General features: G+C 42.0%; 2 protein-coding genes across 2 annotated transcripts; one reads left to right on the forward strand and one right to left on the reverse strand.

Moving 5' to 3' along the window:
- Positions 1–2876: 2876 nt before the first annotated feature.
- Positions 2877–82364, reverse strand: KIF20B (kinesin family member 20B). The gene is made up of 33 exons (XM_065407838.1): positions 82209–82364; positions 81367–81453; positions 81133–81252; positions 80765–80903; positions 72484–72668; positions 70728–70782; positions 69667–69861; positions 67941–68052; positions 67302–67373; positions 67064–67210; positions 65733–65895; positions 64436–64756; positions 63462–63601; positions 62111–62261; positions 60767–60992; positions 55488–55549; positions 48040–48159; positions 45185–45350; positions 40389–41607; positions 35319–35457; positions 34360–34482; positions 33763–33823; positions 32257–32382; positions 31824–31960; positions 29397–29552; positions 26558–26734; positions 22066–22233; positions 19177–19302; positions 17572–17775; positions 14864–14962; positions 11773–11920; positions 4427–4569; positions 2877–2954 (listed from the first exon to the last, which is right to left on the reverse strand). The coding sequence occupies exons 1-33, from the start codon at positions 82362–82364 to the stop codon at positions 2877–2879; spliced, it is 5721 nt and encodes a 1906-aa protein (XP_065263910.1).
- Positions 82365–103457: 21093 nt separating this feature from the next.
- On the forward strand, positions 103458–117264 carry LOC135881870 (uncharacterized). The gene is made up of 4 exons (XM_065408591.1): positions 103458–103784; positions 106866–107043; positions 116394–116676; positions 117201–117264. The coding sequence occupies exons 1-4, from the start codon at positions 103458–103460 to the stop codon at positions 117262–117264; spliced, it is 852 nt and encodes a 283-aa protein (XP_065264663.1).
- Positions 117265–136691: the final 19427 nt, after the last annotated feature.

Raw genomic sequence — 136691 nt, forward strand, 5'->3', positions numbered from 1 at the left:
CCAGTGGCAACCCCTCGACCCTAAAGGAAATGGAGGCCTTTCTCAGTCTCATCCTGGAATAATTTAACAATGAGAGGATAATGTATTTCCTGTCTGAGTTCCTGTAGGATCTGTGCCAAGACTAAAAGATAGATCACAGTGTAACGAGAAAAACATCTCCTTTCTTTTGGGAATGGGACAAACACCACAAGGACCTGGGCAGAGATTCCCACACAGTTCCATGAGGAGGTTTCTGGTAGGTGGAGACTAAAATGTTGAGATAGCTGTAGGTATGTAAATTAGACCAGCTTTAGCCAGTCAGGAGCTAGGAGAATCAAAACACAGATTCCTTTTTCTCTTCCTTCAGAGCCTGCCATATCTGGGTAAATTGCATTTTCAATGTATTATATTTTTCAATTAAAGATAGCAACAATAATTTAGAAAGTCACATTTTATGTTCAAGATCTTGGATTTTTAATATCTTCTCTCTAATGCTTACTGAAAGATGTAAATTCTCTTGGACATCACATCTGATGTTTATTATGCTAATACAACAGAAGACAAAATAGTAACAAGGGAGAAAGAATTAGGATAGTGTTATGTATAAAAGTAGTAGTCACATTTGAAAGGCCGTAAGATTACAGTATGTAGCTTCAAAAAGGAAGAAAAGTTATCTGGCTGGGAAGTCTGAATCTTGCACTCTTCAGAGCTTAGTTACTGTTCTGATGGGCTAGCAGTGATCTGAATGACAAGATGTTCCTTTCTCTGCTAGAATTTGAGAGGATACCTTCTAAAACATTGCCTACCCCTCATGTCTCAGGCTGAGAACAAGACACCAAGGCAGTCCCCTCGTCAACTTATTCCTGCATCTTGTGAAGCTTTCCTGGAATTCTTCCACTGAGAAAGGGGGCGGGGGAGGGGTGGACCTGGGAAGGATTTGATCCCCCACAATGTTGGCCAAGTATTCTACTCCTTAAGCCCAAGAAGCTTAGATGATCCACAGGCCATCCACATGAAGGCCTTTTGTCTCTGCATTGCTATTGGCCTCCACAGCTACCCCCAAGGAAGGAACTGGGAGTTTGCCAAACTGTGGAGGGATAAATAGGCAAGTCAACAGTAATTTACCAGGTTTCAGAGTAGCAGCCGTGTTAGTCTGTATCCGCAAAAATAACAGGAGTACTTGTGGCACCTTAGAGACTAACAAATGTATTAGAGCATAAGCTTTCGTGGGCTACAACCCACTTCTTCGGATGCATATATATATGCATCCGAAGAAGTGGGTTGTAGCCCACGAAAGCTTATGCTCTAATAAATTTGTTAGTCTCTAAGGTGCCACAAGTACTCCTGTTATTTTTGAGTAATTTACCAAATGACTCAGATTCAGGAGGACATACCACCTCCTCTGTGGACATCCTCCAGCTCCCAACCCTAGATCCTCCATGTTGTGGATCAGTCAGAAGGATTTTCAAGGATTCAGGGAACAGGAGATGGAGAATGCCACTTCTGTGGTATTTCCTCCCACATACATCCCCAGGTCAGCATCTGTTGAATCCCAGGCCCCTCACCTACAGATGAGCATAGTAGCAATAAGACCCCAAGTTTGGAAGTCAAACTAGTGTCTCCTGTAGCACTGAACTTACCAGTAATTAACAAATTTTCTCTTGTTGAGCCACCGCTAATACAGTTGGTTATAGATGGAGTACTACAAAGGTCAGAGTGTCTTTCAAACCTCTCTTGTCAGAGTGTCTTTCTAACCTCTCTTGCTTTATTTATCATGCAGACCGGTTTCTCCTTGACCAGGAACAACAGACCATGTGGAATTTTTGAAAGAGCTATAGGAATTTTCCCCACATCTCTGATATTTCTAAGGGATTTTCAAATTTGGTTTTCAATTTTACTTGGCCATTCTCTTTGATCCTGCTCCATAAATCTGTGTTTGTAACATCATTGTAACATGTAACGATGGAAATAATTAGGATACATAGGAGCTGCTAGCCAGTTTCCAACAACCTCTTCCTCCCCACATACTAGCCTAGTCCTGATGAGTGGTGAAGGAGGTGGTTGCTCTGGGATGGGCACAATGTGGCCAGGAGATTCCTCTAGTTTGGTTTAGGAGTCAGGGAAAAGGTTATCATCCAAGTCTGAGAATACCTTCTACTGGCTTCTGGCATGTGCTAAGAATGCAGGGAAAAAACAGAATAAGGAGAAAATGTTGTGTTATGAATTAGTGAATAGTAAGGCATATGGAGCTGGGTGTATGCAAAATTAATTTGTAGCATACTGAGCACTATCTTGGCACAAACAGTAAAACTTTGAAAATTGCCTAAGTGACTGAAAAGAGTAAAGATTCTTCAGTGTATTGTGCTTATACCTTATACAGTAGTGTAGATATATTATATATATATACACACACATACATATATAGAGGGATTACATGGTTGAGTACCAGATATACTCCCTATATAACTTGTCTTTCCCAGAAGCTGGGAATGGGTGATTGGGGAAGGATTACTTGATGATTGCCTGTTCATTCTCTCTGAAGCACCTGGCATTGGTGACTGTCGTAAGACGGCATATTGGGCTAGATGGACCATTGGTCTGACCCAGTGTGGCTGTTCTTATGTTCACTTAAGAGTGGCTTTCCTGGACCCTTTTAAAAAGACATCAAGTTATAAAACAAGTCACAGATGTAAAAACTTTTTTGAACTACATTTCAGCTTTAATGGATTTGCGATTTTATATAGTACTTCTGAAGGTTTAAAACAAAAGAAAAACTATACGGAGGGAATGGGAGTATAATAAAGGAGCTACAATTTATTATATACAATCAACTGAAAATAATACAATAGAAATATGACCTGATTAAGAATTATATAAACATGCTTCTACATGACCATTTATCTTGCTGTTTTTGACCGCAGTCGTCGCTTGATGATTAGATGATCACTTTCCTTTTCCTTTTGATCCATAACAATCTAAAAAAATGAGACATTTTGAAAGTTATTTTTGCTTTTCCTCAGATAAATGTTTAATATGGAATCGTATGTCAATGTCATTTATGCAGTTAGCTGCATAAAACACCCACCAATTTTCTAGTGTCCCCGAGCTGTATTCATAATAAATTGCACAATATTGCTATTGAATTTTTTTTTTAAAGGATCCATAGTAGTCTTAGGTCAATGTACAGAACTCCACATAAATTTCATGAAAAAAAAAAAAAATCCTAGCGAAGACTAGGATGTGTCAGACTATGTTTGCATAGAAATTAATGTGAGAATAAGTTGTAAAACCATAGAAACCATTCTGATTGGAAACAATTTCCATTCCTAAACTTCTAGTACTAACTCACCAAAATAAAAAGTAAAAAAGTAAAAAAAAGTGAGACGAGGTGAGTGAAGTATTACCAACCACCTTGTCTCTCTAATACCCTGGGACTGACTTGGCTACACCACCACTGCATACAATATGTAAAACAAAACAAAAACAAAAGTTTAATCTTCCCTTGACCTTCCCTGGCTTGTCCAGTGTCTTGGATCCTATGCAGTCTGGTTTCTGCGCCCCGCTCCCCCCCCCTTCAGACTGCTCTCACTAAAGTTAATGGGATTACTCATTTGCATAGGAATTTGTAGGATTGAGACATAAGAATGAGATCCTCACTCCCTGCTCTGGCCCCTTCACAATGGGGAAAAGGACCAGAGCAGAATAAAGGGGTCTTAAAAGCCCTGCTTCCAGCTGGTAGAGCATTCCTCCAGTGCAAGAACTCCAGAGAGCCATATGGCTATCCTCCAAGGACCCTCTTGCAAGCCTTGGCATATGGGACATGTCAGGGACTGTGCTAGGAGGGATGTGTCAGTGTGGTGCCCCAGCATGCAAGGCTGTGGAGCTTCTAGGTATTGCTCCAAATCATAGGGCAGAGCTCCAGGAGACTTCCATAGCTTGGACAGGCCTGTGGTCTTAGTGATGCAGCACAGAATCTCATCCTCAGGGTTTAAATCAAGCATTTTCCTTATTCATTAATTAGTGATATAGGTATCCATTTCCATTTATCATTTTCCTTTTACATTTAAATTGATGCAGTCAACTGAAAACAAAAATATCTTCTTGTTAACTACAATAGCTGAAAACATTTCTGTTGCCCCACACCAAAATGATTATGACTAGAGAAAGGAATGGGTCAGTTTGTGCATTTGGCTGCACTTTCACTATATCCCCTGTAGAGCAACTCAGCTTCTCCCATTTATATAGGTCTTACAAACAGCTGCAAAGAGAGGAGAGTCAAGAGGAGAAAAAAGATGCATCTGTAAAACCATGAAGATTGGCAAAATGGAGTTGGGGGAACTGAAGTACATGTCACTATTTTTAACTCATTTTTGTAAATTGACTATATCTCAGGTTGACTTATCTTAACTTATCTCACTGCAGCGTGTGTGGAAAGTATGTCACTTACCACATCACCAGGAATGTCTAAAGGAAAGGAAATGTCAGTTGAGTACAGCTTTCGCTTAGTTCGTTTCGGCTTGAGCTCCTTTGCTTTGTGAGTTTCCACTTCTGTAGTTTTGGGGGAGCTTATTGTTGCAATCAGCTTCTTTGCTACAAGACATTTTATTTTAATCAATATTTTATTATTTTTAAACAAAAAGAGCATTTATTAGAAGGAATCAAGGGAATATTTAAAAAGCTTGTATATATTCCTCTAATCACAGCTGAAAAGGTTTTTAAAGACGAAATAGTTTGAATAAAACCTTGCTTTACTATACAGACACATTTGATTTTTAAAAGAGATTTAGAAAATATGGATTACAGCAAACCTGCGTGTGCCAAATAAATTAAGCCAAATTAAGAAATTAAGTAATTTTTTCACTTCCTAGGAAGGGACAGATTTGGAGTTTGATTCCACTATCAATTGTACAGCAATCCCACTGACTTCCTTGAAATTACTCTTACCTATCCAGGTGAAATAAATTTCAGAATCATGCCCTATTATAAACTCAATTCAAAATGGTGAGCATTATTGTTTTGAAAAATTTATGCACATGCAGAATTCTTTTTTTTCCCCAATGTAGACTATCAATTTTTAAAGCACTTTAAAAAAAAATCCCTTAGAGGACTCAGACAATAATGTAATGACATTAGAGTACAAAAAGTTAGAAGTTTATAACTGTTCAAACACAAGTTGTCAAAATCACACATCAAAATATAAACCAAGTAAATAGCCTTAAAATCAAACCCTAATAAGTTCTCAAGCTGCATTTTTCTTATTTTGCCTATCTGTAAATTTCGATTATCAGCAAAAGAAATATTTTGTCTGTTTGCATGTGTACGGTGAAATCAATGTTTACTGACATTTATCGATACAAATCTAATCCTTCCAAGCCTAGTTATAATCTTGTCCTCCCCACCCCACTGTTTATCTGTTACATTTTTACTGAATCTTAGATTGAGAGTTCCCTGGGGCAGAGACTGTCTTTTTTGTTTGTACAGTGCCTAATAAAATAGGCGCTGATCACAACTACTATAGAAACAAACAACAATAAAGAATGGCAAATACTTTATTCATCTTACGATGCTTTATTGGGCAGTAATTCTGTTTTTAAATTAGAAAAGCTAAAATAAAACAATAGTTGTGCTTTTCATTTACATCCAACACAGCCAAACTTAAGAGAGGCTGATAAAGTATGCTCAAGAGAACAGAAAATTTCCTACCAAAAGTTTCCTTTCTGCAAGCTGCGTCTCCCACAATTCTGGATGTCTGGGCTGCTCTCCTTTCTCTGCAATTTACAGAGGCAGATCAGCATTCTGGCACTGCATGGTCTGGCCATGCCTTCTCTGCTCCTGTTTGCTGCCAGATGAGTTATTCCCAAACTATAAAATTTGCATAACATTAACAAATATTCCAGAGATAAAACTACTATGTACATTAGACCAAAGAAGATGGTCATATGGTAACCCTTCCAATACCTCACCCTTGACTCATGAGCCGTCCAGCGTTGGCAGTATTGTGGAAGATGCTGCTAGCAGAATGGAAAATCATCAAGAAGAAATGTTTTATTTTGCTCCCCAGCATCTCCCACACTTCTGGATGTTTGGGGAGTCGCAAGCAGTAAACAGATGTAGGGAGGGTTATGAAACAAAAGTTGGTAGGAAAGAAATACTCCCCTTTTTGTCAGCTTGTTCAAGAGTCTGTATTATTTCTGGGCCATCACCTGCAGCACCTTCCTGCCAAAGGAGGCCTCTGTAGAAGACAGAAGGTCCACCTTGTAGTTCTTAATGCTGGAGACGAAGTGGCAGTTTTCAAATTTCTGAAGTGACACACTTGCTCGTTCTGCTCTTGAGGTTGTTAAGGATCTTGTGGAGTGTGCCTTGATCCTTGCTAGGACAGAAGCCTCTAGTGATTTGTAGGCTTCCACAATAGGACTTAGAATCTGAGTCCCTGGCATTTCGGATCGAAAGACACAAATAGGGAACCTGATTTTCTCATGGATTCTGTTTACTTCAGATAGACTTTCGACATTCTTCTGACATCTAAGGTGTGCCATGCCTTTTTCAGTTGGATATTGTGGTTTTGGACAGAACAACGGAAGCACAACTTCTTGAGAAGTGTGGATGGAGGAATTTACCTTCAGAAGAAAGGATTCTGGTGTCAAAAGCACCACTTGTACTCATAGAACATGTGTAAGGTTCTTGTATAGATACGGCTGCCATCTCCAATTCTTGCCTGGCAGACAGGACAGCTACTAAGAAACCAGCCTTAATGGATAAATTAAAGGCCTACACTGAAGTCAGAAGCTTGAAGGGATGGCTTGTCAGGGCCCTCAAAGCTAGCAGAAGATCCCATTGCAGATCTGGCTACTTTGCTTGAAGGAATCTGGTTACCTGTGGACTGTTTGCCAGGGAGCCAGAGGATCCTGAAAATAACACACTACTAAGAGCAGACATCTGATGCGCAATGGTCCTGGGCTGAAGGCCTCTGTCTATTCCTTCTTGGAGAATGTCCAGAATGGTTGGAATTCCTGGATTTCTGGGATTTGCATTGTGCTCTTGGCACCAGTTGTTGAATCTGGACCAGAGAGAAGAGTATGCTTTTAGTGTGGATACTCTCCTAGACTAAAGCAATATTTTAATGACACTGGAGGACAGACTGAGACCTTCTAGTGATTCCCTCTCAATAGCCAGGCTATTAGTTGAAATCATTTTGAGTTTGGATGAAGAAGAGGACCTTATGAGAGGACATGTGATCTCCACAGAAGGTGGAGTTTCAGCTCCATCAGGTCTGAGAACCAAGATCTTTGACCAATGAAGAGTTATCAGTATTACTGTTGCCTGTTCTTGTTTTAATATTTGGACTTCCTTTCCCAGTAGTGGAAAAGAGTGAAAATGTGTAAAGTGTGACCTGTGGCCAACTGTGTGGTAAGGCATCTGTCCCCATGGATCTGGGGTCTGCCTCCCTTGTGAAGTATTTTGGCCTGTTTGCATTTCATACAGTTTGCGAACAGGTTGGGGAGGCCGAACATCTGAACGATGAAATTGAAAACCTCCTGATTCAGGCACCACTTGGAGTTGTTAATCCTGGGCTGGCAGAGCCAGTCTGCCTTTTGGTTCAGGTTTCTTTGATGTGGATCACTCTGAGGGAAAGGAGGAACTGTTCCACCCACCCCATTAATTTCCATTGCTTCTGCGTGTAATGCTGGACTCCTTGTTCCTCCTTGGGTATTTAAATAGGTGACCGTAGTCATATTGTCTGATTGAATCAGGTAATGGTTCCCCATTAAGGTGGGCTGGAACCTTTGCAGAATTAGCTTAATTACTCTCAGCTCTAGGAACTTTATGTTGTGAGCCTTTTCCTCCTCACTCTAGATGCCCTGGGCTGTTTGGGTCTCCAAATGAGCGCCCGAGCCCTCCAGGCTGGCATTGGTTCCAAGGATTAAAGGATCTGGAAGGCAGATGGGCATGCTTTTACAGTCACTGTTATAGGGCGACCAACATTATAAGAAGTCGAACATCTGTGTTAGAACCTGTACTTGATGTTCTGGGGCGTGGTCCCACATCTTTAGAAGTTTTCAAGCATTCATACTAATGCGTGATTGTGCCCATGGAGCGTCCCTATGCACGACACCAGGAATCATAGCAGTTGGAGGAATAGTGCTATAGTAGGCCTCCTGCAGCTCGGGAGTAAGAAAACAAATTCCTGGATGGAACCAGAGAACTTCTGTTGGCACTGACGAAGCCATGCTCCTGGAAAATCCTGTGTACTGCTGACTGTGATGGAGCTCAGATCATGTAGTCATCGAGGGTACTGGTGAATTCCCTGCAACCTGAGTCTCGCTATTGCCACCCCCACTCCCACCTTTTAAAAAACCCTGGGGGACGAACACTCCTACTTGGCCTGTACTCGGTACTGTTAATATTTCCTGCTGCAGGCGAACCTCAGAAATCTGTGGTGACACAGTCTGATGGGGATATGCAGATATGCGTCAGTTACATCTACTGAAATCAAGAAGTGCTCCTGGGACAAGGATGAGACCATAGCCAGGGTCTCCATCTGAAACTTTATTTTGTTCCTCCACTTGAGACTTTTGAGGTTGAGAATGGCTCTGACACCTCCCCACCCCCTGTACTTCTGTACAATGAAGAAGATGGAGTAGAACCTGGGGAATCTTTCTTCTGAGGGACACTATAATTCCCATATCCAGAAGCGGATATATTTTGTTCTGGATCAGATTGTGTTTTACAGGGTCGTTGAAGCTGGGTGACTGCAAGAAGGAAAAGATGGAGTGGAGCCTGCAGCTCGATGGAGTATCCCTGGCTCACTATCTCCCTGACCCACTTGTCAGTGGTGTATGAAAACCATTCCGCTAGGAAATGGGAAATCCGTCCCCTTAGCTTCAGCTCTGGGAGGAAGCCTATGTGATCTGTCAAAGTGGATTTTATGTGTGGCGGACGTTCATCTGGACTTTCCCCTTGGACTGTGATTCCACTGTTGTCCCTTTGGAAATCTGTTGCCCCTTTGCTGGCACTTCTGTGCTGACAAGGGAAGGATCTCCTCTGTTTGAAGGCTGGACTATAGTGTCTCCCGAGGATGCTTAGTGGGGAGGGGAGAGATTGTCTGGATTTGCTGCATTGTTAACCACCACTGCATCCCAGCTTTTTCCCTAAAGGAGGGAGCCTGTAAACTTGGCCAAGCTTGGGACCTGCTTAGAGTGAATATCCACACTCCAAGGTCAAAGCCATCGGTGGCACCTGGCTAACGAGGTGGAAGCCATGGCTCAGGCGGAGAACCTCATTGCATCCATTGAGGCTTCAGCTACAAATGCTGTGGTTGCTAGAGAGACTCTCTTTAAAGTGGAGCTGAAGTTAAGGAAAGATCACCCTAAGGCTTTGAGATCTTCTAGCCAGAAATGAGAAGCTTCTGCAAAGCAGGTTGCTGCCAGGGACACACAGGAGGGTGGTGAAGGTGGCTTCAGAGCCCTTTTTGAGAGTGGGCTTCATCTTTCTATCCATGGGTTCCTTAGGGTAGAACTCCCCTTCAGAGGGAATAATCATGTCCCTGGTCAGGGATGCTATAGGAGCATCAACCTTTGGTGTCTCAGCAATAGAGCTCTTCGGTTCTTGAATTTTATAGACCCTGAGATTGCTCTTGTTAATAGGCTTGCCTTTATCCGGCTGGTTCTTTGAAGGAGGAGTGAAGGGATACTGCAGCCTCGGGGAGGATTTTGAGAGGAGAAATTTACACTGAGGCTTACAGAAGCCTGTTCAGGTTTCTGAGCCAGGTAACTTGCCTTCCTCAGTAGAGGAGAGGGAGGAGTCAAAGGACTCATATCTCTGGATTATTTGGGTTTTTGCTTTCCCTTTTTAGTTTTTAATAATCTTATTTGCGTGCTTTGGGAATGCAGAAGGTCTCTGTGGCTTTGGTGAGGCCTCTTGTGGCTTACCTTCTTTAGGGCCTAGAGCCCTCTCAAGAGGTTTGTCTCAGAATCCTCTCCTGCTGGGAGGGGAATGGGAATTCATTATCCAAGCCATCCTGGCTGACTTGGGAGGGAGGTTGATTAAAAGACCTGTTTCTTTCCCCAGAATGCTCAGGACCCACTTTAAGACTTGAGGTGGGAGGGAGTTGTGGCTCCACAAGCCTCCCCTCTTCATTCTGCAGGGGTCCCCTGGGACGTACTTCCTGAGATAGGACAGTTACCTTTTCGTAACTGGTGTTCTTTGAGATGTGTTGCTCATGTCTATGCCACAATAGGTGTGTGTGCTCACCACGTGCACTGGTGCCAGAAGTTTTTCCCCTAGCAGTACCCGTAAGGGGGGAGCGCCCCCCGCATCCCCTGGAGTGGCGCCTGCCTGCCGCGGTATAAGGGGAGCTGCGCGGTATAAGGGGAGCTGTGCGGTCCCCCCACCCTCAGTTCCTTCTTGCCAGACAACTCCAACAGAGGGGAAGGAGGGCAGGATGTGGAATAGACATGAGCAACACATCTCGAAGAACACCAGTTACAAAAAGGTAACTGTCTTTTCTTCTTCGAGTGATTGCTCATGTGTATTCCACAATAGGTGATTGCAAGCTATACCTTCTGGAGGTGGGTAGGAGTTCACAAGTTCTCGGGACGAAGTACCGCCCTGCCGAACCTGGCGTCATCCCTGATTTGGGAGACTATCGTATAGTGCGAGGTGAACGTGTGAACCGAAGACCACGTGGCAGCCCTACAGATGTCCTGTATAGGGATGTGGGCGACGAAGGCAGCCGACGAGGCCTGCGCCCGGGGTCAAGTGCGCCCTCACAATGGGCGGTGGGGGGACACCCGCCAGCTCATAACAGGAGCAGATGCACGAAGTGAGCCAGTTGGAAAGCCGCTGAGTGGAAATCTACGGGCCTCTCGCGCGCTCAGCCGAGGCGACGAACAGTTGCGAGGACTTTCTGAACGGCTTGGTCCGCTCGAGGTAGAAAGCCAGAGCCCGCCTCACATCGAGTGTGTGGAGATGGCGCTCCTCACTAGTCGCATGAAGCTTGGTGCAGAGGACTGGTAGAAAAATGTCCTGACCCATGTGGTAGGCGGAGACCACCTTCGGGAGGAATGCAGGGTGTGGGCGGAGCTGGACCTTGTCATTATGAAAGACCGTATACGGCGGCTGCCTCGGTGTGTAGGGGACTCCACCTGCCTGCCTGCCTCACAGCCCTGGGACCTAGCGGAGTTAGGGACAGAAGGTTGAGTGCAGGCTGGGCACAATTTGGTTTCTGCCAAGCCTGGGAAGGGTTCCTCACATATAGAGCACCGCTAGGATTTAACCCAGTGCTTTCTTGGCTGCTCTGCCATGCCTCTGAGGGGCAGAGAAGCCAGAAGGGAGACACTGCAGCAGAGGCTCAGGGAGGGTTAAACCCCTGAAGGGTTAACTGACCCAGGGAGAAGGAGGAATATCAAGGAGGGAGAACAACTGCTCCCCACTGCCCAAAAATCTGGGCAGAAAAGTTAAATTAGAAGAAGTAAGGGCAAGAGCAAAAGAAACTGTCCACTGCTGCGGCGGCAGAGAATCTGGCAGCAAGCAGGAGCAGAGGGGGTATGGCCAGACCATGCCCAAAACGTTGCTCAACCTTTGTGAGCTGCAGAGAGAGAGGAACGTGGCCCAGATGTCCAGAATTGTGGAAGAACCTGGGCTGCAGAACAAACAGCTATACATTGCATTTGTGAAGCAGTTACTATGCCACATTTGCAAGCCAATATATTACTTTAGCCACTTGTCCTCTTTCTACATTTTCTAACAGGAATCACAGAAAAAGAGAGGTCTTCTAGTTTGCTCTATACAAACCTTTGGAGTGAATAATTGTAGGAGAACTTTGAAAGAAATCTCCAAGCTTTTGTAGGGTTCCATCTTTTTTCTGAGTTGACTTTGTACTTGAAGTTGATACTTGTTTTCTTAAGGGGTATTCCTTTCTAAATGATTGTGTAGTGGCCACCTAAACAGAAATACTAGTTAATATTTTAAGTAGAGAACCACAATTTCACTTATCTTTTAGTCCACAAATTAAGTTTGATAATCAGATGGCTCATTTTTACTTTTTAACATTACATATGGACTGCAGTTATTAATTTATACCTAACTCTGTACCCTTTCTTTGAGGACTAAGGACACTCGTGTATATACTAATATGCATAGCAAAGTCAATCTGAATATTCAGGCTGCAACAGAGTTTAACAAAACAAATGTTTTGCAACACAAAAATCCACCAAGGTATAAACAACATTACAAAAACCAGGGGTCCTGGCCTCACTGAAATCAGTGGCAAAATTCCCATTGACTTCATGGGGGCCAGGATTTCACTCCATGTATTGTGTGCATGTTGATACTTACTCTGTGAAAGCTTTAAAACCACACAATTTTGTTGCACTTCAGAGGATTTCAAAGTACCTTCCAAACAATTTTTGGGACATACATGGATTGTTTCACCCTTATATATGGTGGGAAATGGTGGCAGTTTAATAGCACTCAGCAACATTAAACAATTGTAAGGCAGAACTTAAAATAAATAAATCACACTTGTCTGGAATTACCTGCTCTACTATGACTGAAAGATTCAAGGAAATTATTTGTCTGCTATTTTACTGTTATTGGGTATTAGGCAGCATCGTGCCTAGTTAGTTTCAGGGTTTCCCCTGAACAGAACATTCCCCTGTTTTCCCATTTGTTGTTTCTTGACTTAATTTAGGCCCGGATTCTTCTATAGGATCATTTAGGCACACCTTTGTGTCCATGGGGATCCCTTTTAAAATCAGTGGGGCTCTTGCTACGTAGCTACAAAGGTTGGTCTACACCAGGGGTAGGCAACCTTTCAGAAGTGGTGTGCCGAGTCTTCATTTATTCACTTTAATTTAAGGTTTCGCGTGCCGGTAATACATTTTAACGTTTTTTTAGAAGGGGTCTCTCTCTAAGTGTATATTATATAACTAAACTATTGTTGTATGTAAAGTAAACAAGGTTTTCAAAATGTTTAAGAAGCTTCATTTAAAATTAAATTAAAATGCTGATCTTACGCCGCCAGCCTGCTCAGCCCGCTGGGTGGGGGGTGGGGGGTTCAGGGCAGAGGGCTGGGTGTTGGGGAGGGGAGGACGGGGGGGGGGACGGGACTCGAGGTCAGGGCACAGGGCTGGGGTGTGTGGAGGTGCAGGGCACAAGGCTGGGGGGGGGGGGGGTCAGGGCAGAGGCCTGGGTGCGGGGGGGGACTCGAGATCAGGGCAGAGGGCTGGGGTGTGTGGAGGTGCAGGGCACAAGGCTGGGTGTGTGGGGGGTTCAGGGCAGAGGGCTGGGGTGTGTGGAGATGCAGGGCAGAGAAATGGGGCTGTGGGGGTGCAGGGCAGAGGGATGGGTGTGTGTTGGGGTGGGGGGGTTCAGGGCAGAAGGCTGGGGTGCTCGGCTTGTGGAGGTGCTCCCAGCCCCCTGCCCTGAGCGGCTCATGGCAGGGGGCTGGGAGGGATATGACCTGTTCCACCCCCTTCCCCCAGGCCCTTCCCTACCTCGCTCTGCCTGCTCTACGGAACAGCCAGCACGCTGCGCTCGGCTCTGCTCCTCTGGGAGGAGGAGGGGCTGGAATGCACCATGTTGTGCGAAGAAACGGGGGGGGGGGGGGGAGCGTGGCTGCCGCAGGACCAAGCTTCTGCCTCCTGCCCCCGCAGGGGAGAGCGGTGGGCGGGGGGGCTGAGTGCGGTGGGGGGCCGGGACCCCCCCCACACCGCTCTCCCCTGCGGGGGCAGGAGGCAGAAGCTTGATCCTGCGGCAGCCAAGCTTCCCCCTCCCCCTTCTTCCCCCAGCGTGGCGCTTTCCGGCCCCTCCGCCCCTCCTCTCAGTGGGCAGCAGCGTGCCACTCAGAATCGGCTCGCGTGCCGTGTTTGGCACGCGTGCCGTAGGTTGCCGACCCCTGGTCTACACAAATCCAGGACTAGGTGTGACCGTGTATAACTATGCCTTTGCACAGCACCTACCTCAAATGCTCCTAGCTTGACATGATTTGGGCCTGTAGATGATACTTCATTACAAATACCATTACTAATTTAGCTAACCAGTTTCCTCTGTTTATGAAAGTTCTTAGCACAGCAACAGTGGAGAGAAACTCATTTTATAAAGAGAAAAAATTGATAGGAGAATCACAAAAATTGTCAGAGGTACTCAGGGGCATGTGTCAGCTGGCTGGCCACAGGCAGGGCAAATTCACCCTCTGTAAAGCCTGTAAGTGCTGCCTCATGTCAGGGGCACTTCTTAGATTTAAGTCAGATGTTTGCAGGACAGCTCTGCCATGCCTGAGTGAGGGCAGAGGAGTCTGAAAAGGTGGTGCTCCAGCTGCAGATCCAAGTGTTTGAAATCATTATGCTGCTATTTACCCAACCCAGGGAAGGAGGAGGAGGAAGATTATCACCACAACTGCACAAAAATGAATAAAAACCAAGGTTTTAAAACCAAGTGGCTGGGAGAAACTGAACCACCAACTTGTGCCACCATTGGAGGCAGAAAATCTGGAGGGGCCTGAGCTGAAGGGCAGAGCCTAGTCCTGGAGCCTCCAGCAACAAGACTGGACCACCTCCAAGTTCCACAGGTGAGGGGCATTAGCCCACGAGTAATGAATGAGAGAAGCTGTGCAACAGAATCACCTACACCACTACCTGTAGCATCCAGGTATTCCTTAAAGATCTCCCTGCCTAATACAGATTTACCATCTTTGACTAACTTGCAGAATCTAATGGGATGGCACCATAAGATGGTATGGGGAGGCCAGACAAGTATATACATAAAGTGAAAATACTGCTTAGTAAAACCAAAAAGTTCCTTTTCAAAGCCCCTTAATTATTTGCATATATCTATATTCACATAAAAATGTCCAAACCAACTTGAAGAATAAAATAAAACAAACCATTTTCTTCTTGTTGATTTTAGCAGAACTGGTCTTTATAGGTGAACTAACATCAGCTGTAGGTGTGGCATTTTTCTTGTTTTCACTCTTGACAAAGTCCTAAGAAAATGAAGTATATGTAAACTTCAACTGCAATTTGTATCTAGGTTACAAAATTTCTTCTGGGAGAAGTAGCAGTGTTATGCATATTAAAGAAGCAACCAACATCTGAAGTGCTATAGTCAGATATTAATGAGCTACTAGCCAGCATTTCCTGAGTGGTACATAATAGAGATATTTATTCACACCTAAATCAAAGTCTAAATCTTCTGAATTAAAGGCAACTGGAAATAATGGTAGTTATCCCATTCTGACATTTGCTATTTTTCTTCTCCACCATTTCATCTGTATGGGTGCTCTTTTGTCAAATATCTTAAAACTAAAGTTGGAAGTCACTCAATAAATGAATGTAAATTTAGCTTTCTGATGTAAATTCAGCATTTTACCATTGTTGAGCTGTCAGTGTAAGGCATCTTCTATTTTGGGATGTGAGGTCACTTCCATGTATAATAAACTTTTCTTTCAAGATCTGTGTAAAGCAAGATTGCACACTGACAGTTCAACCAAAAGATATAATCAAATATATTAGTTGAAAATCCTGGCATGGGATTTTGATAACACTTACTTGTGGCTGGGTTCTTTTAGAAAGAGAGAGCACATAGGAGTGATTTCAGGTACATGGGCTGTCAAGCAAACCTAATTGTGCAGGGAACGAAGGGCTAATAAGGTGAAGAACGAAGTTGCTGAATTAAACATGGAAGCCTCTGTTAAACTGTTAATTTGAAATGTTAAACCTGCTAAATAAGTCTCAACTAAAACCAACCCTCACACATGCACTTTTTAGGTATCTAAGGCGTTTTTTCCTTCTCCTCCTCTAGTCTTAGTGCTGAAAATATGTTACCACCAGTTATGCCTGACATTTATCCACTAATTTCAACCTTGTGTCTTGAAGGTCATAGTTTGGAAGTTTCAGAAAAATATAAACAAAATAATTCAGTACTTTTAACTCTGATATTCAGGTTTGTTGAAGACTGATTTTTTTTATTTTTTTTTATTTTTTTTATGTTTTCCTCTTTGGTCTGTGTCCAATTTAGAAAAAAATTGGAAATATATTAGAATAGAAAATTGTCCAGACTAAAAAAAATAGGTAACAATAAAATTCAGATAAGAAAATAGTCCTAGAAGGTACTAATTTTAGTTCAGTGGCATTGCAATGTTATTTTGACTTCTCTAAATGCTAAATGGGGTATGAAGAGGGAGTATTTCAGTATAAAAGTATCTCTAAAGTACTCATCTACAGCACAAACAACTCTATGTTAGATGAAACCTGCTCATCTATACCAGACAAAGAGGTTCAATACCTGACCAAGGCCTTCAGAAGTATGCTTATTTCTACATCTGCTTTTCCAGCAGCTTGAAAGCATATCGCTCTTGAAGAAAATTGGTTGAAGAAACAGAAGTCATTTTAATAGACAATTGTGGATATTCTCTTTCCCAAAATACTTTATAATGCAGAATTCCTGTTCAATGTTCAGTTATACAGTCTTCAACAGTTACTTTTTGCACTTAGGTTTTGAAAACAACAAAATATAGAAATTGTGATTTTTAATACCATTTCCAAGGTCACTGAACTGAAGTACTTTCCTTACCTACTTCTCAGTGTGCTGAAACAAGCATTTTGAGATTCTTGGATGAAAGGTTCTAATGAAGCACAAAGTTTTCTCTTTTTTCAGGAAAAAAGCCTGCTTCCACCCACAGCCATATTTTATGAGTGGTGCCCCTCCTGCCCACCAGTCAATCCCAGGACTCTTTAGAAGTGCTGAGATAGACCTACATCAAACTCACAAGAAAGGGCTGCCACTGGCTGACAGGTACCAGGATGTTGCCCCAGGGGTGTGTGGCCTGGCTCTCATATTACAATCTGGCACTAGCTTTAACAGACGGACTCTTCCATTTTGGCATTATTTCACAATTGCTTCTGACTAAAGTAGGAAAGGAAAAAGGCAGGTTGGTTTCAGGAAATGAAAGCCAGGTCAAGCCACAACTCTCAGGTCTTAAGTAAATGAAGGACAGAGTCAAATACTTATACAAAATAAAGGACATTTTTGTGTAGCTGATCTGCATAGCTGGAGAACATTTTTATTTTTTGTTCCACCCTAAAAGATAAGCCGCCACAAAGGATGCTCATCCAGAGCACTAGATACCCTTGACATATTTTTAAAGCCGCAGTATCGGAGCTACAAAAAAAACAAACAAACAAAAAACAAACAAACCACAACCCAAAGCAGTAGCACCTCTCCTTACCACACATTTAATCACCAATCGTGTGTACCATACAGGTTTAAATCACCACTGCACTTCCCCACCAGACAGAAATACCACCCTCAACTGCCTCAGCATAGCTAATAGGAGTTATACAGTACACAAAGATTTTTAACACCATGTTACATGCATTTAAAGTCATGTTTTGGGCTAAATATATCAAAACATACAATTAAGAATATTTTTAGCTGGCTCTAATACGAATCAGATACACAAGGGACAATGTGTTTCAGTTTTAAGATAGGATTCCACTGCCAGTACAGTAAGGTACACAAAAACCGATCACGGTCATAGGTCAAATTGTGTACTGTAAATTTTAAAAAGCTTGTGTTCAGTTTAGGACTTGCCTCATCTAGCTCATTACTCTTCCTTTTCCTTCTTGTCTTGGGCATTTTAACAGTCACTGGTAAGGCACTGCCCTGGTGTTTCACTTCCATTTTATTGGGATGCAGAGGTGTGAACTGAATCTCCATCTCAGGTTTAGGAAACCTGCTACCTCTCCCATTTTCTGTAGATACTTCAGAAGAGTCCAGAACAGTGTCTGAATGGTCCTGAAGACACATGGGGTGAATTAAAGAGAACAAAAATATTGTTGAACAAGCTTTAAAATAACTTTGTGATATGAAAATTAAAAAATTAACATAGCCCTTGAAAAAATCCACACACTCAGTAGCTATTGGCATTTGGGAAACTTGCCATGGCACGTGAGGGAGCCTACATCTTCAACTGTTGTAAACTGTAAGCTTTTTTTTTTTTTTTTTTTTTTTTTAAACAAAAAAAATTAAGTTTCTAGCCTTCATGGTTGTGAATATATTTCCGAATGTGAACCCAATGCAGTGCTTTCTTACTGAGTCATCTCCTCAGGGATACAGACAACTCCAGCTTTGCTCTATAGCTGCTTATTGCTTTCCGAAGCAACAGTAGAGAGCAAGTAATATCATTGGAAAGTTTGTGCTGCTGCTGCTCAGAATCCTGCGGGCAGCAGCAAAGCTCATTGGAATCACATCAATTTCACTCTACTGCTACTTGGAAATTAGCCAAGGACAGGAGCTATTTAGGGATAGGACAAGCTGAAAACAGGCTAGAGAAGGGATAGAGTAGCAGACCCTTCCACACCTCTATATTAGCAAAGATGGTAGAGGTGAAGGGTACTGAGACCTTGCTCCCACTCCAGCAGCAAGAAAGCCCAGAGGTTGAGGAAAAGAAGGAAGACAGTTAAAACTCCTTCTTTCTAACAGCTCCCACTAGGATTCCTAACTTACAGCTGATATAGAAAATGGAGCACACATCCAGGAACAGTAGTCTAGTGAGAATCCCTGCACCTTCTCATTTCCAAAGCTAGGGGTGGATCTATAATGATATCACTCATTATGTAGATGTCATGTTAGTAAAGAGTTCGCAGTTTAAAGGGTCAAGTTAAATGAGAGTTGGGACTTTGCCCAGCTTATAGACCTTCACAGGGAGCTCTGATCTGAAGAAGGCGTATCAAACTTGCCTTAAGGGTAGCCCATTTAAAGTGCCTTTAAAAAAAATAAAATAAAATAAAAAGTCTCATCTAAGACTCACTCATTTTGCAAACACAGCTGGCCCTTAATTAGATCCCATGAAGTAGGATCTTCTTTTATAGACATGCAAAGGGGTAACGGGATTCACCAAGTCAGTGGCAGAGCCGGGAGACTGCCCACCACCACATCTCTCCCTCCCTTTAGCATGGCTCTTTTTATTGCTTTTTCCAGTACAGCAACAGTCATTAGTGAAAAGCCTGGATACCTCTGAAGCAGCTACAAACAAAGAACCAGCACCAAGTGACCTGTCAGTTCCCGCAAGCCACCAGTAAGAGGCCTGTGGACTACAGTTTGAGAACTGTACAGATAATTTCTTTAGCTTTACTGTGTCCATTAGACAAAAGCTTTATCATCACATTATCACCTAAAAGAAAGTTATATACCAACCTCAGTTTCATCTAATGAAGACACAGTGCTTGGACATTTTGATAATAGATTGTCTTTAACTTCATTGCAGCTTATTGGGATACTTTGTCCAGCTATAGGATCATTCTCTCTCTGTTTTTCCTTAAACTGTAAAGGATTTAGAATGAGTCACAACAATGCTAGAGTGGAAGCTTCAAAATTATGTTTGAGCTACCTACATGTTCCAATATAAAAGCTCAATACATTTAAGTTCATGAATGTTGTGCAGGAAGACAATATTAAACCATTTCAAAAGACCCATGCAGTTAATATCTAAAGGTACTTATTTTTGTAAGAAACATTTCACTGTTACTATACCATGAAAATATTCAGACCTGATAATTTTCTGTTAGCAGCTTCTCCCCTCATTCATAACAAATGGGACTGCCACCTGGGGAATTTGGAGGTGGTTTTATGTTGTTGCTGGAAGGTCCAGGATTCAGTCCTGCTTTTCAGCTCATGCTACCAGAAAAGTTCTTTCAAAGGTGTAGATTCACGCCAGCAACCAATTAATAGCAATAAGACAAGAACTTGAAATTACTGAAACCAACCTTAGAGCAACTGTATGTGAGAGTCTCCCTTCAGAGAAAAAATAATAATATTTTTACAAGTTGTTTTACAATCATTTACCGAACTACCAGATTGGGTTCAATGAACTAGAAGCTGCTAACAGAAAGAAAATAATCAGGTAAGAAATTTCTCATTCTGCTGCCCAGCTTCACTCCTCATTTAAACCAAATGGACCGTAGCAAGCAGCAATGCACAGAACTAGAGAGGGTTAGTGAGTGGAAGGATAAAGCAGAATTTAAACTATTGTTGTTATGGTAGGCAGAAATAGGAAGGAACAGGAAGTTTCCATGATATAAAGTGAAAGCTTTGTAACTTAAGGAATTATTTCGGAACAAACCAGTAGCACCTTCATACCAAAGGATGCCTCTGCAGAGGTATGGAAACCTGCTTTGCAAGTCTCCCTCAGGTGAGGCTCAGACACTTTCTTCCCATAATGCAACTGGAGGGAACCTTGATTCCCTCAGTGAATGGTTTCCCAGATAAGTAGCGTGCCAACTGGTGCAGGATTTTACCATTTTTCCTGTGGCAACTTTGAGGTCCTAAGGCATTTTGGATATAATCATGAAAAGGGTACAACTGGCATATGTACCCGCATGCCTGAGATATATCATCTTTAGAGCTCTAAGAATACCTTCTTATGATACAATCTTCAAAAGGGGTGTTCAAGATTGGAACAAAATGATGGGTGAACTCATATTTCCTATGAATTGTGGGAAGAAGAACTTGCCCCGGGCCAAAGGTTTCTGTAGCTATCAGAATAAGCTTTTCCTTAATAGAGTGGTTCTTATATAGACTGAGGAACTAATTTCAAAATTTGTCTTTTAGAAGTAATGGCAACTAGAAAAGCTGACCCCAGGTTTATCTAATCTGAGAGTTCTGATAAATCTTGGTACCCAAGGGTACTCAGTTGGGAAGTCCAATGTGCCTGCATAAAAGAAAGCTGCTAGGGATGCAACCCACTTTTCTAAAGGTGCTTGGTTGTAGGGTTCCAGTCAGCCATCCTGGAAAAACTCTAGCATAGCAAAGATATTTTGTGATTATTGTAAATTATTTGTATTATAGTGGTACCTTGCGGCCCAGGCCCCATTTTGCTGCACACTGTACAAACATGTGAGGCATTCTCTGACACAAAGAGTTGACTGCTTTCCTTCACACCAGAAATTTGACCAGTTCAATGAATGAAAATTTATTGGCTGAGTTCTGTCTGGATACCAAAATGTATCAACAAGACAGAGAGAATCCCTGCTGAACTACACTTCTTTAGATGCCCAGTTGGCCCAGATCTGGAGAGGTATTTTGACCTTAGAAAAAGCGAGTCTGTATAAGGAGCTCTTTGAGGGAGAAATTATTAGCAGAGCACTGCAGAGGCACCGAGGCCACAAGTGTGCTCGTGGGTGGCTGCTAAACCTGTTACGTAGATGTAAGAGGAAACTTCCCCTGTGGCCAAGTTATTTTGAAATTCCCACTACTGCATTTCTTGCACTTTCTTCTGAAGCAGCTGGTGCTGGCCATCATCAAAGAGAGAATACTGGACTTGATGGACCACTGGTCTGGTCTTTTATAGCCATGCCACTGATATAGGTGTCAAAGTAAACTAAAGGGGCATGCACTCAGACTCTGAAAAATTGTACAGCACAGGGTGTGAGCTAGAGATACTTTCCATTTTCCAGATGGGGGTCCATAATCCCAAGGTTGTCATGCAACACTAATGCTCTGCAAGTTGCACACTCGTCCAGTAAATTTCCAGGTGGAATTTAAAGTACTGGTTTTATCCTATAAATTCTGTATGCTTTGGAACCTAGTGATCTGTAGGACCATGCCTCTCCCTGCACCATACTGTTAGAGTTCAGACTGACAGAGGTGCTTGAGTTGGAATTCCATTGACACAGACCTACAGAAGCTGGTAGAGAGGGAATTTGGTCTCCTCAGCTCTTGAATATGGTTCCCTTTTTTGGTCCTCCAGAGTTTCTATTAGTTAACTATCTAGGTAGGTTCTGAAGCCCCACTTTTCTCAGAGGCATTTACAGAGATAGGGTTTTCATAAGTGGAGGAGAAGTTGATATTTTATTGGCTAGAGAGTGTCTTTGATTTTAGTGGGAAAATCTATGAAGTAAAAGAATTTGTACTTAGAAATTTGGTTAATTAAAGTATATTTGAAAGAAAAAAAAAAGATTTTCTACCCATGTTAAATTTAGGGAGATACCGAGAGCCACTGGGATGGTTGCCAGTGAAATTAGAAAATAAACGATTTGTAAGTAGTTTCTGATATTTATAGAAAGTGTTTGCTAAACATAAAGTTACCTGTTTACTATGGAGGTATTCATTCCCTTTATTTTCTCCTTCTTCAGCTAATGCAGTTACCCTTAAAGTTTTAGGATTTTCATGACAAGAAAGTTGTTTTAGCTTCTTTATAGTGTCATCTTTTTCAGCCAACTGTCTCCTTAGTTCTTCTATTGCAGTTCCATAATCCTGTTTAACATGTTACAAATCTAACTATATACACTGGAAAAATACAAATTTGACAGGCATACTTACAACAAAACACAGTAAAGAAATGGGCTGGACTCACATGTTTAACAATTAAATGATTTTTTTTTTAAAAGGCATCTTAATTCTCTGTATTAACTTGATAATCATAGAAAGTACCTGTGACCAATGCCAGCTGACAAAGGGGCACAGAGGGCATACATAGAGGTTACAGGGATCTCCCAAGCTTGGTATATACATTCTAGTTCACCAAAGAGGGCCATGTAAGGTCTCTAACAACAGCTTATGTGATACTAATTATGAATATCATAATCATATGTATGTACTGCTACTATGTAAAGAGTTATGTATATATAATGAAAATGTTTTCTTATAGTTTGCAATTAAGAGGTGAAAAACTGCTTTCCTGTCAGACCAGAAATGTTTATCCATCTGTTGAAATGTAAATTGAGTATTGTCTCATTAACAATCACCAGTCTGAACTCAATACGAATTGTGACATGGCAGACCAGGTGCCAGCTCATGCCAAGGCCCATGGGCCTCACTGAACACTGACAAATGCATAGCTGGAAACCAGTCTGACTCACCTGTGCGTTAGTGTTGTCAAAATAGATATTAGAGTTATAAGAAAGTGTTTAGTGGTTACACTTATGAAATGCTTGTAGGATGTGGCATGTATTAATATTAGTTATAATATCTATATCCCACATTATACGGTAATATTTGTTTGCTCTGTAACTATAAAGTGTTTGCTAAAACTGTAAAACCCCACAGACAGGAAAGAAGCATTACCAGTTTACAACAGAGAGGTTCCTCTCCTCCCCAACAAAAGAAGACCTATAAACACCAGACAAACCATTGTGGAACATGAGAGGACAAAAGACCGATTGCTTCCCCCTCACCCATGAAGAGGGTATGTGCACAAGCCCTTGTCCCATCACATCTTGAATGCCTGGGGAAGAGCATAAATATCCCTATCAAGAAGTAACTGTGATCACTATGCTGCTTGAAATGTGGAGAGGGCAATGTTTCTAAGCATAAGCAAAGGATCCCCAAGCTGCTTAGCTTGGGTTAGCCCTAAAGGACCTATTGCATATTACAGCAGTGCCTGTTACCTTTTTTACTCCTGACAGAATTCTGCGCCCCTGCGGGGGCACAGAATTTATATGGCCCACATATTTCTGTGCCCCCCATGCAGAAAAATGCAAAAAAAAAATCTGCCGGGGGACATGCGCCTCTTCCCCAGCAGTCCAGGCAGCACGTCTGTTCCAGTGTGCCTGGAGCAGCCAGAGACGGAGGAGGGGAGCTGAGCATGCGTGCCTGATCACTGTCAGGGGGGCTGGGGGCGCTGGGCGTACGTGCATGCCAAAAAAGCTGGGGGGAGGGGGGGGGAGAGAGAGAGAGAGAGAGAGAGAGACACTCTGTCCCTCTCGCTTGCTACTACAGCTTGCTGGCATGGAAGGGTAGGGCTTTTTATTATACACAAGGCAGGCATGGAGGCAGAAATGTAGCAGCCTGCCTCCGTAGGAACATTGTTAATGTTCCTGTTGTTAGTTAACTGTTCCCATCCTCAGTCAATTCCCCCAGGAACATAAAACCTGTAAAAGTTTTAAGGCCCCTACATTGCCAGAGTGATGTAAAGGAGCCTTATTATAAATGACAGTAAGGGAATCCTCAGCTAGGAAGATCAATGTGCTTTCTCACTTTTTTCCTGTGCCAAAAATGGCACAATGGGGTTGGATTACAGCTCAGGATTTGTTTTACTTAACCATTTTTTTTTTTATTTTTTTTTTTTTAATTGAAAGACTTTGAGGGCAAATAAAACATTTACCAAGCAGTCAATAAAATGTCAGGACAATCAGAACCAAGCACTTCCCAAAGTATCCAGCCAAGTTTAGGACAATGGTTAGGAAAACTGTATGACTTTCATGTGTGAAAGTCTGAGCAATTTAAAATGACATTCTACTTTTTATTTCTTTTTTTATTTATTTTTTTTGCTGTTTGATGTTCTATAATGTAATTTAAATTAAAATCCAGGATTATAATTGGAATGCAGGGTATTAGTTACCAGGTGTTTGTAACTTAACTTTCATGTGTTTAGGAAATGCTGAATAGTTATTGTGACTTTTCTCTATTGTATTGTTTTGGTAATTTCTTTAAACTACAATTGAAACTGGTGTGATTGTATTGCATTAGTTGACAAACTAAATATGCAAAATTTTGAATATTTTGGCGCAGTATCCCCTCAGGAGTACTTTTTTAACCTAAGACTAACTCATCTGTGTGTGTATGTTTACCTGCTTTAACCTTGTAAATAACTCTTATTTCTTTTTCCTAGTTAATAAATCTTTAGTTAGTTTATTTCAAGGGTTGTCTTTGATAAGAGATTTAAGGTGCAACTGACCTGCTGTACTGAGAGTAACCTGAATACTACTGTCTTTTTTGGCATAAGAGACAATCTATCACAAAGGCAGGCTTGCCTGGGTGGCAAGATAGACCAGAGTGCCAAAGGGGACTGTTTGACTTCATGTTAAGGCTGTTATAGTTATTTAGGAGTTCACACTTCTTACTTGGTCGGTGAAATCTAATTATAGAATATACAATCAGTTTGGGGTTTGTGCCTTGTTCCTTGACAGTCTACCCTGCGGTTAGCACTCATGCTTGTGAGCTGCTCTAGACAACTTGACACAGATGAAGGACTGTAAGAATTAACAGGAAGAGAGAAACAGCACAGGGAAAAGGGTGTTATCTGGGAGTACACTTCAAAACGTTCACTGGACTATAGTAGGGGGCAAGGAAAGCACCCTGTTATCCTGCACCTAGGAAGTAATCGGGCCACGTGATTACATTCATGAAAACAGTATTACAACCAGCCTTGGTTGGAAGTGCTGCAAAAAAGGCTTTGGGCAAGATAAGACTGATTTAGACAGGAGGTTAGCTGTTAAATTAAGGTTAGTCTCCAGAAAGCAAGTTTTGATTTTGTTTTATATGTAACCCTTCTGTTTCCATTATCCTTACTCAGTATCTGTTAAATATTATCAAAAATCAAGAAACTTATGATTGTTTTAACTACAAATATAACTCAGTGTTATAAGGAGCTGATCCTGAATTGAATCAAACAAGCTGGTGAATACCCTGTTCCTTTGGGAACTGCAGACCTGGTAGTACTGTGAATGTTCAGAGGATAAAGGGATGAACACTATGAGGGGATGCTTCAAAGGGGCTCAGGAACTGGGGTGCACCTATTGTTAACCTGCAAGGCAAAGTAAGGGCCGGCATAGCCCAGAGGAAATTGTTTGGGTGGCTAACAGATTGGAGGTGTGTCGGGGAGCAGACACCCAATTAAGCACAAGCAAGTCTTCCTCTTACTAGAGACAGGGGTGGTTAACAAGGTGATTCAGTCCTGGGCACTCGAGAACTGTCACAGTACCAGAAAACACATACAGCATGGAAAGAAGCAGCCTAATCTTTCTCATGCTATTCTGCCTATGCACTTCAATATTGATAGAGGTTTCCCCCCTTGAGGTATAATGAGTTCAGTCCCCATACCCATTCATTCATAACCTCTCTGCCAGGACTGCCAATAAAGGTAATAATTGTGTTGGTGGTTTGTGACATGAATACCTGTCCTCAAGAAACTGGACTGAGACCCATCAATTGATTTAATAAATCACCAAACAGCCATCAAATGTCAACTAATTTAGTTCCCACAATTAATTTTTAAGACTTACAAATGCATTGTAACAGGGTTTGTTCTGTTTCTGACACTGGCCAAAACAGGAAGTTGGGAAAGTGAAGGAAATAACAAAAATGTTTGAAAATTTTATTTTGAGTTTAATTTGAAATTCAGGTTAACTCTTTCGTTTGTTTTTTGCCTTCCCCCCCCCTTGTCATGCCACTGTGCCTCCTGGTCTTGGCCTGGACCAGAGATGGAAATGAAAAGCCAACAAAGGCTATTTCTCATGGAATTTTCAGGGTGGCTAGTCCAAGAAATTACTAGAAGTTTCATAAGAAAGCCTGTTTGAGATTTCCAGTCCAGTTTCTTTATCACAGAGTTCAAATAAACGTCAAATGCTTTTCTGAACCACTGAACCTTTTGGAAGTTCACCCACCACTAATGCTAGTTCATTTCCAAAGCAAGCTATGGGGCTGTTTTTATTTTTTAAATTTACTCTTAAACACTGAAATGTTGAAAATATTTGAAGCTTGCACAGCTCTGAAACCAAAACTGCAACAATATGATAATACTATGCAGAACTAATAAATAACAAATCAAAATGCACAGGAGGAGGATGATTAGGCTGACCTTTCCTGAACCCGTTAATGTGGTATGTTTCAGTTCCTCTATTTCTTTCTCTTTCTGAATGTTGCTAGAAACCAAAGTACTGAGCTGTACTTCCAAAGCTGCTACTAGCTGATCTCTTTCTTTACGCCACTTTTGCAGGTCATTATCCTTTTCTGCCAGCTGTGCAGTAAGCCTCTCCTAAACAGAAAATGGAAAGTGATTAGAAAAGCCCTGAAACACCTTCTATTTGAACTGTCCCGACTACGTGGTTTCAAAATGATTAACTATTATATTTATGCTCAAAAAGGAAGACCCTAGTAATCTAGGAAATTAAGCCAACGTAAGTATTCTATTTCACAAAGGGAGACAAGTAATTTAGGGCTGGTCCACACTAAGCCCCCAGTTCGAACTAAGATACGCAACTTCAGCTACGTGAATAACGTAGCTGAAGTCGAAGTATCTTAGTTCGAACTTAAAGGTACTTACCGCGGGTCCACACGTGGCAGGCAGGCTCCCCCGTCGACTCCGCCTACTCCTCTCGCGGAGCAGGATTACTGGCGTCGACGGCGAGCACTTCCGGGATCGATTTATAGTGTCTAGACAAGACACGATAAATCGATCCCAGAAGATCGATTGCTTGCCGCCGAACCAGCGGGTAAGTATAGACGTACCCTTAGTTTCATTTGCAATAACTGACAGTGTATAAAAACACTATAAAAAACAGTGTATAAAAAATAATAAATCTTGTTCTCGCATTCTCTTTTCAAGAGCAGCATTTCAGTAAAAAAAAGCCCCTCCAACTATTGATGTAACTAACCTGACTGTTTCTCATGAGTATTTTACAAGCTAGCCAACATAAAGTTGAAGAGTAAACTAGGGGTTCATCTAAATTTGAGCTGGGAGATGTGATTCCCAACTCCGCTTGAGCTATCATCTAAAAATAGCAGGTGTGTCCATGGCAGCCCAGGCTGCTGCCTGAGTACTATTGCACCCGAACCCCTAAATACATAGTCAGGTGGCTAGCCTGAGTGGCCACCCACGTTGTGGAATAGTATCAGCCTTATCACTAGAGCTTATTTATACAATGGGTACCACAGCCCTGCTGTGAAAGTGGTATGGATGGAGAAAACAGTGATTCCCCCCCACCCTCCCCCCACTATCACAAACTGCATTTTAAACCAAATAATATAGATTTTGCTACAAATCTAGGCTGAAAAATTAGCTTATCTTCAACCTTCCACTGTCTCTCTCCCACCATGCCCTTTATAACTGATTTTCTTTTAGAAAAGTTGTTTCCTAAATGGGAGTTCTCCTCAGCCCTGTTGAGGAATCAGTACATTTTCTTAGTAAGGACTCCTTTTGGGACTTAACTCAAGAGGTGCAGCTCTGAGTCTTTGTGTTCCTTGTTCTCAGATATGTAACTGGGGAGGTAATAATATAGGAGGAACCAACATAGATTCATTTCCTGTTATGCCTAAAATGTTTCTTAATAGTTATGGTAAGTGTATGATCAGGGTGGATAAAAATCAATGATTTTTTTAAAATAATAAAAATAAAAATCTGATTTTTTTATTTAAATTGGATTTTTTTGATAAAATGCTTTTTGAAGAAAACACCTATCTAAAGATAGTTTTAATTAAGATACATTATAGCTCAAAGATATCTCATCATGGAATAGGGATTATAAATTCTAATTCTATAGTATGAGACAATATATTCATGTAATGTTTAAGAAAAGTTTTGTAAATGAGTTCCAATAGTTCATGGATTAGGGACCCAATCTTATGGGGTTCCACAGGCTGCTGTATAGATTATTTAGGTTAATCTTCCTATCTACCCAATGGGACTCAGTGCTCAGTCTAGAAGATACCATCAGAGATGCTTAGTTTTGCAGTTCTCAAACTGTGGATTTGTGTCTCCAGAGGTAACATGTTTGTTAACAACAAAAATGTTTTTAAATAAATAAATAATATATAGAGATGAGAAATAACAGACCTCAACTCTATTGTCCCTCTGCAAATTTGTATACACATGGTCAACCCCTTACCTCTCTCTAAAAGTGCAAAGTTTCAAAAAGTTCAATGAATAGAAGATTGTTGGGGGCGGAATAGATCTGGACAAGGAGAAGAAGTCTGGAGATAAATCTTAGAAGCGAGGGACATATGCTTGTTTTGTTAAAATATTATATGTTTGTAGTTGAAGAAAAAAATCCAGACTACTTAACGTTGTTGTTTTAGTTAAATAAAACAATTTAAATGTCTGTCTGGTGATGTTCTCCTCCTAATACAGCATGGCAAGAAAATCCTCCAAATATTAATGATTAACCTGTTGAATTGGAGATAGTTCACCTCCCAATGACTTCATAAATATCTGCTTCAATTACCTTTGGTAAATGAAATAACCAAACAATCATTCATTTTCTGATATAGCTGTAAAACTAATCTGAAAAGTTTTCAAAATAAATCGTTTAAAAATGTATATTGTGTACCTTCTAAAAATGAAACCTACATCTCTGAGTTGTGAAGAATATGTATTAAGGTTATAAAAACCAACAAGAATGCACTTTTATGTAGAAAACCATGATTAAATCGAGTCTTTCTGACTAGTGATTTAAATCATGATTTAAATCAAATCCACCCTATGTATGATAAAGAACACCGCAAACTGAGCACCTCCCATCCCTGACTTTCCTGTAAAATGACAAAAGAAGAACTCAGTCCTCTGAAGTTCCAAATACCCTCAACTTCCAAGAGGAGTTAGGATACCTCACAGGAAGCACTCTGCAGGATCAAGCCCTTTAATTTTCTTTGAAACCTGTTTAAAACATCATGAAAATTAGAATGGATGGTCTATTACTCACCACTTCTGTTTGTTGCTTTACGTGACGTTCTCTATCTTCAGCAAATTTTCTCATCTCTCTGTTTCGGTGATTCTCAGCTTCTTTTACTTGAGTTATAAGCCCCATTTTTTCTTCCACCCATTTCTTTCTATCAGTTCTACACTTTTCTTCAATTTCCTGTGTTAAGTAATCAAAAATTTAGAGAGTCAGGTATAAATCTTTTCTTAGCCAGGGAGAAGGCTCTCCAAGGTTAGCCTGATGTTAAACTGACAATCTTTGCGTATTGTAGGGAGGACACCCAGTTACTTTTTTTTGGACAAGACAGACAAACCTAACAGTAAAACAAAGAAATATCAACCCACCAACAGGATACCAGCATATTCCTGAAATAAACTTTTTCTTTTATTTATAAAAATAGCACAAAGTTTCTAAAAAAAGACTTTTGGAATGGTATTATGGGATAAACATTCGTGTTTTGATCTACAGCAGTGTACATAACTTTGGCTAATCATAGAATCATAAAAGACTAGGATTGGAAGAGACCTCAGGAGGTCATCTAGTCCAACCTCCTGCTCAAAGCAGGACCAACCCCAACTATATCATCCCAGCCAGGGCTTTGTCAAGCTGGACCATAAAAACCTCTTAAGGATGGAGATTCCACCACCTCCCTAGGTAACCCTTCCAGTGCTTCACTACACTCCTAGTGAAATAGTTTTTCCTAATATCCAACCTAGACCTCCCCCACTGCAACTTGAGACCATTGCTCTTTGTTCTGTCATCTGCCACCACTGAGAACAGCCTAGCTCCATCCTCTTTGGAACCCCCCTTCAGGTAGTTGAAGGCTGCTATCAAATCCCCCCCCCTCATTCTTCTCTTCCCTCAGTTCATGAGGAGAGGCTGAGGAAAATGGTTTTATTTAATCCCAGGTACCAATCAATTTGTGCTAAAAATTTTGCTAGCAAGAACGCTTGTTCCTGTCCTCTCCTGTCCCTATCCCTTGAATTCCCTGCTCTGCCGCAGAGTGAACTGCAGATGCATACTACTGCTTCCCCAGGGCAGAAGGGCAAAGAACACTACCCCATATGACTACAAAGGCAGAGGCATTGAGGGAAAGTGATGAGCATGTTTCACTTGAAGAATATCACTTCAGCCAACATAAACTTTGCCTCCTTTACCCTAAGAACCAAAATGACTGTCCACAAACCTCTTTGCAGGACATTCTCCCATATAACTGGTCAGCAACTGACAGGACTGAACCAGCAACCCAGGTAACTACAGAAACCCAGGTCCACTAATTTCTCAGAAAGTCACATGTTTGCTATTTCTATCTTCCCTGCCAGATATAATTTCCTCAGAACTAAGGTATCTGTAGAAGCCAGGATGCAAGCTGGATCCTAGAGCAAGGCAACTGGTTGCATTTCTCAAGTGTGCAGTATGGTTACCTGGCTGTCACAGCACAGCTAGCCTTTGAGGCATGGGAAGCCCAAGGCCCTGGCTCTTTCCTCGTCACTCACCTGGTTTTGGCAATCCATTCCTCTCTGCTGTAAATTTTTTTTTAAAAGAAGTTTCCACTCCTGGCTCCTTGTGAAGACAGCACTGAAGATGTAACACATGGGCTGGAAGTCTATTACTGATTTTTTCTTATGTCACAGATTTGTGGTCCCATGGTCTGGCCTTAAAGAACCTCTGAAATGGGAACTTCCAGTTTTGCAGACATGCCCAGACCAATTTACAGCTGTGGGAGGTCATGCTGCCTGATCTTCCTCAAACTCCCTTCACAGAGAGCTGCCTGGTGCAGAACCAGCTCCTTTGCCCAAGGAGTCAAACATAGGTCATCACCACAAGGGGGTGGAGTTAAGGGTCAGAAGGCAAAGTTCATTATCATAAGAGACAGTCTAATCTGATGGACTAAGCATGGGACAGAGCAGAGGTTCTAACTGCAGGTTTGGCATAGACACCTTCCATGGCCTTAAGCCTTTTTGCACTTGCATCCCTGTTAGAATTGCAGATTGTGAACGTTTCATATATGAAGTGTTAAATGTTATCATCTATTAAGAGGCTAGATTTTGTATTTTCTAAATAGTTGTGGTTATTAGAAACATTATGTACAGGATGTGGGCAAATTGATGGAAGAAAATGGCAGGCAGAAAAGTGAAGAAAGTGTTCAAATGATTTAGTGGTTTGACCAGAGCCCAAAGAGAAACTGACTCTTTTGTGGAGAAAGGATAAGGACTGGTTAGACATGTCATATATGCTGCACAGTACTTAGCAGTTATGGAATGGTACTTCATCTTTCAGAAGGAAGTTCCTTTACTAGTGTAACTCAGTTCGCTCACACACTTTTATAACATGCCCTACTTCTTCGGTGTAACAAGAAAGAGGTGATATAGCTACTTGCCTGCTTTAAACGGAATGCTCTGTGTTTAAAGTTAAGTCACCAAATTTTACCTTAAGTCTTTCTTGCAGACTGATTAGTTCTCCACTAACTACATCTATGTTTTTGTCCTCATGTTTGTTTATTTTTTGTTGCCACTCTCTATTACTCTTCTCCAGCTCTTTATATTTCTGCTTCCATTCTTCCAATTCTAGTCAGAATACAAGAAGAAGAAATAACATGGTTTGCATCAATTTCAAACTTCTTACCACATTCACACCCTTCTTGTAGTACAGCTCCCACATTTATCAGTCACAACTACTGCCGGAGCGAAGATATGGCAGAAATGCCATCACTAGGCCAAATCCTGCAGTCTTTAAACAAAACTCCAATGGTGTTATGGATTTGGTCCAATATAATAGTTACAAACTCAATGATAAAAATGGAGAATTGTTCCTAAGCATCTAAAAAGTATGTTTTTGCTCCTATTCTAGATAGGTAGTTTACCAGAAACTAATCTCTCAGTCTCTTCTAATTTGGCCTCTAGCACTTGATCTTGTTCCAGCTGAGTCTGTTCCTGTTCCTCTAATGTCAGTCGCATGTCTTCAATTATTTTCTCTTTTGCACGCAGATCTGAAGATTTAAAAATAGATTTAAAAAGGAGGCTCCTTTTTCTCCCCACCATTCTCCCCCAATTTAGTGTGCCCATTAAAAGCTCTGGATCCAAAGCTCTGTTACAAAGTTCAAGAACACATTTACACTCTGCTGGCCAGAGTTCTCAAACTTGGGTATCCTCACCCACAAGAGTAACAAAAACTAAAATCCAATCCACCAGCAGCAAAGGGCTTATTCCAAAAGGAGATTTGGAGGAAAAGCATTTAGTCATTTGAAAGTTTCCTTGTGAGTGTCTTTTTCCAATACTATATGAGAAGGGAACCACTGTTCAACTGAGGTACATTCATCAAGGCCGCAACACGTAACTATCATTAAGGCTAAGTTTTTGTCACGGATATTTTTAGTAAAAGTCAGGGACAGGTCACGTGCAATAATGAAAAATTCACAGAAGCCCTGACCTGTCCGTGACTTTTACTAAAAATACCCAAGACAAAATGGGTAGGCTGGGCAGCTGGGGGGTAGGGAGACTAGGAGCTCCAGGGTCTCCCGCTGCGGCTGGGAGCTGCCGGGGTCCTCCTACCACCCACAGCAACTGGGAGCTTCGGGGGTCCCTCTTGCCTCCCATGGTGGCGGGGATCCCGCCTGCAGCTGGCGGTGGCTGGGAATGGTGGGGCCCTCTTGCCACCTGTGGCGGCTGGGAGCTCTGTGGATCCCCCCTACCACCCACGGTGCATGGGAGCTGCGGACAGTCCCCCTGCTACAGGGTCCCCCATGCTGCCTGTGGCAGTGGGGAGCGGCGCAGGTCCCCCCGCCACCCGTGGTGGCCAGGAGCGGCGGGGGAGCTGCGGGGCTCCTCCCTGCCACCCACAGTGGCCCGGAGTTGCGGGGATACCCCACAGCTCCCTGCCTCCGCAGGCGGCAGGGGACCCTGCAGCTCCCAGACGGCACTGGATGAAGTCACTGAGGTCTTTGGAAGACACGGATTCTGTGACCTCCGTGACTAAATCACAGCCTTAACGATCATTAACCAGTCAGCATTTTAATCTTTGAGATTTTATTAAAATGGGAGCTCTCATACCTTCTCAGACTTTTAAAACGTTATAAGTGTGACTATAGCAAACCCACAATCTGTCTCCAAAAATAAAATGAAAAAGGAGTCTGGGATTCATATCCTTTGCATCATCTTCTTGCTTTCTAATAGACCAACTGACATGGGCTAAACAAAACTGCAGCTCATTACTTGAATGTTTTAAATACTAGATTTGAAATTTGTTCTATCCAAACAATATTTTTAAAATGTGAATATATTAAAACCCTTTAAGCAAATTATTTACACAACAAGAACCCATTATGCTGCCATTTCATGACAGGATATGAACAAAAGTGGCTATTGCTTACCTTTACATACATTCTGGTATTGTTTTGAGATTTCTTCTATCTGCTCATTACCCAACAGTTCCTAAATAGTACATCAAAAGGAAATTAGTACTAATACATTTGAAAACAAAGATGCACATTGGCATTTGGTAAGAGTCTGGAAAGTCTCACTCAGAGCTTTATTAAGTAATGAGCTGATACTTAAGAGTGAAGAAATCTGGAATATGTAGCTTTTCCATCTACCAAAGAGGGGCATTCTCACAGCCAGTCTACTGGTGAAAAAGCGAAGGTGTAAACTGAGGGACTTCAACTATTTATCCAGATGCTTCAAGTCAGAATAAGAACATTTGCAGATCAGGTCCTTGCCCATTCATCTATATATAAACTGGATACTTAGTTCTATAAAAGGCAATTTGATGAGGCACTATTATGAGAAGATCTTTTAAAATGTTCTTGTCCATTAGTTAATTTTAGCATGGTTAGTTCTATTTTACCCTATTTCCGGTGACTGCCTTACTGCTTAGAAACCTTCTTATATCATTAGAAACGGATAATTAGCAAATGACAAGTGGAGGGCATATCAAGTCATTTATAAAACTTAAGAAATTTTTAAAATACCTTTTTAAGTTGCTGGATTGTCCGCTGTTTTATATCTAGTTCCTCAGTAAACTGGTTTTTAGTTTTCTCATGTTCATTAACTTTGCTTCTCAGTAATTTCTCCTCTGAACGCATTGTGCACACCTGCAAAGCAGTCCATGTCATAAAAGGATAAACAAAAGTCCACAAGTAATTGTCCTATGTTTGTTTGGTTTTTAGATGGCATAAATGGATTGTATTTACCAATGACAATCTTTCAAATAATTAGACAATTCTCCATTATTCTGAAAAATGCAGGTGCAATATACTACATTTTCATCTTAATTAAGAAAGAGGTCTGATCACTGCATGGGAAGATTTACTGTATTCAACAGATATCAATGCAGGTAGCTTTGTCAAGTAAAAATTTCAGCTATATGTATAAAACTAAGAAGCTAATCTTTTAATTTTAAACGGTAGAGTTTTAAAAAGAAATTTTGGTTGACATTTGATCTCAGGCCTTTCCTGACGCTTCACAAGTGGTTCAGCATTAAATATTTAGGATGCTGGTTAGATGAAGGACAAGAAGTGCTATTATCCTGGGCAGACAGCAATACATGTAATTAACCACTAGTGCAAGACTCCACACTTTAGCCTCTATTTAAAATGCAAAATGGCTATTTGCTTGCAGTAAGCATTCCATTTTAATTATGCTACTGCTTGGTAGTTACATATTAGTCACTAATACAACTAGAAGTTATTCTCTTTCATTTCCTTTCACAGATCAATGGAATTTGTAACCTTCATTTTTACCTTTTCATTTTCAGGTTCACTTTTACTCTAGGTTCAGAATTCTAAATCTAAAGACGTTAAAAATATTGTTTTAATATTAAATGCTTTAACAATTCATATAACCAAAGATATTTGAGAGCAAATATTTGATTAGCAGAGCCCTACATTTAATCTGCAAAAGAAACAGGTTTTCTCTTATGATTACAGACCTCTTTCTGTACTTGCTCAATTTGTTTCTTAGCATCAGCTAGCTTTTCTTTCAGATCTGTATACTCCTCATCTTTCCTCTGATAATCCATTTCTAGACGCTGTATGAAGGCAGAACTCTCAGAGAGTTCTTTATTTAACCTGGGGGTGGAAGGTGGGAAAGAGAAGGAAGGATTAAATATCATTAAGGAAGTTAAAAGAAACTATTATAGAGGAAGGAGTTGTAAGCTGCAAAGTAATGTTTAATTTAAAATCTTCAGTGTGTGTCTTTGTTTTTTGTTTATTTTTTAAAGGACACATTTCTGTTAGGTTTTACACTTTTTTTTTTAAACTCAAAAAGCCCTGAACTTTGGAACAAAGCTACCTTAGAGAGTTCCTTTAATGTTCCATAAATATAAGTGCAAACAAAAACATATAAAATGGAACTTCTATCCTGTGATTTAATTAGGGAAGAGGCCTTTCAGCATTTTACAAACTTAGGGCCCAATTCTGTCATCCTTACTTTAAGTAGTACTTTATACTTCATAAGCCCCTTTGATTTAAATGGGACTACTTGATCAGTAAGGTACTACTTACTCAACATGAGTAGACTTAGACTTGAAGGCCAGATAGGACCATCATGATCACATAGTCTGACTTTCAGTACCTTGCAGGTCACAGAACCTCACACACCCTCTCCTTTAATAGACCCCTAACTGCTGGCTGAGTTACTGAAGTCCTCAAATCACGATTTAAAGACATCAAGTTACAGAGAATCCACCATTTACTCTAGTTTAAACCTGCAAGTGACCAGTGCCCCAAGTGCAGCGGAAGGCGAAAAATCCCCAGGATCTCTGCCAATCTGACCAAAAGGAAATTCCTTCCCGACCCCAAATATGGCAGTCAGTTGGACCATGAGCATTTCAGCAAGAACCAATGGCCAAACACCTGGGAAAGAATTCTCTGCAATAACTGAGAGCCCTCCCCATCCAGTGTCTCATCACCAGCCTTTGGGGATATTTGCTATTAGCTGTCACAGATCAGCTACATGCCACTATAGGCAGTCTCATCATTCCATCCCCTCTATAAATTTATCAAATTCAAGTCTTGAAGCCAGTTAGGTTTTTGCCCCCACTGCTCCCCTTGAAAAGCTGTTCCAGAACTTCACTCGTCTGATGGTTAGAAACTTTTGTTTAATTTCAAGCCTAAACTTGTTGATGGACAGTTTATATCTATTTGTTCTGGGGTCCACACTGGTGTTTCACTTAAATAACTACTCTCCCTCCCTGGTATTTCTCTCTCTGATGTATTTATAGAGAGCAATCATATCTCACTTCAGCCTTCTTTTGGTGAGGCTAAACAAGCCAAGCTCTTTGAGTCTCCTCTCATAAGGTAGGTTTTCCATTCCTCGAGTCATCCTAGTAGCCCTTTTCTGCACCTGTTCCAATTTGAATTCATCTTTCTTAAACATGGGAGATGACAATTGCACACATACTATTCCAGATGAGGTCTCATCAGCGCTTTGTATAATGGTACTAACACTTCCCTGGCTCCATTGGAAATACCTGACCTGATGTGTCCTAGGATTGCATTAGCCTTTTTCACATTGACGGCTCATAGTTATCCTGTGATCAACCGTTACACCCAGGTCTCTCTCCTCCTCTGGAGCTTCCAACTGGTAAGTCCCAAGCTTATAGCAAAACACTTTGTTGTCAGTCCCTAAGTGTAAGACCCCAAACTTTGTACTATTAAACTTAATCCCATTTCTATTACTCCAGTTTTCAAGGTGATCCAGATCTTCTTGTAGGATATTCTGGTCCTCCTCCATATTGGCAAGACTTCCCACCTTTGTGTCATCTGCAAATTTTATTAGCACACTCCCACTTTTTGTGCCAAGGTCATTAATAAAACTGTTAAATGAGATTGGTTCCAAGACTGATCCCTAAGGAACTTCACTAGTAACCTCCCTCCAGCCTAACAGTTCACCTTTCAGTATGACACATTGTAGTCTCCTCTTTACAAGTTTCTTATCCATCTTTCAATTCTCATATTAGTCCCCATCTTTTCCATTTCAATTAATAATTTCCCATTAGGAACTGTATCAAATGCCTTACTGAAATCCAGGTAGATTAGATCTACTGCATTTCCTTTGTCTAAAACCATCAGTTATCTTCTCCAAGAAAGATCAGGTTGGTCTAGCACAATCTCTCTTTTGTAAAACCATGTTGTATTTTATCCCAATTACTGTTTCTCTCTATGTCCTTAACTATTTTCTCTTTCAAAATTTGTTCCAAGATCTTGCATACAACTGAGGTCAAACTAACAGGTCTGTAGTTTCCCAGATTACATTTTCCCCCTCTCTTAATAATAGGTACTCTATTAGCAATTCTTCAGTCATAGGGTATGACCCCCAAGTTTAAGGATTCATTAAAAATCCTTGCTCTTGGGTTTGCAATTTCATGTGCCAGTTTCTTTAATATTCTCGGATGAAGATTATTCAGGCCCCCCAGTTTGGTCCCATTAAAATATTTGAGTTTGACTTCCATATCCTCATTTCTATTAGCCACTTTGCCAATCCCCATAGCTCCTCATTACCCTTATTAAAAACTGAGGCAAAGTATGTGTTTAGATTTTGGGCCATGACTAAATTATCTTTAATCTCCACCCCATCCTCAGTGCTCAGCAGTCCCACTTCTTCTTTCCTTGTTTTCTTTTTATTTATATGACTATAGAACCTTTTACTATTGGTTGTAATGTCCTTAGCAAGTCCAAATCTGCTTGGCTTTTGGCAGTTCTCACTTTTCACCTACACTGTCTGACCTACAAGAGGTAGTTTTCCTTGTTGAACCATCCCATCTTCTATTCCTTGTAGGTTTCTGCTTTCTTTTATTAATCTGTTTAAGATGCCTGCCCATCCAGTGTGGTCTGCAACCCTTCCCTACAAATATTTTCCCCTTGTTTGGGGATGCAGGCTTCAAATAGCTTCTGCAACTTTGACAGAATAATTCCAAGCCTCTTCCACTTTCAGATCCTTGAGTTCTTCTATTCCAGTCCACTTCCCTAACTAATTCCCTTAATTTTTTAAAGTTTACCCTTTTGAAATCAAGACCCCAGTTGTAGATCTATTTTTGTTTATCCTTCTATTTAGTTTAAACTGAATTATCTCATGTTCACTTGAACAAAGTCATTTTGATCCAAACAGACTGCTTTATGCATTCCATCACTTCTGATTTTTTTAGTGTACTTCATCATTAATATACAATGCTACTCCACCACCGTTAGCATTATTTCTATCTTTCCTGAATAGCACCTACCCTTCAATACTTGTACTCCTGGCATGACTACTATTTCACTATGTTTCTATTATCTTTATAATATTTGGATTCACTTTCTGCACCAGTAGTTCTAGTTCCTCCATTCTGTTACCCAGGCTCCTTGAATTGGTGTACAAACATCTCAGTTTTGTGTGCTTGGCTTTACCCAGATTCCTCATCCGATTAGGTAGTCATTCTACTGCCAGTATCGCCTACCTGTTAGCTTCATTGGAACTATCTTTCCTCTTAATGTCCATTCTCCTAGACACTGCTGTTCTTTTCTCCATTGCTATATTCTGTTTCTTGATTTTCCTTCCGGTCAATATTAGAATCAGGTGTGGAGATTACATGAGCATCTCCCAACCACCTCCCCCAGATTCCTAGTTTAAAGCTCTTTTAATTAGTTGTGCTGACCTCCATCCCTGAAGTCTATTTCCCTCCCTACTCAGGTGGGAAAGAACTGTCCTTTGTCCATGAAGACCTCCCAGTGGTCAAACATTCCAAAGCCTTCCTTATAGCACCACTGCCTCAGCCATCTGAGGATCATCATAAGCTTGTTTTACCTTTGTTCTCCTCCTCCAGGGTCAGGTAAAGGGGGTGCAATTATGCCTCAGGCTGGTTCCACTCTCCTACACTCATTTCCTGTTTAAGTTTTCATACTCCATCCATCACCAAGTTATCCAAGTGTTTACCAAAAATATAATATCATATAACAATTATTAACATTTTAATATTTTGGACCTAGGTCAAGAGTTACCTGCTTTAAAAAAATTGCCTTATATGAAGCTTCTGCTCCAACATTTTCACCTTCTACTCCAAAAAGGTTATTTAGTATCAGGATTTCTAACAGGTAGGCTTATATAAAAGTTTTTCTTGCCTATGGTTTCCATACAAGAAGTAGATGGTAGATGAATATTAACAGAGCTCCAACTGCAGAGACCATTTTAATACAGGAACTACTAGTTCACAGAAAGATTGCACACAAGCGTAGTCTACAATAATTAGGTATACTCCACTGTACGGTGTTAAACTGATGCAGGAGACCCTAAACATACCAGGCTCCCCTTATTTACATTCTGAGAGTGCCTTAAACACAAGCTCTTTTCTAGAAGACACTTGAATCCAGTGGATAAAGTGAATAAAATAAATACTCATGATTGTACCATATTTACTTAGCCTGAAAAATCATTAAGCATCTATGTCCATTTCACTAGTGGAGATATAATTTATAGTTAGAATAATTGTTATAATTAGGGCAAAAAGATGCGTTATCATAATGTGCAAAAAACCTGATCAGACATTCTACTGTGACTTTTAGAGGGGAACCAACCCAAAATGCAACCCAATAAAAACCCAACCCCAAAAACCTAATTTACTACACAAGGTAGGAACATTGTAGAAAATGTGGAGAAGTTAGAAATAGTTCCCTATTGAAAACAAGTTAGTACACTTGGTACGAGTATTACCTTGTAAAATGGATTGCTTTTACTGCTAATTACAAGTTTAATTGCAACGTCTACATTTGTACTCATGTTTCCTTCCATGTATTGGTGCTACAGACAGGAATTTACTTACTGGGTTTTATACACTATCAAGACATACAATTAAACAAGTGAAAAAATAGCCAATAATGTGTACAAGTGATTTTCAAAGAGAAATTTTAGTATCTAAACCACTTAGCAGTTTAATCTGGATGAGTACCTGAGTGTTATTTAGAACTGAGCGGGTGCACATTCAAACTAGGTTTCATATCAAGTGTCTATTCAATGCTGTACTTACTGTTCTGTAACTTTTTTTGATTCTTCTTCTTCTCTCTCCTTTTCCTGAAGTGAATGTTCAATAGTTTTCAAGTTTTTCTTCAATTGTATGACTTCCTCCTTCAGTTCTGTTTCTTGATCATTTAAATCTTGGATTTTTATTTCTGAATTCATATATTTCTTTTCAAGGTCTTTTACATTGCTTTCCATCTTTAAAATGATAGAGTCTTTTTCCTTAAGTATTTGTTCTAACCTGGCTGCATTGTCATCTTTAGCCCTATTAGACTCCAAGAGGCATTCAAGTTCTTTTATTTTCTCCTTGTGACTGGCACTTTGTTTCTCTAGTTGGGTAATTGCTCTTCTATCTTCAGCCCCACGTTTTTCAGACTCACAAATTTTTTCCTGTAATTGTTCTTGTAACTGATTAACAAGGTTCTCCTTTTCCTTTATGGACAAATTACTCTGATTTGTAATGTCATCCAATTGTACTTTTAGTTGTTTGTTCTCACGCTCAGCCTCACTGATGCTCTTTTGTAAATTTTCAACTTGTTGAAGGAGTTCTTGGATCCGATTACTTTTTTGGGAAGAGGCCTTAATAATTTGCTTGCACTCTTTCCAAATGCCTTCAATACTGCAATGGAAAGAGCTCTCTCGCCTGACATCTGCAATATTAGATGTTTGGCACTGTGTGTTTAAGGAATGCATTTGAATTTTCCCTGGTTTATCTTTTTGAGAATCTTCCAAAAAATCCTTTAGATTGACCAGATCAACATCTACTGTACAAGATTCTAAATCAAGTTTATGCAACTCGTCTATCTTTGTCTGCATTGCTTTTATTTGTGACACTTTGACTATGATATTTTGACTAGAGGCTTCTACCTCTTTAGTCAGTTGTTTAATCTTCTCCTCTTGCTCTTTATTTATAGCTTTTTGTGTGTCTAATTCAGAAGCTATTTTCCCATAACTAGCCTGACACTGCTGGAGTTCCTCACTTAAACCAGAAGCCCTTTCTTTTGAAGAAGATAGCTCCAGGCACAAGTTTGCCATCTGTCTACTGAACCCTTCTTTTTCCCTTTTTTCATTTGTAAGTTCTTCTTTAAGTATAGCTAATTGACAGTCTAGGGATTCACTTCTTTCCTGTAATGCTAGTATTTCTGCCTCTTTTTCTAAAATGTTTTGTTGCATTTCTTCAATTTTCTTTTGCTCTATTGCATCATCTTTACATGCACTTCTAATGGACCCTATAAAAAGAAAAATAAGTATCACTTTATTGCTCTTGAAAGCAAAAATGATATAAATAAATCGTTATACATACCAAGAAGTAATTTTCAAATTTTTTTGGGAGATTTTGGCTGGTTTAGTAAACCTTAAATCCTCACATTATGCAATACTTTGAAGTTTGGCCTTTAAAAGTGATCCCCAAACCTGGAAGCTACTTGTTTGAACAGTACTACAGATAGTATCTGCCTTAGACTTACAGACAGGGTGTGCATTATCTAGATTTTCAGTCAGCCAGAATATGAATGGCTTGACACTGATTTGTGCTTTGTTCAGGTTCCCAATCTGCTGCAGTGATGGTAAAACTTTGTGATGTCTACTGCGCAAAAAAACCTACCTGACAGTCAACCATCCCCCATTTTCCACCTTGATGCAGAGAGAAACTAGGAGTTTGCTGGATTGTGTAAACTGTCCACAGCTCTGCCACAAGCAACAACTGTCCGCTAAATCTTTAAGTAAATGGCATCTAATGCCTTTCCACCATGTGCTGAAGGTTTGCTTTCCCAAATCTGCTTCTGATTTAATGGCAGCTTAAGGGTTAGTAGAGAAGGTATCTTAGAAACTCAAATTTGTGTGCAGATGGAAGTAGAGAAAGGAGGCCAAAATAGTAAAACAGATTTCTGCACTGCCTTCCTCACACACGTATGAAAAAATATTCCTGAAGACAAAATATTGAGAGTTTTGAGACCTCAAAAAACTTCAAGGGTACACACAGCTCTCAAAACACACACACAGACTGAGCTCCACCTTGAAAATATTTTTGTTTTTATTACACTAAGGCTGATTAACTAACAATGAGCAACTGCTACTCCCATTGATATCAGTTAGAATCACTTCTGAAAAAAAATTGGGAAAATTTTCTAGTGCAACCACACATAATGCAGTGTTGGGGTGTAGTCCCCTGGTCAAATACATATGCTTATTGCAAATGTTAATTTATATTTAGAAATTGGCAGGGAAAAGTGTTTTTACAGAATATAAAATCAGTGTAGAAAATAGTGCAGTGTGCAAACACAGTAAGTTGGAGGTAGACTGCACAACTACCATTAGTGTACTTTGTAAATTTACAGCAGTACACCTTGAGGAGATACTTCTGAACTAGCATCAGTGTGTGTAGACACACATACGTGGAAGTAACTTTCATGTGCTAAGTTGAAGCAGCATTGATAAAGTGATGACTATTATGCATATCTATGGCAAATAATCCATTGACCCAAGACTGGTTTATTATAGAAGCCTTAATAACTTTAGTCGGCCACCTTAAAAAAAAAAAAAAAAAAAAAAAGCTTCCAGGGGTCTATTTCCTCCACCCCACCAAGAATTACTCCTGCAGGACAGACAGGATAAGCAAGCAATAGCTTTACTAACAGAAGTGTCATGGCTTTGGAGTCAGACCTCGCAAGCCAGCAGTAGATAGAAACCAGCATTAGAAACACTGGAAAGGGAAATGGCCAGTTTCCTGTTGAGACCCAGCACTCTTTCCTTGACTGGGCCCACGAATCAGACTTTTATATAAAAACCATCATGTATTCTCTATATTAAGTTATGTAATAAAATTATACTACTGATACAGAGAAAGGTGTATGTGGCTTATGTTCTCTGAATGGAATGGATAAAAGAAAAGGCATAGTCCGACACCCACAGTATTACTGTGACAGTTTTGTATGTTAGAGAAAGTCCTAGAATCAATTTCAAATATTTTAGGTGCTTTATAATTGACAGCTAAGATCATTTGGGGAACTTTGTTGATATTGCTGTAACAGGGTACGACTTCCAACTTAGACAGCCAACCTGCATGAAGAGAATTTCTTAAGAATTTCTCATTTATTATAGGAAAGGCTGCAGGATAAGGTGAAAAACAAATTTTAGTATTAACTAAGTCTTTATTGCTAAAATTTACATTCTCTCTCTGTGAAAAGGTGATTTTTTAAGCAAAGTTTGAGGAAGATACAGTTGGCCATTTTTGAGTTATGTACTTAAGGAGAAGCAAAAATTCTCCAAACACTTTTTTGAGACAGTCAACCAACTGACCTTTAAGATTTGACTGAGTGCTCTTTAAAGAGAGTACCCAAGACTAAGTTTTGTGTTTTGAAAAGTTTGCATTTCCTGACTGTACAACTGTAACAGTAGCATTAATGTACCACTTTGCATTCTATCTGGTTTCCTGTTCAATGCTAAAAATTAGTATTTATAAAACTGTCATCAGGCATGAATACCAAGATTAAAGCAGGTATCAGATACAGTTTGCTATAGCAAGGGGCTTAATGTTCGCTTAATTTTGTCATCACCTTCTCCCCTCTTGGCATTTACATGGGTTGCTCCATAAGGTGGTTCCATGCAGAACCAAGGTTGGCCCTAACCAACATGTGTTAAGGTCTTCACAGGCATATCAGTTCCTTCTCTTGTCAGAGAAAGCAGATCAGCAGCTTGCTCACCTCCTATGCGCTAGACCTATGGAACTTGCTATTACCACTCCTCCTTTGTTCAACGTGGCCCTGAAGGGAGTGCCCTTCAACAGCTGTTACTTCTCAATCCCATGGTGGGGGCTGGGCTACCTGCACCTCCATGTTTTGCTTCCCATTTTACCACCAGATAGCAGAGGCTAGGTAGCTCTAAATCCATCTCCACATGTTAACTGGGGAAGCCTTCAGATCCTTACTTGAGGGAAGGAAAGAGGAAAAGCCTCTAGGCTACCCCATTGCCTCCTTTCCTTGATTCTTGTTTGGGGTCAACATATTCCTGGTCAACATATTCCTATCTGCAATCCCCACTCAGGCTGTGTAGATGCTGCACCGATTATTTGAGGCCCCTTAGCTTGTAGGAAGGCATCTACATGATCCTTGACAGTCAGAGTCCAAGCAAGCTTGGGGAACAGGGGGATTTCAAAGCTGCAGCTACTGAACAGCTATGTAGATATATGCCATACATGAGTTGAATACCTACTTAATGCAGTTTCCAGCAGTAAAGAGATGTTTATGAGAAACACCAGATCCCAAAATGAATTTGAGTTTTACCATTATCAGCTTTAAATATTATATATAGATTTTTACATGTTTCTATATACTGACCTAATGAAACACCTTGCACAGAAGTGTGTACAGCACCTACATACTATATGACAGAATAGATCATAGACCGCATTGACACTTCTTCAGACAGTTTTTAAAAGAGCTTAGGCAGGAAAATGCTAGGTTTAAGAAGGTTAACAGCAAGCTTGGCAGAAAAACAACAGTTAAACATGCCAGTTGTAGGTAAAGTCCACTCTAACAGAAATATCTTGACTACATCAGAATTTGCAAATGTATTAGCAAACATAGCAAAGGGGAAGCAAGACATCTAAAAGCAGTTTTTATTTTAAGATTTTAGAGGCAACACACAAGACAATGAAAATAAACAGTTACTTCCATTTAGCATTTAATGTTGCTGACTTTCTTCTCCTCAGACGATAAAGTTTACGAATTGCGAATTTTTGCTTTTGTTCTGGCATTGGAATCAGATTTTTTTGGAAGGCTCCCTGTTCGGCTGTGGTAGAAATGGTACCTTTCTTTGTAGGTGGCTCTTCCTCTTGGGTAGGCTTACTTTCAAAACAGCGTTTTCTTCCTACATCCAACACATGCTTCACACTTTCACTAGACTGAGTGCCTTCTATTGTCCCATTGCTGTTCTCCTTTGCCATTTGTCTTTTAATGGTAGTTACAGTGTTGTCCTATGTTTAAATAAAATTAGTTACCACCTGCCATTATATAAAACAAGCAGCCAACATGTTACAAGCAATAAATAATCTCAATTTAATCTGAAAACAAAAAATGAGACACACAGCCATATAACATCTTCCTACAAGGATTTTTGTTGAAAAAAAAAGTCAGCTATAGGTTGCCTTTTCTGTGGGCAATAAAGAGGTGTACAATGCTTTGGAGTACAGAATACAGCACAAAGGGGAAGAAAAGAAAAAGCACTAACAGATAATACACATGAATCAGAGGGATTATGTATTCCATTAAGAGAACAGTAATGTGTGTCAAAAGCTACAGAAACTGTTGATTCCTTCAGAAAGCATTTGGGTGACTTTTACAAATTTTTTTTTACACTTTCTGTCATCTTCTCAAAAGTGAAAGATCTTAGTAACAGTCTTAACCCTTCCTCCAATCAACAGTACTCGATGTACTTTCTAATTAGGTTAGAAATGCCCATGATAAATATTAAGTCCAAAGGATAGTTTGGCAAATGCTTTAATTTCTGCTATGTACTATAAATTTGACCAAATATTAAGACCAGGCTGGCCAGAGAGTAGATATGTTGCCGTCTTATCTAAAAACACCATGTGGTTATAGCACTTCATCTTCACACTATCATGTCATTAAATAAGACTGGTGGACAGACAGAGTTAAGGTTTGTTTTTTTAATAGTTCTATACCTGTAGATTGGTCAGGTGTGAAAGCATGGTATGGACAGTTCACTTTGGGGAAATTAATTGGAGAATGAGAAAATGACAGGAGCCATATCTTGTGTAATCCTAAGAAGTTTTGGAGTATAGGTATAACCCTCAAAAGTGGTCGCACTACTGAAAAACTGAAGGGCAGGAATAAGATGAGTCAGTGTTAATTTGCATCCCCTAATGTACTTTATGGAATATATCAGTGTGGAACTTGTAGAAAAAGTGGGTGCTTATACATAACATAGCTGCAAACATAAGATCATTTTAACATGCACATTGTATTTCTCTGGAAGATTGTTTCAGGCTAGTTGACAATTAGTGTGTGCATCAAAGTCCAGTAAGTCACTACCACCAATGTACTTATAGGCCCATACCATCCCAAAGGCTTTCAGTGGTTACAACCATTGTACATCGCTACTAAGTCAGTCAACCATTTCAAAGCCAGGGAAGAAAAGAATGGTGGTGTAGAATGGGTAGCCAGGACCAATCTCATTCTGTATCTGAGTGGAGGGATGGTGATCAGGATACCTCTGGAATATCTGCTTTGTCTCCAAACATTTCTGACCTCCTCTTCTCCTGCTTCCTCTACCTCCATGCCCCCACTGAAACTTGGCTCTCAGTGCAACAATGTCTCTTACTGCTCCTTCTCTCCCACACCGTAATCAAAAAGAATGACGGTGATGGTGTTGGGGGCTGCTGCTTTCCCTCCATCTCTAACTCATTTCTTGGTATGTGCTTTTTCCTCTGAATTGCTCACCAAAAAGTCTCCTTTAAATAATCTATTGCTCCCCCTCCTCCCAAAGCTTTATTTCTTCTTCATTTGTCTCTTATTTAGTCTGACTTTGATGATGTCATAACTCTAGCTTCCCGCCCACCACTTCTTTCCATCTTCAACTGTAGATTCATTCTCCCAAATAAAATGGCCACTCCGCAGACCTATCCCTCAGCCATCTTGGCTAATAGCCATTGATGGACCTAACCTCCATGAATTTATGTAATTCTTTTTTGAAGCCAGTTATACTTTTGGCCTTCATAACATCCCCTGGCAACAAGTTCCACAAGTTGACTGTATGTTGTGTGAAGAAGTACTTCCTTTTGTTTTAAACTTATCACTTTCATTGGTTTGTGTGTGATGTGAAGGGGTAAATAACTTCACTACGCACTTTCTCCAAACCATTTGTGATTTTATAGACCTCTATCATATCCCCTCTTTCTAAACGGAACAGTCCTAATCTTTTTAATCTCTCCTCATATGAAAAGCTCTTCCATACCGTTTAACCATTGTTGTTGCCCTTTTCTGTACATTTTCCATTTCTAATACATCTTTTTTAGGATTGGGCAACCAGAACTGCACTCAGTATTCAAGGTATGGGCATACTATGGATTTATATTGTGGCATTAGGATATTTAGCATTGTATCTATCCCTTTCCTAATGGCTCTTAAAATGGTCAGCTTTTTTGACTGACGCTGCGGATAATTCTTTGAAAATCATCTGCTCAGTGACTCCAAGATCTCTTTCTGAATGGTAACAGCTAATTTAGACCCCATAATTTTGTATGTGTAGTTAGGATTATGTTTTCCAATGTGCATTACTTTGCATTTATCAACACTGAATATCATCTGCCATTTTGTTGCCCAATCACCCAGTTTTGTGAAAACCCTTTGTAAGTCGAAAACAGACTGCGAAGAGTTAACTATCCTGAGTAAAAAAAAAAAAAAATTTGTCTGCAAACATTGCCACCTCACTGTTTGCCCCTCTTTCTCCAGACCTTTTATGAATATGTTGAATAGCACTGGTCCCACTACAGATCCTTGGGGGACACCACTATTTACCTCTCTCCATTCTGAGAGCTAATCATTTATTCCTACACCGTTTCCCATCTTTTAACCAGTTATTACAAGCATTAAAAGTTAAATTAAGTTTTGTACATTTTAAGAAATGAAGAGCCGAAAACTTACATAGTCCTTTACTGTAGTTTCTAAATGGGATATTAAGTCCTGTAGTCTACTTATAACATCATCTTTTTGCTCCACAATGTGCATTAGCTCTTGAATCCGTTTATTCTGTGTCGTCATTTTCTTCAAGAAGAGAAAAGTTACATTTTTACTAGGTTTTAGATAACAGGAATCCATTGCAACTAGGGCTGTCGATTAATCACAGTTAACTCACGCGATTAATTCAAAATTAATTGCGATTAATTGCAGTTTTTTAATCACACCATTAAACAATAGAATACCAATTGAAATTTATTAAAGATTTTGGATGTTTTTCTGCATTTTCATATATATTGTATTCTGCGTAGTAACTGAAATCAAAGTATATATTATTTTTATTACAAATATTTGCTCTGTTAGATAGTATTTTTCAATTCACTTCAAACAAGTACCAGCTTTGTCATGAAAGTGCAACTTACAAATGTAGATTTGTGTTACATAACTGCACTCTTAAATTTGTGACAACTCCTTGGGGGAGAATTATAGGTCTCCAGCTCTGTTTTTCCCGCCTTCTGCCATATATTTCATGTTATAGCAGTCTCGGATGATGACCCAGAACATGTTGTTCAGTTTAAGAAGACTTTCACTGCAGATTTGACAAAAATGCAAAGAAGGTACCAATGTGTGATTTCTAAAGATAGCTATAGCACTCGACCCAAGGTTTAAGAATCTGAAGTGCCTTCCAAAATCTGAGAGGGACGAGGTGTGAAGCATGCTTTCAGAAGTCTTAAAAGAGCAACACTCCGACGTGGAAACTACAGAACCTGAACCACCAAAAAAGAGAAATCAACATTCTGCTGGTGGCATCTGACTCAAATAATGAAAATGAAAGGACAGTTTCCTGTTCCGTAACTGGCATTCTTCGAGATGTGTTGCTCCTGTCTATTCCACAGTAGGTGTGCGTGCTCACCACGTGCACTGGTGCCGGAAGTTTTTCCCTTAGCAGTACCCGTATTGGGGGAGCACCACGGCGACCCCTGGAGTGGCGCCTGTATATTGCGCTATAAGGGGAGCCACGGGCTCCCCCCACCCTCTGTTCCTTCTTGCCGGACAACTCCGACAGAAGAGAAGAGGGCAGGGTGTGGAATAGACAGGAGCAACACATCTCTAAGAACGCCAGTTACGGAACAGGTAACTGTCCTTTCTTCTTCGAGTGATTGCTCCTGTGTATTCCACAGTAGGTGATTCCAAGCAATATCTGTTGGAGGTGGGTAGGAGTTCACGATATTCGGGACGAAGTACCGCCCTGCCAAACCCGGCGTCATCCCTAGACTGGGAGATGATCGCGTAATGCGAAGTAAATGTGAGGACTGAGGCCCAAGTGGCCGCCCCACAAATGTCCTGGATGGGGACATGGGCGACGTAGGCAGCTGATGAGGCCTGAGCCCTCGTAGAGTGTGCCCTGACGATCGGTGGCGGGGAAATCCCTGCCAGATCATAGCACATGCGTATGCACGAGGTGACCCAGCAGGAAAGTCGCTGGGTGGAGATAAGCTGCCCCTTTGCCTGCTCGGCCGAGGCAATAAAGAGTTGAGAGGATTTCCGAAACGGCTTAGTCCGATCCAGTTGAAAAGCCAACGCCCTACGCACATCGAGCGTGTGGAGGCGGTGTTCCTCATTAGAAGAGAAGTGGGGCTTAGGGCAGAGCATGGGGAGAAAGATGCTCTGCTCCATATGGAAGGCGGAGACCACCTTCAGGAGGAATGCCGGGTGTGGGCGGAGCTGGACTTTACCCCTATGGAAAACCATATAGGGAGGTTCTGAGGTTAAGGCCCTGAGCTCCGAGACACGTTGGGCCGACGTGATCGCCACGAGGAAGGCCACCTTCTACGAGAGGTGCGACCAGGAACACACGGCCAGGGATTCAAAGGGGGGGGGGCCCCGTGAGATGGGACAAGAGCAGGTTGAGGTCCCATTGCGGCACAGGGGGCCTAGCATACGGGAAGTCATCTAGTGGGAGAAGACCGAGTGGCCTTGCACCGGCGGGTGAAAGGCCAATATTGCCGCCAGGTGCACCCTGACTGAGGCAGGTGCCAGTCCCTGGGCCCTAAGGGATAAGAGGTAGTCTAGGATAAACTGGAGAGGTGTGGTGGAGGGGGAGACTTCCCGCTCACCCGCCCCCCTGGCGAACCTGGATCACTTTGCCACGTACGTCTGATGCGTGGACGGCTTCCTGCTTTCCAGGAGGACTCGCCTTACCTGCTCCGAACACCTATTCTCTCCTCATTCAGCCACGGAGCAGCCACGGTTAGGTGAAACGTGGCCAGATTGGGATGGAGGAGGCGCCCCCTGTCCTGGGAGAGAAGGTCCGGGCGGAGCAGTAGCGCCCTCGGGGGGGCCGCCAAGAGGCTTAGGAGGGGCCCAAACCAGTGCTGGCGGGCCCACGCCAGGGCTATGAGAATGACTCTCGCCTTGTCCGCTTTCTCTTTCTAAAGGACCTTGGCGATGAGGGGGAACGGGGGAAAGGCATAGAGGAGCTGGCCCAACCAGCTCAGGAGGAACGCATAGGAGATCACGCATTCCCCCACCCCTCCCCTGGAGCAGATCCGGGGTCAATGCCGGTTCTGGCGGGTTGCAAACAGGTCGATCTGGGGAGCTCCCCACTCTTGGAAGAGCCGGTGAGCGACCTCCGAGTGGAGCGACCACTCGTACTCGGGGGAGAAGACCCTGCTGAGGCAGTCCGCTTGCATATTGCGGACGCCCGGGAGGTGAGCCGCCCTCAGGGAGATATCGTGGGCTATACAGAACTCCCATAGGTTCAGGGCTTCCTGGCAGAGGGCTAGGGAGCGAGTCCCGCCTTGCCTGTTGATATAGTACATGGCAGCGGTGTTGTCCGTGAGGACTCTGACCACCCTGCCGCGGAGGTGCGTGAGGAAAGCCACGCACACCAAATGGTACTGCCCTGAGCTCCTTGACATTTATGTGAAGGGTCAAGTCCAGGGTCGACCACGTTCCCTGGGTTTGCGAGTCCCCCGTGTGGGCTACCCAGCCGAGGTCCGAAGCATCGGACATCAGGTCTATGGACGGGTTGGCTTCCCTGAAGGGAACCCCTTGCAGCATATTGCTCGGGCAGGACGACCATAGGAGGGAACCCGGTATCGGGGATGGAACCGTGAGGACCTTGTCCAGACCGTCCTGAGCTTGGGAGAATTGGGAAGCCGGCCATATCTGGAGAGGCTTCACATGGAGTCTGGCACGGCAGATCACGTAAGTGCACACCGCCATGCGTCCCAGAATCCGAAGACACGCCCTTGCCGTGGTCACTGGGAAGGCTGTGACCGAGGCGATGAGATCCCTTAGGGTCTTGAACCTGTCCAGGGGAAGAGAAGCTGTGGCCCTTGAGGAGTCCAGCAGGGCCCCAATGAACTCTATGCACTGAATGGGCACTAATATTGATTTGGTCTCGTTCACGACAAGGCCTAGATCAGTGCATGTCAACAGGAGCAGCTCCACATGGGACTCCATTTCGAAATGAGACTCTCCCTTGAGGAGCAAGTCATCCAGGTAAGGGAAAATTTGTACCCCCTCCCGCGTGAGGTAGGCCGCCACCACGGACATACGTTTCGTGAAAACTCTGGGAGCCATGGATAGGCCAAAAGGGGAGGACCGCAAATTCGTAATGGTCCATCCCTACCATGAATCGGAGGAAGCACCTGTGCCCCTCGAAAATATGAGGGTGAAAATACACGTCCTGAAGGTCCAGGGCCGCGTACCAGTCCCCCGGGTCCAGGGAGGGGATAATAGAAGCCAGGGACACCATGTGGAACTTGGAAGGGGTTAGGAACCTGATCAGGTCACGCAGGTCCAGAATGGCCCTGAGACCCCTTTCGCCTTCGGGATCAGGAAGTATCGGGAGTAGAACCCTTTGCCCTGGAACTGAACTGGTACCCTTTCCACCACCCTCAGGACGCAGGAGGCAGACATGGTCCGGGTTCTCCGGGGCCATCACGGAGGGCAGGTGATTTGGCGGGGGTGAGGTGAACTGCAACACGTAGCCCTTGGAAATGGTACTGAGGACCCACTGATCCGAAGTTATGCGGGACCACGCCCTGAGGAAGGCAGACAATCGGTTGCAGAACACAAACTTTATTAATTGGGGGAGGTCTCCCTGGCAATAGGCCCGGTGCCCCCTGCAAATAGTCAAAACCGCCTCTTTCCCTGCCTCTTGCCCTTAGAGGGTCCAGGCTGAGGGGCAGAGCCGGACTGCCGCTGAGACAGACGCTTCTAGTCTCTGGGTCTTTTGTACAGGGGCTCATATCTGCTCCTCACAGGTTGAGCCGCCAGAAGTGATTTGGCCTTGTCCTTAGCTGGAAGGAAAGAGGCCCAAGGTCTGCAAGGTGGTGTGGGAAGCTTTCATCCCATGCAGCCTGACGTCCGCCTGCTCCGCAAAGAGCGCCTTGCCATCGAATGAGAGGTCCTCCATCAGAGATTGGGCCTCCGTCGACAGCCCGGACAACAGGAGCCAGGACGCCCTGCGCATGGCGATCGCGGAAGCCATGGAGCTAGCCGCCATGTCAGCAGCATCTGACACCGCTTGCACGGCCGCTTTAGCCGCCGCCAACCTCTCTTCCACCAAAGCCTTGAAGTCCTTCCTGTCCCGGTCTGGGAGGAGGGGCTCAAATTTAGGCAGAGACTCCCACAGGTTGAAGTCGTACCTGCTCAGTAAGGCCTGATGGTTGGCTACCCGAAGCTGGAAACTAGCCGACGAATAAAATTTTCTGAAAAAGGAGTCCAGTCTCCTGGTGTCTGTTTTTGGGGCTGGGCGCGGGCTGGCCCTGACGCTCTCTGTGGTTTACCGATTCCACTATGAGCGAGTTGGGTGCCAGGTGGGAATAAAGATATTCGTGGTCCTTCGCTGGCACAAAGTATTTCCTCTTGGCCTTCTTGGAGATTGGGGTCAAGGAGGCGGAAGTTTGCCACAGTGAGTTCGAAATGTTGGCAATATCTTGGTGCAGAGGCAGGGCCATGCGGCCCGGTGCCGAGGGAGACAGGACGTTAAAGAGGGAATCAGAAGGACCCTCCATCTCCTCGGCCTGCAGCTGGAGGTTGGATGCCACCTGCTTTAGCAGGTCCTGGTGCGCCTTGAAGTCCTCCTACGGGATCAATGGCGGAGGCACCGCTATGGTGTCGTCCGGTGCCAGGGAGAGGGCCCGCACGGAGCCGGGCGCCTTGGTTGGTGCCGGGGCATCAAGACAGAGATCAGAGTCCTGGCGCGGGTCTGCCAACTCGTGACCTGCCGACTTGTCCCGTGGGCGGCCACAGGAGGCCGATGGAACCTGGGACAGTCCGGCGAAAGAACGGGCCTCCATTTGGGCTGGCACCGATGGCCGCGGTGCCCACTGGCACCACTGTCCTTGCCATGGGGTCCCCTGCCATTGGCTCGGCTGAGTGCGCGATAACAGCATGTGTCCCGGCAGAACGGCGTGGACTGAGGATGGGTGCCGAGGTCGCCGAAGAACGCTTGGTGCCCCGGGAGTGGTAGGAGCAGTGCCTGTGACGTCGTCTCCCTCGGGACCAGGATCTCGACATCGAGGAGCGGTATCTATGCGACGAACTGCTTTGGTACCCGTGACGGCGACGCGAAGCCCGGTGTTCTGACGCCGAGGTACCCCGCGGGGAGCCTCTGGCGTGACGTCTAGTCGAGTGGGAACTGGAACGCCGACGTCTGTCCCATCGAGAGCGGCTCTGTACCCACGCCTCGCAGGTGAGCGTTCCCGGTGCCTCTCTCGGTGCCTAAGCTCGCTGGCAGGCGGCGTAGAGGGTCCCCGCGACTCCCGTCCCGACGGCAGCTCAGACGGTCTGGCTGGCGTCGAGGGTGGCCAGGAGCTGTCAGAAGAGCGGCCGCTGCACGCCGAGCGGTGCGGTGAGCGATCCTCGGGAGCGGGAACTGCGGCTGCCCGGAGAGGTCTGGTGGGCACCCAAAGGCATCGACAGCATCCGTACCGGTGGGGATGCCTGGGCCGACGGTACTGGGCTGCTCTGCTCCACGCGAGTCGGAGCTCTTGAGCCCAGGGATCGAGTGCTGCCCAGCGCGGGACCAACCTCCCCCTTATCCTTATCGTGGCATCATTGCAAGGCCGGGCCCTTCTCTTGCTTTTTGGAGGGAGAGCGGCGCCGACTGGTCGAAGGGGCCTTGCTACATACCAACAACGCAGCGGCCGGCGCCGAGTCCGATCTGCGTACTGGCGTTGGGGCCAGCACCGACTCCATCAGGAGAGCGCGAAGTCTAAAGTCTCTCTCCTTCTTGGTCCTTGGCTTGAATGACCTGCAGATCCTGCAACGGTCGCTAATGCGAGTCTCACCCAGGCAGTGAAGACACTCAGCGTGAGGGTCGCTCCTGGGCATAGAACGGCGACAAGAGTCGCACAACTTGAAGCCTGGGGCATGGGGCATGCCCCGAGCCCACTCTAACAACTGAAGAATGATCCACGAACGGTACCACTAAGATCGAGAAGAAGGGCTGCAGCAAAGCTGGAGCACAAAGTTCCGACTACCTTCACTGGTGGCAAGAAGGAACTGAGGGTGGGGGGAGCCCGTGAATCCCCTTATAGCGCGATATACAGCACGCACACCTACTGTGGAATACACAGGAGCAATCACTCGAAGAAGAACATGCGTCAATCCGCACTGCTTTGGATTGTTATCGAGCAGAACCAGTCATCAGCATGGACGCATGTCCCCTGGAATGGTGGTTGAAGACTGAAGGGACATATGAAACTTTAGCACATCTGGCACATCAATATCTTGTGACGCTAGCTACAACAGTGCCATGAGAACGCCTGCTCTCATTTTCAGGTGACATTATAAACAAAAAGCGGGCAGCATTATCTCTTGAAAATGTAAACGAATTTGTTTGTCTGAGCGATTGGCTGAACAAAAAGTAGGACTGAGTGGCCCTGTAGGCTCTAAAAAATTGTATGCAGTTTTTTTTGTACATAATTCTACATTTGTAAGTTCAACTTTCATGATAAAGAGATTGCACTACAGTACTTGTATTAGGTGAATTGAAAAATAATTTTTTTTTTTTTTTTTTACAGTGCAAATACTTGTAATCAAAAATATAAAGTGAGCACTGTACACTTTGTATTCTGTGTTGTAATTGAAATCAATATATTTGAAAATATAGAAAACCATCCAAAAATATTTATATAAGTAGTATTCTATTATTGTCTAACGGTGCAATTAATTTTTTTAATTGCTTGATAGCCCTAATTGTAACAGGACTCCAAATCTTTTGCACTCAAAACACCCAATGAGAAACAAACCATAATAGTGCTAGGTCTATTCAGTTAAGCACACTATGAAATCAGACATTAAGCTATTGTAATTTTGTATGAATAATTAAAGCAGATGTTAGTTTCAGTGAATTTATTTCTCTTAAAAGAAAAAAGGAAAAAAAAAGGAGGAGTTACCTCAGTAGCTTCTTCAAGTTGTTGAGCAGATTCACTTAATTTAATCACTTGCATTTCAAGCTCTGTAATCAAATAGAGAAACTGGTTTGCATTACATAGATTGCAAACTAGTAGTTCATTCAGTAAGTTGGAAAAGTCTTTCTATAATAAGGTTTTAGTCATTTGCCAATAATTGAGATACACAGACTGTTCCCCCCAGTTTGATTTAGCAATCTAAAATATTTTTTGATTTTCAAATGAATAATTTAAATAGTTTGGAAAAATAAATGCATATATTTCAACCAAAACGATCCAATAATTGCACTTTAAGCAAAAGGGTGGCTTCTTCCTGTAAGCCTGCTCACCGAGCCCTGCTCAAAGCAATAACTTTAATATCAGAGACCTTAATACATTAATGAGGATTGTAATTTTTTCACTCTCCAATATAGGAAAGCTACCCCTCCGCCATGAAAAAGGCCACCAAACCCACAAGTGGGTAAGTGAATGAAATCCAGATGTATGTGTCTCTCTCACACACACGCCTTTCAGTTCTGGAAACAGGACACAGTAATAGAGTCTGGAGTCAGCTTAGATAAGCCCACTTATGTCCTGAGATACTGATTCGCTTGCTTATTTGTTTTTCCAGCCTCTAACCTGTTAGGAAAGTTTCAATAATACCAAGTGTGCTGAAAATACATGACTAATGCTGATGCAAGCTAGACAGGAATGAAGGTTTTTGTTGCCCCCCCACCTTTTTTTTTTTATAAAGGACAAAGTTATAAATTTCCACAGATTTCCTCTATTTTGATGCAACCAACAGGAGCACAAGCTCCTTCACAAGCAGAGATTTTAGGGTAGATATCTGAATCCACAATTTTAAAATGTTGTAAGAGAAAGAACCACCTCAATATTAAAACCAACATCTTTTCACCCTCTTCCTCACAGTTCAGCTTTTCTGTCTTTATTATTCAGGTTGACTAAACAATGGAAAGGTTTTTATAAAACTTCTCCAATCTCCTCACTCCTTAGAGTGGTTCCATTTCTTTATTAAGTTTAAAACATAGTCTTTTTGGTTTTTAATGTTTAGTGCCTCTGCAGAGTAAGCCTATTGGAAAAAAATGCTATTCTATGTTGATCAGAGTCCTCTTGGTGCTCATTGCAAGATTTAGAATTTACAGTAGTTGGATGTAAATGTAGAAAGTCCTCCTGAAAGTGCTGAGTGTTTCTGGGAAGGAGAGTCATATGTAAGCACTGATGTGACGCTCCATATTCTTTATAGACATATGCGGATTGTATAAATATGGCATAATTAAGATACATGAACCGTCTTCCATAAAATATAAGGTATCATTGGAAAGGTTATGATTTACTGGATGTGATTCTCCTATTTGTATGCATGTATCATTTCTGTATCTGGAGTTAGGAATATTGACTATGTAACAATTACAACTGTGGTTATACTTGGAGACGCCCACCAGACAGTAAGCAAAGAGCCTTAATAGGCCATTAGGAAAAAGACAATGAGTCTTCAAAGATGTGGATCCCCCATCTTCCAGGACTTACTTCCTGTGGACACTGCAAATAAACCTGGTTTCATGGTTGCTTTGACACTGCAAGGTCAGGTGATAATGTCACCTGGTAAAAAGAACCACCTTGAACACTGCTTGTACTTTTCCACTAGAAACAAAGGCTTCCCGCCTTATGTAAATTCTGTTTAAGGCTGAAGAGTAAGGCAAACAGGACTCTTCTCCATTGCCTTCCTGCCCAAGAAGACAGACAGTTGAAAGTACCTGAAGAAACAAAAGAACTGAGCTGAGGGAAAGGCAAAGGCTGAGTCCAGACTAAGACAGGAGTCTAGTCTGTAAAGAGAAGTAACTGGAACTCTAAGCTACAAAAACTCTGCAACTTGCCTAAAAACATTTAGGGTGAGAAATTACGTTTTGTAACCTGTTTCTTGAGTGTATTAAGCCTAGTTTGCCGGTTTTGTTTTATTTGCTCAGTAATCTGCTTTGTTCTGTTTGTTATCACTTATAGTCACTTAAAATCTACCTTTTATAGTTGTTAAACTTGTTTTTGTTATAAAACCCAGTTTGTGAAATTTATAATGGGGGGTTGGGGGGATGCAAGAAGTTGTGCATATATTTCTTCACATTGAGGGAGGGGGGAGAATTTATGAGCTTATGTTGTATAGATGTCTCTACAGCACAAGACAATATTTTTTGGGTGTACTTTCTAGCGGGGAGCTGTACTTGAGTGCTGGGCGATTTCCTAGCTAAATCTTCCCATTAGAGAGCTGCTCACAGACTGTGTGCAATTCTACAGCTGGTGCGTCCCTACCTGTGTGTGTGCTGCTAGAGGCCGAAGAGCCTGATTCAGCAAATCAGGGAGAGGGAGCCCAGGCTAGTGGAGCAGGCAGGCTCAGTGAAACCCCACTACATCAGGTAGCATGCTGGACTGGGGGTCCATACGTAAACACAACCTCCAGCCAACCAACCAAGAAACTGATTGTTGCATAAAAGAAAAAAACTGAAGTTCCACAAGATGCTTTAGGACCGTGTTAAGTGTTACTTTAGCAAGTTTTAGATATGGTGCTGAACTGTCCTCGGTCATCAGTTTAGGATGATTGCACCTGTTCTGATTTTTCATTTTAGCTGTCTGAGCAAGTGGCAGAGTACTAAGTACTTTCTCTGCATCATGGATAGCATCTTCAGCAACTTGGACACAATATTCTATGGTTTTCTTTTCAGACACAGAATTAATAAGGTGTAGTCTACTTAGTTCTTTTTGTGTTATGCTTCTAGCCATTATTATACTCCTGGGAGAATTCTGCACGTGCATAATTAGTGAGCCATGCATACTTTTAAAGTTTTGTGCAGAAAAAAAATCCTTCTGCTGAAATGGGAGTGGAGACACAGGGCCATAGGGGGGAGGGAGGTATAGGGCTACATGGTAATGGGGGAGGGGGTGCAGAGCTACATAGGGACAGGGGAGTGGCTGGATGAGGGCACAGAGACACATCGGGATGGGATACAGAGCCACATAGGGATAGGGAGGGGTGTGAGAGTGGGGGTGGAGGGACACGTCGACAGGGGGTGCAAGGACACATGGGGTTACAGGAACACACGGGGACGGGGCAGATATACCTGACTGAATGGGAGAGGCTAGGGGTCAGGCAGGGTCTGCATGGAAATGTTCCCTCCCCGCCCTCTTCCCCCCCTCCCCCAAAAAGTTCCATACTTTTCCCACCCATACCCAACAACCCATCAAGTTCACACCCAGACTCCTTCCCAGCAATTTACTTCCCTGTCCTTCAGCTCCTCCATTAACCCTGACTCCTCCAAGACTTTGCACTGCTTCTGAGGGGTGCGGGAAATACGGTTCTGTATTCTAGTTTAAATGGAATTATTACTCATGAGTTCTGTATTAATATGCCTAGTAAGGGATCTATTTGTCAAAAAACATTTCCTGAATCTTTTTTGTTGTCTGTATTGTTACAGACATACTTGCTGACAGGTATTTTGAAATAAATGACCAAAAATAATTGAAACTGGTGCGATTATATGGTGTTATTTCGACAAAAAAAAAAAATGCAGAATTTTCAAATATCATGCGCAAAATTTTAAATTTTTTTTGGCACAGAATTCCCCCAGGAGTAATTATATTCCTCATTTTCGTTCTTCCTTTAAAATTTTCATTTATTGCTTCCCTTTGCAGCAGTCAGCAATAGACCTGCAAGCTCAAATATGTCTGCTTTGGCATATTTGGGGTGAAATGCTCTAAATTTCTCATGATATGCCACACTGCAGGTGATAGCATAAACAAAACAAACAAAAAGATTACAACTTTGCTCCCAAAGTGGCAAGAGCAATCAAGAATTGCCAGAAAGTTGGGAAGTAAAGAGAATCAGATACTGCTTCTCAACAGAGCTATGTTGAATGCTGGTGAAAAGCCCAGAATTGGGACGGAAAAATCAGACACTACATCAACATTTCAATGACAAATTGTGGCAATGAGAAAATCTCTTCCAAGTTTCAGTAAAGGGCATATTGATCTTTAATCCAAAGTAATCTCTTTTTCTGTATTTTGTTCAGAGGATTTGTATCCTTTTGGCTAACAACTATTTGTTTCAATGTTTTATTTTGAAGAATTCTATTTGCATAGTTTGTGGCTACGTAATCACATGTTTCCAATCACGTTCAACTTTAGACATGGTGAATTAGTAGTTCACACACTGATATCTAGTAATCATTAAATATTAGTCATTGGTTTCCAGTATATAATCAACAGCTTTCATATTTACTAGTTAGAATGAGGAAGTAGTGAATTCACACTAAGAACTGAGAAGATAAGCTAACTAGATTTATCATTAATATATGCCCTACATACATTCCAGAAGCTTCTAGAATTTAGCAAATCAATTCCCCCTAACAGTTTATAAACTCCCTGTCTTCAGCATTCAGTGAGTTGATTCCACCCACTAGCCAGTCACTCCACTCATTACTGTTTTTCCTCTAGCACTTTAGAGGGTTTTGTTTCCCAATGGCAGGCATGTACTCAAGGTTTTTTTTTTTTTTGGGGGGGGGGGGGAAGAGGGGAGAAGAGGAGAAGTCTGGGAGGGGCGTTAATTTTTTTCCATTCAGGCTAAAAGTAGACAAGACAAGACAAAAATCCCCTCAAATAGAGATTGTGGTCAAGTAATTACTTCAATGACAAGTTGAAAAAACTAAACATGATAAAAAAATTTAAAGCCACTAGATTTTCTGGAATAAAAAACAAAAAGTTTCATAAACTGGATTCATACTCTGAGAATTCTACTATACTTATATTGCAAGGCACTAGTTCTCGTGAGATTATTCCTCATTGAAAGGTAACTGAAATTACTGTATTTTATAGGTAATTAGAATGTATGCTGTGCATGCTCTTAAAAATGTGAAATCAATAAAAGTCGTATTAAAAAAATTCATCCTACAGTTAGAAGACATTTTAACTTGAATAAGGCTGCATCTTTTCAAATTAAGTAATAACTGAACTGTTCTATAATTTTTAAATAAAGATTGTTTTCTTAAAACTAATAGTTTGTTGGTTTGGTTGAGCTTAAAATAATGTAATAAAAATAAGGGTAATATCCAATTTGATCAACTAGAAAGATCACAATATGAGCAGATGGTAACTAGTTTGTATTGAAGTGTAAATATTAAACTTAAGCAGGTTAAGATATCCAATCCACTTAATTCATTAGGACTTAACATATCTTCCAAGTCTGCATTAGTTTAGAATCACTCTTATTTTACCCCACTCACCTTTAGTTTTCTTTGTCAGCTCTTCTTTGGTTTTAGTTAGCTCAACAGTAACTTTTCCCAGTTTTTGTTCAAGCCAAGCAATAGCTTCTTGTGGGTCTTCTAGGGATAGAATATACCTGTGAGCTTCTTCTGCCTGCTTCTTAATATCCGTGACATCATCTTGCAGAAAATTAATAATGCCCTCGAGATCAATACAGTTCTCAGGAGCTACATTATTGCCTCCTTCCTAGAAAGGAAGTGGAAAGTGCTTTATGGTTATTTAGCAATGGCCTAAAATTGCTAAATCAGCTTGTAACTGCTATAATAGAACCCTAGGTTCTCTTGGACAAATCTTAGTATAGCCATCCTTCCTATGGACAGTTGGATAAATTCATGAAGTTGTTCATGAAAGGAAATGATAAAACCTAGGAATTCCCAGATTTTAATCCTTACTGATGCCATCTTGCACTTTGGGGATAATATCTGCCTTCCTCTTTTTTTTACAGCACTTAAAAGCAAGGGTAAAATTTTCTGTTATACTGATATAAATCCAAGTAACAGGAGAATTTTGCCCATAAAACACAAAGAAGTATTGTATCTTGAGTTGGGAGAATGTGGAATATAACACACCAAGTGAACAGTCTGTGTCAATTTCTGAATTGTTATTAACTAGTGTCTGGAAAACTTAATATATTTTTGTAAAAAGGTAAAAATAGAAGAAGAGTTAAAGATACAGCTTTTTTAAAATTAAGATGAAAAACAAGGGGAAGTAGAGGTTAAAATAATAGGACGACAAAAAACTGCAATATCCTGTCTCGTGCCAAAAAACAAGCACCGGGGCCTAATTATGCCTTAGATACATATGCTACTCCCATTGCTTGAAATGTGCACACATCTTTTTTGAAAAGATTTTTAGGTTCCTATAAACATATTCAGTGTGAGTAGCCTAAAGTCATCTGAAATAGGTATGTGACTGAAGTTAAACAAAGTTAAATTCATATTAGATTCTACTATAAGCTATAAACGCATCCAACTTTTTAGCACACAAAGCCCAAATTTTAGAACCTGAACTACTTACTTTTCATCTTATAGTGCACATCTCTAAATTTTCATCCCTTGAAAAATCCCCAAAATAGATCTTGAGAGTTCTTTAATGACAAGCTAAAAGGTACCGACATCTAATTTAAGAAATAAGGTCTACCCTACTTGGAACAAGAATTCTTGAAGTCACCACTACATCCATTCCTTGGCATCTGGAGTCAGTTTACATTAATACCCAACCATGAGAAGTGCTCATCCCTTAACAGTAGGTTAGGTACAAGTACAAAGCCAGATTCTTCAACAATATGTAGGGGGGGAAATTACCAGCATTCCAGCTCTTTCATTACAATGGGAATCTTTTATCGCCTGTTCTTCATCCAGGTTTTTGGCACATTCATTTACCAAATCCTTGTAGATTTCCAAGCGTTGTTCAGAAGCTTCTTCTAGCAACTCTCGTTCATGAGAAAGGCATTGCCTGTATTTAAAGAGTTCTAATGCTAGAAATTACTTTATTATTATAATTATAAACAAAGAATGTTAATGAGTCTGACACTACACTTTGACTATCAGAACCCGGGTATTCTCCCATGCTTGTTCATTTTGTGAACTGGGTTAATTTTAAGTTACAGCTGCTCTTGCTAACAAACATCACAAGTGTATATTACCTTGCATTCAGAAACAGTTCAGTAACTAAAAATTATGAAAAATATTTATACAGATCAAGGATTTCACAAGGTTTTCTGAATTGTGCATCTTACTAGAGGTAAACTGTACACTAAATTTGTGTATATTTTTCATCAGCCATTCAAGCAGCTTTTGAGCCTCACATACCAAAATTACTTATAGCATGGTAGTGCACTCTGTATGCCCTCCTCTTGCATGGAACATATCTGCATTTGATACAGGGATTGGAATTTACAGATGTCCAAAGTCTATCCCAAATCATGTCAAAGTTTCATTACTTAGTTCCAGACGTCTAGAATTGAAACATTTTATTGTTCTGGAAAGCATTTATATTGGACTATCAACTAGAGTACATTTGCAAGAGGTTTTCTTCCTGTAATTTTAGCAGACAGTGCAACAGGCAGCTATATAGCTAGAACTTTACATCTAAAGCCACTGAAAACATTCATCATATTCCCAATTAGATGACATTCATTTTTTGCCTAGATAGCGTGAGAGATCTTAGGACTTCAGAATTGTCATTTGTCTTTCATTGTTCTCACTTTTCAGTGGTTTAAATCAGTCAATACAGAACGCTGGGTTTTTTATTTTTGGAAAGATCAGAGCAGTCAAAAAGAATTTGTAATTCTTTCCTTTTACAAAGAATCTTAACCAATGTAATTTCTAAGGGAGGTGTGGGGAGGAGAACTCAATTTTATTTGAGCAAATCCAGTTCGACATGTTTTCTGAGAAGCTAAAACAAAGAGTCACTTATATTGGACACTGGAATAAGAGTGTCCGCACAGGGTGGAGGTGCGGGAAGGGGCAGCTATGTTAAACTTCCCCAACACTAAGTATTTGGCTTTTATTTTATTATTTCATTTTACCTGCAACTGTAAAAGATACAAATATTTACAACCTACAGGCTAAGATTAAAAGACTGAGTTACACAACAGTGTAAACTATGTACAACTAGAAGACTATAAAGAAACCTAAGCAACTGTTAACTTACCTGAAATCTGTTTCCCGTTGAGCAAAATACTGAGTAAATTCTTGTGTGACTTCTTCACGAATTTTTAATTCCAGGAGTAACTTATCTTTTCTCTCATTGATCAACTTGCTTTTCAAGTCTTCTATTATATTTAGTAGTCTCTACAATGATCACAAATACTCTTTTAATGCTTTTATAAAGGAAAGTTTTCAGAAAGATTATTTCTTAAATCACTGCTCCAAGAATAAAAAGGTTCTTCAAAGATGAGAATGTTGGTTCAGATTTCTTTTTGAAATGTGAGCAACTATTGTGTCCAATTCTGCTACCATTATCGGAAAAACAGGAGGATTGATAGATAGATTAAATGTTGGTAAATTGCTGTATCAGTGCAAACCATCAATATTGTATACGTATGTACACAGAACAAGCATGTTCAAGAATCCAAAGAACATTATAATGTATTATATCAACTGTTAGAAAAATTTTCTAAGAAAGATTGGAATGATTTATCTGTTCAAAACAAGATTAAAATCTAGAGTTTTAAACAGTGTATTTTTAAAATAGACATTGTTTCTCAAGGAGCATTAGTTGGAGAATATATCACAGCACAATACAACCCAAAGCAAGAGTGGTTTCCAAATCTAGTACTGTCCCAGATTAAACTGATGAGCATGCTGAAGCATAGAAGAAAGTTTGCTTCCAGAGATCTTGCATGCATAGAATATAGGCATAAAGGATTTTTTATATTACTGAAGTCCACAGCTTGCCCATGCTGTAAATACAGTACACTGAGAAGAGGTCCATTTACACAGACTTTCAGTAACGGGTGCAACCAAACTAAATCATGCCCAAATCCGAACTTAAAAAGCCATTTTTACACCGTTTTCCGCAACAGGCAGCATGCTTCAGTCCCCCACAAATATATTATACTAAGGATGCCACCTACCCATCAAAAGTTATATTGTAATGACTCTGAAAGCATTCCAGGTACATACCAGATACTCTTCTTTTCCAATAATTACTTTATTTTCCTCCTCCTCATTTGGCATCTCTTTTGCCATATCATACTCCTCCTCCTCCTCCTCATTTGGCATTTCTTTTGCCATATCATGCTCCTCATGTGTCTCATTGTTATCCACAGTTAAATCATCGTCATCTTCTATCACGTCTTCCAGGCTCCTGTCCCAAAGTACAGTGGCTCTCTTTCTTGCTACCTGCATTTTAGTGTCAGCATTATTTATGAGAGACACTTCTCTTGCAGACTTCTGGACAAATGGCTGCTCTTGGGGAGCATTAGAAGTGTCTAGAACACAAATCTGTTGAGGGAAAGAGGTTGTCAATTATTTGTTAGACACTGGTTTAGAGAATACTAAGCACTTATGGAGGTAGCCTGTAGCCATGGCTATCAGTTAGCCTGCAACTGGGGGCTGTACTTCATTCTGTTGGCAATGCCCACTTGCAGTTACCACACCTGAAATTTTCTGCCACGCTACAAAACAGGAGTACTTTTGAAGTGCAGAGAAGAGCAGGAATCATGCAGAAACTGCACTGTTTTGAGACCCAGGATTCTCCTGGAATGAAGCACTGGAGACTGGCTAGAGGGACAAAACTACTTCAGGAGTGGGGCTGCTAATTCCTTTGCCATAGAAGAACTGCTGCTATGTTATTTTGGCAAGAACAGTGGGAGACTGTCTCAGGAGCCAAAGGCAGCTTGTCCCTTTTGCAGAGTCAGACTGCAGTTAGTGCTGGAGAGTAAGTAAGTAACTCCCCCCAGAGATTGGAGGAATTAGAGGGGGAGAAAAAAACCTGATGTACTTCTCACCACATGCCTGCTGAGAACAAATAGCTTATAATCAATAAGAGAACAGGGTGAGATGTTTGCATTAAAAATATGAATGTTTAAAATTTCTGTATCAGGTCAGAGATAGGACGAGCCATGTGTGTGAAGTTTGGAATTTCTAGGGATTATGGTTCTCTAGCTGGCAGAGCCCAAGAGAGCATTATAATCACAACAGCTTTTTGTAAGGATTCATTTTTTTAAATGTTTCCTTCCCAAAACTATGAAGTATTTCAACCAGGAAAGATTACAGAACATTTAATTTGATCATGAGAAGACAAATTTAGAGACAAAATTCAAAAAAAAAAAAATCACTGAAGTATGATATGGGACGGATTTTAGAGACTTGCTTTAAGTGCAAGTCTAAATTCTACAGATATGGAACTACTAAATTATCTCCATAATGTAACTTTGAAGATTTTAAAAATAAAGCTACAAAGTTATAGTGCACTTACTTTTTGGGCAATTGCTGAGAACTTTAGCACATTGAGGGTTTCGTCATATGCACCAGCACACTGGCTGATGTTTACTATCATATATACCTTCCCTTTTCCACTGAAAAAACCTTGAAGGAAGTGAGTTAGTTTACTTTCCCGAAATGGTATGTGCAGCTGCAGCCTAAAAATAATACCAAAGTTAGATGCATTCCAGTTCAGTAGGGGAAAAAAAGCCTCAGTCATAACATTTCAATCTGCAATTCCTGGATTCTTTAACAGTATAAAACAGACCACATTAGGTCTTAGAAATTTAAGCATTAAAAATGTGTTAGAATGATAGTAAGCTATCACACTTCTAAAGATTCTACTTCATACAGGTATTTTTAGTACCTCCCTCATTACTGTAAAATTAGAGAAGGATACTTGGTTTGCTGCATGTACTGGACAGCACTTTGTATTTAGCCAGTTTCATTGTTTCTCCTGTGTAGTCTGCTTGTGTGGATCTCCCACACAGTAATGAGGATGAGCGTGCAGAGAAAAAAGTGGTAGAATCACAGGGAGTGCAGGATGCTCAGGAGCAGGTGTATCATCTGAAGCTATTTTTTTTTTGTGTCATTTAAAAAGAATGGCTAGATTTTTAATTGATGGTGCACCACTTACTCCCTAGTTTGAGGGCGTATGAGGAACTTAAGTGGTACACAGGTTTTATGCTAGCCCTTTAGATAAAGAGTAATGGATTGAGGTAAAACCATTGCCATGTGGTATGGTGTCCAGAGATATCTATTAATTATAGCCACAGTTGTCCAAGGGCAGCTGCTCTCTGCACTGTCCTAAGGTTGAAGATTCCTTTCTATACTTAGAATTTGACCTACTGCTAGATGCAGTCCTCCCCCCAATCCACCTTCTCTGCTGAGAACGTCTGGTGCTTCACCAGCCTGGCCTGTACCTTAATGCTGGTCCTAACTTCCAATATCCAAGCACCAGCAGACAAGTGTACAGCTCGGGAAGAGTGCAGGGGTTTCCTGCCACAAAGCTTGGTTTACAAATAAATCAGGTCAGTAGTCATGGAAGACTAAGCAAGTTTATTCCAATTCCTACATATTTTGAATAATCAGAATGAACAGCAAAATGTCTGAAAAGCGTATTAACTGGTACATTTTCAAAAAAACTACTCCTTAGTGTGTTTAATCAGACTTGCCAGAAATTTTGCACATTTGGGCTGAAGAGTGGGAAATTTATCAAACTGCTTTTTCTACCATAACTACAGTTAACATTTGTGCTACATGTAGAAAGATAAATTTTTGTGGCTTTATAGAACAGCTAAAGGTAACAGTTATAGTAGCACCTACTTTGACTGTTGACTGTTCTTGAGTGCATTGATGCATTTGCCTAGAATCAGTAAAGAGGTGTTAATATTTCCACTCTCTTTCAATCTATCACCTTCATTGCGCGTCTTGGTACATCTTTCTGAGCCAGCAAGATCACAGAGCGCCAATCTGAAAATACAGATTAATAGTTATTTTGCTTTTCAGGCGTTTTGAAGTCAGCAAAATTAGTGTTAGCTTTGAAATAAACACAATCACTTACTCACTGACTCGTGTTACATTAGATGCTTCGGAATCTTCAATCTTTAACATTTTAACAGTGAATATGCTGTGACTAAAAGATATAGATACAATTTTTAAAAAACTGGACTAATTTCAATGCTACTTAAATTCAAAATATTTTAGTCTCTATAATGCCTGTGTGGGGAGAATTTCATGATTGAAGATATACTGTAACATGAAAAATTAACTTAACACCCTGAATGTATGTTTATGAGAACATTCACTTGAGACCTAAATGCAGTCTTTTTTTAATTGTTCAAACAGGCAAAGTAGCAGACTATCCCCACACCCAACATTCTATTTATTATTAGAAGCCCGAGGACTTTTCAAACCCCAAATGAGACTGGAATATAAAGGCAAACAAACTTAACAGCTAAATGCCTTACCTTCAAGGAAGGCATTTCAGCAAAAGGTGTTTAATTCTTATGTAGGTCAATCTTATTGCAAGATTTGAGCAAAAATTGCAGTTTTTGTTCACCATTAAAGTAGGTCAAATCCAGAAGCTAAAAGTCTGGACTCTCCCATCAACACAAACTCCACAGAGATTTTAAAAATTGGCCAGCGTGGTTTTTGTGTTCTACTACCCTATATTGAACAATATCAATAACAGTTCTCTCACCTTCTACTGGAGTAAGTATTCAGTTTTGTGCAAGCAATACTCTGGTGCTTCAACCCGAGCTTCAGAAGTTTAAAAGCTTCTTTGGAATCAGAAACCTGAATCCACTGCAGATCTTGAAAGGAAATACCAAGACTTCATATTTAATGGGCCATACATTATTTAATACATATATATCTTGATTAGCACTAGAATAATACTTTCATTTAGACTGCGTTTCTGCTTTAGCAGGCCCTCTTGTGAAAATGGCAATCACACTTGACAACTCTTTGCAATCAATGGAATCAATCTTACTGATCAATGACTTTTTTTTCAGTATTTTGAGTCTACAAAATAATGAAACCCATATTGATAAATGCAACAGTCTTTGTACCTGAAATCACCACAAGAGAACTTCAAGCAATATTAAGATGGTAACTTCTGTTAACTAAAAACATGCAAAAAATACAATAAAATTAGCCAGCAATAGCTCTCAAAGTAATGCTGGACTGTGACAAAAATCGAAAGTTAGATCAAATTTTGTTTTTTGTTTAGTTTATGCAGCCTTGTATTCTTGAGATTATGTAGTCCTCAGTGTAATGGTATGTACTAAGACATGGCTGTAAGACTTTCTGATCCTGTGGAAAATGCATGTTTAGAATCTCTGTAGATAGGAAGTAGCTAAGTGGCATGTACACCAGTTTAACTAACTTTTTAGGGTAGGTCTACACTGCAATTAAGACACCTGCAGCTTGCACAGGCCAGCTGACTTGGGCTTGGAGGGCTTGGGCTAAGAGGCTGTTTAACTGCAGTGTAGACGTTTGGGCAGACCCCCCTACCTTGCAGGGACCTAGAGCCCAGGTCCCAGCCCGAGCCCAAACATCTACACTGCAGTTAAACAGCCCCTTAGCCTGAGTCAGTTGACATGGACTACCCATGGGTTTTAAATTGCAGAATAGACATACTGTTAGGGGCTGAATCTACACTTTGCAAAGGGGGTGATAAAAGCCCACACCACCATCATGCCCAACACCCACAAATAAAACCTTATTGGGCCTTCTAAACTGGACCTGGTTAGGTCTATTTGCCTGTATGAGGTCACAAAACTTACGCTGGGGTGGAAGCAGGCAAGTCAGCCCTTATAGAATTTCCATGAATAATTCAGCCTAGTTGTGACCAGTGTAGCCTGAGAGATTTGAAGACATAGCTCCCTTCTTGAGGGAAGCCTATCATAATTGTGAGGCTGAGCTTTCACCAGATAGAGAGATATTACATGGCAAGACACTCTTCCTATACTTATCAAAAAGCAGAACTGTCTCTGGAATTCTTTTGTTAAAAACAAAAGACACTATGTAAAACCAAACAGCTTTCTTCAATTTTGTTTCCAACATTCATGGTATCAGGAAAAAAATATGACTTGGGGAAAAGAATTTTCTATAGAGAAAACTAGGGAATGGGATACAGGACCCTAGGAAGTGCACTCTGGAAATTAGGGAAACATTGTAGAAGACCTCCTAATAAAGTGCATGCATATATGTACACATCCCCAAATTTAAAGTGCTAGGGTGAGTGAAAACTTGGAAACATTAATACATTCTGAAAATGGCACTCACGCTTGATACACAAGGTAAAGACATTCCTTATCCTACTACAAAGTTAGTTCACATTCTTCAATGCTGGCACCGGGATGAATACTCCTGAAATTCAAACAAGTTATCATAACCAGCATAATGAGTGGTATTTTAGTTACCTTTTACATAAGAGCAGCCTTTGATGTCTTGAGCAAGACGTAGCACCCTTCTTTTCTTGTCATTTGACACTGGGAGTAGTAAGTCATAAATGCACTCATTGTAAATCTCACAAAAGGAAACCCAAACAGAAAATTTCACGTAGCTTGCCATGCTCATGTTAGGTTGTTCAGGTTCTTTTATAGGTTCTTCCAAGTCTGCCAAAACATTTATTCAGTTACACAAATGCCCTGCTCAAATGAAGCCTTTAAAGCAATATGATAATTAACTTAACTCAAGTTACCATATCTCAGCACAGAATTGACAAATTAGATATTACAAAATATGAACTTGGATTCAGATCAGACTACTTTACAACAGTAAGAAGCTATTGTGATCAATAAGCAAATGACATTTTTTGGTCAACTGGGAATCTCTACCTACCTACATTACATTTATCATGAGAATCACTGAAGCTCACCTGCTCTTATTCAGCGGCAATAATTGGTTTAAAACCAAGTTTTAAACAAGCTTTATTATATACTTGAACTCTCTCAAAGACTAACATCTTTAGAACATACTTGTCAATTTAACGCTACTTTTAAATCTTCCCTTTAAAAAAAAAAATTGAGAATATTATTTGACATATCTATGGGGATTATTTTGGATTTCCCCCCTAATAGTTATAATTAAATAAACTTATTCTAAGTGCTCATAAGAGTTGCTAGGATGATAGCACTAGAAATACCACCATCACCAGCAGGACAAGTTCCCCCTACCACAGTAACATCCTACTCTGCAGTCTGCCTTAATTCAGACCTAGAGGAGTACTGCAGTCTTCATACCAACTTTATCTTTGGCCTCTCTGCCAAGTCTAACAATTGGAGCGGTTTGTGTCATGAGACCCATCCACAAGAAATTATATACAAACCAATTTGTTTCACACAGCCCAACTGCTGTCAAATGACTTTCAACTACTAGAAACCTGGACTCGAAGTGAATCACTAATCTAGAGAATGGCCCTCAACCTCTTAAATAAAAGAAAGGGGGTGGGGGGATTAAATGGTTTTAATATAGAACATACCTTCAGATGATTCTGAAGTTTTGCTGTGGTTGTTTATGCTGTTTTGAGAGTCCACCTATAAGACAAGGTCAAAAGAAGGAACAAAGTTTGATTTTAAAATGCATCGTCCTTATTATGTCATGGTCAATATAATATTAGGTATTTAAAACGATCAATTTTGTAACATAGTACTACTGCTCCACTAAAGGCCAGTCAATTGTAGCAACGATACGCCAACATAAGTTTACTGGCCACATGACGTTTCCAGTGGCTGTTAATGTCACAAGACTAGAGAACAGCATCTCCAAATTTCTAATGGGCTGCATGTCAAACTAACAAGCTTAGAACAGCAACAAAACTAGAATGGTCACTTAAAGAGCTTAGCTAAATGATTGTATCACCACATATGCTGTTAAGAGACCATGCTAAAGTCTGTTTCAAGCGGAAATAAAAAATAAGATTCCGAAGACTATGGGGTACCATTTTTTGCTAAACTTGTACTTGTAAATCAAAGGAAGAGGAATTCCTACTGCTAATACTTTTAAGTTTATGTATACTTCCAATATCCAGTTTTGTAAAGGTAACACACATAGTATGGCTGCAAATAGCAGAAATTGAATTCATCTACCAAGAACTATACATGCAAGTACAGTGTACCTTCAAAAGAAAACAACATGGATTAAAAGTGAGGTTCTTTATATGCCATGATAAGCTGAGATCCCATCAACTGATTCATGCAACAGCCACAAAAGCCAAGTGGTTAGATCACTAAAACTTCAAAGAGGATCTTTAACTTTATACACACACAGGCAAAATCCTGGCCCCACTGACATAAATGGCAGTTTTTCCACTGACTTCAGTGGGGCCACAATTTCAACCACCGAGCATGGGTTACAAGCCATCTCTCCCCAGAATCATGTAACCAAAACAAGCTTCTGAGAATCCATATGTTGGAACTTTCTTTTAACTTAAGATTCTTGCCTGTAATCTCCTAATCAATGTTTTAGTTTAAACATCTTTGATTATTTTCTGTGCTCTCTTTACACAAGTTTGTAATCACGTTTAAGAGATTTTACTGCCATCTTTCCTCCCTTTGGAAAACTTTGCTTTTAACTCAGGTTAAATATCACTCAATAAATGTGCTCCACCTCACCAAAAGTACCACCACTAGAATATCCAGAGACAGCCTGGCATTTATTTGGGTTAATTTTCAACCTGCCTTTATAAAGAAAGGGCAACCCTCTCCGGGTAGTCCCAACTTCCCATCTCCTCTTCATTTTTATTTGTGATGTTCCATGCACTTTAGAATTTTGTTTCTATATCACGATAGATGCCATTTACATTTCAAGTCACTCAGCTATTTGATGTTTATGTTAACAGAAGCCTAGGCCACTTTGGAACGTCAGCATTCCAGATAAACTATTTCTTACCACAACCCAAGAATCCAGTGCTGCGTCACTATACTCCAGGGCAGAACAGCAGCAAAAGGTAGGAATAATTAGATGAAGCTCCATCAGAAAACCCATTTAAATCCACTCCTTATACTTTACCCCAGTTTACCTAAATCCCATCTTCCTGTTCCAAGTCTTCCTTTTCATTTCTACAAGTTTCCATATCCAAACAAACATTTAGCCACATCCATATTTGACTGCTGCCTCACCTTATTTTCATGAAAAGAAAATCAACCTTACAAACTCAGTAAGTCAGTATTTTTTTTAAAGTGTGTATACACATACGCTCTATGTGCACGCGCGCTATACAAAAAATTCTGCCATACCTCTTTCATTAGACGAAGTATTGAATTTTTAACAGCCATTTCTTCTCTCACTTGTTCTTTAGTCAGCCTTATATAATCTCTACATCGAAGGGGTTTGAAATCCATATCTGGATACAGTTTGCCACGAATGCTTTTAAACAACATATCCATAGTTCTTGGCAGAATACCAATGTCAGCTTCTGTCCCTGTAATCAAAATACAAGAGCTATATCAAGGCCCTGTATGCTCTTGGAAAGCAAGACATTGGTGAAGTTAGAATTCATCTTTCTCTTCAGGCAGCAAAAAGGAAGTAGGGGTCATTCCCCCCCTCATATGCCATCATAGTTACAAGGCAAGCTGCACCTTAAATACCTTTGTAGTCCCTCAAGTGCACCCCTCAGGCAACAGGCTTCACTTCTCTAAAGGGTAGAAGCCCACAGTTCAATCTTGGTTGGACTGACTATCTGGGTTGCTGCCCCCCTTGTTTCCAACTGTGTTAACCCAACAGGTCCAATTGTATTTGGCACCTGCAAGAAACTTCTGTCCAGTAGACTCTGACCAGTGACTGATTAAAGCAACTCAAACAGCTTCATGTATGTTTATCCAACCAAAGAGAAATGGGTTAAGACAACAAAAGCTATTACACATCTGGTCTTACCTACACTTTATCCTTTCCTTGCAAGTTTATGAAGGTTACACTTAACCCAGATTCTCTCCCTCCTACCTGCAATCCCATCCTTCGCCTCAGGCGGAGACAGACTGCCCTCCTGCATTCTCTGCCTGTGTCTCTCACTAGCACCATCTAAGTTCCAACAGCTGAATTAACTGTTTATGGTCCTTTTGATCTCTAGACTCTGGCACTGATAATACAACTGTGTAACTTTTTGTTGGTGCCTGAAAAGAACCTCTTCCCACTTGGTTGCCCACCCATTATTCCCTAGAAATTGTTTACCCTGAGAGATCTTCTAACTATTGTTTTGTTTCTTGCTTGCTCTTCCTAACCATGCCTTTTAATTCACTGTTTAGTCAGAAAGAATCAAGCAGGTAAACCAAATTATATATCAATACGGATTTCCCTTGTTCTCCACATATGCCCTTTGGAATGAGCATTCAGTGATTAGAGGGGATGGTCATGTAAGCCAATTAGCAGACGTAGACCAAAAGTGGGAAATGATATTGATAATACTTGATGGGGGAAAATAAGACCATGGCATTAACTATCAAACTCAGAAGGACAGCTCAGGTCACAGTACCTTTTATTTTCTTACTTGACCAAGGAGGGAGGCTTACCCACTACAACCTCTCTCCAAATACACTTGGTAAGTGTAACATGTAAAAGATGGAGTGTTCTGCCTCCAGACAGGAAGATAAATAAGATCACTTGTTTAAGTTATGTATCTCTCTGGTGGCAATTTGCCTAAGTCTCAGAACCGTAACACTGTGTCACAGTGTGATTAACAAGGAGTCTTTGCTCAGGAGAGTCTGACTAGAGCAGAATGCAAGAATACATGTGTGCGGGCAAAGCAATCTGGAAGACATTTTACTCCACTTACCTGCACTATGGTTTTGCACCCTCTCTCTTCCACGAGCACCTTGCATTCATGACCAGTGACTAAAAGGCACTTTGTAGTGTTAGAATTCTTTTAACCAACTGACGGGATCTCCGGGGTGCAGCCTGGGACTGTGGGACCGCTTAACTCTCTCCAGCCTGGGCTGTCTCTCACAGTGCCTTACTAGTGACCAGCAGCAAGCCCTTCCAGGCGCTGTGGTCACTCAGCGCAACAGCATGTGGAGCCCCACACACCCAGCTAGATCGCATGAACGCTCCCAGAGCCACTCTGGAATCACACAGAGAAAGGCACTAAAGCCAAATCCCCCCAGCTCCCAGCACTGTACTTCAGGAATATACCATCTTGCACCGCTCAAGATGGGCAGTGCAGATTTAAAACAAAACCACACACCTCCACAAGGGGCGTGGCTGGTGCACTGTCTATACTGCCACTTTACAGCACTGAAACTTGCTGTGCTCAGGGGGGATGTTTTTTCACACCCCTGAGCGAGAAAGTTGCAGCGCTGCAAATTGCCAGTGTAGACAAGTCCTTGGTTGTTTGCAGCATAGGTAGGGGCAGGAGAAGGGCCCAATAGGTGTCTGTTTTTTGTGCTTGGAAAAATACAAGTCCAGGCATGTCGGGGGGGGGGGGGGGGGGTACTGCTGAGTCTCCAGGCAAGGTTGAGCAACTCCCCTGGTGTGGCCTCATGCAGGTGAGTCATTGAATTGTAGCTCCCTTGCTGGACAATTGTTGATAAGTTAAGTTGTTTGAAACCCCACATGGGTATTGGTTACTTTCCTTGCTGTTGCCTCTGGGGAGCGAATATCTGGCTGATTCCCCAACTTACAGCATGTTTTAGTGACAACCATACAACACAATTCTCATAACTTCATATGCATTAATAATATACATATATGGATAGAGAAATTACCTTCAGCAGATCATAACCTTGCCCCGGATGCATATAAAGCTGGCCTTGTAAGGTAAGATTATGATTATATAAAAATGAGGAATATGGGGGTTACAAGACGCTCCCCCAAGGTATAGTATATCACACTGTCCATTTTAAATACGCTTTTTTAAAAAAGCATAAAGTGCAGCATTACCCTAGCAACTGTGTCTCTGATGCTGGCAGCCAAACTAAATATAAAGAAGTAGTGGTGATACCAAGAGGCTATGTTGGGGCTACTGCTCATTGGGATATTGTAAGCGAGTTGTTACCTATAGGCATATCATTAACTTGAAATCTAGCCAGTTTAAAAGAATTTCAATGTCATACCTGCCCCCATTCTCCACCCCACCTCCAGTATTGTGTTTTTACAGGTTTTTTTTTTTTTTTTTAAAAAGATACAATTGTCCCCCTGTTGCTGTTGGAAAGACCCTCACAAACACTAGTAGAAGCTGGCTAACTCCACTGAGAGAAGCCATTACGTGGACTATACAGAAAGTACTATCAAACGCATTAAGTATACAGTTCAAAATGAAAAAGGCTTTACTTCCTAGTATTACAAGTAACAGAAGAACCGGAGAAAACTAAAAAGTTAAAAAAAAAGTGATTTAAATAAATTAAATTTGGTGTACTTTTCATATTGTCTGCCAGTCTCATACACTTTACTGCTTTGAATTGAGAGCTTTGCTATATTTCGCAGCTTTTCGGAAACACCACAATACACAAGATACCACTCTACAGAAGTTAACACTGCTAAAGTTTTTGCAACTTTCAGGTAATCTATTTAAGATCAGAAATCCTGAAATCAATTGTTACATGTTTGAGCAAGAGCAATTCCGGAGATTAATGACCATCTGGAAGAGTTACCAGTGCTCATTAACCATAACCTATCATCTGTTCTTCAGGAAGTAATCGGTAAAAAGGTTATTACTGCTAATAAAGCAATTGGTTAATTGTTTCAATAAAAATCAATTTCACATAGCACAAGATAATCAATCAGAATAGTGCTGTCATTCTACCTGGTATTTCTGGATAATTAACACCTAATACAGCAGCCACAGTTGTTTTGTTAATTATGATCTATGATTGAATTCACACAAGACTAGGTATGCCCTATTTTCCTTCCTTTTACAGGAAAATTTCTGGAACTAAAGGAAGGATGACATCTGCTGGTCTGCAATGATTATGATTGTTAACAGTACAAAAATATTGCACCATTGGAGCAGCATAGATTGATTTAAATCAAGTGGAAAGCCTCAATTTAAATAATCAATTGTAATCAGCTTTTCCATTTGTACTTCAGTTATTTTCTAAAAAAAAAGTGCACTCTTATTGGTTATTATAACCATTAAAACAAGTTGATTCACAAGTAAATTGTGTCTTTACATGAGATTTGGTACATCTTTTTGCTACATAAATGTGTATATAGTTTACCAGCCTAAGTAATTATAAAACCTAATATTTTCAAATTCTTATTAATTGTATATTTTAGTATGTTAGAAAATAGTGAATGATATATTGCTTATTTACCTAATTAAATGTTTTACTCATTTGTGTCAAGCCACATTAGGATGGCAAATAGAATTTAAGTAATCAAACAAAACAGCATATACATTTTTATTAAACAAAACCTGAAATGTTTTACATACAAACTTCTCTTATCAAGACATGTTCTACATTTATGACTAAATGATGTATTGAAGATTTAATCAGTAGAGGGATTAACTGTAGTCAGTGAATTAAACTAGAGCATCAGGTCAGCCTGGGAAATTTTTCAAATATGCCTAAGTGAAAGTGACTGGAGCTAAAGTTCCTACTTGTCTAGGTCCCTTGAAAATGACCCGTCTAAGTTACTTAGGCTATCTTTCAAATTTTTAAAAACTAATACAGCTCATCCCCTCCCTCCTTGTTTTCACTCATGGACTGGAAGAACAAGACAAGTTTTCCTGCTTTTTCAGCTCCCCATCAATAACTCAACTTTGAATGAATTAGTCCAAATAATGAACATATTCCCTGTGCCTCCAGAAGAGGCTACTGTTTTCAAAAGCTGGATTAGCAATTAAACTCTGGTTCCAGGGGTTTAGCTGGGACTTCCTTTCAATTCTGAGGTGTGACTTTGCAAGCATGTACTGCTTGAATGGTTCACCTCCAGTCCTGAAATTTGTTATGGTTGGCATGACCGATGCATGATTATTAGATACCCATGTCATAGCAGCAGCATCTTCTTCAGCAGTTAGGCTTCCACCCTAGTATATTGGGTTGAGACTATTAGCAAGAAAATGAGGTAGAGCAAGTGCTTGATACATCTGCTTCTTTACTGCCTGCAATTTCCTTTCTTCAGTGTCTCCTTTAGTTCCTTCTAAATTTCGACTGCATCGGTGATACAGCAGTCGTCTTTCTGCAGTTTGCCCAAAGCTAAGGAAATATACTGAAACCTATCTTCCATAATTCTCTTTAGTCTGATGTTGACTATGATAGTTCCATCAATTTGTGAAGAAAATCGTGACAAAATAGTAGTCAGAATAAGCCAGTTCATAATATGCAGCTCAAAACAGTCAGCCACTGAATTCCATCATACATCTTGGGGAAAAATTAGTTTGGATTCTCCTTCTCTGGTCAGAGAAGCTGAAGCAAAGTGATTGTTATGGAAGTATTGTGCAGTTTCAACAACATTTTCCTTTATTCCCGAGTAGTACTGAAGTCTTGGGCAAAGAAAACCACCTCATCAAATAAGCACTGCACTCATGTAATTCATTTCAGGTTCCCTTTATGGTCTCTTCCTAGATTTGTCTCCTAGATTTTTTTCCCTCATCTTTGTTACATTTGCAGCATTATCTGCAACCAAGCTACACACTAGATTTTCAGTTTTTGTTATAGCTTTTACTGCTACTTCTTCTAAGTATTCTGCTGTATGGGCATTTCCTCATGTATTAATCATTTCTGTAAGATGGACAACCCCATCTTGTCGTCACACAATCACATATTACTGGATCATTGTGTACATTGCTATACCCGTCAAGACTCGGATTAGCTAAAATTCCATCAATGTTTTCTGCACACTGTTCAGATTTCCTTCTCATACACTGTATCCAGCAACCTTTTAGAGATGTCTGGTTTTCTGGGTGGAGTGTAGCCTGGTCGTAGTGATTGAACCATGTCAATTAAATAGTTGTCCTGAACAAGATGAAAGGGAGAATTTGTTGTATACATGAACTAAGCAATCTTTTCATCTATGGAATCTTGCTGGTCTTTATTATGAACTCATCCATGGTTTTACTTGATGAAGAAAGCTTTTTTATTTTTAAAGAAAAAATAAATAAATACAGGTAGTTACTGTCTCGTATATTTTTAGTTGCAGCACTGCTGGTGGTACCAGTAGATGACTCTGAAGTTGTAGTCATTACAGATAATGGATGTTCATAACCCCTTATGAATAAACTGGACCCTGAAACAAAATGATAAAGAAAAAAAAAGTTACTGTCACTCACTGAGTACTACTCAATGCACTGCTTTATTAAGATTGTAAGTGAAAGATTCCTCCTCAAAGCTGTTTGTATCACAATTTATTTTAAACCCAATTTTATAGCAAAATTAATAAAGGATTATCTAAATCTCTTTAAAACCTTATCTGTAGTAACATGCCAAACTGTTTGAAAATTTTATTTTAAATGCTAAAAATTCATAAATGCCTAATAAAACTTCACTTTTAAACAGGAAATCTTTACTTAGGATGTTTGATTATATTGAGCAATTAAAAAAAAAATAGTTTCAGAAGTCCAGCAGTAACAGTTTACCTTTTTTTTTTTTTAAATTGATAAACACACCCATTATATTTTGAACACAAACATTTTGAAATTCATAAGTAATCCACCTAAACTTACATTTTCATACATTTGTGCTTATCATTTACTAGCACAGTAAGACATGGTAAACAGTTCATAAGAATGGTGCAAAAATATGTTTACTAACCAATTGATCCAGATATGTCTACATCATCCTCTTCAAAGTCATTGCCTTCTTTCATAGGAGCATTTTCATAATGTTTCATTCTGACAATCAGGCTCTGCATCTCTTTGCTGCACTATTTACATTTGGCACAAGTTCCTTTTTTAATCCAGCGGTTCAGGAATTTCTTGAGAATAATCTGAAAACTGTCTTTTTTTACGAATTGCAGCCATGGCAGTTTTTCCTCCTCCAGTCCCTGGGTGCTGAAATCAACACTATAGGCTGCACTCTGAAGAATCTTGTCCCTTCTTCCCACAATATCCTGCTTTGACATTAGTGTTGCTCCTTTCTGGTTGTACACACTGCTCATTCTCCCTTGTTACATTACTCCCTGCACCACCCCATCCCCAGAAAAAACACACCCACCCCAATCCATGACTTCAGCTGGTATAACCCACTTTTGCACTGCAGCATTTTATTTCTTTAGAAACAGAGGCAGGCATTTGAAAACTTAATGGATTTCTGTTTGTTTGTATCTGTCTGAGAGCACATGCAAAGAGAGAGCAAGGACATTTCTTGAAGTACCCAGAACCATGGGCTGGTAGTTACTGGCAGAACAACGTTTTTCCATGAGCTGAAGAGTAAGTTTCCATGTTGGGTTGGAATCATAAATATTCCTATTCAAATGAGTCAGAGCTCAGGTAAGGAGATACTCCTATTTTATAGCAAGACCACCCAGGTGGGCTCAGTGGATGATCCTTATGAGATAGATGATGGTGTCTCTTGGAGTCAGAAGCCTGGTCCCAATGCTTGTGATGACTTTGCCAGTCTCTTGCACCCCGTAGCCCTGGGACCCCACAGGATCAAGCCATTAATACATAGCATGACATACTGCAGGGGTGCTGGAACAATTTGTATAGTGGGGGTGCTGAACCAAACTGCAAATCATGTATACGACGGAAATCACTTCAAGCCTGGGTGCAGCAGCACCTCCAAACAACCCTAGTTCCAGCACCTATGCCCTATTGTGCCAGATTTATAAAAATTCACCTCAAAAGTTAGAATCGAAAGGGGGGGCGGAGGGGGAAGAGGGAGAAAAGAGAGAAAGTCTTTTTTATATATAAAAGCAGCCTTTAATTCAAAACTTTTTGATAGTCTCATGGATTCAGCATATTTATTTTTTTATTTAAAATGTATTAAGAGATTAATACAAAATATGTAAAGGCCCAAATTTATTATAAATTCAGATTTTTAAATAAGCTTTTTCTTTCTAAAAAGAAACCTATCATTGAAGTAACAAAATAAAGTCCAATCTAATTTTTTTTTTTTTTTAAATCTACCTTTATCCATTCTGTGTTGGAGGATATTATTGCCAATTATAACCTTAGCAGCTTGTGACAATTTGAATTTTATACACACACCCAAAGCAGGTGTGCAAACAAATTTCAGAAAAGGTCTGTTTTCTGCCCATTATGATCAATTTCTACTACTCTCTATCTGAAGAGAACTTTCACTTTCAGCAGATAGATAGTTGCTACTTGACCTTATGAGGAGGTACACCACTCACAGTTCAACTTGTGTATAGTCTGTTTATATTTTGAATTATATACACACACATGCTTCTCCATTACAAAGAGGTGTTTTTGTTGGTATTACCAGTTTTTAGTTGTTTTATTGTACGTTCAGGGAGAGTTGCAAAGTCCAAATAAATGTGTAATGGAGGTAAGCTTATATACAGGCCAAAAAACAAAATAAATAAATAAATAAAAACTTCAGGCACTTGAATAATATTTGCCTAATTCAGAAGCCTGCACACAGATTTTTGTCATTTCATGGCTCAAGAAAATGTTAATAGTACCTTGGAACGTGTAGGTTTTTCCAGCATTTGTCACACCGTAAGTGAAAATAAGACGATTGTGTCCCTCCAAGAAGTCTTGTACTGGTTGTTTCACAGTACCATCAAAGAACTCTTCTTGGGTTGTTTCAGGTCCAAATACCTAAGCATTAGCAAGAAGCAATTTATGACCTTCAGTTGTTTTAAAAGGACCATTTGGGGGGTGGGGAAGAAAGAGCAGTTTACATCTAGGCACTTTTCATCAGTTAAATGTATATAAAATGTTCCCAGTTTTAAAAGAATTAAAATACAAAATAAAAACTTGTTTAGGGCAAGATTCAACAAGTTTCCACATTGCAAAATGAAGTTTGTCTCAAGTATTATCTGCTTACTTGTGAAAAAGTGAATTTCTGCACCATCTGCCCTACATTTTTTTCACTCAGCCGACAGATCAAGGAATTCTTAGGGCCTTTCAATATAATGCTAGTTGAGTCTTGAATAGAAACACAGTCCTGTAAAAGGAAAAAAATTGGATTTTTAAGCTCAGGAGAAAAATTGTACATTTGCATCTTAGCTAAAAAAAGTTTTGTAAAAAATGAACAAGTTTTATGTAAAAAGAGCCACACCTGAGATTCATTTTCTTTTTCAGTTGCTGTGAAAGGCCTAATACGAAGGCAAACTTGTATATGTTCCTTGGAATCCAAACTGTTCCTCTAAAAAGAGAGAGATTACCTTCAATTAATAGCATTGCTATTTAGTTTGAATGTCTAGTTTGACAATTAGCATGGCAAGATATTAAATACTAGTTATTTCAGGTCCCTTCCTCCCCCCCCCCCACCACCACCACAATTCATTCATTTATTGCTGCAAGTACTTTGGCCCTTCTAGAAATTCACCTTAATAACCTTATAAAATATTTAAAATGACTTCTTGTGGATTACAAAGGTATGCTATGCAGTTTAGGCCAAGTAGTAATTGAAAATAAAAGCCACCAGCATACCCCATATTATCCTTTGTATCTGGTAATTAATTTCTGCATTACTAGAGCAGAACAGGAGGCAACTATAGATTTTACCAACATTTCCTGCAAGTTATTGTTTATAATTATCACTTTTTGTGTTGGTATCAAAAGTACCCAGCAAAAAGATGAACTTCAAAATACGATGAAAACATGTACAAATAACGTCTCTGAATTTCTCTGCCTCTGATGACAGAAGTTAGCTCTTATAATTAGAGTATCTTTTTTTGATTAACACAACACACAAACTACACAACGACAGGACTATCAAGGCACAAATACAGGAATTCATTACTATAGCATCTAATTTTAAATGTTTCCCTTTTATTTATACAGAAATATAGATATGCTTGTTGCTTTATCATTAAAAGCAACAGGATATATAAATGCTTCACAATTTAAGTAATTTCATTTTTAAAATTAACAAAGCAGACTGTTAAACATTCTCACCTGGCTTATATCCAAGTTTGAAGAAACCAGGGAAAATTCATCTGAGAGGTCTGCTTTAAGGTCCTCAACATTTACTGGCCCAATTCTTGGAGGTAGCTCAACACTAGCAATATAGGATGGTCTTATAATTGTTGCTTTATCCAAAACTGGTTCCATTCTGCAAAAATAAAGCCAACTGTTTAAATAGCATGGCATGCCTGAAGACATGAGAAGCCACCATAATACAAGTTTATATTTCTATATGTGTTTTATTTATTTTCAAACTTTACACATAAATACAGTTTCCAACAACAGGCTGGGGCAAAAAGAGAAAAAAACATCTAAAGGAGCACTCAAGGAAGATAAGGCTATTGTGAAGAAGCTAAATTAATTCTTTGCATCACTCTTCACTGCTGAGGATGTGAGGGAGATTCCCACATCTGAGACATTCTTTTTAGATGATAAATCTGAGGAACTGTCCCAGACTGAGGCATCAATAGAGGTGATTTTGGAACAAATTGATAAATTAAACAGTAATAAGGCACAGGACCAGATGGGACTCATCCAAGAGTTCTGAAGGAATTCAAAATAAGATTGCAGAACTACTAGCTATGGTATGTAACCCATCACTTAAATCACCTTCTGTACCAGATGACTGGAGAATAGCTAATGTAACACCAATTTAAATAATCAAAAACCAACAGCCAAAAACACTCTCCAGAGGTGATCCTTGCAATTACAAGCCAGTAAACCTAACTTCAGTACCAGGCAAATTGGCTGAAACTACAGTAAAGAACAGAATTACCAGACACATAAATGAACACTATTTGTGCGGGGAAAGAGTGAACATAGCTTTCATAAAGGAAAATCATGCCTCACTAATCTATCAGAATTCTTCAAGGAGGGGGCAAACAAACATGTGGACAAAGGTGATCCAGTGGATAGTGTACTTGGACTTTCACAAAGCCTTTGACTTGTCCCTCAAAAAAGGCACTTAAGCAAGGTAAGCACTCATGGGATAAGAAGGAAGATCCTCTCCTGGATTAGTGACTGGTTAAAAAATAGTAAACAAAGGGAAGGAATAAATGGTCAGTTTTCAGGATGGAGACAGGTAAATAGCAGTGGCCCACAGGGATCTGTAGTAGGACCAGTGCAGTTCAACATATTCATAAATGATCTGGAGAAAGGGGCAAACAGTGAGGTGGCAAAATTTGCAGATGACACAAAATGACTCAAGATAGTCCAAAACCGATGGTGAAGAGTTACCAAAGAATCTCATAAAACTGGTGACTGGGCAAATGGCAGATTAAATTCAATGTTGATAAATGCAAAGTAACGCACACTGGAAAACATAACCCCCAATTATACATACAAAATGATGGGGTCTAAATGAGCTGTTATCACTCAAGAAAGATCTTGGAGTCATCGTGGCAAGTTCTCTGAAAACATCTGCTCAATGTGCAGTGGCAGTAAAAAAAAGTTAACAATGTTAGGAACCATTAGGAAAGGGATAGATATAAAGACAGTAAATATCATAATGCCACTATATAAATTCATGGTACGCCAACACCTTGAATATGGTGTGCAGTTCAGATTACCCCATCTCAAAAAAGATATTAGAATTAGAACATAACAACGGCCATACTGCGTCAGACTAAAGGTCCATCTAGCCCAGTATCCTGTCTTCCGACAGTGGCCAATGCCAAGTGCCCCAAAGGGAATGAACAGGTAATCATCAAGTGATCCATTCCCTTTTTCCTATTCCCAATTGGAAAAGGTACAGAGACGGTCAACAAAAATGATTAGGGGTATGGAACAGATTCCAGATGAGGAGAGATTAAAAAGACTGGAACTATTAAGCTTAGTCATCGCATTTCCAAGGAAAGATATTTTTTGCTACTCTGCATGCGCAGAATTTATTTCCCCCGCAGATTTCTTTGCTTCCTCGCAAAAAAAAAAAAAAAGGAATTTCTGACCCTCCTCAGCAGTATGTTTTGGAGGCTCAGGGCAGCCGGCAGAGAAGTAAATCACTGTGGGCGAGGAGGCGGGACTGGGAAGACCCGGCTGGTGGCTCCTACCCTGCACCGGGCTCAACTGCTAGTCCCGGCTGGGCTGGGGAGGATGGGACTTCCTCTTCCCTTGCACAGCATCTGGGGCCAGGTCAGACCCACTCCCAGATTTCTCCCTCGGCTGAAGGAAGCTCTGCAAACTCCCACTCCCCCACTTCCTGCACCCATCGCAGCTGCAGGGGGAGGGATCCCTGTACAGGGAGCTGCTCCTCCATCTGCCCAACCCGACACCCTAATACCCAGACCCCACCCACTGAGCCTAACCCCCCCCACCCGCACTCAGAAACTCCCCCCCCAATGAGCCGCACCCCCCCCCTGCACCTCAGCCACCCTGAGAAGCCACTCACACCCAGATCCCCACCCAGATGCATCTGGACCCCCACTGAGCCCACACACACCTATACCCCCTGCTGAGCCTCAACCACCTTCATCTGGACACCCCTGCAGAATCCAGTTACTGTTGCACCCAGAACCCCCCCAACAAGCCCTGTGCATCCAGATCCCCCCACACACACACACCCAGATCCCCCACTGAGCCACCTGCATCCAGACTGCCCCACACAGAACCCTCTCAACCTACACCTGGATCCCCCCACACTATGCCCCTCCACACTTGGATCCTTGCTGAGCCTGCCTGCCCACACCTGGTGCACCTGGCAGAGAGGGGCAGGCTCGGCCTCACCGCTGAGTCCATATCCCAGGGGGAGCTGCACAGTGATCTCCCACTTTTATGCAGCCAGTGGCCTGTGCTCCCCAATGCCATGCTGGAGCCTCATTTATTTAACAAATACAATTTGCAGAATTTTAAAATATTGTGCACAGAATTTTTTTTGGCGCAGAATGGCATCAGAAGGATATAGAGGTCTATGAAATCAGAATGGTGTGGACAAAGTGGGGTAGATAACACTCCCTTATTCTTCACATAACACAAGAACCAGGGGTCACCCAATGAAATTAACAGGCAGCAGGTTTAAAACAAACAAACAAACAAAAAGTACTTCACACATACAGTCAACCTGTAGAACTCGTTTCCAGGGATGCTGTGAAGGCGAAAAGTATAACTGGGTTCAAAAGAAGAATTAGGTAAAATCATGGAGAATAGGTCCATTGATGGCTATTAGCCAAGACGATCAGAGATGCAAACCCATGCTCTGGGTGTTTTAAGCCACTAACTGCCAGAAGCTGGGAATGGATCACTTGATAATTGCCCTGTTCTGTTCATTCCCGCCGAAGAACCTCATATTGGCCACTGTCAGAAGACAGAATACGGGGCTAGATGGACTATTGGTCTGACAAAGTATAACTGTTCTAATCACCTGGATCGATCGGTCTTCAGCTGTCGTTAAGACTGCGCCTATCACAACACGTCTGCCTTTCTTCTCCACGTTCGTCCAAAACGTTTAACAATGTCATCTTCCCATCTTCTTGGAGGCCGACCAGATGGTCTTTTCTGTTCTCGCAGGTAGCACGCAGTAATGATTGCAGTCCACCTATTGTCCGTGAACCATGCTATGTGGCCCGCTTTCCACAACAATATCTTTCTTACTACGAAGACTCGACAAGAAAAGCAGTCAGGTTGGTCTGAAAATGAACCGTTGCAAAACGAAATAATTGCGATCAGACATCTTACAAAAAGCCAGAATAACGGTAGCAGGAGAAGAAATTGAAGAAGTGGAACAGTACATATATTTGGGCCAAGAAGTTAATATGCGCCAAGACATTAACAGAGAACTCTCGAAGGATTCGGGCAGGATGGTGTGCATTTAATTCCATCAAGGACATCCTCAAAGGCAAAAATCGACAAGACCACACGTACAAATATCTTCAATTCAACACTGCTGCCAGCCATGCTGTATGGCAGTGAAACCTGGGCACTGATGAAGAGAGAAGAACAGCAGCTGTCGGTAGCTGAAAGGGCAATGGAATGAGCTATGTTGGGAATTTCCCTTCTGGATCGTATCCCAAATGAAATTATTAGAGAACGCAGCGGTGTGAAAGCTGTTCTAATATTGTGGAATATTTAGCAGTTTCTACATATGCCCTTTAACACTTCCAGAATCTCAGAATAACACTGCCCAAAATCCAGACAAGTGTCCCTTCAAGATGTTTCTGCCACTTCAGAGGTCAACCACCAAGTTCAAATCAGAGCAGTTTTAACCATGGTGTACACTAAACTCTACAGTCAATTGTGGAATCAAGTGGACACAACTTTGGCCTAGTCGACACTTCAAGTCCTGATTTTTTCCCCAAAACTGTGTGCTTTCAGAAAAGACCTCACTTTATGCACTTTCAAAATACAGTAATATTGCATACTGATTCAAATCACTTAAGGTTCAGCCCCCTGTCTTTGTAGATCAGTAAACCTTTAAAATGTATTCTTCTGAGGGTTACCCCTCAAAGTAAAGTTTACTGAACCTGAGAGAAAGGCAACATGGAGTCTGGGTATGAAGGAAGCTCCATGTGCTCTTTTTTCCTTATCTGGTGTTTGCTGAAATGCAAATTGTTCTGTTTCCTGCCTTCACCTCCCCCTGCTATCTTGATGGTCCTGTTTACAGCTTATATGTAAATTGAGGTAAACACCTACTTTATTGAGGCTAGACCTGTTTAACAACTCCATCTGACATGCCTGATTTAAACACACTTTTGGCATAATTCTAGCATATCCATAACTCAATACCTACAGTGTACATAAATCACACAAAATATTAATGATCAGTGAGTTCGTTTTTAAATGATACCTCACAAGGCATATTCTGTAATAATCTTTGTACAATAGTGTGTAGGGTGTGACTTCAGAGAGATGGATTATCTACATTGAGAGGAAAAAAACCCTTCCATCCATGTAGGAAGCATCTACATTATGGCACTACAGTGGCATAGCTGCAGCACTGCAACTGTATTGCTTGTAGCATTGACATAGCCTGTGATTCATCAGTCTGTTCACCTAAAAGACTCAGACTTTAAGGCCGGAAGGAACCATCATGATCATTTAGTCTGACCTCCTGCACATCGCAGGCCACAGAACCTCACCCACCCACTTCTGCAATAGGCCCATAATCTCTGACTGCGTTACTAAAGTCCTCAGATCTTGAGTTAAAGACTTCAACTTACAGAGAATCCACCATTTTCTCTAGTTCAAATTTTCATGTCTCACACTGCAGAGGAAAGCAAAAAACCCAGAGGGTCTCTACCAATCTGACCCAGGGGAAAATTCCTTCTTGACCCCAAATATGAAAAGTTACCCACATGATCAGGATTGAGACCCACCAACCATACACCTGGGAAAGAATTCTCTGTAGTAACTCAGAGCCCTCCCCATCTAGTGTCTCATCTCCATCCATTGGGGATATTTGCTATTAGCAGTCACAGATATTTCCTACAATGGTACATGGCCTCTCATCACACCACCCCCTTCATAAACTTATCAAACTCAGTCTTCAAACCAGCTAGGTTTTTTGCCCACACTGCTCTCCTTGGAAGGCTGTCCCAGAACTTCACTCTTCTGATAGTTAGAAACTCATCTAATTTCAAGCCTAAACTTGTTGATGTCCAGTTTGTATCTATTTGTTCTCATGCCAACACTGGTGCTTCACTTAAACGATTCCTCTCCCTCAATGGTGTTTATCCCACTGATGTATTTATAGAGAGCAATCATCTCTCTCCTCAGCCTTCATTTGGTCAGGCTAAACAAGTCAAGCTCCTTAAGTTCCCTTTTGCAATGCAGGTTCTCCATTCCTTAGATCATCCTAGCAGCCCTTCTCTGCACTGTTCCAGTATTTACTGTGGTATTTCATGTTCACACGACCCTCCTTCTGTCAGTGGTGCACATCCTTATCAGGAGTGTTTGCACTGATTTAAGAAGGGCAGAGTGAGGGGCTGAGAGCCCAGGCGGCAGCTGGGCTCCCAGCGTGGAACTGAGAGCCCAGATGTGAGACCCCCTCTGCCCTGGGTTGACAACCTGAGCTGTGAGCCTGGTGCAGGGTTCACAGCATGGAGTCTACCAGCCTTTCTTGTCAATTTCAGGCTCAAGAGAGGGCTCACAGCTGAATCTGTGAAATTGACAAGGAAGGCTGGTAGGCTCCCTGCTGTGGGGTCAGAGCTGGGGCTGTCTCCCCAGGGTGGGGGGCAGGAGTTCCAGCTGTGAGCCCTATGCCCAGCTGAGAGCGGGGGGAGAAACGACCCTGCAGCTGTGAGCTAGATGCTGGCCTCAATTTCATAGTAGGGAGCCTACCAGTCTTTCTTGTCAATTTCACAGCCCCAGTTGTGAGCCTAGCCTGGCAAAGCAGAGCTATGAAACTGACAAGAATGACAGCCAACAGCCAATGTCAGTAATGCAGTGTCTTCATCAGTGGTTCTCAACCTATTTATCATTGTGGGTCATTAGCCAGGCCTCAGGTAAAGAACCACAGATTCCCCTCCCCTCCCCGCAACCCTCCTCAGACCCTCTAAGCCCAGCACCCAGTGAGGCCAGAAGCAGACCCCACCGGGTGAGCTGAGCAGCCTTTACCACACAGCTCTAATTGGTCCCCATGCGGCTCAACGGTTGAGTACCACTGGTCTACATGGACACTGCGTTGCCCTAACTAAACCGACATAAGTGCTACGCCTCTCATGTTTTATGTCGGTGTAGTAGGGCACCTACATCAGCGTGAGCAAGGCTATAGCATAGAGATTGACATAATCAGGTCGATGTAAGCTGCCTTACGTGGACCTAACTCTGTAGTGTAGACCAAGCTTCAGTCTTCCGCATCCATCAGCCTGTAAAATACAGATGAATTTGGCCAGCTTTATAAAGCGTTTCAAGAGCTACAGAGGTGAGCTATGCGAGACTAACAGTCAACTTCTGCCCCAATTTCTACCCTAGTCAGTCCCACCTATGTGGGGATGGAGTTGCATGAAATGAAAGTCTGGGCAGAATTTGGCCCAAAGTATTATCAGGGCTTCAACAATGTACACAACACCTACTAACCTGAAAACTAAACCTACTATTGGAGTGAAATATACCTGTGCTGTGATAGTCTCAAAGCCATGTCCACTTCAATTATAAGGATAAAGAGTGCACAACTGTTTTATTCAAGTACTCTATTTAATTGGTAGTTATCCATCCGTAATACCTATTGACCAGTTATCTTATTTGATTTAAATGTTAAATTTTAAAAGAGCTTTAGATGTCTCAGAATATGCTCTCACATCCCCTACATTTGTTAATTAGGACACAAACAAGTGTGCCTTAAATTAAATTAATAGGTCAAGATAGGAACTCTCTGTGGGTATGACCATAGGGCAGGGGTTCTCAACCTTTTTCTTTCAGAGTCCTTCCCATGCTGAAAAAACTCCACAGCAACCCCCGCCCCCCACCCCCACCAAACAAAGAGCTGTTTTTCTGCATATAAAATCCAGGGCCAGCATTAGGGGGTAGCAAGCAGGGCAATTGCCTGTGGCCCCATGCCACAGGGATCCCCGCAAAACTGTTGGTTGGGCTTCAGCCCGCCACAGCTGGCCTCAGGCTTTGGCTTTCTGCCCTGGGACCCAGTGAGTTTAATGCTAGCTCTGCTTCACAGACCCCTCTGAAACTCCTCACGGCCCTCCAGGGAGCCACAAACCCCTGGTTGAGAACCGATGCTATAGGGGACACTCAAGAGACTTAAGGCAAATCAGTTAAAGATGTGAAGTCAATGACAACAACCCATGAAGTGCAAGTCCCTTGCATAGACAAGGAAACTTAGAATTTGCATCAGTGACCTTTCCCCCTATTTCACCCTAGTAATAACCTCTGGTGCACTGCTATTTTTCTCATTGACACAAGGGTTTCCAATAGAGCAGCCTCACTAATAACTGAAACCAGGCCTAAGCCCCAGTATAGAAGAGGCCGATGCTTTCTCTCCCTCTCCCTTTTCACACTCGGTTGGAAGTTGTCCTTACTAATTATGATGGTTACTTTTTGCAAATACGAGCTTGAAGCCTGCAGAAGGTATGGCACTTAGCCTGTAGATTCCCACTTGCTATGGACAAGTGGGTTTTCCTACTACCACTTTCCTAAGTTCCCATGGCAATAACCAGCCCAGGCACACACGAAGAGAAGTCAGTCACCCATCCTTTACCAGAAGATTTTAAAACTCCCTGTGGTTAACATGTCACTCGCTCAACCAATAACAAGAACTCGGCCCTAGATAAGCCTCGTGTAGCTAAGCTGGGCTATTACCGCCGCAACTCACTATATTCCTCCTGCAGGAGCAGCGCCCCCAGCCTCCGCCCGAGCAGTCACCCCGATGTTGTTATAGCGCCTCGGGACACCGCAGCGCCTCAGACGGGCCGCACCAGCGGCGCTCCGAGCCTGGCATGCCGGAGACACCAGGGCGCTGGGAGCCAGGGCAGGCGGCCCCAGGCTGCCTATGCCGGGGCACGACTCGCTCCCCAGGCAGGGAGGGGAAGGGAAGCCAGGAAGCGACCTCTCGGAGCGCAGCTCTGGCCCGGAGATCGGCAGCCCCTCAGCCCGCGCTCACCTGCGGGGGACGCGAGACCTCTCTGCCGGCAACACCGTCAGACTCGCCGCGGTCCCTTTTCAAATCCACCCAATGGCGGCGCGCTGTGCCGCACAGCACCATGGGAGGCGAGGGGCGGGCTGGAAGCCAACGTCACGCCGAGGGGAAGCGGAACGTCTCCGTCCAGCGCAGGCTGGGACTGGTGCGGGGGGAGGCGCGTGCGGCTGGGATGTGTTGTGCCGGGGCCGGTGTGACGTCACAGATAGCAACCCTGCACTTTTCGACACGCAAAGGTGACCAGCTTGGCTGCTGCTCGCGACTTGGTACCGCCTAGGCCGGTGCTCAGTGCACCCACCCAAAGTCGGGAATTGGGAGCGGGAGCTGTTTGTGTCGTTACAACCCAGAAAATAAGCTCTGCTCACATGAGATGCTACGCAGTAGTTTGTACAGATGTTAAGCATCTATCGGGGTTCTCAAACTGCACTGCACCCCAACCCCCTTCTGACAACAAAAATACTCCAGGAGGGGGGACCAAAGCCTGAGTCTGCCCGAGCCCCTCCGCCCCAGGCAGGGGGACCAAAGCCAAAACCTGATCCCCGTCACCCAGGGCTGGAGCCCTTGGGCTCTGGCCCCAGGCAGTGGGATTGGAACTTTGGCTTTGTCCCTGGGCCCCAGCAAATCTAATGTCAGCCCTGGTGACCCCCTTACAGGGGGGTCTCTAACCACTTTGGGATCCTGACCCACAATTTGAGAACTGCTGGCATATATGATCACATGTTTTCTAGGCTCCTTGTACCCCCTGGGGGGTCTGAATACACCTGTGGGCTCTACTTAGCTCCTTGGTCTTGGATTTTCTTGATTGAAAAGGGACGTGGCATTGCTCTCTCCAGCCCGTTCACATGTTGTGCCAAAATGAGCTGTTAGTCACCGTAGATTTTTCAGATCTTTATAATGTGATCCTCCTCCTCCTCCTTTCTTACATGTTTTGATGAGTAGAAAAAATATAAATTATTTATTCTTTCTCTGCCTCAGTTCCTCATATGTGAAATTGGGATAATAGCCATAATAACCCAATAGAATATTGTGAGGAAAAACTTATGAATGTGTCTGAGGTGCTCAAATGTTAGTTATATGTACATTTAGAAAAGCATATAAATATCAAGGTCCCAATCCTGAAGTATATAATGCTTAATTTGTGAGTTCTTCAGTGGTACTACTCACATGTTTGCAGTTAAGCAAATGTAAAAATGTTTGCAAAATCAGGGCATAAATAAAATAATATTAACCACATTCTTGTGAGATAGATAAGATTATAATCACTGTTTACATTGCGGAGATAAAGGAAGAGGGAGGCACAGTTAGGACCCTAATTGGGCCCTGGGTGATCACTACTTCCCAACACAGATGTAATGAGGTTGGGTAGTGCCTGTATAAGAAAAATTAAAACGACTAATTATTCCTCAAAAAAGGTTTTTAATGACTTTTGACTATAAAGGCAACACAGACAAAATAAGAAAAGCAAGATTAAAGACCAGCACTGAATAAGGATTAATATAAATGTCAAGTTATACTGAAGACAAGCACAAGTACATATAAAGGTATTATTAATTAGCTATTTACTACTATTCTTAACCCTATAGAGTACATGTAAAATTATTATTCATTAGCTATTTACTACGATCTTAACACTGTAGTATCGATACAACTTGAGATCAATTCTGCCCGAGCAACCAGACTTTTTTACTCCATAACCTTACCCTGCATTTGCCCGAAAATACGTTACCCTTCAGTCAGCCGTTTTCTGCACTGGCCAGGTACAGACGGTCGCGAAGTGCACATCCTTTTGGTTCAGGGGGTGTGGGTCAGGTTTCCCTTATGACCAAAACACACACACAATCCCATGCCTTTGTACTTTTTATCTGATCTGTCAGCCGTGTTCTAAAACAGACCGACCAATTAGGGTCAGCCAAATCTTTATTGTGGTTAGCATTGTTGCCTTGGCTGTATAATTTATGCTTGCTTATCTTCTTGTGTCGCTTTGACTGTATAATGTATACTTACTGATTTTCTTGTAGCCAATTGTTTTCATTGTGGGTTAGTCAAGCTATGCCTGGGGGCACAACTTATCTTGCTTAGAATGTGTTATCTGGTTGCAGCGCGTTTTGACTACAAGTCTTAGCTTACTTCTGCAAAGCTTGCCCTTTTCACCTCTGCAAAGCGGAAGTTTGAGGCCTAACACTGACAATATCTTTGTTCATTTTAAGCTTGGCAATACTTTTGCTCAGAGATTAATCACATACATATGTTGAAAAGAGGAAGAGGTTCAGTGACTTGCCCACATCCACAGAGTGAGTCCAGTTCTTGAGTTGGTATTAGAACTCAGAATTCCAATCTTGCCTCATAAGTAGTATAAGGGCCCTACCATCAATCAAACATTAACCCTGCCCCTTGACCCCTTAAGCACCGCGCACCTGTTACCAGAAGTCCCGTCCCATGGGAGTATTACTTCCGGGGTCAAGCCAGACACATGACCGGAAGCAAGGTGTATCATATGACCCCTCTAAGAACTCCTCCCACTGCCCTCTACCAATCAGGATGGGTTTAACCCCCGTAGGACCGCCCCAAGAGGAGATTTGACCAATTGGGGGGAATTCTGGGGCGGGGTGACCCATCTGGAAGTGGTTCATGTGACACCTCTAAGAACTCCTCCCACCGCCCTCTACCAATCGCGATGGGTTTCGGCCACAGAGGACCAACCCGAGAGCAGATTTGACCAAAATAGGGCAGATTCTGGGACGGGATGAACTGCCCAGAAGAGGTTCATGTGACTCCTCTAAGAACTCCTCCCACTGCCCTCTGCCAATCAGAGCACAGCACCATCACCCCATAAGTCCCAGCGCCAGACAGAAGAGGCCATCTCTTACCAAGAACGGGTGTTTTAGAAATCGTGGAAAGGCTGAGAGGAAACATGGACTCCTTCACCACCCCCGTGAGAACTTCAGACTTTGTTTTAGCCCCAAGAGCCTTCGACCATCCACGGAGAAAGCACTACATCAGTGACAGTTCCGAGGAGGAGGACGGGGGAGTGGCCAACGGAGCCCTTTGGCCCAGCCGTTGATGGAACCCGAATCCGAAACCCAACTGCTCGTGAGACACCCCGATGAGCATGGTGGCCTCTCGTCGTCCACCCCCTTGGAGGAGGAAGGCGAACGCAGCTCGGGGGAGTCACCGGCGGACAAGGTGAACGGAAAAGACATCGCTCAGGTAAATGAATGATTAAGAAGTGACGGTCGATGATGGGGTGTAATGGGGTTAGGAACCAGGGTTGTATAAAGCTAAAAATAAGCAGTGGGAACTTACTTTTTTCTTTTCTGAAATTCTCTCAACAGCTCAACGATGCCTTTCCAGAGGACCCGGAGGCCCTGCACAGTGTTGCATCAGACAGTGAAGCTGAACCGGGCCTGCCTTGTTTTTGCTCAACGCTGATACAAATTGTTGTAGAGGACTCCGAGGGTGACAGCTATGAGGAGTTTAGGAGGAGGCTTGGCATGGAACTAACTGAGCCAGTGCCACGTTGTGAGCATAAAAAAGTCATGCAGACTATTGTACGTATTGCTGTTTATGCTGTCCTTAATCACTGTCTTGGGGGAAAGCTTTTAGAAGATTGTGAGGGCTGTGTCATAGCCTAACGGCACCATGATTGTGTGACTTGGACTTCAACGGATATAAACTGCAAGCTCCAGGGCCCGTGTGCTGAACTGTGATTGGAAAGCTTATTAAACACTGTTATTGCCATAGGTTATGCTATGCAATGTCTGTGCCTAACCCAAGAACATTTAGCGCAAGGGATGACCTTGATAAATGCTGTGCAATTCAGTGGAGACCCTGACCGTGTTTTAAAGAAAATGACCAAACCGGAAGATGCCAGCTTACAGCGTTATAGTGGCCGTCTGGTCCGCACAAAAAGTTACAGAACCCTGCTTAAGAAAAAGACTATTTGTAAGAAATCTAAAAGAATTAATTTAGAGAATTGTGAGGGGACAAACAAGCAATATAAAACTTGATAGCTGTAAATAAATAAAAAAATATTGAAAATGGCTTTGTGACTATCTGTGTTTCTGTTAGAAGGTCTCTGTGGCCCTTAAGTGAGGTAAAAGTTTTAATGGAGCATCTTGGTTTGTTTTCAAGGAGCTGTATGTCTTTTAAATAAATAAAAAATGTTTGTGAGAACCTAGCTCTTGTGTCTTTGTGTAAAAGAGACCCATTTACAGCAAAAAGCTGAAATGTATGTTGTAGAATCTTGTGGGAGGGGGAAAATCCTAAAAATGTGTTTACAATTAAAAAAACAAAAAACCAGGGATGGTTCAGACATGTTTGAGTACAATAGAGCTGACTCATCCTGTTGAACTGAATGGTTTTAACCACACCCCCACTGAATAGCCAGGGTGACTGAGATTACTCACTCTTTTTGCCATCAGTGTTAATGTATTATTGATCAGTTATTAAATTTGGTGAGTGTGCACCCACAGTAAGGGAGGTGGGTGGGTGAGGATGGTGAGTTCTGATTAATATGAAACAAAATAAAACCTCAGGAATTCACAGATGCTATTGTACAATTTAAATATAACCCCTGGAGTTCGTAGAACTCTACTGGGCAGTTTAAATATGACCCCAGGATTTGGTTGAACACTGTTGGGCAGTTTAAATATAATCCAGGGTTGGTTGAATGCTATGGGTCACTCTTTCTAGCAACTCAAAGTCATTAAAAGTTTAAAATAATATATTTACAGAAAAATAAACAAGGGTCTAACCCAAAACTGAAATGTTTGAAGGGTTCACAAACCTCCATCATACTTTAGAACAAGCATTTGCTCTAAAGACAATCAAACATTTAAAAGCTATGGGTGCTTATTATGGTTGCCCATTTTATTTCAAAAACAACCCCCAAACTTTAAGCATGAAAGAAACATGTATAAAAAACAAGCCACAATACATTCACTGATATCTGCAAAGGGCCCCCACTTGGAAATGAGTACAGTTACATTAAGGATTGGTGATTTACCATTTAATACTGTAAGAAGGCCCTACAGAAAAATGTATTTTAACTAAAAGAAAAAAAAAAGTAGCCAAAAGCAGCCCAGTTGTGCAGACAACTTAATTCCCCCACCCCAGATCAGAAAAGGGAATGTTAGGGGAGGGGTGCCTAAAGTCCTTAAGTATCTATTATTTCAGAGTTGTGGTGATCGAATCAACCTGCTAACTACAGACTTTTGAAGTCTGTTTGAAACAAAGAGTTAGGATGATATAAAAACCTCATGTATTTTGGAGACTGTCCTCTTTCAACAGAAACTGTCTTAAATTGCTGCTGGACTGCAATGTTACCTGGAGTTCTTTTAACCCAAAGCTTTTGGTAACTTTTACTCTGTGCGAGGTGGTGTCAGGAAATAAATCAGGGGAGACACGGCCGTCCGACCGATAGATGGCTGGAACAAACAGGACAACACAAGAGTGCTTTCACTTAAAGCTAAACTTTACTTAGTCTCAAGCACTTACACACGTCCGCAACAGGTTAGTAAAACACCCCCAACCCTTGATAATTACCAAAGCTGAGTGTGGCTCTTGAGTGACACAGCGGCAGGCTTCCGATGGCCAAATCTTCCATCTGACGGTGGGGACCGCAAGATGTATCCAGAGTGAGAGTCTAAAAAGAGTCCAACTATCTCAAACTTTCCCCCCTTATTCATACATTAGAAATAGAATGACATGTCCCTTAAAGAAAACTTGTTAAATAAGCAGTTTCAATGGTCAAGCAAGAGGTTCCTTCTGATTATTGATTAACCAGGTGTGGGTTTTTCCAGAGTTTGCAGCCTTGAAACCCCAATAGACATTCCTGGGGCACATCCTGCTCTCCTAAAATGCATGTATCAGCAACTTCAACACAATTCTTATCAGGAAGGACGCGGGGTCAAGCTGCCCTTTCTGTGGCATCCAAAAAACCCCCTCCCCTCCTCCCTTGGTCAAGCTGAGACTGCTGAATAGGCTGCTTTTAACAATAAGCCATAGTGGTTTCAGGCACTTTACTGGTTTGCTAAAATCTCCCCGTACAGCAAGAGGAGGTATGCTCATAGGCGCCAACTTTCTCCAGCACCGGTGGGTGCCCACGCCACCTTGCCCTGCCCCGACTCCACCCTTTCCCCGCCCCAGCCCCGCCCCCAGCCCAACCCCATCCCCAAAGTCCCCGCCCTAGCTCCGCCCCCTCCCTGCCCCTATTGGATCCCTTCCCCAAATCCCCACCCCGGCCCTGCCTCTTTCCCCAGCACGCTGCGTTCCTCCTCCTCTCCCCTCCCTCCCTGCCCCGCGAATCAGCTGTTTCGCGGCACAAGCGCTGGGAGGGAGGGAGGGGGGAGAAGCAGGATGCGGCAGTGTGCTTGTGGAGGAGGCGGAGGTAAGCAGGAGCGGGGAGGCAGGGCGGGGAGCTGCCAGTGGGTGCTGAGCACCCACCAATTTTTTTCCATGGGTGCTCCAGCCCCGGAGCACCCACAGAGTCGGCGTCTATGGGTATGCTCCCTGTTTTTAACTCTGAAAATATATATTATATAATGTCACTCGTTGGCCATGCTGTCCTTACTAAATAATGGTACCTATCTTTACTGCAGTGTGATCTGTTTAGCATGGCACCAATAACTTTAAGATGCATTTCGCCACTAGGCCAAGGTAAAAACCATTTTTAACTATAGTTGTGCTTAATACTGTTAAATTAAAAAAAAAAAAAAAACAACTTCAGGTATTACACAGGTTGCATAGGGATTTGGGGGTAATAGTAATACATTTTTGCTTGTTCTTTAACCCAAAGGCCCAAACAAACATGGGGGGAAACAGAACAACCATGTGCCTGCAATCCTTTATACTATGGTAGAAGGTAACTTTCTGCAATTGGCTTTTAAATGCATGTGGGTTTATTGAAAAGCATTTTGTTGCAAACTGTTGGTTTGGTGTTTTAAACTGGTGTGTGTGTGTGTGTGTGTGTGTGTGTGTGTGTGTGTGTGTGTGTGTGTGTGTGTGTGTGTGTGTGTGTGTGTGTGTGTGTGTGTGTGTGTGTGTGTGTTCCAGTGACAGGTGGGTGGCTCGGCCCCGCTCCAGCCGGGGCGCTGGGTCGGGGGCCGCATCAGCAGCTCAGCCCCGCTCCAGCGCGCTGGGTCGGGGGCCGGACCACGTGGCTCAGCCCCATTCCAGCTCCTACGCGCTCCAATGGGAGCTGCAGGGGTGGTGCCTGCGGATGGGGCAAAGTGCAGAGCTGCCTGGCTGTGCCTCCGTGTAGGAGCCAGAGAAGGGACGTGCCGCTGCTTCCGGGAGCCGCTTGAGGTAAGCACCGCTCAAAGCCTGCACCCCTGAGCCTCCCCCCACACCCCAACCCCTGCCCCAGCCCTGATCCCCCTTCCGCCCTCCAAACCCCTCAATCCCACCTTGGAGCACCCTCCTGCACCCCAACCCCAATTTTGTGAGCCTTCATGGCCCGCCACAGAATTTCTATTCCCCGATGTGGCCCTCGGGCCAAAAAGTTTGCCCACCCCGATCTAGATCCTAGATTTTAGAGTTGTTTGTGTTTGCTGTCTTGAACAGAAGTGTCTTTAAAATGTAGATGTCCCTCTTAAATAAAGTAAAATAGAAGTTAAACCACATCAGTAAGGAAATGTAACCTGTTATCTCTCAGATTTTGGGATCAGTGGGTCTGCAAATTTTGTTTTATGCAGACCACTTCAAGACACGGTCTCACTTACGATGGGTAGAGAAGGTGTGGTTTTGAATTGGATTTGCTTCAGAGGACTGAAAAACCCTCTTAATGCTCATTAATATGCAGGTTAACATTCTGAAGCTGCCAGTTACATCTGGCCATGTGAGCTAGTGTCTCACTGAGGGTTGAGAAGACTTTTCAGTCCTGCAAAAATAATTCAAAATTACATCATTTTTGCATGTCAAGACATGGTCAGAGAAAGCCTATCATAGAGTGGAAGGAATCACCTCCTATTGAAACACCACTGAGGGGAGGAAAACTCTGAGGTTCATCTCAGGGCATGTTTACACTACAGGTACTATGTCAGCATAACCCTGCAGTGCAGACACAGTCTGTGCCAACAGAAGGGTGTTTCCGTCACTGTAAGAACACTACCTCCTTGAATAATGATAGCTATGTCAACAGAAGCATTCCTCCATCAGCCTAGTTGCACCTACACTGACCATTCAGACAGCATAACTATGTCGATCAGGGGTGTGGATTTTTCACACCCCTGACCGACAGCTATATCAACCGACATTTTAAGCGCTGAAGAGGCCTCAGACTATTTTCCAGACTGTTGTCAAAAAAGATGAAGTTTACCTCTTGCAGAAAATTATGCCTTGCAGGGATCTGGTCTAGCAAGCTTATGTCTCAAATAAAATTGTTTTTTGTATGAACAAAGTATTATACTTGTGAAATTAAGGGGAAATACTGACACACCCTTTCTCACTTACAACAGGCAGCATCGGGATCAACTATGGCATAAAGAAAGCTCAAACTTTGTTAAAAATAAAGGGCATAGAAGTAGTAAGTTCAGTCATAGAAAATACTGTGCTCTCAAAGGACAGATGCCTAAAAGCAAACTAAAAGTGTACCAAATGCTCCTAGCGTTTTCATACTAGAAATGATGAGAAAGGAAAGATTAAGCCATTGGAATTAAACCATCCTGTTGAGTGAGAGGTGACGAAATTGCATACTCAAATAATCTTTGTAGCTTTTTACCAAGATGTTTCTCTTAAATGGTTTGTTTTAGAGGCAGCCCCTTAAAATGAAATGAACTGCTGCCACAATCACGAAAGCAAATATTTGGCTGAAATTTGATTTCCTACTTTTTCAAAATCACCACAGCTTATGGAACTATTTTTATTCATCAGGTAAGACAAGACCTGCTTCCTCCCCTTCAAAATTATATTCCTTGTATTAGGAGTTGCACTTGTTACTCCTGGCAGGCAGGAGCCACAAAAGTTGTGGATAATCCTATCCATCTGAGTAAGCAGGAAATGCCTTAGGAGGAGGCATACCCTGGCTACTCTTCACACGGTTCTCAGTCAGTACCCAGTTTTAGTACTACTATGGCTCAGCCCAACCTTCTTCAGCATATGGACCAACCTGTGCTACAGCCCACTTAGCCAACTGAAGAAGGGCAGATTAGTTCCACTTGCAGTGGGACACATCTCTTTCACCCTTATCTTCCAGGGGATGTTAAGCACCTTGCCCTCAAAGCTGAAAAGAGAGAGAGGGAAGGAAGGAAAAAGAAAGAACTTTCTCCCAGCAAGCAGCTGACCTGCCAGGAAATGTCTGTACCTACTGCGGACGGATCTATGGTTCCAGGATCAGACTCCTGCGTTATCTCAGGACCCATATGTCAATCTGTGGTAGAGATCATCCTCAAATCAAGGGATTGCAGATGATGATGGTATATAAATATTTAAATGTGCACTGGTCTAGAGAGTGTGTGAGAATGACTCCAGAGCCCAGTGATTAGTGGGCTCCCTCGAAGGTGGGAGACCCAGAGTCCAAGCTCCTTGCTTCAATGCATATTTAATTATTTATACACAATGGAGCAGCTTCAAGAGGAGAGACTGAAAGACCCACACCAGCATCTCCCATAGGCCAGTAGTTAGGGTTCTCTCCCTGCTCCATGTAATTACTGCGGTGCTGCATGTCTACGCTACCCTCCTTGGGTCAGTAGTCACCAGGAGCGCTTCCACCAACCTAAAAGGGGCAGTGTGGAGAACTGAGAGCCCCATCTCTCAACTCCGCTGGCAGCTCCCTGCCAGGAGCCTGGCTACCCCACAGGTTCCCAGCAGGCTCCTCTCCTCCCTCCCTCCCCGCTTCCCAGCAGGGAGCAGGGGAAGCTCCCTGGGGCTTCTCTTCTACCCGTTCCCAGCTGGGAGTGGGGGGAAGCCACCCAAGGCTTTCTTTCCCCTCCCCTCTTGTTCCCTGTAAGGAGTGGGGGGAAGACACCCAGGCTTCTCGCCCCCCTGTTCCCTGCCGGGAGTGGGGCAGAGGAAGTTGCCCAGGGCTTTCTCGCCCCGTTCCCCGCCTGCAGGGAGCGGGCAGGGGGCCCCTCGGGCTTCTCGCCCTGGCTCCCAGCCAGGAGCTGGATCCAGTGGCTTAGCTTTCCAGGGGAGTGGGGCTTTCTTGTCAGTTTCACAGTTCCTGCCATGAAATTGACAAGACAGCGGATGTATGGGAGGCAATGTCTCCACAGACACTGTGTCACCCTAACTATGCAGACATAAGTTTTATGCCTCTCGTGGAGGTGTTGGTGTAGTAGGGCACTTACATCGGTGGGTGGAAGGGGCGATGGTGCCTCCCCTAGCACATCTGTCCCTGCCACCCGACTCCTGGGCTGTGGTGCCCCCACCCCCCTTCCTGCCTCTTCCCCTCCCTGCTCTGACCCTTCCTGGAGGTGCCGACAGCCTGCTGCTGCTGCCTGGTGTCAGTCTTCCTCGTCTCCTCCACTCCACCCTCCTCTCCCTTCAGAGGTCCCTGCAGCTGCCAGCACATCCCCACCCCTCATCCCTGTGGGGCGTGGCGTGGTGTGGCGTGTGTGTGTGTGTGTGAGAGGATGTGAGCAGCAGGAGGGGGAGTGAGGAGGGGAGGGGATCCCTGAGTAACTTTACACAGTGAAAAAGTCTTCCAGACCAGAGACCTAGGCCTTGTCTACACTGCCACGTTACAGCGCTGAAACTTTCTCATTTAGGGGTGTGAAAAAACACCCCCCTGAGCAATGCAAGTTTCAGCACTGTAAAGTGGCAGTGTAGACAGTGCACCAGCACTGGGAGCTACTCCCCTCATCGGGGTGGGTTTTTTACAGCGCTGGGAGAGCTCTCTCCCAGAGCTGGTGCTGCGACTACACAGCCATGTTAAAGCGCTGCCGCGGTCCGGCCCGGCCCCCGCGGCTCGGGCCGGCTCCGGGTCGGACCCAAGCCCGGCAACCCCGGCCGGAGCGCGGCTCGATTCCTGTGGGCGGGGCTTGCTGCAAGCCCCGCCCCCAGGAATCGGGCCCCGCGCTTGCTAAAGCCGGCCCTGATTAGGGGTATGGAACGGCTTCCGTATGAGGAGAGATTAATACAACTGGAACTTTTCAGCTTGGAAAAGAGACGAGTAAGAGGGGATATGATTGAGGTCTATAAAATCATGACTGGTATGGAGAAAGTAAATTAGGAAGTGTTATTTACTCCTTCCCATAACACAAAAACTAGGGGTCACCAAATGAAATTAATAGGCAGCAGATTTAAAACAAACAAAAGGAAGTATTTCTTCACACAATACACAGTCGCTGTGGAACTCTTTGCCAGAGGAGGTTGTGAAGGCCCAAAATATAACGGTTCAAAAAAGAACTAGATAATTTCATGAAGGATAGGTCCATCAATGGCTATTAGCCAAGATGGGCAGGGATGGTGTCCCTCACCTCTGTTTGCCAGAAGCTGAGAATGGGCAGCGGGATGGATCACTTGATGATCACCTGTTCTGTTAATTCCCTCTGAGGCACCTGGTATTGGCCACAGTCGGAAGACAGGATACTGGGCAAGATGGACCTTTGGTCTGACCCAGTATGGCCATTCTAATGTTCTTATATGGACCTAACTTTTTTTAAAATGAAAGCTGAGATTCTCACATAGCCACTTGACTCCAGGAGCTGATGCTTTAAGAAAAACACCAAATATATTGTGACTCTCACAATATAATAGGAAGAGTTGGCAATATTGCATCACTATGTCTAACATCTCTCTTTTCATCCCCTTATGCTTCTCTAACTCTCCCTTAATCATGACCTGGGCAGGGAGAAGCTCAGCTGGACTGCCCCCTCTGTGGGGGGAGGGGGAACAATAGCCGCATGATCTACAATTACATGATAGGTCTGTCCTCAGTTTTTTTACACTTTGACAGCACTGATAGGCGTGGAGGGCTAATACAGCCTTACTGATAGGGTGACCAGATGTCCCGATTTTATAGGGACAGTCCCGATTTTGGGGGCTTTTTTTTATATGGACACTTATTACCCCCCACCCTGTCACGATTTTTCACACTTGCTATTTGGTCACCCTACTTACTGAATAGAATAATGAAGATGTACTTTCCCGGTGCTTGCTTTATTACGGGAGCTAATGGGACTGGGACTTCATTTCCCAGGGTCCTTTGGGCAGGAAAACAGGCTTTTTCCTCTGCCGCTGTATTCATAACGCCTTTCGTAGCCCAGGCAGTCCCGGGAAATGGAGTCCAAACCCTATGAGCTGCCAACACAGAAACGAGACAGGGCACTACGAATCCCAGTTGTCTTCACACACCTCCCCTGCAGCTAAGAGCAGGGGCTGAATGCATGTGATGATATAGAGTGCGACAGAAGTCCGGGAGCGCTGAGAACATGCATTTCCTGTATGTTCCTGTACAGAGAGCTGTAGCAGCTTCCCTGGCCCATGCAAAGGTGCAAGAGAACTGGGTCTGTTCTGCTAGGAAGGACCCCTCTCCAGCCATGCACCTCTATGGTGAATGCAGCATGTCACTAGCACTTATTAGTTAGAGGGGGGGGGGGGCTGGTTTCTTGGGGCTGCCTGGGCGGAGGGCAAAGCCCTGTGGGTTTAGCGGGCAGCATACGGTATCGGGCTGGGGGCTGCCTTGCGGGGAGGATTGGGTGTAGGGTGTAGCCGGAGGGGCGATGGCAGGAGGGGTGGTCCTGGTGCAGGGAGCCAGCAGAGGGCTCGGCCTGCACTTCTGCAAACACATTTTATTCGCACGGAAAGAGGCGAGAGTGATCGCTACCTGCAGGAGCCCCGAAGCAGCCAGCGCCTTACAAGCGCTGCAAAGGCTGTATCCCCAGACCCTCACTGTGCTGCGGCTGGATGCCACTCGGGAGGCAGAGATCCGAGAGGCAGCGGAAGCAGTGGCGAAGGAGCATGGCCGGCTGGATCTACTCATCAACTCTGGGGCAATGTTGCACCCCAGCGGCAGAGGAGAGAAGAGCTTGCAGGAGGTCTCAGCAGAGGTGGGCCAGAGTTTCCCTCAGTGGAAACATCAATGGGGTCAAAAAAAAGCGTAGTTAGTGCAGACCTGCTGTATTTCGCTCCTGTGGGATTAACTGGAAGACCCCCGTTCTGCCTGTAGCTCTCTGAGCAAGGGCATTCCCTCGGAGCTCAGCTGCTCAGGGTTTTTGTCCAAAATGTGTGTCGGTTTAAGTCTTTGCTAATTAATCTCAGCAGGCTACATTGATGTGCTGTGGAGAGAAGGGGGGGGGGGGGTGTTCTTGATAATGGAAAGAGGTCTGAAAAAGAGGGTGATTTTTTTTTATTGAAGGTGGCTTGGTAACTGTGAAGCCATTGCTTGAGAACATCTGGTTGCAGCTGGTGTATTTCAATAAATATATCAGTAGACACCTGAAAGTGCATAATTGCTTTAAAAGCATGTCCATTTTGAAATAGGTGACTAGCGGCCTGAGAAGAAAAGACTTGCCACCTGCTGGGCCACATCCAATGCCAGGAGAAAGGAGTCTTAATGGCAACACAAACAGGTCTAGTGGGCTTTTTCTCTAGCCAACCATTCCCGTTGTTGCATGCTCATCAATGCACAGTGCACTCTGGAGTGCAAAGCTCCAGGATGCATGAAATTTGAACGGAATGTGTTTATGTAATTAAAAATAACAACCAATGGGAAAAGAAAAAAGGGACACGCAAGGTGCCCAAATTTAGAGGGCCTGTTTGGACACCTGTTCTTCAGCACGCATGCTTCCAGATAGATGCAGTGTGCCCATCTGGAACTGTGCAGGTATATTTCAGTAATGAAAATGCACCATGTGTGTTCAAGATGTAATTTTTGGGCCTTCAGAACTTTCTTTCAAAACTAGAATGGTCTAAACATATAGCACATTGAGGAGTAAGTACATTTGCATTATGCAACTGCAAAGAATGTTTGAAAAATATGTTGAATACAATGTATTTTGGCCAGTTAGCCCAACTCAAAAATTACTTAACAGTCTTTAGTGAGGGTAAAAAAAGGAAAAATGGCACTAGCACACTTTTCAGAGAGCTATGAAATAACAAAAAGCAATCCCTTCCCTCGTCTCCCCAAACATACATCCTTACATCATGTTCCACAATAATGACAGTGGAAGTAAAATTATTTTCCACTGGCTTCACAGTAGAGCAACTAGCCAGGGCTGCACAGAGCTTTAGGGAGCCTGGGGCAAAACCTGACACCGAGGGCCTCCACTCTTCCAAAGAAATTACCACTGAGGGGGGGCTGCAGGGAGAAGGGTTGGAGGGGAAGCCCACACCGCACTCACCCGACCCTGCAATGGGGCTCAGCTCCAGTCACGTAGGTCTGGGCCTGGGTCCCTCTCTGGGTGTTGCAACCTGGCCTCAGGGGTCACAGTGCAACTCAGGTTTGGCTATGCATCCCTGCAGCTAGCCAGCATTTCTAATTAAGGATGGGATTTTCAATGGGACTTGTGCTTCACTTAGGTGCTTTTGAGAATCCCACTGTGTCTTCATCAGATCCCTAACCTTAAGTAATAACAATATAATGGTTTGGGGGTTTATGTGTTCGTTTTGTCTCTTTCTGAACGTGAAATGACTTCACTAAGCATAACTGTCTGCTAAGTGGGCTATTCCTTTTTCCCTGTTTTTCTGTAGGCTGTGTCTACACTACAGACCTTAGAGTGGCACAGTTGTACAGCAGTTGCTGCACCGCTGTAAGGTCTCCCATGTAGCCACTCTATGCCAGCGGGAGAGAGTCTCCTGTCGGCATAATTAAACACCCCCAATGAGTGTTGGTAACTAAGTTGGCGGGAGAGAATCTCCCACCAACATAGCGCTGTCCACACTGGCGCTTTTGTCAGTGAAACGATGTCGGTCAGGGGTATGTTTTTTCACACCCCTGACCGACAAAAGCGTTAGTTTAGACATAACCTTAGTTACAGAAGTTGCCTGTTCCATCCCTTCATCTTGTGTTGTGTGCTAAGTAACTCTTGTTTCTTTTCTTAATTTAATTCATCTTGTTGGTTTCCTGGGCTGAGACTAAGTTTGAGATTTTTTAGAAAATTCTTAGAAAAGAAAAACAAATGTATTAGCCTTGATGCGTGGACTCCTCACATGGTTAAAGTTAAGCACATGCATAAATCTTTGCAGTATTGGAGCCTTAGAATGGAATGGCCTTCGTGACCTTCACTCTGGTATTCCTAGTTAATAATTTAACTCCAAAGTATACAAGTATACATAAATTGACTGTAATTATAGTTTCAAATTCTGATGACCTGAATAGATAATTTGAGCTGTGATCTCTTCGTTTAAACCTGTATGCTCCTGAGACTAAACAACATGTTTTAGTACCAGTTGTTTATTTGCAGATACCCAGTGACCAATGTTTCAAAGTTCAAACAATATCAGCAAAATCAGAAAGAGCTAAAGTAGTTTAATTCTTTGTTTTCAGTGTCAGTGGACACTAAAAAGAAAAAATATATATGCTACTTGGTGTTTTAGGTTAAATCATTTTAATTTAACTAGCCCAACAGACTCTTCAATAAGTACATGGAACAAAATGCCACAAAGCAGCAATGCTCCATATTGACTCTAACTAAACAAAAATGAATTACCGGTAATAATTTATTTGACAAGGAAGAAGAAATGGAATTAATAAGGCATGTGCACATTACTTTGCTTGCATGGTTTCTCCCACCTTTTATCTTTTTAAAAAAGAATGCTCCTCAGGACAGATAATACCTTCTGATGCATTTGTACTCTCCCTAGCATAATGGGACTCTGATCCTCACTGGATTTTTGAGCATCACCGCAATGTAAACTATAGTAGTATGGATTTGTCAACACTTCTGGAAGGGTCACCCCTTACATTACAGTATACCATGGCCAGCATTTCAGATGGGCCAAGTCAGGACCAATAATGAGTAATGTTTGTTAGTGATAATGATATCACACTGAGATGATGAGATGATTTCATATCTTTTGTTAGCACAAGATGGAACTTTAAAACTGGCATTTGCTGGCTGTAGGCTATTTACCTTTGCAGTTTCTACTTATTTCTACTTATTTCTTCTTCTTCTTTTTTAATGTTCTAGGGTCTTTCCATAACATTGGCAACAAATACCATAGGGCCCCTAGTGATGGCTAAATATTTTGCCCCTCTGTTGCGGAAAGGAACTGGAGCATTTGGACATCAGTTTGCTGACCAGGCCAAACAGCATAGGGCCATACTGGTGAACCTGACAGCTAAAGTAGGCTCCATAGGAGACAATGGTAAGTACTGTTTGACATGAATGTTATGCAGTAACCTAATTATTTTTCATATAAGAAGATAAATGATTGATATATTAATGTTTTATAACATCCAGGTGGTGTGGGCCAGCGTAGCTAATAACAATGTAGAAGATCACTATAATTTTCTAAGCATTACTGCATCTTAATTTATATTTTTCCTGCAAAAATGGTTTGTGCAGTAAAAAGAATAACTCTGCTTAAATTGTACTGATATGTTGGCTAACGAATATATATTGAATTATCTTGCTGCTAAAAGTAATTATGGTGGTGTATGCTGCAGCAATTTTTTAATTTTAAAATTTGTATATTCCTATTTGTTCAGGTGCATGTGGTGAATGACATATTTATTTATCAAACATTCAAGACAGTATCAAGTATCAGAGGGGTAGCCGTGTTAGTCTGAATCTGTAAAAAGCAACAGAGGGTCCTGTGGCACCTTTAAGACTAACAGAAGTATTGGGAGCATAAGCTTTCGTGGGTAAGAACCTCACTTCTTCAGATGCATCTGAAGAAGTGAGGTTCTTACCCACGAAAGCTTATGCTCCCAATACTTCTGTTAGTCTTAAAGGTGCCACAGGACCCTCTGTTGCTTTTTCAAGACAGTATGTGCACTATGAATATTGAAGGAGTATTTTAAAAATCCATTCCAAAAAGTTTTTGTAAACATTTCTTATAATTTAAGTAGAGGGTTTCATTTTATCCCTCATAATTTGTAAGATCAGTGTTTGGATAGGTAAGTCTCTTTAATATAAACTTGAGAGACATTAAATGCAATTTCTGTTGTGACTTTGAGCTATACCATTTGGGGATGTGACTTTGTCAAATCTCATAAATTAAGCAGTGTTGGGCTGGGCCAGTCATTGAATTGGATACCTAGAGAGAGAACTCACAAACTTCAGGAATTGATATTGGTATGGATTCATTGTGTGGCATTTTCCCCTTTGACTCAATATTGAGCTGATGTCTCATGCATGATGCAAGGGGTCATTCTGATGCTGGAGATGATGAGTGAAATCCGGCTCAATTAAAGTCAATGAGAATTTTGCCAGTGATTTCAACAGAGCCAGGATTTCACATGATGTTTTTTGTGTGAGATGTGAAACTCAAACTTCAGTCATAAAAGATCATGTAACACTTGTTACAAGAGTAAAAGGCCTCAGGGCTGTTATACACTACACAGTTCGGTCAACATAAAGCAGCTTATGTTGACCTAATTATGTCAGTGTCTACACTTCAGCCTTCTTCCCACCGATGTAAGTGCCCTATTACACTGAGGCCTTGTCTACACTGGCAAGTTTCTGTGCAGTAAAGCACCTTTCTGCATTGTAACTCCTGAGGTGTACACACTGCCAGGCCACTTAGTGCGCAGAAACTGCGCATTTGCAGCGCTATAAAAAAACCACCCCGACAAGAGGCGTACAGCTTTCTGCGCTGGGGGTACAGCGCCGCGGTGCCAGTGTAGATATCCAGGTTGATTACAGTGCTGCGATTGGCCTCTGGGAGGTTTCCCACAATGCCTGTTCTTGCCTCTCTGGTCATCGGTTTGAACTCTACTGCCCTGCCCTCGGGTGACCAACCATCATCCCCACCCGTAAATTCCTTGGGAATTTTGAAAGTCCCTTTTCTGTTTGCTCGGTGATGCGTGCAGTGGTCTCAGCACATCTTTCCAGGTGACCATGCCTGCTCCACGTACCAGGAGATCCCGCTTACAGCAATGCTGAGCTGCTGGACCTCATCAGCATTTGGGGAGAGGAATCTGTCCAGTCCGAGCTGCGCTCCAGTCGTAGGAATTATGATACCTATGGACAGATTTCATGATGCATGACAGAAAGGAGCCATGACCAGGACACACTGCAGTGCTGGGTCAAAGTGAAGGAGCTGCGGAACGCCTACCACAAGGCACGGGAAGAAAACCCTGCTCCGGTGCTGTGCCCATGAGCTGCCAGTTCTACAAAGAGTTGGATGCGATACTCGGTGGCAACCCCACCTCCACTGCAAAGGTCGCTGTGGATACTTCGGTGGCTCGCCTGCCAGTCGAGAGTGGACCGAGCCAGGAGGAGGAAATCTTGGACGAGGAGGGGGAGGGGGACCCAGAGGCAGAGGACGACTCGGAGATTAGAGATGCATGCAGCCTGGAGCTCTTATCTACCCCGGAGTAGGCTAGCCAGTCACAGCTGTCGGAGCTTGGTGAAGCGCAGATGAGAGAGGAGGCTCCTGGTAAGTGGATTTGATTTTGGGAATCGCTGAAGCAAATTGTTGGAGGCAGGAGGGTTGCAGAAAGCAGGCGTGTGTCTATATGATGCGCGTACCACCGCATGCCTAGTCTGAGTGGCGGAACAGCGTGTTGATTGACTCCCTCACTTCACGGGAATCTGCTTCAGAGATCTCCAGGAAACTCTCAGGGAGATACTGGGCAATCCACTGCTGTAGGTTCTTTGGCAGAGCCGCTTTGTTTCTTGCCCCATTAAGGGTAACTTTCCCGCACCACTGTGCCATCACCTGGGGGGGGAGGGGGGGGACCATTGCTGCACACAGGTGAGCCGCATAAGGGCCAGGGCAGAAGCCACAGTCTTGGAGAAGACCCTCCCTTGATTCCCTGCTCACCCTCAACAGGGAGATATCTTCCATAATGAACAGAGCCTGTGGAAAATGTGGGGACAGTAATGATTATCTGGCCCCCCCTACAGTGCTGGCTCTCCCTGAGAGCCACGTGGCCACTGTACAATACGGTCCTGGAACACTGATCTCCCCTGTCCCTGCGGTTACTCACCATTTTGGGGGTCTTGTGGCTCATGTGTGCTTGCTTGGGGTCAGCCAGTTAGTGACAGATATGTGAATAGTGGCTGAGTTTTAAATCTGTGCACTTGCTCAGCCTGTTGTTGAACCGCTCCTTGCTACTGTCAAGGTTCCACGTGTATGGCTTCATGAGCCACGGCATTAAGGGGTAGGCAGGGTCTCCCAGGATCACAATGGGCATTTCGACTTCCCCTATGGTGATCTTCTGGTCTGTGAAGAAAGTCCCTGCTTGCAGCTTCCTGAACAGGCCAGTGTTCCAAAAGATGCATGTGTCATGCACCTTTCCGGACCAGCCTGCGTTAATGTCCATGAAACGCCCACGGTGATCCACAAGTGCCTGGAGAACCATTGAGAAATACCCCTTCCAATTAATGTACTCAGAGGCTAGATGGTCTGGTGCCAGAAGTGGAATATGTGCGCCATCTATCACCCCGCCTCAGTTAGGGAAGACCATTTGTGCAAAGCCATCCACAATGTCACGCATGTTGCCCAGAGTCATGGTCTTTTGGCACAAGATGCAATTAATGGCCCTGCACACTTCCATCAACACGAGTCCAACGGTCGACTTTCCCACTCCAAACTGGTTAGCAATCGATTGGTAGCAGTCTGGAGTAGCCAGCTTCCACGGTGCAATTGCCACGTGATTCTCCAATGACAGGGCAGCTCTCATTCTTGTGTCTTTGTGCCACAGAGCTGGGGCGAGCTCATCACACAGTCCCATAAATGTGGCTTTCCTCATCCAAAAGTTCTGCAGCCACTGCTCGTCATCCCAGATGTGCATGACGATGTGATCCCACCACTCAGTGCTTGTTTCCCAAGCCCAAAAGCAGCTTTCCACTGTGGTTAGCACCTCCGTGAATGCCACAAGCAATCTCGTGTCGTAGCTACTACGCATGGCGAGATCAATGTCGCATTCTTCTTGCCTTTGTAGTTTAAGGAATAACTCCACTGCCATTCGTGACGTGTTAGTCAGAGCGAGCAACATATTGGTCAACAGTGTGGGATCCATTCCTGCAGACCGAAGAGGCAGAGCACGCAGTACATAAACCATTGAAAGATGACGCCAAATGCAGACGGAAGCACAGGGATTGCTGGGCTGCGAAGCAGTGCATCACGGGGCATTGGGACAGGACCTATGATGCCCTGCGACCCCCTCCACCTTCCCACAACTCTTAGCGGCAGAAGAGGAAAGATGCTCTGTGGGATAGCTGCCCAGAGTGCACCGCTCCGAATACCACTGCAAGTGTGAACATGCTATTGCGCAGGCAGCTGACAGTATGAACACACAACAGCGGTTTCCCTTCAGCACCCTCTGAGCAGCACTGTAACTGCCGGTGCTGTAACTCTGCTAGTGTAGATGTTCCCTGACGTAATAACTCCGCCTCCACAAGAGGCGTAGGGCTTATTTCAGTGTAGTTAGGGGGAGGCAGTGTCTACCTTACATCTGCTGTCTTGTCAATTTCATGGCAGGAGCTGTGAAATTGACAAGAAAACCCCAGCTCCCCTGGAGAGCTGGGCGGCTGGACCCTGCTCCTGGCTGGTAACTCTGGTAACTCTCCTTGAGCTAGAGCACCAAAAATAGCAGTGTTGTCAAAGGGGTTCAGGCTAGCTGCCTGAGTACAGTCCTGACCAGCTCCCTGAGTATGTATTCAGACAGCTAGCCCAAGCTGCTGCTTGTGCTGCTGCAGTCACACTGATATTTTTAGTGCTGCTAGCTAGCTCCAGCAGACCTAGCATGTGTATGTCTACTCAGGCTGGGAATCACACCTGCCAGCTGCTGTATAGATATACCCTTAGTCTGTAAGTTCCAGGGTATGGATTGTGGGTGAAATACTGGCACCATCAAAGCCAATTGCAAAACTTGTATTTCACCCTGTGTCTTATGTGTTCAGTAAAGTGCCATAAACATGTATAGGGCTGTATGAATATTAACAGAAATAATTGAATTTGAAAGGAAAATGTCAAGATTGATAGTCCTAAAATGTAGAACATTTTAAAAAGTTTTATTTAAACTTTGAGTTCTGGCTTCCACATTTACAAATACCTTTTGGAGAGGCTAGTGTGACTTTGATGAAGAGCTTTGTTTTAATCATAAATGACCGGTGAGTATATTTACAATTTACCTGGACGAGAGACTTAAAACTCTATTAAACAGATGTGTTTATAATTTCTCCAGATAGTCATTGATGATCCTGCTTTCTTTGCAACACAATACTTTTAATAAGGGATTTGACTCTTTGGAGTGGTTTCTTTCCACATCTGAGAGTACTGACTGTTTCTTCTTTTGCAGGTTTGCATAAAATATACAATGTAAATGCCTTTTTGTGTTCTCAGCTATCCAAAATAGGAGTCTTCAGGACGGCCCCAGCAATTATTTTTCAAAATGTAAAAAAAGAGAGCCTGAGCCAATAAAAAGTGAGCTGGAAAAAAAGGCACTCAATTGCATCAGTTTATTACATTCACAATTTAAGCCAACTAGTGATTCTTATCATATCAGTAGAAGCTTAACAGGAACAAATCTCAAAATAAATTGGAACATGAACTCAATAACTATTTTGAATACTGCCAATTTTAAAGTAGCATCATTTGCCAAGATATTTGGATGGCTTTACTGTTGGTCTAGTAAGCAGTAACCATAACATTGGATGCTTCTGTGCCTTGAAAAGGGTAAGGTTTGGGGCTGGTAAGCCTAATGCAGTTCAAGTTATGAATGAGAAGGCAGAATCATAGGAACAGGATTTGTTACTTATGTTACAAACTGGCCCACTGCCCCACTTTATGGTCAGTCTGTTGTGAGTGGATCCAATCACTGGGTCCCATGTGCTTCTGAGTCAATAGGGTCTGGGTAGAGTCTAGTTAATGTTTCTAGCTCTGAGACTAGGTCACATTCCCAGGCTTACAACTCTTCTCTGATGCCCTTGTTTCGGATGTGTAGGTGCTGCAGTCCAGTTGCCCTAAATGCTGAAACCAGTGCCTCAGGTCTCCTGGACCTTCCACTCACTTACACACGCTTTCACTTAGGCTGTGGGTTCTCTGGGCTTTTAGTTTAAGCCCTTCAGTGACAATGTGGCAGGAAAACAAAGAACACAGGCTTAGCAATGGAATTTCTTAACCATAGTAATTTTTACTCTTAAAAGACTCAAGTGTTACTGTGACACTCCCCTGGGGTACCCAGGGTTGTGAGACACCTCACCACCACTTGCCCTTACGCGTGAGGCAGCCTTCTTGGTGCCTGCTGTGAATCAGTTCCCTGAATCTACTAGCCTCTGGCAACACACCAAGCGCTTCCTTCAGGACCTGTTCAGGCCCTCACTCCCTCTGTGCAGGCTAGTGAATGGCCCACACCAACCCCTGAACCCTCTCAGAGCATTCCCTGTATTGTCAGCTCCTTATCCACTGAACACCCATAGAACTACCAACCATGCTGTTCCCAAAGGAACAGTGGTAGACACACTAGCTTGTAAGAGTCAGCTCAGGATCAGGACTTTGCTTAACGCCACAGCACTTAGATATATTTATAGTCTGGGGAAGAGAAGACTGAGAGGGGACTTGATAACAGTTTTCAAGTACATAAAAGGTTGTTACAAGGAGGAGGGAGAAAAATTGTTCCTCTTAACCTCTGAGGATAGGACAAGAAGCAATGGGCTTAAATTGCAGCAAGGGCGGTTTAGGTTGGACATTAGGAAAAACTTCTTAACTATCAGAGTGGTTAAGCACTGGAACAAATTGCCTAGGGAGGTTGTGGAATCTCCATCATTGGGGATTTTTAAGAGCAGGTTGGACAAACACCTGTCAGGGATGGTCTAGATAATACTTAGTCCTGCCTTGAGTGTAGGGGACTGGACTAGATGATCTCTCGAGGTCCCTTACAGTTCTATGATTCTATAGTGAAAACAAAAATAAGTTTACTATCAGGGATACAAGATTCCGGCAATAATGAGCAAGGATATTGGAAACAAATGGTTACATATAAAACAAAATCATAACTCGCTTTCTAGAGACTAAATGTAACAGGTTAATTCCTATCTATTGAAGTTTTATGGAAAGTTTCTCTTCAGCATTTTCAACCAAGGTTGGCGCAGACACTGTTTTCATGAATATAAACATGCTTTCTACTTACTTCCTAGATGCAGAATCCCAGCATGTCTTCTTTCTCTTCCAGAAATTCCCCCCAAAGTTCATTGTCTGTACTCTGAGACTGGAAAGAACCCGTGACTTGTTTTTTTTCCCCGTGTGCTCTTTCTGTGTTGACTTCACACCTCCTTGTTAACATTTGACTTCATATGTAAATGGGCATCCATTGTGTTAGCTTACAATACTTAATTTACATCCTGTCTGGAGGCAAACCTGTTTTTCACCTTTGCTGATGACCACTACCTTGATACAGACTTTAAAAACATAGTGCTTCAGTGTGTGTGTGTGTGTGTGTGTATGTGTGTATATATATATATATATATATATATATATATATAACTCCTTACATAGTATCTGTACATACATTTCACAATTATACTAATGACCATTGTGACAATGGCTTTTATTTGAGATCGCATGGCATTCTTTGATTAACTAGAATGTATACACAAGACTCATGAGATTTCTATAAACCCTGTACACCCCCTGGCCAGTTGGCATTAAAAGGTTCTTGGGTCACAGTTACAGAACTTTTGAAAATAACAGAAGTCCTGAGATGCCCCTAGTCTTAGCTCACCCCTTCTGAGAGTCAGCGGTTGATCAGAGTTTCAAGCTGGGCAGTGTCTCTCCTGCACGTCCTTCTTACGGCTGGCAATGCTCAGTCGCCTGCACAGAACAGAACCTCCCTCTTAAATAGGGTCTCTGTCTTTATGATGTGTGCTCCAACTGAGAAGCTCCAGATCCACCAGCCATAGTTGTTCATCCTCCCATGTTGTGAACCCCTGTGTAGAAAAAACATTGTTGTGTGGGGGTAGGGCCAGAAGTTCACAGACAATCAAAGTCAGTGGCCCCAGATTGCAGTCTTGATGGCTTCTCAGTGATAGCCCTGCAGTGAGGTGCCAAACACCTTGCCCAGGCGGGGCGACTGTCTGGATTGCAGCCTAATAAGAGGCTTTCCCTTGGGCAAGTTCAGATTTATGCAGTCACATCGGTACTGTTTCCACACAGTACAACATAGAGTTCATAATTTGATCCTGTCATATCCCACTCTGTTACAAGTTCCAGTCAGTTTTCCCAATGAAACAGCGGTTTTGAAACATACCAGGCTTCTTTGTTCAGACTTTGCTTGCACCTGTTATAGAACGAAATTATGAAAGGCATGATACAAAATGATAGTGTGTTATAAAGCACCAAAGAACCTGATCACTTATGGTAACTGAAGATTCTAAGGCCCTTTTTTTCAAGAATAGGATGTTAACGCTGGTGTCTTGGGGAAATTCCATTTTGAGTTATTCCTTTTTGTTTCTCTAAACTTCCTCCTGCAGTTTAAATTAGATATATCTTTCACTTCCAGTTGTATTTTGTTGTGTACTACTGCTGTGCACTAGCTTATACACTGCATGTTTCACCTCATATGTGCGTGCATTTAGGGGGTGCGGAAGTCATTTCTTTATACACCTTTTATATATCATTTGTAAAACACTGTGGATTTTTCTGGATAAACAGCTTTATAAAAAGTTGAGAATTATTCTAACAGTAAATTTTAAAAATCCTTTACATAAAGCTGCATTTCTGAGACTTTGTGAAAAGGATTAATTACATGCTAAAGTAAGAAGGAAAAGTGAAGAAGGAAAAAAACTTTTATTTTATGTATAATATTAATATAAAATTAGAGAGTGTTACTCATTTCTGACTGGGTGACTCATACTCTCAGGGAATTAATTATCCAACACAAGTAATTCTACAATAGACACTATGGTATTTTTTTTAATCAGATGGCAATGCTAGCATTGAATAGGTAAACATGAACCTTGAATTCAATGTTAACTAGTAGATTGAGTACAGAACTGGGAGAAAGGACGTCCTGAAAACTTATCTCAATTCTGCCATTGACTTCCTATCTGTCTCTGGGCAAATAAACATGGGGAGGTAAATGTAAAAATACTAGGTAACTGAATTTAGAAGGAAACTAAGGGGTAAATAGTAAGAGTCCACTGTTCTTTTCTCTATAATTACTTATTTTGTTGTGTTTTTCATAGATTTTAAGGACCGTTATGCAAAAAGTCAAAATAGATTATCATAACACAGACCACAGAATTTTATGCAGTGGTTCTTGCATCAAATTCATAATATCTGGTTGAGCAGGGAACTTATCTTTTAGAAAGACAAGCAAGATAATGATGATTCCATTGGTTTTGCTAGATCTTTTTCATGAAAGAAATACAGCCTTCCCCATGGCTAAAAAATATGGGATAATGCTGTATGTATCAGCAAATGACCAAAGGGATATTCACTAATATATTATTCTGAAATCTGCCAAATATATGAACATGCGACAATTATTGCACAATGCTGCTTGTGGCTTTGCAGAACTTGCTTACCTGACATATTGTTTTTAGCCTTAGGTGGATGGTATAGCTACAGGATGTCTAAAGCAGCTTTGAACATGGCTACCAAGAATCTCAGCATTGAACTTGGAAGAGGGAAAACTAAAGTGGTGTGTGTTTCTTTGCATCCAGGAACTGTGAATACCGACTTATCAAAGCCTTATCACAGGAATGTTCCCAAGGACAAACTGTTCACCCCAGAATATTCAGTTAATTGTCTAATGAATATTATTGAGAACCTTGATATGGTGAAAACAGGAAAGTTCTTTGCTTGGGATGGATCTGCACTACCTTGGTAAAGACTTGTTTTAATGGAGGTGCTCCGGTACTGTGGAGATGAGAGCAATATAAATACCTAGCTAGATGAATGCTTTAGTAAACCTTTTGTTGTGGCATATTATGGGGGCATCCAAAAGATATTAGATTTTAATCCCAGTTCTGTCACTGACTTGCTGTATGACTTTGAGCAAATCACTTTAACTTCTCTGTGCCTCTAATTCACTATGTGGTAAATGGGGATAATACTTACCAACCTCAGGGCTCTTGAGGCTAAATTTGTTAATGTTTGTAAAAGGTTTTGAGAGTCCCTAAGAAAGGTGCAATAAAGTATAGGGTATAGTTATGATTTTATTAATGATAATAAAAGCATACTTCTAATGATTTGCTGCAAAGATTTGTGTTTATTTATTCAGATACCATGCCTTGGTTTCTGTAAATTGGCTGAGGTTAGAGAGAAAAGGGATTACATAGCAGTGAGAGACAGGCCATTTCAAAAGGTTGTTTCCTGTAACCTTCTCTCTTTGTTTTTTATGCTATCAGTTTGAAAGGTGATACAACAGTGCAGGACAGATCTGGTCAAATCAAATCTAATGGTGACGTCTGACAGTGATGAAAACAGAACTCAGTGTGCAAAGCTGTGAACATTGGCTCCATTTTGGGCAAGTCTGCTGCAGACCTTCTCTTTCTCCCCACCTCTCTTTTTTTCCTCTTTTATTGACGGATGCCAGATTTAAAGGTTACTGGCTGCAGGGAACCCCAACCCCCTGCATACAAACAGACACACCTCCCCTAAAAACTCAGGTGCTAACTGTATTTTAAGTATTTACCATACAATGAGAGCATGAATAAGATTCTGATTACAATTTTGTCATAGTTGCTCTGACTTATTTTCACGTGTTATAACAAAGAAGAAAGATTGGCAAGTTTCAGTGAGATGTTCATGTTGTTCAAATGTAACTCTCAGTACTTGGATTGGGGATGGACAATGACATCACAGGTTCATATTCATTGGAGGCACAAGTACATACTTATTCTAAAAATCAGGCCACTTATAGACTTATGTGAAATTGTTGCTGTAAAACAGTACACATGAGATTGAGCCTAATGAGATAAGAGAATGACTGACAAAACTGTTATATAGATCACTGAGCAGTACTCTTTACCCTGTGAACTTTGTCCAGCTCCAAGAGATGTACTAGAAAGCAGAAAATCAAACAACTGGTGACGCAGTGGAAGATCACATAAACTACGCTAAGCAAACTGTTTACAGTCCTTCTGTTTTGTTGTCCACAACCTGACTACTCAGAACTTTGATCATACTGGTGACAGCTAAATCACATCACACTTGTGTATATGCAAAATAAAGATATGAAGATCTTCTTGGGGTATTAAAAACAGGACAAGAAAACATTGATGAAAAATTGTGAGGGGGTTTCAGTGTGGTAGGCTCAGGGAGTCAGAACAAAAGAAAGTAACACAAATGAGAAATGTGAGGCAGCCTGCAGAAATGAGACATACATAAATCCTTGTTTCTGTTATTGAACGCAAAGAGGGAGACATTTACAAGGGCCCATGTCATGAACATACTGTATGTGACATGGAAGATAGCATAGTCTGAAGAAATGAAAGCATTTGGTTGATAGGAGATCCTGAGCTTTAGGCCCAGCTCTGCCATTGACTTGTTTTGTTCAGTTCACCATTGCTTCAGTTTCCCCATCTGTAACATGAGAATAATGATGATTTTTCATTTTTATAAAATATTTTGAGATCTATGGACACAAAGTCCTATATCAGCATTAAGCATTATTTATTATAAAGTCAGGAGGATATTACACACTCCTCATATTGCCCATGAAGGCCACATGTACACTATGATTGGAACCAAGCTAGGTATAACCAGGTTTACACTTGGTTGGTAGGAGGATTATAGCATGGATTCTCTGAGCAGCAGAAACAAGGGTTATAGCTTGGTTTCTCTGACCAGGGAAAAGCTTTTTCTGAAAATTGTTTTATAAAACTACACTAGATTACCTAGGAAACTAATCTCCAGTATTGTCTAGCCTACATGGTTGTCAGAAAACAGTGTTTTCGCTCCTTGATCTGGGAATCTAACCCCTACTAGCAACAGTGTTGTTTTAAACCCAGTGTTATTTTCATCTGTTTTGATATGCAGTAGGTAGTCCACTCCAAAAATTGGTTTGTTGGTATGTGTTCATTTTGTTTAAGTGACTAGCTGGTAGGGACCATAGGTGCTGGGACTACAGGTGTGGGGATGCTTCCGGATACCCTGGCTTGAAGTGGTATCCATCATATACAGGGTTTACAGTTTGGTTCAATGTCTCTCAGCACCCCCACTATACAAATTGTTCCAGCAACCCTGGTAGGGACATGAGGAATAAAGAGTGGCATATTTATAATGTAGAGGCCATAAAACCAACAATGGCTCTTCTTGATTGGCTCAGGATTTCATAGCCACCATATCAATTGTGGGCCTATTTCCTTCTGCTGCCTTTATACATGTAGGTGGGCATATTCTGGATCTTGTGTTTAGGCTGGATTTTGTGATCGAAGAGGTGAAGACCACACTTTGTTATGGTCAGAGCTTCTTCAGATAGAGATCAGAACTTGCCATTTCTTCCTTCAGGGAAAAGGTCATCAACAGAGAATGATTGATCCAGCTAGGTTTCAGATTTCTCTAAGGGAAAATGTTGTGCATCTGGTGGTTTATTCATAATGCCTAGTAAGCCATTATGATCATCTGTTACTCTTAATCATTAATATAGTGGTCACTAAGCTCCAATCATTTTCCCAAGCCTTTATATGAAGGGACTGGTATTTATTTTCTCTCTCTCTTTTTTTTATTTCCTTATTAAAATGAGATGGTGTATTTAAAAAAAACAACTGTGTGCCTTGAAACCTTGGTACTGGGAGTATTTTATAAATTGGCCAGAAAAATAAAAATAAATTGATGCCCAGTATCCCTAGACAGAACAACCAGCCTGAAGAAAGTATTTGTCTTGCTATGTATTATTGTGATTAATTAGAGCTTGTGATGTGATAGGACAATAAAATCTGTTTTCAGTGGGCACAGAGAGAACTTTAAAACAATAAATTCCTCAGTGCAACAGAAAGAAAGCATGAATAGAGACATAATGCCTTTGCTTAGAGTGGTTGACTACAAGTAATTCTATAACCTCTGTCTCCAAGTTCCATGTAAAAATAAGGTAAGTCTCTCAGTGTAACAAAATTAAAAGTTTGCCAGCACTATTCAGAGCCAGGAGCTCCAGAAATCTGATTTGTTCCTAAGAATGTAAAGGATAATCAAAGTAAAAAGTTAGCCCTAGACACAGTATGTTCAACAGAACTTTTTGTTCACAATAAGTTCAATGATCCCTATTGTATTACAGAAAAATTTACATTTTATTCTAGGAGTCTTAGTAAGAAGAGTGTGACTTCAAAATTGATTTTCTCAGAATAAAAATGCAAGTTGCATATATGCAGCAGAGGTCCTTGAAATTATTTTTAGCACAATGTGCCTAGTGATGAGAAAGAAGTCTGTACCTATATGTCTCTTTTTTTTTGTTTCTGTCCCGAACACTTAATCAGTGAAACACTAAAGTTTGGAAATTCTCTTCTTTTTTTTTTTTTAAAGAGAAAAACTTTTGCTCATTACATATATATTGAGCTGTACTATTCACTAAAATGTTCCGTTTATATTCAGGCTGTCAAACGATTAAAAAATTGTGATTAATCGTGAGATTAAAAAAACACAATTAATCGCAGTTTTAATTGCACTGTTAAACAATAATAGAATACCATTTATTTAAATATTTTGGATGTTTTACTAGATTTTCAAATATATTGATTTCAATTACAACATAGAATACAAAGTGTACAGTGCTCGCTTTATATTATTATTATTACACTTGTTTGCACTGTAAAAAAGATAAACAAAAGAAATAGTATTTTTAAATTAACCTTGTACAAGTACTGTAGTGCAATCTCTTTATCCTGAAAGTGAAACTTAAAAATGTAGAATTATTTGTTTTTTACATAACTGCACTCAAAAATAAAACAATGTAAAACTTTAGAGCCTACAAATCCACATTTGTAAGTTGCACTTTCACAATAAAGAGATTGCACTACAGTACTTGTATGAAGTGAATTGAAAAATACAATTTTTTTTTTACTGTGCAAATATTTGTAATAAAAATATTAAGTGAGCACTGTATACTTTGTATTCTATGTAGTAATTGAAATCAATATTTGAAAATGTAGAAAAACATCCAAAATATGTATAATACATTTAATTGGTATTCTATTAGTTTAACAGTACAATTAAAACTGCAATTAATCACAATTAATTTTTTTAACCAAGTTAATTTGTTTTGAGTTAATCATTTGCAATTTGCGATTGACAGCTCTACTTTATATACAACCCTAAAAGGTCACCAACTCTAGTGGTAGTAGGGAACAGATCTATGGCAAACCAACAGGACACTAATGTAATGTTTATTTCTAAAAATCTTGCTTCTTTTTACCCACCCTGGTAACCAGATAGTTGGAGCCTTTAGGAAAGAACTTGTTTTCACAGCACAGCCCCTTCCTTCTCAGGACTCTTCAGTACTTTGAAAATAAGTACTTAAAACTGATATTTTTAGAAAGGTTAAGCATCTGTTGAGTATTGTATGTGGTTTTAGCCGAGTCTTACAATTAAATTACATGGCTTTTTCAACACCAAAAGTTTAAACAAACCATTGGGGCCATTTAAACACAACCCCATGTTAGCATCAGTGCAGAAACATACCTCTCTACTCCGGAGGGAGGAAAACATAAGAGTGCTGCTTATTTTCCTGCTGCACCGGTCACCATTTATGGGATGGTGTGATATGGAGCGAAGTAATAGCCCTGCATCCCCCTCTAGGGCATTGTGTGCACCCTGGAGGAATAGAGAAGGAGCAGCCTCTGCACTTTCCAACGTACAGATATACCTGGCTCTTGTGCAGGCCACAAAACTGGAAGGAAGTCTTGTCTCCCCCTTCCACAGCTGTATACAGCATAATCTGATCCTCAGTTTGTTAGATTTTCCTTAATCAGGAAAAACTAATTGAAAACAATGGAAATTTGTCTGATTAAGCATTAAGGACTACAATAGTTAACTTCAACGTGAATGTAAAGTAATGCAAATCAAAGTGACAACTCAGCCGAATTAATGATCTAGCCCTCCTCAAGTCTGCCATAGCTGGTTTCCAAAATGGAGTGAGTAGGAAATGGTGTATCTTAACCATCGATATCATTGTTTGCTAGGGTAGTGTCCTCTAAAAATGTTTGCTTTGAAAGTGCCAGTTCATCACTAACCAGTTTTATGATGAACTCTGTAAGAACACAGAATTTAGTAAGGTCACACCTTTCCCCATATTCAAAAGTTAAAACTTTATTAGCAGGATTTGCTTTGAACCATATTTTACGTGTGTGATGGTTTTTGGAGTACCAGGACTCTGAGTCAGCTTGTTACCCTCCTGCCTCCAGCAAAAGGAAGACTTGTTTGTGCTTAACTCCAGTATATTAGCCACCCAAACCATCTCCTTAGGGCAATGCCAGTCCTTACTTGGCCTTGCAGGTTAACAATAGGTGTACTCAGTCCCCAAGCCCCTTTCAAGTGTTCCCCTGTACTGTTTAGCCCCTTATCCACTGAACACTCAGTTATACCGGAGGAACAGTATACCCCCCAGCTTGTTTGATTCAACACAGGGTCAGCTTCTTGTATAACACCACAGCACTGAGTTATGTTTATAGTGAAAACAATCACAAGTTTACTATCAAAGATTAAGATTTAAGAGCTAGTCAGTAAAAAATGTGGAAAGTTTACATATAAAACAAAATCATAACACATTCCAAAGGTGTAACTGAACAGGCTAACTTTGTGTCAGCAAGTCTATCTCACCCAAATGTCCTATACAGTGCTTCCAACCAAGGCAGGCTGGGATCCTGTTTTCATGAATGTAATTGCACTGTCTGATTACTTCCTCAGATGCAGGATAAAAGGGTGTCATTTTGCCTTTCCTTTATATTCCCCCAAGTTCATTGTCTGCCCCCAGAGACAGGGCAAGCCCTTGTCGTTCATTCTCCAGTGAGCTCCTTTCCTCCAAGTCCTGGCTCAGTATGTAAATAAGGCTCCCATTGTGCTGGCTTACAATGTTTAATTTACATTTTGACAGAAAGACTTCCTGTCTGGAAGACACCTGTTTTTCTCTTTGGCTGGTGACAGACTTTAGAACATATTTCTAGTACATGTACACAAATCCTTAAACATACATCTTGCAGTGATTGTGAGGATCACTGACAGAGGCTTTTATTAGAGAACTCATATGACATTTATGAATAAATACCACAAAAGTGGTGTGCTAGGCGTAGAGAGATAAGGTGAGTGAGGTAATATCTTTTATTGGACCAACATCTGTTGGTGAGAGAAAAAAAATATTATGAGTCAAGTAAACCGTTTCCTGTCCAGCTCTGCTTATTTAATTAATAAATTTGCCACATTTTATTTCAACAGCAGATGAGGGGAAGCTAATGAGGAGCCAACATTAAGCAGTGAGGGGGTGGATTTGGGGGACTACTTTGACTTCTGAGATTCAAATATGCCTTTGAAGGACAGACAGAATTGATGATATGTCTTATTCTAGGTCATATCTTGCAAAGACTTACACACCTGCTTAACTTTATGCACTTGACTAGTCCTATTAGCTTCAATGGACGACCCGCCTATGTAAGTCTTTGGAATGGTGGTCGAAGCACGAAGGGGCATACAAATGCTTAGCATATCTGACACAAAAACCTTGCAACGTGGGCTACAACAGTGCCATGTGAATGTCTGTTCTCACTTTCAGGTGACGTAAATAAGAAGCGGGCAGCATTATCTCCTGTAAATGTAAAACTTGTTTGTCTTAGCGACTGGCTGAACAAAGAGTAGGACTGAGTGGATAAGTGCATAAACTTGTAAGCTCTAAAGTTTTACACTTTTTTGAGTGCATTACATAAAACAAAACACTACATTTGTAAGTTGCACTTTCACGATAAAGAGATTGCACTGTAGTGTTTGTGAGGTGAATTGAAAAATACTATTTCTTTTATCTTTTTTGAAGTGCAAATGTGTAATAAAAATAACAATATAAAATGAGCACTGTACACTTTGTATTCTGTGTTGTAACTGAAATCAATATATTTGAAAACATGGAAAAACATCCAAAAATATTTATAATAAATTTAAATTGGTATTCTGTTATGGTTTAGCATGTGATTAAAACTGATTAATCGTGACTACTTTCTTTAATCTAGTTAATTTGTTTTGCATTAATTGCTTGAGTTAACTGCAATTAATTGACAGCCCTAATATAAAGCTTAACTCAAAACTGTTTCACACATGAAAAAGTGTCTATTCCTCCACACTCTATTAGGCACTTAAATCAGATCTGTTAATCATATTAATGAGTCAGCTGGATCATCTGACATCACACCCTTCTCTTTGTCTTAGGACACTTTCTGCATTTTGGAATACTATTTTTTTTGTTTACAGTTGTGGTTTTTGTTATCTAGACTCATCTATACTTTAATAGCAAGGACCACATCTTACAGACACAGTTTTTCATGGACCCATTTCTCATATTCAAAACTACTGAGTCTACCACCCTTCATGTGCAATTGTGTAGCACTTCTGTGGCACCTGCAGCAATTTACATGGGGAAAATAATATCAGGAAAGTATTTAATGTACCTTAGCTTTCTATAACGTGCATTAGCAGATGGAATCAAGAAGAAAAGCCAGCACACTAAAGAGCCAACTCCCCATGGACCACATGTGGTCTGATGGTCACCAAATCACAATTCAAGATGCAGTGGTCTGGCTTTTAGTTTAGATACAATATAGTAAGGCAGGGATTCTCAAACTATCATAGTGCTGACCAGATCTTAATCCAGGAATTGTTTTACAGACCCCATCCCTTCCCAACCCGTTAACAGTAGTCCTGTTTATGATTGCACAGCATCCCTATTGCAAGTACAGCAATTGCTTATGTGGTAAAATATCACAAAAGTATGTAGGTACTTTAATCTTCTTTAAAATGGTAAGTGCTCAGTGCATTGCCCCCCAAAAGTACTGTCACCTTTTTATCTTAATCTCGCACTCTCAATTGTATTATTCCTTTCTCCCCTACTCTGCCCTGTTGCACGAGGTTTGCTGTAGCCTAGTCCTCTATTCCCCTGAACATAATTCCCTGGCCATTCATTCTTGCTTCTGATGGTGCGAGAAAGGAGCTGTCTAGTCTTGCTGGAGCAAGAACCCCTACTGGAGGCAACTAGTCTCTCTCTCCTTTCTTTCCCACTGCTTTACAAGAGCCTGGAAACCCGTAATAGCAGCTGGATATAGGGAGCCAGCACCAAGTGACCCACCAGCACCCTATGAGACAATCAGTAATATATCTGCAGTTTGAAAACCACATTTAGGAAAGAATGAACCAACACCCAGAACATGCTTGTTGTAAAGTGTTTCAGTTATGGTGATTTTCAAATACCCAATAGTAGGTACCATGCAGTTCATCTAATTTTATATGCATTTTGTTACGTTAATGCACTTTATCATTTAATAACATTTCATTCAGTAAATGGGTTTTTGCATTTGGACTGTTTAGAGGCCAGATAAAATATCTGAGTCACAAAAGGATTGTCAAAGACTTCTAGTTAAAGCCAACAAACCGGAAAGGCATGAGATCACATGCACTGAAGGTCTGAGTAGTCACTGTTGACAATCATGTAACAGCACACACAAAAATAACAAAACAGATCATACATGCAGATACACAACTCTCCATGAAGCCCAATGCATGCACAGAAATCCTGAGTTTATAGACATGCAGAGGCAGTGGACGCATCTTCACAGCACTCTGTACCCAAGCCACACACATAGGTTTGTACATATATACGCTACACCATAGGCGGCAAGTTATATGGATCCGTGGTGCCCGTGCTTCACCAATATTTAGGAACGTGGGCCCGGCTCCACCAATGTTTGGACTTACCGTTCTTCGGGGGGCCCTGCGCTTCAGGGGGATGCAGGGTCCAGGGTGGCCTGGCGCCAGCAGCAGCAAGCAACCTGGTCCCAGCCCACCCTGCTCTGCTCTGCCAGCGTCGCTTGGGGGAAGGGGCAGAATCCGGAAAGAGACGGGGGTGGAATGGGGGCAGAGAGGGGGCAGGCTGGGGCCAGGTCGCTCGCTGCTGCCAGCATCAGGCCCCACACTAACCCTCAAGGCCACCCTGACCCCTGCAACCCCCTGAATCACAGGCCCCCCAAAGTGCAGGGCTCTGGGTCCAGGGCAGCTTGGCGGTTAGTGGGGGGGGGGGGGGGGGCTTGGTGCCGGTGTAGCGGCACAAACAGCATCGAGTGACCTGGCCCCAGCCCGCTCCTATTCTACCCCTTCCCCCAAGCCGTTCCGGTTTCTGCCTCCTCCTCCCCCGAGTGAAGCCAGGAGGTGACAAGGTGGAGTGGGGCAGGCTGGGGCCAGGTCGCTTGGCGTGATGCCCCCTGCTAACCCTCCAGGCCACCCTGGACCCCCCATCCCCCTGAAGTGCGGGGCCTGGGCAGTTGCCCTGGTCCGTCCTATGGATTGGATGGCTCTGCCTGGACCCCACATCTCCCTGAACTGCGGGGCCCCCCAAAGCACAGGGCCCGGGGCAGTTGCCCCGGACCGGATGGTTCTGCTTGGACCTGTTCTGGGCACCACCAGAAACTATACAAACCTGACACCCATGCGCTAAACACAACATAGACAAAAAGAACTGGAGTACTTGTGGCACCTTAGAGACTAACAAATTTATTTGAGCATAAGCTTTCGTGGGCTACTGCCCACTTCATCGGCTACATGTAGTGAAAAATACAGTAGGAAGATATATATATCTGTATATATGCATGCAGCCGATGAAGTGGGCAGTAGCCCACGAAAGCTTATGCTCAAATAAATTTGTTAGTACGCCTGTTCTTTTTGCGGATACAGACTAACAGGGCTGCTACTCTGAAACAACATAGACAGTCCGCAGCCAGAGAAACATAGCATTGGTGAACAGATCCCATAAGCAAAGCCAGACAAGCAGCACACAGACTAAACGCAGGCAGCACAGGGCACACATGCCCTGACAGCTGAGGGCTGAGACACCCAGCGTCCAGACAGGCAACCCCGGACACGCCGCACAGCCCCGAGGTGGCGGGGCTGCGGAGGCGGTGCCGACAGCAGGCACAGACAGGGCCGGGCGCTCATCCCGCCCCGGCACATCCCCAGCCAGGCAGGCCCCCGACACCCCACCCGAACGCGGTGCCAGGCTGTGCGCACACAGGGCCGCGGCCCCCTCCACACCGGGAACGCGCACGGCAGCGGCGGCTCCGAGCCCGGAACGCTCTGTCCCCGCAGCGGGCGAGAGGCGGCCGCGGGGCGCCTCCATGCTGCTGCCGCTACCACCGCCCCCCTCCGCAGCGGGCAGGACGCCTGCGCCGTGCGCTGCCGGCAGGAGGCCGGGGGCGGGGGCTCCGGCAGCGGCGCCGCATCCAGAGCAGGTTGCGGTGGGGACGGGACCAGCATGAGCTGCGGGCGCTGAGCCTCCGCCGCCCAGCCCGGCCCAACCCGCCCGCTGCGCGGAGACAAAGGAGCAAGGCCGCCGCCGCCGACATGGGGGAGCGGCCCCGAGCCCAGCCTGGCGCCCCGCCGGCTGCAGCCGCCCCCTCCGGCTCGCTGCTCAACGGGCTGCTGCACAACGGCTTCCACCCGCCGCCGCTGCTGCGCCAGGAGCCGCCGGTGCCCGGCCACGGCTCCCCGGCCAAGAAATGCAGGCTGCGGAGACGGCTGGACTCGGGCCGACGGAACAGGCCGCGTAAGTGATGCATGCGCCGGGCTTAGGCTTGCGCCGCCCGCTGCCCTCCACACACCCTGCAGCGCTGCCTCGCCAGCTCCTTGCTCCACCGGCGCGGGGAGAAGGGCTTGTTACACGTGCACCCATAAGTCCTAGCCTCACCGACTTCTGTTCCTTTATTGCCTGGCCCCACCGAGGTCCCCAGGCTCCTGTTAGTCTTTTAGGGGGAAAGGGATCCCGTGTGACCTCCTCCTGGAGAACAAGGACTTTGCCTATAAACGAGTGCAAGTCCTCTGTATCTGTTTCACTGTTTGAGGTCAGGGATTTTCTAAGGCCAGCTGCAGGGGTGGAGGGATGCCCATTCTTCCCCCTTTCGCCAGCTTGGTGAGTGTACTGAGGAGTTCTGCAGTGTGACTGACAGCGTCCTCCCCCCCCGCAAAATCAGTTCATTAAATACCATCTTATTCCAGCCAATAAAACTGTGTTTTGGGGACACACCTACTGATACCATGTGGGCTGGGTCAGCGATTGACCAATGAGGAGGCTGGAAGGTGGTGGGTTTGTGGATTGGTTTCTAAATTGCTGTGTCTGAAAGCTAAAATGAGAGATTTCCTAAATTACAACTGGCATAAATGTGACCTTGTTAAAAAAGGCGTACAGTTCCGATACCTTGGGATGTAAATTTGTAGATGATATAGCCTTGGATTTTCAGTAGGAGACACCTTGAATCAGTTATTAATTTAGCTGTCTTTGGCATGGTCCTCTGTGACTTAGACATTCCAATGAAGCTCATAATTGCTAAGAACCATTGTAAGTAAATGAGACGGACATCTGAATTAAGGTCATTAGTAGACTTGTTAATGTTTTATTGCTGTTTTTTCGTATTTCATTACTAAAAAAAAAAAGGAAATGCAAACCACTTTTGCATAGGAATAATATTGTACTTGTATATGTTGTCCTGTAAAATGAAGAATAGTTCATCCAGAAATGAAATGTTTGGTTCATCTGCTTTATTGGAAGCATTTTTATTTATACTGCTGATACAAATTTCAGATTGTATGTAAAGTGTATTCTTTGTGGTTATTGCCTAGTTTGTTGTTGTTGTTGTTGTTGTTTTTTGATTTTTTTTAAGGACTGGTAAATTAACTACCCACTTAACATATTTCTTTTAAAGCTGGAAGTCCAAATGTATTCAAAATATTTGTACTATTTATGTGTTTCTTGATTACTGATAACATACTCTATTTTCTTAGTAATGGATGACTTTTAATACCTAGGTTCAATTATGAAAGAAAGCTATTTAATTCAAAAACTTTATATGTAAATCCAATTGTGAATTGACATTAGGGAACAAACAGCTCTACTGTTTGCTGCATGCTTGCTGTAGTGGTTGGAACTGAGATTTATTGACCTCATTCACTTTCTACGTTGTATAGGGTTTTAAAGTTCAGCATATTCTGAGCAAGTAATCAGAAATAGTTAGAACCATAAATACCCTGTGCCAAAACATAATGAAGTTTAAACTAAGTACAAAATAGTTTGTGTGTAGATTGAGCTAAGATGTGAAAAAAATTATCTAAGATATCTTGGATTTCTTTTGGATTCCATGAGATGTATTGTTTTGATAGTAGATGACTTCTCCAGTGGAATTTTTTGGTGTTTTTGTTGTTAAAGTAAAGTTTCTTTCTCACCAAATGTGTAAAAAGACTTGTTAGGAGATAAAGCTAAACCAACACATTCAAAGATAACTTTGTTCTTCATTTTAATACAGGCTTACTGGACTGGAGTTTGTTTTTTTGGTAGATTAAAAACCTGGTAGTTAATAAGGTGCAACAAAAACGTCTTGTTTATATCCTCGGTGGTGGTGGTTCACCTCCTTGACTTGCCCAATGATGATAGTAGCTTACAGTGAAAAGATTTAAAAACAAGAAAACCCCTTCCTCTCAAACTAACTGTAGGAACAGAACTGTTTTATTGTTAAAAAATAACCTGTGTGTTGAGCTGTAACTTTCATAGCACTAATTATTAAGAACCTTTTTTTCACATAAATGGTTTATTTTAACTTTAATATCTAAATGTCACCACTCAATATCTTTTATTATTATTATTATTATTATTATTTGTTTAGTATAAACAGTATGTCTGCATTGAGTAGTCATTTAACCTCTGCAGTAACCTGTATACATTCTACTGTGCATTTGGTAGAAGGAAGAGTTGAATGATGACAGACTAATTCTTGTTTGCAAAATGATTGTGATATCTACTTTAAAAACTATAAGAATAATAATTAAGCCTAGAATGCATATTTGAGGTGCAATTAAACAAAACCACAGACTAGCATACTTCCTTGGTAGTTTTGATTATATATAATTAAGCTCGATCTGCACTATTGTGTCAAAGTTTAAAAATATAATTCTGAGTATTATGAAAAAACCAAAAGGATAAGATTTCTATGGAGTCACATAATCTCTTAAATAAGAGGGAATAAGGCATTTAATTCCTTCAAACCTTTTTCTGAAAGGGACCAGAAGCATGGTAAACAATCCAGTAGTAAAAATTATAAAATTATTGATCTGCCATGTCCTACTGAAGACACCAGTTGATGGGGAAACAAACACCCAGTAGACTCAGTTCAGGCTCAAGGCAGTAGATGAGTTTCTTTAATAACATCTGCAAATTTGGAGTTTCTACAGCTGTCTTGTACATAAGTATATTTACAGCTATGTATTACACTTCCAGGAGAATAGTATATTGTAGCACTTACTTTAACATGTTTTATATTGTTCACCAGAGAGCAAAGGTATAGAAAATAGTGTAGCATTGACAGGATCTGAGTAGAGCACAACAATGAACAGTCCTGTTTTTCTGGTTTTGTATGATGTTTAACATTGGTGCTTGGAGATGTTTATGTGTGTTAAAGGGCACATTGCAAAATGCATGTGGTAACTGCACTAAGTCTTTTAGTATTGATCACTGTTCTTACCAATTTTCTTTCACAATGTGCAAAGCATTTCCTAGTATACCAACAAGAAAAAGTTGTCAAACTGAAGGTATAATTGCATTCTAAATCCACATAAGTGAGACATTTATTATGGTTGGTATGGTGTCTGCCAGAACATGACAGACAGGAATAAAGACTGGAAATACAGGATTTTAGGAGGGGAACATTCTCACTTGAAACTAAAACTGTTTGCTAGTGAGGATATGGTGTCTACTTTTGTGAAGCTCTTGAATTGATTCTATTATTGTTTGGGGATTCCCTCCCAGCCACTCCAAAAGGATAGTTTTATTTTAGCTTGCACTGAATGATTTGTTGGTGACCCATTGTATGATTTTCTTTTCTTTTTTTTGGATCACTTGTGCATATATGTAGCTAGCTTAGGCCCCAACCTCACAGCTCTTTACAGAAAGATTTCATTTACATGGAATAACCATGTTAAGTTTTTGCAACTATTTTAGAGCATCCACTTGATGAACCTGTTCAGAATTCCTTTGCAGTGCAAGGAATTATGATATCCAGAATGACAAGATGATGATGATCAGGGATAGTCTTCATAGCTAACTTTCTGTGTCGTTCCCCATCAAATAGTGGTGTAGCCACATAGGTCGCCTAGTGTACACCTCAGCTAGCTAAATCATGCTTCAAGGTGTTATCCTGCATACGCTAGGGAAAAGGTCAAATTAGGTCAAGGTTAACCAGCATGTGCTAAACTTAACCACTTCTAGTCAAGACAGACCTTTTAAGGGTACTGATCAGAAACAATACCTGAAAATCAATTGGCAACTACTCTATGTCACAGAGAATGTGCACTCCTGGAAAGCAGCATTACTTAATAGGAGAGGACCTGCAATATGCACTAGTTGTAATTTCTAAATGTTTCAAGCTGTAACATCATATAGCATATATTGCTTTTGAGCCAACTTGTAGTTAGATTGTTGCAATCATTCACATACAAGGTACACGTGCACACAGCATAGATTTATATAGTGCTTTCACTCCCAAACGCTTTGCTGCCTGAAAAACACAGGGCTTATTCACCCACAGTGACATGCAGGCATCTGTAGGGTGGAAAGTTGCAACTATGTTCTTTGCCAGCAATACTATATAAGTTTGTTTGTCTCCAACTGAAACTGCAGGGAGAACTTAAAGTAAGCAGGACCGAATTACTCACTGGATGTCACTCAAGACATTAGCGCTCCATCCTTTAAACCAAAATGCTATTGGATTTTCTAATGATCAGGACCTCTTTTCTACATCTCATCGGAAGAAAATACCTCTGGCAGTACAGTGTCCCCTAACAGCATGCTGAAGAATTGTTTCAATATTGAGAGGAAAGAGTGCTGTCTAGCAAATAAGTGTGGCTGTAAGCAAACGCAAAGCAAGTGGTGCTTTGGGGCTCTGCATCCTGTGAAATGAAAAGATGCCATATCTCCTTCTGCAGAAGTAGAATCGCACATACTCATGCATTTCTGCAACAAGACTGGAAAGTTAGAGAAATCGTGACCTGGCTTGATCCTCCTCACTTCCAGAAGCTTGCTCATTCACAAGTCCTAAGACTGGGCCTCCTATTAAATCATCATCACTTCTTGCAGCATCTGTGTTTTCCATGGAGGTACCTTGCTCAAAAATGACCCAGTCTGACTCTGCTTCTCTTTTACAATTACATTTTTAGGTAATCAGTCTACAGTATGTTTGGAGTAACATACCCAAATAAACATACCCGTTCTCACATTTATGTGAATAGGTGATCATACTAAACATCTGTATGTATTTTCCCCCCGATAGGCAGTAGGCACTCAATAAGCACTTACCAGGTTAGTGTCATTTTGTTTATTCTAAGATTATGTAACAGGATGGACTCAGTGTAGTTCTTCAATGAGCCCTGGACACTCTGAACTAAGCAGCATTTGAGATGCCTACTACCCACACCCAGCAGAAATAGGATGTAAGGTTGGGGTCCTGGTGACAGATAAGCAGGTAGGCTTTATTTGACACAGGGCAAAACAAATACTTAACTTTGATTCAGTAATTGTTTTAAATTTAAGCATTTATGCAGTGCTCAAGAAATAATCAGTAAAATAAGAATGATTATTGCATCTAGATTCTTCGTAAGACCCAAGGCAGATATTTTACAGAAAGCATCTGGCAGAAATGAGGAAGATGCCATCCACCTTTATTTTCTCCAATTGATGAGGAAGTAGTAGTTAGTAGTAAGCAGTAGTTAAATCTCACACAGCTACACTAGAAGCGCTCTATGCCAATGGGAGAGCGCTCTCCTGTCGGCATAATAAAACCATCTCCGCAAGAGGTGGTAACTATGTTGGCAGGAGAAGCTCTCTCACCAACATAGTGCTGTCCATACCAGTGCTTAAATTGGTGTAACTTACGTTGCCCGGTTATTTACAGGGTTATTTACACCCCTGAGAGACATAAGTTATACTGACATAAGTGGTAGTGTGTACAAGCCCACAATTAAAGCAGTAGCTTTTCAGCCTGTCAGTCAGCCTAAGCATCTTCAATGCAAAAAGCCAAATGGGAACCAGATTATGTAACGTTCACTGGATAATCACACTTTTAAGACAATCCCTTTTGTGTCCTATTGTTGCTGTGAGACCATTTAAGAGGTTACAGTTGCTCCGAGAGCTATGACAGAACCAATGTGGGATAAATTCTCCCAAGTGCCAGGTTTTAGCTGTATGTCTACTCTATAAAGTCAGTAGGAACCTTGAGGTCCCCTGCCCAAAATTCTGAGTACATGCTACTCTAGAGCCATCCTTCTATATTTGAGGGTTTTTTAACCAGACACCAGCTGGGTGTAAGTGTAAAAGGAGCCACTTAAGAAAGCCATACTACCAGGGCCAGCTCCACCATTTTTGCCGCCCCAAGCAAAAAAAACCCACCCGAACTTCCGAAGCGCCAAAAAAAACAAAACCGCTCGGACTGCCACCGCCCGAACTGCCGAAGGGGAAAAAAAAAAAAAAAAGCCGCCCGGACTCTGCTGTCCCAAGAATAGACGGAATGCCGCCCCTTAGCATGCGCCGCCCCAGGCACGTGCTTCCTCCGCTGGTGCCTGGAGCTGGCCCTGCATACTACTGTGTCAGACTCTGTGGAGAATGTGTGACCTATGACTGATTACACAGAGGTCCATGAGTTTCCCTGCAAATCTTGGGACATTCATGATGATGGAGGGCTGCGCCACCCAATTCTTTTGTGGGCTTTCAGGTCCCTCCCATGAGAGGGCATGTTGAGACAGACACTGAAGGTTTCAAGTCTTGTGGAGTTTTCTTCTTAAATTGTGGCCTTCTATGGATTTTTCCTCATCTGGCCTCTGGATTTTGTTTTAGATTTTTAAACTTAGTGATGAAGTTGCATGTTCATTAATGTTGTATGTCCAGATTCCTGAAATGAATAGGTTTGAAACTGAGACTTAAAAAACCCACACCTTCCTACTTGCTTATCAAAAATGTAACATTGTTTTATTCAGTTTTTAGTAAAGTGCAATACTTCTAGCTGGAAATAATTTGAAAAATGTGAAAAGTACTTTTGTGTTCTCGGTACTCTATCTAGTGAGTCTGATTGAGTTTCTGTTCCTAAGGAACACATTATATTTTGAGGTTCTATTTTGTACTCATGACAACTGCTAAATAAAATGCAAGAAAGTATTTCTATATTTAACTGCATGGTTTTATCATTTCATAATTCTGCATAGTAATGTTTATATGGGCTCAAGCATATATGGATACTGGATAAGATGTACTATATTACCCGTGTTGACAGATTTCAGAGTGGTAGCCGTGTTAGTCTGTATCAACAAAAATAACGAGGAGTCCTTGTGTCACCTTAGAGACCAACAAATTTATTTGGGCATAAGCTTGCCCAAATAAATTTGTTAGTCTCTAAGGTACCACAAGGATTCCTCGTTATATTACCCATGAGTGAGCCTTTCCCCCAGATAGCCCAGCTGCTGGTGTGTATCAGATTACTTAATTATGTAATCTTTTAGATACCTTCTGTTTGCTTAGTCGCATGCTTTTGCTTTGCAATGTCAAAGAATACTGGATGGATTTTTATATACAGGTAACAATCAGATAAGTTCTTGACTCAGTATCTAGCATTACCGTTATACATTTAAAAACTATGTGTTAATGTTCACAGGGGGAAAAACAAATTTATCTAAGTGTGCACACCAGTTCTGCACCAGATTGCTGTTCTGTTCTAATATTTTTACTCCATTCTCTTAGGTGTTTATGACTCATTGTAAGGCTTTCTATGTCAATGCTATGCTTTCTAGGACTGCATTTCACTTTATTAATGTATCCTTTTGTAACCTACTGCAATGCAGACCTGTAGCAGAGTTGTCTCCTCTCGCTCTTCTCCCAAGGAATGTATATTTGGTGATGAGATTCTTTAGGAATGGATTTCCCTCTGCTCAGCAGAGTCAATTAGCAGTTTAACTATTCTCATCATGCAGTTTTGTTTAGCTAAGGATAATCCCATTTTTGATAGTTTAAAGAGTATAATGCTCTTACAGGGAATTCAGTGACTTCCTTATTTCTTGTATAATAAATCACACCTATCCAAAATATTGTAGCAGTACTTATTATCAGCAAATAGATTTGTCAGCATTTGCACTGTAAATAATTTTTCAATTTTTGATAACTCAGTCACTTAATTTAAATTCTGGAGCACCTGTGACACACAGGTTTAAATAATTAATCCACTCATATTTAGTTTAGGGACAGGTGTCAAAATATTGAAATTAAAAGTTGTCTACACTTGTATTTTTCTTCATACTTTCCATTAGTGGTTGCATCAGTGGGAACATTACTATAAATTGGTTGCAGTCATTGTAACCACTAAGTTGTGTAAACTTGCATGTGCAGAAGATACAGTAGATAAAATGCCAGCTGTCTGTCTGCCTTAGTGCTCCTACTTATTGGTACCACTGGATGTAGTGCTACTGTAAGAATTTGAAGAAATATGCAGGCATAGTTTTGGCAACTTAATAGTGCCTCATTTTCAGATTTTTTTAAAATTAACAATACAAGTAAAAGAGCACAGTTTTGCCAAAAAAAAAAAAAAAAGTTAATTTAATTGCTAAATCCTTTATTCAGAATGCAGAGATGCTGATTATGATTCTTTGCTGCCCTTTTACACTGCACATTATTACTTATTAGTGTCAAAGTTGATGGATTTTAGTGGGAGTTTTCAGACTCGAATTTGGTGTGTTCCCTATTGTAGTCTGTTACACAGTCACTGTGCTTCTATCTCTCCACCAGACAACCAGTGCTAGACTCTGCAAAGGAAACAGTAAAGCTGTGCTTTTGCACTATTGAAATATCAGTGGCTATGGTGTTTAAAAAAAAATCACACTTAAGTTTTTACTCTGCCCCAGTGTTGTAGGGAAACTGCTCATGTTCGTTTTCTTCTATGGGTGTTAGCCTGGCCCATAGCAGAGGGAAAAGAGGAGTGAGGTACATGTAGAGAAATAAAACCAATGACCTAATAAAAGAGAGACATAGTCCCATTTGGGCTTTTTTTAAAGTGGGTAGACTACATAATTATTGCCCCCTGTATTATATAAATCCTGTCATATGTTGATAATCCTGTTGACTACAATATTTGTTCACCTCAAATAGTACAGTTTTTTTCATTCTACCTGTTAATGATTCTGTGGAGTTTCCAGAAACTGACATGATGTTGGGACACCTCATCACATGCACAACGCTAGTCATGCATGAAAATCTTGTCACTAGTTTCTCTATTTACTATTTGATTCAAAGCTCTTGTGCACCTGATGAGTGCGACTTTCAGCGTTGGTATCAAGTGAGTGTGTTGCCCCTGCCAATCTTCAGAGTGCTGACTTCTTCATTGGTCCCAGTGCTGATGCTACGAGCTTCCTCACCAATAACTGAGGACTTGTGGCACATCAGGACCTCCTTAGACAATTGGCTTCAGCCTTAGGTATATAGGCTATGGCCTTGGCTACACTGGCGCTGTACAGCGCTGCAACTTGCTGCACTCAGGGGTGTGAAAACGCCCCCCCCCCCGAGTGCAGCGCTGTAAAGCGCCAGTGTAATCAGCGCCTGCAGCGCTGCATGCTCGCTCGCAGCGCTGCAAGCTACTCCCCTCAGAGAG

The sequence above is a fragment of the Emys orbicularis genome, chromosome 7 (genome assembly GCF_028017835.1).
Source record: "Emys orbicularis isolate rEmyOrb1 chromosome 7, rEmyOrb1.hap1, whole genome shotgun sequence".
NCBI lineage: Eukaryota > Metazoa > Chordata > Testudines > Emydidae > Emys > Emys orbicularis.

Excerpts from the sequence above, each read along its gene's own strand:
- KIF20B (XM_065407838.1), bottom strand. The coding sequence starts at position 82,364 with ATGGAACCAGTTTTGGATAAAGCAACAATTATAAGACCATCCTATATT. Across the intron at positions 80,904-81,132 it reads AGAAATTCACTTTTTCACAA|GTATTTGGACCTGAAACAAC; the intron begins GTAAGCAGATAA and ends GCTAATGCTTAG. Across the intron at positions 67,374-67,940 it reads AATACTTACTCCAGTAGAAG|TCACAGCATATTCACTGTTA; the intron begins GTGAGAGAACTG and ends TATATCTTTTAG.
- LOC135881870 (XM_065408591.1), top strand. The coding sequence starts at position 103,458 with ATGGCAGGAGGGGTGGTCCTGGTGCAGGGAGCCAGCAGAGGGCTCGGC. Across the intron at positions 103,785-106,865 it reads TGCAGGAGGTCTCAGCAGAG|GGTCTTTCCATAACATTGGC; the intron begins GTGGGCCAGAGT and ends TTAATGTTCTAG. Across the intron at positions 107,044-116,393 it reads AGGCTCCATAGGAGACAATG|CCTTAGGTGGATGGTATAGC; the intron begins GTAAGTACTGTT and ends TATTGTTTTTAG.